Source organism: Monodelphis domestica, chromosome 2 (assembly GCF_027887165.1).
Source record: "Monodelphis domestica isolate mMonDom1 chromosome 2, mMonDom1.pri, whole genome shotgun sequence".
NCBI classification, from domain to species: Eukaryota; Metazoa; Chordata; class Mammalia; order Didelphimorphia; family Didelphidae; genus Monodelphis; species Monodelphis domestica.
Genome location: NC_077228.1, coordinates 156,549,825 through 156,694,003, shown reverse-complemented (window position 1 = coordinate 156,694,003; position 144,179 = coordinate 156,549,825). Strand labels below are relative to the sequence as shown.

The 144,179-nt window shown below is 35.7% G+C and overlaps 1 protein-coding gene and 1 pseudogene across 2 annotated transcripts; one reads left to right on the top strand and one right to left on the bottom strand.

Moving 5' to 3' along the window:
- The first annotated feature begins 50,590 nt into the window (after window positions 1–50,590).
- On the top strand, window positions 50,591–123,548 carry MAP3K21 (mitogen-activated protein kinase kinase kinase 21). 2 transcript variants are annotated; one of them, XM_007481604.2, is made up of 11 exons: window positions 50,591–52,739; window positions 80,221–80,401; window positions 94,631–94,779; window positions 95,377–95,552; window positions 101,870–102,110; window positions 109,726–109,848; window positions 115,860–115,976; window positions 116,526–116,676; window positions 117,001–117,098; window positions 117,614–118,375; window positions 119,749–123,548. In XM_007481604.2, the coding sequence occupies exons 1-11, from the start codon at window positions 51,773–51,775 to the stop codon at window positions 120,174–120,176; spliced, it is 3,393 nt and encodes a 1,130-aa protein (XP_007481666.2). In that variant the 5' UTR covers window positions 50,591–51,772; the 3' UTR covers window positions 120,177–123,548. The 2 variants fall into 2 exon arrangements, with proteins under 2 accessions (XP_007481666.2, XP_007481667.2); XM_007481605.2 differs by lacking the exon at window positions 115,860–115,976.
- Window positions 84,247–85,095, bottom strand: LOC100021703 (eukaryotic translation initiation factor 4E-like; annotated as a pseudogene).
- Window positions 123,549–144,179: the final 20,631 nt, after the last annotated feature.

Here is a 144,179-nt window from a genome sequence, read left to right as displayed (position 1 = left end):
GTCACAAAAAAGCTCATGGAGGGAGGGGGGAGAATATGAATACACTGGAAGGGTAAAGATGTTGGAGATAGGAAATTCTCAACTCTTACATGCTTTGAAATTGACCCAAAGAGGGAAGAACAATCCAATCCATTAGGGCAGAGAATAGATTTGCACCCTATAGGGGAGTAGAAGGGTAATCAATGGACTGGTGGGGAGGGAAGCAGTACAAGAGAGGGAGAGAGTGGGGGTAATTTTAGAAAGACTACAGGGAAAATATGGGATGGGTAATTAGAAGGAAGGGGGTAGAAAGGAAAGTAAAATTAGAGTGGGAACTAGGGGGACTTATTATAAATAAACATTGGTGTAGAAGAAAATAGTGAAAGATGAAAAGGCAGGACCAGGAGTAGAAAACAAAATGCTGGGAGATACAGAGCTAGTAATCATAACTCTGAATGTGAATGGAATGAACTCACCAATAAAACACAAGTGAATAGCAGAGTGGATTAGAATCCAAAACCCTACCATATGCTGTCTACAAGAAACACACATGAGGAAGGTAGATACACATTGGGTGAAAGGAAAAGGATGGAACCAAATCTATTGGGCATCAACTGATAAAAAGAAGGCAGGAATTCTAATCATGATATCTGACAAAGCCAAGGTAAAAATAAATCTTGTTAAAAGAGATAGGGAAAGTAATTACATCCTGATAAAAGGCAATATAGACAATGAGGAAATATCCGTACTCAACATTTTGCACCAAATGGCATAGCATCCAAATTTCTAAAGGAGAAACTAGAAGAGCTCAAGGATGAAATAGATAGAAAAACTATACTATTGGGAGACCTGAACCTTCCTTTATCAGAACTAGACAAATCAAACCAAAAAATAAATAAGAAAGAGGTAAGAGCAGTGAATTAAATCTTAGAAAAACTGGAGTTAATAGACATGTGGAGAAAAAAAATTGGGACAAAAAGGAATATACCTTCTTTTCAGTAGCACATAGTACAATTACAAAAATTGGCCATGTATTAGGACATAAAAACATTGCAAACAAGTGGAAAAGAGCAGAAATAATAAATGCAACCTTCTCAGACCACAATGCAATGAAAATAATAATTAGTAAGGGAACATGGAGAGGTAAATCAAAAATTAATTGGGAATTAAACAATACGATTCTCCAAAACTGGTTAGTTAAAGAACAAATCGTAGAAACAATTAATAGCTTCATTGAAGAAAATGACAATTATGAGAAATCTTTTCAAAATCTATGGGATGCAGCCAAAGCAGAATTCAGGGGGAAATTTATATCCTTGAGTTCATATATTAACAAATTAAGTAGGGCAGAAATCAATGAATTGGCCATGCAAATTAAAAAACTAGAAAGTGAACAAATTAAAAATCCTCAGATGAAGACTAAATTAGAGATCCAAAAAATCAAAGGAGAAATTAATAAAATTGAAAGTCAAAGAACTACTGATTTAATAAATAAGACTAGAAGCTGGTACTTTGAAAAAACAAATAAAATAGACAAAGTACTAATCAGTCAAATCAAAAAAAAAGGAAAGAAAAAAAAACCAAATTGACAGTATCTAAGATGAAATGGGAGACCATACCTCAAATGAAGAGGAAATTAAGGCAATCATTAAAAACTACTATGCTCAATTATATGGCAACAAATATGGCAATCTATGTGATATGGATAAATATTTACAAGAATATAAATTGCCTAGACTAACAGAGGAAGAAATAAATTACCTAAGCAACCCCATGTCAGAAAAAGAAATTGAATAAGCCATCAAAGAACACCCTAAGAAAAAATCCCCAGGACCAGATAGATTCACAAATGAATTCTATCAAACATTCAAAGAACAACTAATCGCAATATTATACAAACTATTTGACAGAATAAGCAAAAAAGGAGTTCTATCAAATTTATTTTATGATATAAGCATGGTACTGATCCCAAAGCTAGGCAGGTCAAAAACAGAGAAAGAAAACTGTAGACCAATCCCCTTAATGAATAGAGATGCAAAAATCTTAAATAGGATACTAGCAAAAAGACTCCAGCAAGTAATCACAAGGGTTATTCACTATGATCAGATAGGATTCATACCAGGAATGCAAGGATGGTTCAATATTAGCAAAACCATCCACATAATTGACCATATTAACAAGCAAACCAACAAAAATCACATGATTATCTCAATAGACGCAGAAAAAGCCTTTAATAAAATACAACAACACCCATTCCTATTGAAAACACTAGAAAGTATAGGAATAGAAGGGCCTTTCCTAAAAATAATAAACAGTATATATCTAAAACCATCAGCAAACATCATCTGCGATGGGGATAAACTAGAAGCCTTCCCAATAAGATCAGGAGTGAAACAAGGATGCCCGTTATCACCTCTATTATTTAACATTGTACTGCAAACACTAGCAGTAGCAATTAGAGAAGAAAAAGAAATTGAAGGTATCAAAATAGGCAATGAGGAGACCAAGCTATCACTCTTTGTGGATGATATGATGGTTTACTTAAAGAATCCTAGAGAATCAAACAAAAAGTTAGTCGAAAAAATCAACAATTTTAGCAGTTGCAGGATACAAAATAAACCCACATAAGTCATCAGCATTTCTATATATCTCCAACCCATTTCAGCAGCAAGAATTAGAAAGAGAAATACCATTTAAAATCACTCTAGACAAAATAAAATATTTAGGAATCTATCTGCCCAGACAAACACAGGAACTATATGAACACAACTACAAAACACTCTCCACACAATTAAAACTAGATCTAAACAATTGGAAAAACATTGATTGCTCAGGGGTAGGATGAGTTAACATAATAAAAATGACAATCCTACCCAAATTAATTTATTTATTTAGTGCCATTCCCATTGAACTACCAAAAAACTTGTTACTGAATTAGAAAAAAACATAACAAAGTTCATTTGGAAGAACAAAAGATCAAGGATATCGAGGGAAATCATAAAAAAAAATGCAAAGGAAGGAGGCCCTTCTTGCATTCCCAGATCTCAAACTATACTATAAAGCAGTGGTTATCAAAACAATTTGGTACTGGCTAAGAGAGAGAAACAAGGATCAGTGGAATAGACCTGTGGTAAATAACCTCAGAAAGACAGTCTATGATAAACCCAAACATCCCAGTTTTGGGTACCAAAACCCGCTATTTGATTAAAAAACTGCTGGGAAAATTGGAAGAAAATATGGGAGAGATTAGGTTTGGATCAACATCTCACACGCTACACCAAGATAAACTCAGAATGGGTGAATGATATAAATGAATATAAAGAAGGAAACTATAAGCAAATTAGGAGAACACAGAATAGTATACTTGTCAGATCTCTGGGAAAGGAAAGACTTTAAAACCAAGCAAGAGCTAGAAAAAAAAAACAACAAAATGTAAAATCTGTAATTTTGATTACATCAAATTAAAATGTTTTTGTACAAACAAAACTAAAGCAACCAAAATTAGAAGGGAAGCAACAAATTGGGAAACAATCTTCATCACAAAAAACTCTGACAAAGGTCTAATTACTCAAATTTATAAAGACCTAAAGCAGTTGTACAAAAGTTCAAGCCATTCTCCAATTGATAAATGGGCAAGGGACATGAATAGGTAATTTTCAGTTAAAGAAATCAAGACTATTAATAAGCACATGAAAAAGTGTTCTAGATCTCTTATAATCAGAGAGATGCAAAGCAAAACAACTTTGAGGTATCACCTCACACCTAGCAGATTGTTCAACGTGACAGCAAAGGAAATTAATGAATGCTGGAGGGGAAGTGGCAAAGTTGGGACATTATTTAATTGCTGGTGGAGTTGTGAATTGATTCAACCATTCTTTAGGGCAATTTGGAACTATGCCCAAAGGGCAATAAAAGACCGTTTGCCCTTTGATCCAGCCATAGCACTGTTGGGTTTGTACCCCAAAATGATAATAAGGAAAGGGACTTGTACAAGAATATTCATAGTTGCACTCTGTGTGGTAGAAAAAAATTGGAAAATGGGGGGATGCCCTTCAATTGAGGAATGGCTGAACAAATTGTGGTATATGTTGGTGATGGAATACTATTGTGCTCAAAGGAATAATAAAGTGGAGGAATTCCATGGGGACTAGAACAACCTCCAGGAATTGATGCAGAGTGAGAGGAGCAGAACTAGGAAAACATTGTACACAGAGACTGATCCACTGTGGTACAATCGAATATAATGGACTTCTCCATTAGTGGAAATGCAATGACCCTGAACAACTTGGAGGAACCTATGAGAAAAAACACTATCCACCTCCAGAGGAAAACTGTGGGAGTAGAAACACAGAAGAAAAATAACTGCTTGAATACATGGGTCAAAGGGATATGGCTGGGGAGGTAGACTCTAAATGAACATCCTAGTGCAAACACAAACAACATGGAAATAGGTTCTGATCAAGGACACAAGTAATACCCAATGAAATTGCCCATTGGCTGCTGGAAGAGTGGGTGGAGGGGAGGGAGGTTAATAATGTGATTATTGTAACCAAGAAATAATGTTCTAAATTGACTAAATAATCTTATTCAAATGGAAAAAAAATAAATAAAAGCTCTCTCACAACTCAAAAAATAAAATAAAATAGTGATCATCAAAATAAAATGACACTGGCTAAAAGATAGAAGGGTGGATCAATGAAATAATAGGGATAAATGACCTCAGCAATCTTGTGTTTAATATACCCAAAGATACCAGCTTTCGGGATAAGAACCCACAATTTGAGCAAAACTGCTGGGAAAATTGGAAAAAAGTATGTCAGAAATTAAGTTTGGATCAATGTCTCACACCCTATACCAAGATAAGTTCAAAATGGAGATGTGACTTAAACATAAAGAGGGATATTATAAGTAACTTAGATGAACATGGAATAGTATATCTGTCAATCTATGGAAAATGAAAAAATTTGAGACCAAGAGATAGAGAACATTACAAGATGTAAAATGAATAATTTTGATTATGTTAAATTAAAAAAGATTTTGTGCAAACAAAACCAAAGCAACCAAAATTAGAAGGGAAGCAACAAACTGGGAAAACATTTTTAACAAAATCCTCTGATAAAGGCCTAATTTATCATATATACAAATAACTAAGTCAAATTTATAAGACATTTAATCATTTCCCAATTAACAAATGGGCAAGGCATTTTTCAATGCCATTAGACAGTTTTCAGATGAAGAAAACAAAACTATCAATAATCATATAGAAAAAAATGTTCTAACCCTCCTGAATAGAGAAATGAAAATCAAAACAACTCTGAGGTACCACCTTACACTCAGCAGAGTGGCCAATATGACAGCAGAGGAAAATAATCAATGTTAGAGCAGATATGGCAAAATGAGGACACTAAGACATTGCTGGTGGAGTTGTGAACTGATCCAACCATTCTGGAAGACACTTTGGAATTGTGCCCAAAAGGCTTTAAAAGAATGAATGTCCTTTGATCTAGTAATATAACTCCTGGGTTTGTAGCCCAAAGAGATAAAAAAATACGAAGGGATCTGTTTATACAAAAATATTTGTAGCTGTACTTTTTGTGTTGTCAAAAAATTGCAAAATGACGGGATGTCCCTTGATTGGGGAATGGCTAGACTAATTGTGGTATATGATGTTGATAGAATACTATTGTGCTATAAGGAATGATGAACCACTTGCTTTCTATAAGAACTGGAAAGACCTACATGAACTGATGTGCAGTGAAATAAGCAGAATGAGGAGGGCATTATACACAGTAACTGAAACATTGTGGGGCAATCAAATGTAATTGACTTTGTTACTATTTTTAATACTGGAAAAATGGTTTTCTTCTTTCATTTTTTTTTACTCAAGTGAACCAATGGTTTATCTATTTTATTTATTCTTTCATAAAATAAACACCTTATCTTACTTATTAGTTCAATGGTTTCATTCATTTCCATTTATCTCTCCCTTGATTTTCATGGTTTCTAATTTTGTTTTCAATTGGGGATTTTTAATTTGTTTTTCCCCCCTAGTTTTTTAGTTGTGTGCCCAGGTCATTGATCTGCTCTTTCTCTAATATATTGAAGGAAGCATTAAGAGATATGAATTTCCCTCTAAATACCACTTTGGCTGTACCCCATAAATTTTGGTATGTTGTCTCATTGTCATTTTCTTTAATGAAATTGTTGGTTGTTTCTATGATTTGTTCTTTGATCTGTTTGTTCTTTAGGATAAGATTTTTTAATTTCTAATTAAATTTTAGTCTTTCTGTTGTCCTTCATTGAGTATCATTTTTATTGCATTATGCTTTGTCTAATCACAATTCTTATGTATTTCAGAGTTGTTTTTCTTATTATTTTTCTTTAATGTTTTTCCTATTTTTGTTTACTTTCCTTTACCACATTTCTTATGTCTTCCCAGATTTCTCTGAATCTGTCCCTTTCTTTTTATTTTTTATAAAGCAAAAATTCCCTCACATTAATATACCTTAATTTGTTTAATCATATTCTAACTTATTGGCATCTATTTTGTTTCTAGTTCTTTGTCAACACACACACACATACACACACACTTCTTTTTTTTAATTTGGAGTATTCTTTAGTGTGGTTGTTAATAATTGCTTTATAATAATAATTATAATTATTCTTTTGAAAACTATTCATATTCTTTAATCACTTATCTATTAGCAAAATTATCATTTCGATGTTATAGTAATCAAATTTATTAAGTACCTAGGTGGCCCAGGGGATACAGCTCTAGAGTTAGAATTAGGAAGACAGCATTATGAGTTCAAATCTGGCCTCAAAAACTAGATGTGTGACCCTTTGCAAGTCACTTAACCCTATTTGCCTCAGTTCCTCATTTAGAAAATGAACTAGAGAAGGAAATGGCAATCCATTCTAAGATCTTTGCTAAGAAAATACCAAAATGAGGTCACATAGAGTTGGACATGATTGATGACTGAACAAAAACAAAAATGATGATTATGATAGTAATCAAAATCATAAATAGCAGCTTATGCAGTGGGAACAAGAAGTAAAAAAAAAAAACATGCCTGGGGCAGGCAGAAAATAGGGGCTTGAATCAGTTTTTGGACTGCTAAATGACACACGCGGTAGAGTGCCTGGCCAGGAATCAGGAAGACTCATCTTCATGAATTCAAATTTGGCCTCACACACTCACTAGCAATGTGACCCTGGCAAATTTCTTAACTCTGTCTCAATTTCCTCATCTGCAAAATGAGCTGGGGAATGAAATAACAAAGTACTCCAGTATCTTTCTAATAAAACCACAAATAGAGTTATGACAAGGTAGATTGAAAAAGAACTAACAACTGAATGAACAAGGTACTTATTAAGCACTAGGAATTCAAACAGAAAGAATTTTAAAATCCCTACGCTTACATACAATTTAACAGAAGAAACAACAACCTCAGCAGGTTCTCATGCCAGTTTATAACATCCTTTTACTATGTACTCTACACTGAATGGTGGCTTCTGTTTTTAAGTTTTTTTAACTTCTATCTTCTCTGTTAAAATCAATACTAAGTATGTGTTCCAAGACCCAAGAATAGTAAAGGATAGGCAATTGGAGTTAAGTGACTTGCCCAGGTTCACATAGATATGAAGTGGGTGATTGCTTTTCCAACATAATTCCTCATTTCTATGGAAAGAGGTCAATTTAACAGGCCAGCAAAGCAGTAGTATCATGAGACTTGGTCAAAACAGAAAATGAGTAATGTGAAAATTTTCTATATTTTAAAATATTTTATACTGTATATTTTCTGTCATCTCTTTATGAATATATAAATCATTGTATCATTGTAATACTATGCAAAAACCAGAGTTTATTGCAAATCTAAGGAAATTAGCTGCCAAAAGACATGTGGTACAGCTCTCTAATTCAAGAAGCCTAGGGAGAAGTTGAGGACTATTAAAATATTCAGAATCAAAAGCCACAGAGCAGATGAAATTCCAGAAGAGCATCTGGTTTTGCATGGAACTGCTGCATTTCTCCTGAGCATGAATAGAGCAGATGGTGTCTCTTTAACTGCTATTTCTGGTATCTAAGGATGGAGTCTAGATAAGCAGATCTTTGCCATTTTAATGACTATGATTCTGCTGCTGTGATTTATATTGCCAAAGGAGACAGGAAGTATATTATATATATATATATATATATATATATATATATATACATACATATATGTGTGTGTGTGTGTGTGTGTGTGTGTGTGTGTTTAAAGAAATCATTGAATTGGCAGAACTTTCCTTTATTTCCCACCAAAACCTTTTTTTATAAATTGTTTGAAGAATTTCATAAAATTACTGTTAGTTTCAAGTAAACCATATATGAAACTGATGTGCTCTGAAGGAAGACTTTATTGCTTTGAGAGTAACTACATATTATCTCTGACTAGCAAAGGTATTTAATTTAAGTACGAGGAAAGGCTGATATACATTTCCAGGTGCCACAATTTCCGAGAACACGTGAGACCACACCCTCTCAAGTTATCCAGGGGAAAAGTCAGGTAGCCAGACAGTATTTTATCTTCTAGAACCTGGCACATAGATAAGTTAAAGCCTTATCTAATTCAATGGTCATATAGTACATATTTGTATTGATAATAGAGCTGTTACGAAATGTTCTTCAAGGTACCAAAGGCCACTTGCAAGACATGATTATTTGATTTTTTTTTGGCAATAATTGAATAGGGTTAATAAAATGTAGAAAAGTGCTAGTTTTGAGAAGCAGGAAGACAGATTAAAACCTCACTTCCAACACCATGGACAGTCACTTAAATTCTATGACATTAATATACAAAATAAGGAACATAATAACTGACATTTATATAGCTCTTATTACTTGCCAAACATTGTGCTAAGCACTTGACAATTATTAGATTCTCAAAATTTCCCTGCAATATAGGTGCCATTATTATCATTATTTTAGTGATCAAGAAATGGAGGCAAACAGAAGTTTAACAATTTGCCCAGGGTAACATAGCTATTGTTGATGGACCAACCAGCAAGGATCCTGATGGGAGGGAAAAGTAGGTGAAAGATATCATATTTAAACTCAGGTTCTGAGATTAGAAGTATACATATATGTGTTGTATACTTGATATCATAATACCTGCTTTCTTAATGGGTCAGAGAGAGAATGGATGGAAGAAGAGAATTTGGAACTTGAAATTAAAAAAAAAAAGTTAAATAAATAATGAATATGTAAAAAGGGGGGGGGGTTGGAGCATGTATAATCTGCTAAAACTATACTGTTTCCAGAGAACTTCCCAATAAGAATTTCCACCAGTTCCATTCACTTTAGCATTGTGGCATTACAAGTCCCTCAACTCTAAATCCATATCAGTAAAGCAAGAGAGAATTGCTTGTAGGAAGCATATTGTCAGGTGATACATCCATTTCCACTCCACACAAAGTCTTTCAAGTAACTAATTGCAAGAGAACAAAAAACTGTATTAAATCAAAGATAAAGGAGAATGCATTGACACAGGATAAGTATCAACAGTACTTTAATATGGAGTGGATATGGAAAAGAAAGCTGAAGAAGAATAAGATTAAGGGGAAGAAAGAATATTAATGGAAAGAGAAATAAATGTGGAAGTATTGGCTGAAAATAAATTGAGAGAAGTATTCTTATTGATGCACTGATCAACCACTGACAAAACAGATAACAATGAAACAGAAATGGCAAATTAGAAGAAAGCTGGAGGGTGGGGTCAGCTGGATACCCTTCAGTGGATCTTGCTTTAATATCCTCCAAAGATATGCAATCTCTATGCTATTTGTTGTCCCACTTATTCTACTTGACCTAAACATGCCAGAAGCCTGAAGGCTATGGAAAGGAAAGAAAGAGCACTGGATTTGGAGTCAGAGGTTTGGGGTTTGAATCCTGATTCTTCTACTTACTACCTCTGCTACTTTGGTTAAGTCACTCTTCTACTCTGGACCTCAGATTCCTCATCTGTTAAATGAAGAGTTTAGAATAAATGACTTCTAAGATCCCTTCCAACACTAAATTCTACTGTCCCTTAAATATATCATAGAGAATAAACACAATGCACTGAATGTCTTCCTGTAAGACAGAGGTTCTTACATTAGGGTCTGTGAACTTTCAAAATATACATTTTGATTATTCTATTTCAATATAGTTTGTTTCCCTTGTCATCCTATGTATCCAATTTTATATATTTAAAAGTATAATTTTGAGAAGGGCTCTATAGACTTTGATGGATGCCAAAGGAGTCTATGGCATTAAACAGGTTAGTAATTCCTATTCTACAAAGAACAATGTGATCACCCTGCAATTAAAAAAAAAAAAAGCAACCTTTGCCTTCTGCCTTAGAATCTTTACTGAAAGGGGCAGCTAGGTAGCTCAGTGAATTGAGAGCCAGGCCTAGAGACCTAAGATTCTGGGCTCAAATCTGACCTCTGATGCTTCCTAGCTGTGCCACACTAAGTCACTTGACTCCTACTACCTACCCTTTACTAGTCTTCTTCCGTGGAAACAATATATAGAAGGTAAGGGTTTTTTTAATTGATATTAAATATTAGTTTCAAGGTAGAAGAGCTTTAAAGGCCAGGAAATTGCAGTTAAATGACATGCCTATGGCCATACAGCTGGGAAGTGTCTGAAGTCAGATTTGAACCTAGGATCTTTAGTCTTGAGGTCTGGCTCTCTATCCACTGAGCCACCTAGTGGCCCCTAACTCCATGGAATTTTGAAAGTTATCTTCCCACAGTGAGTCCTTAGTACCTATGTGTTACCTAATTGTGTATCTTTTCCTTTTGAAAGGAGGAAGTGAAAGATGACAGGAGGTGGAAACTCTCTGAAAAGAGGAGCCTAAGGTTGCAGAATCATGCTAGTACCAGTAGCAAGTCAAAGCAAAGGGTTTGGCTATCTTCAACAGAATACAGTTAGGGTCCCCTTATCTGAGTTTTTGCTTTCTGAGGTTTCAATTATCCAAAGTCAGCCGAAAGCTCTGGAGTCTGCCCAACAAAGGACTAGAAGCTCTGGAAAACTCCTCCTGGTGGTGGTCTCTTTTGCTTCCATGATCACAAACTTTTGGGGGGCTTTTCTTTTGGGACAGTATTGAGGGGGAAGTGGGAGGCTGCAGAACTATAGAACTATGAGCAGAAGCAGGGAGAAATATATATATATATATATATATATATATATATATATATAATACCCTCCACTCCCCCCCATCCTCCCACCAGTCCTTGGTGATCTACTTTGACAGAATTTTGTTCTTTTACTAATTGATACCATTACTTGTATCTGTTGAATTTATGCCCTCTCATTTCCTCCCCTTTCCTGTCTCACTGAAGTCTTATTTGTTCTCTACATTATTATAATGGATTCTATCCCCCAAAACAATGATGCTGATTTTTATTGCATTCTGGAATGTTTGCTCTAAGAGTTGACATGTAACTGGGGATGGACAAAAAGGCCCATCACCATAGACTTAACCGAGAGCCACTATTGAAGTAATCTCTGGCTCTTCTCTCCCCTTCCCCCTCTTTCTGTCTTTCTTTGTCTCTTTCTCTATCTGCCTCTGTCTCCTCATCAGGAAGCTATTTATATCAATTAATTTACAGAATCAGTCATTTTCTGGTCTCTATGTATATAAAACAGTAGTTTATCATTCTTTTGATGTTGATATATTTAGACTCATAGATTCTTGATGAAGACAGATTTCTTTCATAAGGCAAAAGGGATTATTTTATCTTGATTTTCTTGATCAAAGTCAGCAATAATACTGATGTATTTCATGCCTGTGCATATTTTTTTTTGGTGAAAACTCTCAATAGAGTAAAGAATTTACACAATGTGAGAGAAAGAACTACTAACAGTTAAGACAAAATCTAAGGTTGGATGACATCACCTAGAGGAGTGTTACAGCAACCAGAGTAATCCAATAGGATCTTAAGAATCTGGAACACCTCCAACAAGCTAGAAATTATACTAGTCACAGACAAAGAAGGTGATGTTTTTCAGAAGATACAACTTTTCTACTTTTTATTATCCCGACCCATACAGTCATTGAGCAGGTGCTATCTCTAGAGTGAGAAAGTAAATTCCATCCACCTCCCCACTCCCCTGCATCATGTATAAGTGATATTGCAACTGAAGAATTTCAGTCCCTTAAACCTGACAAGGCTTACTCACAAAACTGTTTTGAAAGGAATAAGATGCATACCCACTAGCCCAGTCATCTACCATCCAAGCAGGAAAAAGCCAGATGGAGGAGCATGGTTCTATCAGCTACTACATCTGTCATTCAAGGCACATGCCCTCCCTGAGGAATTCACCTGGGCAGCACTGAAGTTATATTGGCCTAGGAAGGGAGAAACACATGAGGACATTTAAGAAATTCCACACACCATTGTTTGAGAATTATGGTGGTCCTTTCTTTGGCATGAAGTCACAGCTATTTTCAATTTAGTAAAGTCTAACCCAAGGTGAAAGACCTTATAAGGAAACCGTGACATTGTCCCTCCTCCTCTAGCCATGGACCCCTGAAATATCACAAAATTCCTAGGTGGCTCTAATGATGGATTTCACTGTAGTGCTGGTATCCCAAAGGAATGACCATTCTGGGGAGTATGGTATGTTCATAAATATGACATTACCCTCCCCTCATACTTTCTCCCCAATTCTAGAAGATACTATATAACTCATTCCTTAAGAAAGCCTGGCTTCATGTTCTTCTACCACACATCAATTCAGATTGGAACTATGAATCTGTGTCATAGTTCTTGATATCCATATTTACTACTCTTTAAGATCAAGAATATCTATCTTCTCAAATGAGATAAATGTAATCTCTCAACAGAGATTGACATAAGTATTCACACAGAATAGATATGTATAGATATAAATAAATATACATTGGTACATGTATACATATATAATGCATATGTACATATGCACATGTACATACATATTTGGATGAAAAATGCCTATTGTTCACACTATGATACGTAGTTGGATGAAGACCTTATAGAGTTGGTCCATTGGTACTTACATCTTGGACAGCTGCTATAGTTAAAAAAAAAAAAAACTCTAAGCCTAAACTAAATAAAAGGAAAGGATGGAATAAATTTCTTTTGGCAAACTGTGCAGAGTTTTCAATGACCCCAACCTTACTTTCCCATATTTTCAATACTTCTGGCAATGTTTCTTGACTATGAGTCATAGAACATTATAATCTATGATTAATTGAAGTGGAGGACCATTCAAAGGTCATTAGAGAGGCACTGTGTGGATAGGAAGACACTATAACATGATACAAATAAGCAATGACTCAGAAGTTACATGAAAGCTGATAAAAAGTATGATCTTGTCTTATTATTGTTGTATTTGCTATTATTGTACACATTTTATAGGTGAGTAAACAGGATGAAATAGGTTCTCAGACTTTACCAGGATCAAACAACTATAATAAGATTAAAACTCAGGCCTTCTTGACCCAAAGCCCAGGACTCTGATCACTGCTCCACCTTGCTTATATATGTTGGACTGAGTGACTTCTTTTCCAATGCTCTTTCCAACTCTAACAGCCTACACAGTTTTGACATCTAAGGAAAGGATATATTTTGGTGTCATACCTGGGTTCTTACCTTAGCTCTACCATTCATTAGTTTTGTGACTTTGGCCATGTTACAAAATCACCTCATTTCCTGGATGACTCCCTTGTCATGAGGAGCTTGTATAACTCAATGAAACTATGAGCTATGCTCTGCAGGATTACCCAAGAAAGACACATTAAAATAGAAATTTCTGACAAAAGGTGATATACAGGAGAAGGAAATGACAAGTCACTCCAGTATTAAAGCCTCCCAGCCAGCAGGAAGCCTTATGGTAGGAAAATAGAAAAGGGATAGAAGTTTGATCCCGCAAAGGGCGTGAAAGAGCCAACCTTTGAGATGTCAATAATGAGTCAGTAATCAGTTATTATTAATATTTTGGAGCCGCAGCCATGCTCTGATCAATGGACGTCATGGAAAGGCTATATTCCATCTAGAGATCCCAATTTAACACTGCACTGGTCAGAGGATGATATAGTTAAGCTGGGAGAATGAATAGAACCTAATAGAGAGAATTAGAGAATGCTAGGTATTAGCATTGGAAAAGAAAGAGAGACACCTGGCCAAAGGCCAGGCCTCAGGTAAAGATAGAGAGAAGAGAGAAATGTGGAAAGAGTGTTGAGCAAACCTGTGAGATCATCCAAGGAGGGAGGAGCTGGCCATGGCTTCCCAATTTATTCTCTTTGATATGCAAATGAACTCAATACATATTGATAAGTTACATAATGCCTCAATACATATAGATGAGTTACATAGTGTATTGCCATTGGATAATTGCAAATTATGACAAGGTGAAGGTGGAGTTTTTATCCTCAGGTGAGTGAGACAAAGGGAAGCAAGGTTTCACGCCCTAACTCCAGCCATGCTGGGAACAGAGTTCATTGCTATGTGCAGAATGGCCATGTGCCCATTCACAATCCTTGTTTCTCCATAATACCTATGGGCTGGACTGCTACAAGTATCTTTGCCAAAATAAATAAATAAATAAATACCATGACATTAGAAAATGAGCCCCTTAGGTTGGAAAGTGTCCAATAAACTACTGGAGAAGAGCAGAGGACAACTACAAGTAGCTTCAGTACTAATGAATTAATAGGCAAAAGCAAAAAGGAAACTCAGATGTGGATGCAACTGGTGATGAAAGTACAGTGCCGTAAAGAACAACATTGCATAGCAACCTGGTGTGTAAGATCTCGGAACCAAAGTAAACTGGATATCATCAAACAGGATAAAGAAAGATTAAACACTGATATCTTGGGTGTCAATGAACTTCAGCTTTAATTCAGGTGATCACTACATTCATCATGAGGATTGGCATGCTAAATAAGGAAATCAAAAGATAATTGGAATAACAGGCAAGTTTGGCCTTGGAACATAAAATGAAGCAGGGCAAACTAACAGAGTTTTGTCAAGATAACTTGCTGGTCAGAGCAGATACTCCTTTTCAATAACCCAAAAGGTGATGATGATACACATGAGCATCACCAGATTGTCAATATCAAAATCAAATTGCTTATATACCTTACAATGAAAGGGGGGGGGGAGGCTCTCTATAGCTGATTTAAACAAGCTGACTGTGGTTCAGATCATTAGTTTATTATTGCAAAATTCAGAATTAAATAGAGTAAGTAGGGAAAACCATCAAATTGTATAGGTATGGACTAAATAATATTCCTTATGAATATAAAATATGATGAGTAGATTTGAGGGAATCGATCTGGTAAATAGAGTTCTTGAAGAACTGTGAACAAAAATTTGTAATATTTTATAGGAGGAAGCAATAAAAATATTCCAAAGAAAAAGAGGATCAAGATGATCAGTTCTTAATTGTAAATTGTGGTGAGAGATTTGATTGGCTTTTTCAATAGTACAGCATAAGTATCATATGGGAAGTTCATTTTGAATTTTATCATGTACAATTTTTAACCCGTACTTTGACAGTTTTTAACAGTGCTGGCCATAATCTTGTGCAACTTAGCATGGCCGGGGTGAGCCAGCAGGATGTTGTCCATATAATGAATAATGTAAGTATCTGGGAATTGCATCCTCATGGGGTTTAGGGCTAGATCAACAAACTTTTGGCACAATGTTGGAGAATTTTTTGAACCTTGGGGTAGCATGAGCCATTCATATCATTGGCAGGGTCTTTTCAAATTCCATGTGTCAAATTGTCAGGGCTTTACAAATAGTTGAGGAAGAAGGTGAGAGGGAAAGTTATAGTTAATGCAGAAATCCAGAGGATAACAAAGAGAGATAAGGTTTTATTAAAAGAGTAATGCAAAGAAATAGAAAAAAAAACAATAGAATGGGAAAGAAGAAAATTCGAGATGTCAGGGTCAGCTTTCATATAAAAATAGGCATGATAAAAGACAAAAATTGTAGGGACTTACCAGAAATTAAAGTGTTTAAGAAGAGGTGATAGGAAAAGACTCACAGAAGAAATATACAAAAAAAAAAACTTAATATCACTGATAGCCATAATAATGTGGTTTCTGATCTAGAAAAAGATGTTCTGGAGAATAAAGTAAAGTGGTCCTTAGGAAGCATTGCTATCAATAGCATTAATGAACCTGATGGAATTCCAGCTGAGCTATTTAAAACCCTAAAAGACAATGTTATAAAAATGCTGCACTTGATATGCCAGCAAATTTGGACAACTCTACTGTGATCACTGGATTGGAAAAAAATCAGTTTACAATCTTATCTTAAAGGATAATACCAAGGGATCCTCAAATTACCAAATGAGTGTGTTCATTTCACACACCAGCAAAGTTATATTTAATATTCTTCAAGCTATGCTTTAGCAATAAGTAAACTGAGGATTACCAGAAGAGCAAATTGGTTTTCTATGAGACATAGGAACTAAAGACCAAACTGCCAACCTTCACTGGATTATGAAGAGAGTAAGAGTCCCAGAAAAAATCTAATACTTCTTCATTGACTACATTAATGATTTTGACTGTGCAATTCACAACAAAATCTGGCAAGTTCTTAAAGAGATGGGAATACCATATCATGTTATGTGTCTCCTTAGGCACTTATATGTGAGCCAAGAAACAACAGTTAACACTGAACATGGAAGAACTAATTAGTTTAAGATTGAAAAAGGACCATGGCAAGGTTGTATGCTGTCACCTTATTTAACTCATTTGCAGAACATGTCATGTGAAATGCAGGTTGAATTAATCAAGAGCCAGTATTAATGTTGCCAGGAGAAATGCCAACAATCTCAGATATGCAAATACTATAATTCTGATGGCAGAAAGTGAAGAATTAAGAAGTCTCTTGATGAGGGTGAAAGAGGTGAATATAAAAGCTAACTTGAAGTTTGGTATTTTTTTAAAGTGAGATCTTTGTTTTTGGTCCCATTAGTTCCTGGCAAATAGAGGGAGAAAAATGGAATCAATGTTCATTTTAGACTCAAAGGTCACTGTAGACAGTGATTTCCTTGTAAGGAAAGCTATGCCAAATCTGGACAGCACACTAAAAAGCAGAGACATCACCTCACTGGTGTGTGTTTTGGAATGGCTCTAAACCCTGGGAAACTACATCTCCCAGTACTCTCTACCTCAACTTCCTCAGACACCACCCACTTCCTTTGTGGGAGGCATCTGAAAAAGTATAAAAGAAGAAAGAAGCTTGTTTTTTCACACCCTTTCCCCAAAAGCCCCCTTTCCCAAGAGTGCCCTTTCCCCAGAACTAGAGGAGTGCCTTTTGCCCCCAAGAGCTTTGGTCCCTGTGTAGTTGCTGGAGGTCAAACTTTCACTAGCTAAGCCAAACCTTTCTTTTCCTAGCCCAAATAAACCTATCTAACTATCCCTAGAGACTGACTTGATTTAATTTAATTCCCTAGCCTATTTATAGTTAAGAAGAAAAGCCTGGTCAATTTTCCTACTGTGCTGTGGTGAACATGTGGGGATGGACCCCTGGCTACCTTCCTTCCTTTTTCCCTACCTTTTCTCTCCAATTTTCCCTTCCACACCGGCAAAGCTTTATATAGTCTTAAACTATGTTTTTTTTAGTACCTATGTATGACTACAAGAGTTGGACTATAAAGAAAGCTAAGTGCCATAGAATCAATGCTTTCAAATTGTGGTTTGTAGAATACGTTTGAAAGTCCCTTGTATAGCAAGGAGATCAAATCAGTCAATACTTAAAGGAATTAATTCAGACTCTTCACCAGAAGTAAAATACTAAACCTGAAGCTTAAGTGCCCCAAGAAGACAGGATTCATTTGAAAAGACCCTTATGTTGGGAAAGATTGAAGGCAAAAGGAAAAGGGGACTTCAGAGCATAAGGTGAAAATATAATGTTATGGAAACAACAAATAGGAACTGGGACAGAACTTCAAGAAATAATGGAGGACAGAAGGGTATGGTCTATGTGCTATGGTCCATGAGGTTATGAAGAGTTGGACATGATTTAACAAGACTCAACAACAACCAGTACTTTGTCTATTTTATTTGGTTTTTTTTTAAGTACCAGCTTCTAGTTTTATTTATTAATTCAATAGTTCTTTTACTTTTGATTTTTATCAAGTTCTCCTTTAATTTTCAGGATTTCTAATTTAGTTTTTATCCAGGAATTTTTAATGTGTTCCCTTCTTAGGCTTTTAATTTACATGACCAATTCATTAATCTTTGCCTTCCCTAATTTGTTAATATATGCAGTCAAGAATATAAATTTCCCCCTGAATACTGCTTTGACTGCATCCCATAGATTTTGATGGGATGTCTCATCATTGTCATTCTCTTCAATGAAATTATTGTTTCTATGATTTTTTTCTTTGACTAAACCAATTTTGGAGAATTATATTATTTAATTTCCAATTAATTTTTTATTTGCTTCTCCATGTACCCTTACTAATCATTATTTCTATTGCATTATGATCTGAAAAGGTTGCATTTATTATTTCTGCTCTTTTTCATTTGTTTGCCATGGTTTTATGCCCTAGTACATGATCAATCTTTGTGTATGTGCCATGTGATGCTGAAAAGAAGATGTATTCCTTTCTGTCCTTATTTATTTTTCTCCTCATGTCTATTAACTCTAATTTTTCTAATATTTCACTCATATGTCTTACCTGGTTTTTATTTATTTTTTTGGTTTGATTCATCTAGATCAGATAGAGGAAGGTTAAAGTCTCCCACTAGTGTAGTTTTCCTATCTATTTCCTCTTTAATCTCTGCTAGTTTCTCCTTTAGAAATATGGATGCAATACCATTTGGTGTACACATGTGAAGTACTGATGTTTCCTCATTGTCTATACTGCCTGTTATCAGGATGTAATTACCTTCCCTGTCTCTTTTAATCAGATCTATTTTTACTTTGGCTTTGTCAGATATCATGATTGGAACTCCTGCCTTCTTTTTCTCAGTTTATGCCCAGTAGATTTTGCTCTAGCCTTTTACCTTTACCCTGTGTGTCTACCTGCCTCATGTGTGTTTCTTGTAGACAGCATATGGTAGGGTTTTGGATTCTAATCCACTCTGCTATTCACTTGTGTTTTATTGGTGAGTTCATTCCATTCATATTCAGAGTTATGATTACCACCTGTGTTTTCCCCAACATTTTGATTTCCTCTCCTAGTCCTGCCCTTTCTTCTTCCACTATTTCTTTCTATAATAGTGGTTTGCTTTTAATCAGTCGCCCTAATCCCCACCCTTATTTTACTTCCCTTTCTTCCCCCTCCCCTTTTGATCCCTTCTTATTTTTTAGGGTCTATTAAATTCCCTTCCTCCTCTCTTTTCTCCCTTTTTTGTAGGGCCCCCAAAATCCCCTTAGTTTTCCACTCTCAACTTCCCTTTATGGTAAGATAGAATTCAACATTCCAATGGATCTAGATGCTCTTCCCTCTCAGAATTGATCCCACTGAGAATAAGCTTTGAGTATTTTCTATTAGCACTCTCCTCCTCTACTCTTATAATAATTCTTCCCCTCCCCATCCCATGTGCCTCTTTGTGCGGTATAGATTATTCTATTTTACTTATTCCTTCAAGGTTCTCTTGGTTCTATTCCCCACCTTTTCTTTTTTTGCATATCATCTTAAACCACTTAGTACCCCAACCTCTACCTATGAATTATTCTTCTAACTACTATAATAGTGAATACAATTTTTGAGAATTTCAAATAACATTTTTCCATATAGGAATATAAACAATTTTACCTTATTGAAGCTCTTAAAGCAAAAAAATTTAATTAAAAAAATACCCTTTCTTTATTATTTACATTTTCACATTTTTCTTGATTTTTATATGTGGATATCAAATTTCCATTTAGTTCTGGTTTTTTCTTTACAAATATTTGGAAATCTTCTATTTTGTTGAATGCCAAATACTTTCCCTTGGAAGTTGATAGTCATTTTTGATGCGTATGTGATCCTTGGTTTTGGACCCAATTCTCTTGCCTTTCTTAATATCATATTCCAAGCCTTGTGGTCTTTTAGCGTGGAGACTGCCAGATCCTGTGTAATCCTAATTGGTGCTCCTTGGTACCTGAATTGTCTCTTTATGGCTTCTTGTAATATTTTTCTCCTTAGCTTGGAAGCCTTGCATTTGGCAATTACATTCCTGGGGGTTGTCTTTTGAGGATTTAATGTAGAGGGGGATCTATGGATTTTTTCAATATCTATTTTGCCCTCTTGTTCAAGAACATCAGGGCAGTTTTCTTGGATAATTTCTTGTAGAATGATGTCAAGATTTCTGTTTATTTCTAGATTTTCAGGTAGACCAGTGATTCTCAAATTGTCTCTTCTAGATTGGTTTTCCAGGTCAGTCATTTTCTCAGTGAGATAGTTGATGTTTCCTTCTATTTTGTAATTCTTTTGACTTTACCTTTTTAATTGTTGCTGTCTTGTGAGATCATTAGCTCCTCCTTGCCCAATTCTTATCTTTAAAGACTGGTTTCCAGCTATGATTTTTTTATTTTACTTTTTTATTTCATCTAGTCTGCTTTTCATGACTTCCAGCAGGTCATTTCTGGTCTTCAATTTGCTTATCATTTCATTTGATTTCTGGGTTTCTTTTTCTAAGTGGGAGTTTCTGTCTTTTAAACTTTTAAACTGTTGTTTTCCTTTTTAACTATTTCCCACTGTTCTTGCCAAGTTTCCCCTATATTTTAAACTTAGTTCTCAAATTCCAGCTTGATTTTGGGGGGGAACTTATGACCAACTTCCATTTTTTGGAATGTTTGGATGTGTTTGCTTATTTATCATCCGCTACTGTCTCCTCTGTAGTCTATTGTTTCTCTAAGTAGAAATTATCCAGAGTAAAGGCTTTTTCTCATTTTTTTAGTAGTTATAGATTGTAATTCTTGGGTGTTGGTGGCCATTGCTTTGTTGGTTTTTCTTTCCCTTCCCAGCTATAAGTCTGAGTGCAGAGGGCAGGCTCTCTGTGTATCAAAGTACAGAGCAGTTTTTACCCTGAGGCTATTTTTTGAGTCTTCACAGTGGTGTCTGCTTTGTGTAGCCCTGCCCTGTCTCTGTGCCCAAACTCCATGTTCCTCAGCCTCCTGGGGTCCCAAGTTTCACTGCTTTTAGGGATAAGTTTGTGATGCCCTCAGCCAGCTCCTAGAGAACCCAGAGGTTGCCCTGTGCTTGCTCTGACTGTGACACCTTAGGTGGAGTTGGGGAGGGGTGATGAGCTCATGCTTTGGTGGGAGTAATTTTGCCCCCCTTTTAGCATGGAAATGCCCAAACTCTGCCTACCTTCAATGCTGTACCCTACAATGAAGCCCTCATATGATTTTGGTTTTGCCCTTTTGAGGCACTTTATATAGGTTGGTGGAGAGGAGAGGAAGAGCCTTGCTTCTACTCTGGGGCCATCTTAATTTTTTTTTTTTACTTTCTAAGCCACTATTTTCTCTTTGCATTACTTTCATTTCCTTTCCCCCTTTTCCTTCCACTTATCTTGTTTGACTTTTGAATTCCTTTTTGAGTTCTTCTAGCACCTGAGACTAATTCTGATTTTTCTTTAAATTTTTGCACATGGCTTAGTTCTCACTGTCTCCTGGTAAATCGGTACCTTGTTCTCTATCTCCTTACACATTTTCTCTGGTTAAGTGTTTCTTTTGCTATTTGTTCATTTTTCTAGTATTATTTTGTTTGTGGATTGGGAGTTCTAAAAGCTGCTGATTCTGTCTCTTCTTCTGGCTTACAGGACTCAGCAAAATGTGCTTTTTTGCCCTGAGGCTAGAGGCTTTAATGCAGGCTTGAAAAGACCAAACCCTATGAACTTCTGGGCCTCAATGTGGCCTGGTACTAGGGATTGAAACTTTACGGGGTGAGTTGTAGTGTGCCATGCTTTAGCATTAGCATAGTTGATTTAGCAGGATTCTGGGATCCTGAATTTGACCTATATCTATGCTCAGAATATGACAGATAGACTGGTCAGCCAGTATTTTTTTGTCTTCAGTTTTAATTACTATTCCCCCTTATCTCATGAAAATCAAATTTCTCTATCTACCTTTCAAGTTGTTTTTTTTCCCCCACAAGAGAGACCCCTCACTTCATCTTATGGTTATTTTTTGACCCCTATAATTTTTAGGTGCTATTTAAAGGTTAGTTTGGGAGGATTCTCAGAGTAGTTTCCACTTTTGCTTCTACTAAGCCACAATTTTCAAATACTATATTCTAAAAAGGCTTCAAATACAGTCATAATAATAGATCATATATACTTTTCAAAAACAAATCTAGGTAAGGATGGAGCAGCTGACTACAATTAGCTTCATCATTTGGTCATGAATTCTTTGCTATGGCAAACCATTGAATACAAATTGGTCCCCAGAACTCTGTGATGCCTTCCTTTCCCTTATGATTCATCTGTAATTGAGATCCATAAAAGTGTAATAAAATGCTAAGACTCACACAGTTTTTAGACTATTTATCATAGTGCCTGGCATATAATAAACACCTGTTGACAATAAACCCCAATGATAATCTTGATAATATAAATGTAAGCCCTTTGACCATTGACTAAACAAATTTGATACCAAAAGACCTGAGTTGTATCAATCAACATCCTCATAATATATTTTCCAGAAGACAGAAATAAGTTGTAGCTAAATGAAATAATGCTAGCAAGTGCTTCTTGGAAAAGAAAGTGAAACTGTCAAGAGTTTGTTTTATTGTGCAACAAAAGGCAACAAGAAACATTATTTTATGGGGACATTTGGTTATTTCATACTTGAGTGCTAATGGTAATCATTTTCTAAATAACCAAAATGAAAATAAGTGTAGTGTGTATATAGCAACATCTCTTGCAGGGGATAAAAAAGTTCTTGAAACTTGATAAGATCTTCAAATTACATTCAAACTATAAAGTTTTATTATCAAATACAAAGAACCGAATAGTGGAAAACAGTAAAAATATTTTCAAAAATACAGTTTTGTAATAGAAGAAAGGCCAAAGACTTTCCATAGAGAAGCTTTATTATCTTTATGTCAAAAATATTTTAAGAAAACAACAGTAGGCACCAGCCATGATAAGAATATAATAAGCTTACAATAAACAAAATTGATTGTATTTTATAGACAGGAAATTATCCATTACTCATATCAGAATCATTATTATATCAGTTATTTTTGTATAGTCTGATTACTATTTTGTTAGAATAAAATTAATATGAACATAGAATAAAAATGAAAAAATGTATGATATACAATTAAACCAATTCCATCTTGACCTAATGAAGTAAGCTATTATGGCTAAAAATATGGATAATGTGGCAGAAAAGATGTGTGTACTGACTAATAATTTCCTATAGAAATATAAAACAATACCCATAAGGTAAAAACTAAAAGCCTTAAAAACTGTTTGAATGAATAAACACACGATTTATCTGTCAAGCAGAGAAATAAGGCATCCAAATACAACACTGGTTTAGAATGTAATTTCGTTTATAAAACATCATTGATGAGAATAGTGAAATATTATGAGAAGCATTACTTCATAAAACAGTGAGAAATAAAGGATAAAACCAATGTGAAGAAAGGTTGGCAAGAGATCTAACTAAGCCAAGTCACCCCAAGGGTGGTTAATAACATAACTGGAAAGATAAGATTAAAAAGATGATAGAAAAGAACTTCAGAGATTTTATTTTTAAATAAAAACCTCTTTTTACCATAAAAGGCAATATAATTACTACATTTAGATTCTAGCATCTCACTTTTAGATTTTTCTAGAGGAGATATAAATGTCTTTGAAGAGATAAAAAGGAGAAAATGGCTAGAACTGAGCAAGTGTACAGAGGGAAATTTTGTGCCAGAAGCAACACAATTTTTGGCAGTGGTTAAAGCTAAGTTCTCAAAGTTTCTGAAAGAAAGAAAGAAAGATCTCAATGATATAAAAGAAATATCAGGCAAAACCACTAAAAATGTAATAAAAATAAAATTAATAACTACCAACCTATATGATTAACTTCTCATCTGTACAAAAATTGTTAGAATCATCCATACATGCACCAAGGCTATCCTTGATGAGAAGTGTTATCATTAAAATTCTTTGGAGACTGTATCTTAATTCATAATTATTTGTTAAATTTAAAAAAGCAGGCTAGAAAAAGAAAAGACACCAGCTACCTGTAGCCAGCTGTTCCCTTATCAGCATCCTCCTCTAGACAGTCTCAAGGCAGACTATTTGCACTGGCACTCTCCTAGCCAGCCTTTCCTCAAGCCAGCTGTGCAGTCAACATTGCCCCCCCCCCATTCCCATACACATCAGTAGTCTTTTAACCACTCCCACTTTCTGTGATTCTGAGGCAAGAAAACCCTACTTCCTTCCCCCACTCCAATTTATGGTCCTTCTGATGTTCCTTTCCTGAGCCTCTCTCTCTTTTAGAAGACTCTGACCTCATTCCAGATAACAGGTGGGTCTTTCAGCTGCCATGCATCATCATGTGGAATTTTGAATGATCACACAGCACTGGTACAGCATCTCATAGCATAGGGAGGACTTCAGGCATAGCCTCAGACAGATATGGTTTAGAGATTCAGAAGTAAGAATTTTGCTTTAAAAAGGACCAAATTAATAGACATATGGAGAAAAATAAATAGGGACAAAAAGGAATACACCTACTTTTCAGCACTACATGGCACATTCACAAAAATAGATCATACACTAGCTCATAGAAACATGGCACTCAAATGCAGAAAAGCAGAAATAATAAATGCAGCCTTTTGAGATCACAAGGCAATAAAAATATGGATCAGCAAGGGTACATGGAGAGCCAAATCAAAAATTAATTGGAAATTAAATAATATGATACTCCAAAATCAGATAGTTAGAGAAGAAATCATAGAAACAATTAATAATTTTGTTGAAGAAAATGACAACGGCGAAACATCCTTTCAAAACTTATGGGATGCAGCCAAGGCAGTACTTAGAGGAAAATTCATATCCCTGAGGGCATATATTAACAAATTAGGGGGGGACAGAGATCAAGGAATTGGAAATGCAAATCAAAAAACTTGAGAACGAACAAATTAAAAACCCACAGAAGAAAACCATACTAGAGATCCTAAAAATTAAGGGAGAAATTAATAAAATAGAAAGTGGCAGAACTATTGACCTAATAAACAAGACTAGAAGCTGGTACTTTGAAAAAACAGACAAAATAGACAAAGTACTGGTTAATCTAATTTAAAAAAGGAAGGAAGAAAAGCAAATTAACAGCATTAAAGATGAAAAGGGGGACAGCACCTCCAATGAAGAAGAAATTAAGGCAATCATTAGAAATTACTTTGCCCAATTATATGGCAATAAATACACCAATTTAGAGGATATGGATGAATATATACAAAAATACAAACTGCCTAGACTAACAGAAGAGGAAATAGAATTCTTAAATAATCCCATATCAGAAAATGAAATCCAACAAGCCATCAAAGAACTTCCTAAGAAAAAATCCCCAGGGCCTGATGGATTCACCAGTGAATTCTATCAAACATTCAGAGAACAGTTAATCCCAATACTATACAAACTATTTGACATAATAAGCAAAGAGGGAGTTCTACCAAATTCCTTTTATGACACAAACATGGTACTGATTCCAAAACCAGGCAGGTCAAAAACAGAGAAAGAAAACTATAGACCAATCTCCCTAATGAACATAGATGCAAAAATCTTAAATAGGATACTAGCAAAAAGACTCCAGCAAGTGATTAGAAGGATCATTCACCATGATCAAGTAGGATTTATACCAGGGATGCAGGGCTGGTTCAATATTAGGAAAACCATCCACATAATTGACCACATCAACAAGCAAACCAGCAAGAACCATAATCATGATTATCTCAATAGACGCAGAAAAAGCATTTGATAAAATACAACACCCATTCCTATTAAAAACAATAGAAAGCATAGGAATAGAAGGGTCATTCCTAAAAATAATAAACGGTATATATCTAAAACCATCAGCTAATATCATCTGCAATGGGGATAAACTAGACGCATTCCCAATAAGATCAGGAGTGAAACAAGGATGCCCATTATCACCTCTACTATTTGACATTGTACTAGAAACACTAGCAGTAGCAATTAGAGAAGAAAAAGAAATTGAAGGCATCAAAATAGGCAAGGAGGAGACCAAATTATCGCTCTTTGCAGATGACATGATGGTCTACTTAAAAAATCCTAGAGATTCAACCAAAAAGCTAATCGAAATAATCAACAACTTTAGCAAAGTTGCAGGATACAAAATAAACCCACATAAGTCATCAGCATTTCTATATAATTCCAACACAGCTCAGCAGCAAGAAATAGAAAGAGAAATCCCATTCAAAATTACCCAAGACAAAATAAAATACTTAGAAATCTATCTCCCGAGACAAACACAGGATCTATATGAACACAACTACAAAACACTCTCCACACAACTAAAACTAGACTTGAGCAATTGGAAAAACATTAACTGCTCATGGATAGGAAGAGCCAATATAATAAAAATGACCATCCTACCCAAACTCATCTATCTATTTAGTGCCATACCCATGGAACTTCCAAAAAATTTTTTTACTGATTTAGAAAAAAACATAACAAAGTTCATTTGGAAGAACAAAAGATCAAGGATATCCAGGGAATTAATGAAAAAAAATACAAAGGAAGGGGGTCTTGCAGTCCCAGATCTCAGACTATATTACAAAGCAGCGGTCATCAAAACAATTTGGTACTGGCTAAGAGACAGAAAGGAGGATCAGTGGAATAGACTGGGGGCAAGCAACCTCAGCAAGACAGTATATGACAAACCCAAAGATCCCAGCTTTTGGGACAAAAATCCACTATTTCATAAAAACTGTTGGGAAAATTGGAGGACAGTATGGGAAAGATTAGGCTTAGATCAACACCTCACACCCTACACCAAGATAAATTCAAAATGGATGAATGACTTGAACATAAAGAAGGAAACTATAAGAAAATTAGGTGAACACAGAATAGTATACATGTCAGACCTTTGGGAAGGGAAAGACTTCAAAACCAAGCAATAATTAGAAAGAGTTACAAAATGCAAAATAAATAATCTGGATTACATCAAATTAAAAAGTTTTTGTACAAACAAAACCAATGTAACCAAAATCAGAAGGGTAGCAACAAATTGGGAAACAATCTTCATAAAAACCTCTGACAAAGGTTTAATTACTAAAATATATAAAGAACTAAATCAATTGTACAAAAAATCAAGCCATTCTCCAATTGACAAATGGGCAAGGGACATGAACAGGCAATTCTCAGCCAAAGAAATCAAAACTATTAATAAGCACATGAAAAAGTGCTCTACATCTCTTATAATCAGAGAGATGCAAATCAAAACAACTCTGAGGTATCATCTCACACCTAGCAGATTGGCTAACATGACAGCTATGCAAAGTAATGAATGCTGGAGGGGATGTGGCAAAGTGGGGACATTAACTCATTGCTGGTGGAGTTGTGAATTGATCCAACCATTCTGGAGGGCAATTTGGAACTATGTCCAAAGGGCGATAAAAGACTGTCTGCCCTTTGATCCAGCCATAGCACTGCTGGGCTTGTACCCCAAAGAGATAATGGACAAAAAGACTTGTACAAAAATATTCATAGCTGCGCTCTTTGTGGTGGCCAAAAATTGGAAAATGAGGGGATGCCCTTCAATTGGGGAATGGCTGAACAAATTGTGGTATATGTTGGTGATGGAATACTATTGTGCTAAAAGGAATAATAAAGTGGAGGAATTCCATGGAGACTGGAACAACCTCCAGGAAGTGATGCAGAGCGAAAGGAGCAGAACCAGGAAAACATTATACACAGAGACTGATACATTGTGGTACAATTGAAGGTGATGGACTTCTCCATTAGTATCAATGCAATTTCCCTGAACAATCTGCAGGGATCTAAAAAAAAAATACTACCCACAAGCAGAGGATAAACTGTGGGAGTAAAAACACCGATGAAAAGCAACTGCTTGACTACAGGGTTGGAGGAGATAAAACTGAGGAGAGACTCTAAATGAACACTATAATGCAAACTCCAACAACAGGGAAATGGGTTTGAGTCAAGAACACATGTGATAACCAGTGGAATCATGCGTCGGCTATGGGAGAGGGAAAGGCGGGGGGGAGGGGTGGGGAAGGGGAGGGGAGGAAAAGAAAACGATCTTTGTTTCCAGTGAATAATGTATGAAAATGACCAAATAAAATAATATTTAAAAAAAAACTGCTGGGAAAATTGGAGGACAGTGTGGGAAAGATTAGGTTTAGATCAACACCTCACACCCTACACCAAAAATTCAAAATGGGTGAATGACTTGAACATAAAGAAGGAAACTATAAGAAAATTAGGCGAACACAGAATAGTATACATGTCAGACCTTTGGGAAGGGAAAGACTTCAAAACCAAGCAAGAATTAGAAAGAGTTACAAAATGCAAAATAATAATCTGGATTACATCAAATTAAAAAGTTTTTGTACAAACAAAACCAATGTAACCAAAATCAGAAGGGTAGCAACAAACTGGGAAACAATCTTCATAAAAACCTCTGACAAAGGTTTAATTACTCAAATTTATAAAGAACTAAATCAATTGTACAAAAAATCAAGCCATTCTCCGATTGACAAATGGGCAAGGGACATGAACAGGAAGTTCGCAGCCAAAGAAATCAAAACTATTAATAAGCACATGAAAAAGTGCTCTACATCTCTTATAATCAGAGAGATGCAAATCACAACAACTCTGAGGTATTACCTCACACCTAGCAGATTGGCTAACATGACAGCTATGGAAAGTAATGAATGCTGGAGGGGAATTCATTGCTGGTGGAGTTGTGAATTGATCCAACCATTCTGGAGGGCAATTTGGAACTATGCCCAAAGGGTGATAAAAGACTGTCTGCCCTTTGATCCAGCTATAGCACTGCTGGGTTTGTACCCCAAAGAGATAATAAGGAAAAAGACTTGTACAAGAATATTCATAGCTGCGCTCTTTGTGGTGGCCAAAAATTGGAAAATGAGGGGATGCCCATCAATTGGGGAATGGCTGAACAAATTGTGGTATATGTTGGTGATGGAATACTATTGTGCTAAAAGGAATAATAAAGTAGAGGAATTCCATGGAGACTGGAACAACCTCCAGGAAGTGATGCAGAGCAAAAGGAGCAGAACCAGGAAAACATTGTACACAGAGACTGATACATTGTGGTACAATTGAAGGTGATGGACTTCTCCATTAGTGTCAATGCAATGTCCCTGAACAATCTGCAGGGATCTAAAAAATACTATCCACAAGCAGAGGATAAACTGTGGGAGTAAAAACACCGATGAAAAGCAACTGCTTGACTACAGGGTTGAGGTGATATGACTGAGGAGAGCCTCTAAATGATCACTATAATGCAAATTCCAACAACAGGGAAATGGGTTCGAGTCAAGAAGACATGTGATAACCAGTGGAATCATGCGTCGGCTATGGGAGAGGGAAAGGTGGTGGGAGGGGGGGAGGGGAGGAAAAGAAAATGATCTTTGTTTCCAGTGAATAATGTATGGAAATGACCAAATAAAATAATGTTTAAAATTTTAAAAAAAAAGGACCAAAAAGGGGTACAGGTTAGTGTTAAATTTCCACGGGGAAATAACCTTAGCTTAGACTTTTAGGTTAGAAGTCATTATAATAGAGGATTTAAAAATATATCAATTTGTAAATATATATAGAAGGAAGAGTTTTACCTAATCAGTAAGTTCATTTAAAGTAAACATGGTGTTTCTACAATATACCCCATGCACTTACCTTCTGCAAAACTGCAGTAATGTGAGTTTATGAAAGTCCATATCCCTCATTTACTAATATAGAAGATTACATATTGACAGGGATATGAATAACTATCAGTATTATTAAATAAAAATTATTTCTAATTTGCAATGAAGTATCACATATACAATATAAATATGTAATGATAATATTATCCATAATTGTATGAATGTAAAACATAATAAGGCTAAACTTTCATGTATACACGCTACATTTCATTAAAAATATTATTTATGGAACTCAGATATATTTATCAGTGTCTTAAGTTTCTAAAAGGTTAAAGGTGTTATCATACTAATGGAAGTAATAAATTCACATCATCAGAGCTCTTATGCTACTAATGTTCTTAAGTGCTCCCAAAGCACAAATGAACTTGGAAAATGTGATACCTTATGAAATTCCAAGCCTCAACACCAATTGACATTGCATTTGATGCATTTTAACAGGATAATTTTATCTTTAAACAATGCAGATTAAATTACTCAAAAAAATTCACATTGGTCAGTAATAGTAATTTTTAAAAAGGAAATCATTGTATAGAAGCAAGATGTTGAATAAATACACTTGCCCTTATTATATATACAGTTTCTACTCAAGACACAAATATGTAATCTGTTTGGTATGTACAATGAGTCTATAAAAGTTGTCTGAAGGGTACAGAGTAGATTTTGTGCTGTGTTCTCACCTTTTTTTATTATGTTAAAGAAAGCATAAAGGAGTTGCATAGTTTAGATGACCGTAGATTAACAGTTTTGATTTGAAGCTATTGAAATGAGATTTAATCCATTAAAGGATCTAAGCATGGTTCATTCACCTAGAATCACACAGTGATAGGACTGATCAGTGTCAGATTGTGCTTATCACTTGCAACCCATCTTTTTCCTGCAACCCATCACGCTTCATATTATAACTATGTACACCTGTTTATGTCCCCCTGAAGAGTCCAAGTCAAACATATTTGGCGATTGGTTACTTTTCTAAACAAAAGGGTAAGAAATCTGGGATGGAAGCAATAATATTGGTTTAAAATTAAAATTGTATTGTTCAGGCAGCATCACACTCATTGTCCAGAATCTGGCTATATGCTCTTCCTTGATTCCAAACAAACCTATTGCACCTTTCTCTCTTGATTGTCTAGGCTTTCTAATGATACAAATATTTTCCTGGTCATCACCACCTGAAACCTTAAAGTCATCTTTATATTATTCCTCTCATTCATGTTCCAATATCCAATCAAATCACCAGGTTCTGATTACTCTTCCTTCTAAACTTTTCTTACATCCATCTGTTATTTTTTTCCTTTTTTCCCACTGCTACTGCCTTACTAAAGGGACTCAATGTGTCATGTCATAACTACTGCTTGACACTCCTAACTGGGTTCCATCATCTAGTATCTCCTTCTGCAACTTAACCTAAAAATCAGATTTCTCCAGTATCCTCAGGAGATTTTGGGGGTGTCTCTTCCATTAGCTCAAGCCCCCATTAATTTTGTACCCTCAATTTTTTGGGTCCCTGCTACTCAAGTTTCATTTAACCACTTAACAGTGGGATTGGATTTTACTAGGTAATATTTTCTTCAGAGATAGCAAGAACAAATGTAAAAACATTCTCCATTCCTTGAAGGGAAATAATCTCTTCTGATTTCAATCTCAGGGAAAAGCAAGAACATTAGGGTCACTGATTAATTTAGTTTCCTAAAAAATAACTCTTACCTTCTGTCTTAGAGTGGATACTACATATTGGTTCCAAGGAAGAAGAAGAACTGGAAGGGTTAGGAAACTGGGGTTAAAAGACTTGCCCAGAGTCACACAGCTAGAAAGGGTCTGAGATTTGGATTGAAACCAGGACCTCACATCTCCTGGCCTAGCTCTCTATCCCATCAACTACCTAACTGCCCCCTTTAACTTAGTTTCTATATAGCATGGTCCCAGCAAGTTCAAAGTCCAAAGTTTCCTTGAGCTTATGTACAGACACCTTTACTTCTCAGGGCTTCTCATAAGGGCTCGCAGCAATATTTTCTTAGAATATTGCCTCCAATGCCATTATGGCTTGCGCCCTTGGGACTCTACCACTTGTTCCTACAACTGAATATAAAAAAAGAACAAAATAGATCCCTTCATTATCAAATCTATCTTGTTTAATGATGTCCATGCTATGGAAGAACAGGACCTTCATATAAGACCCTCTTCTTCCTCCCTTCCTCACAGGAACTGCTGAAAAATTGTTTCCATGGCTATTTATAAAATGTAATTTGTATTGCATTATAATTATAAAAAATTAATTTAATATTTCTGCTTTCCCACATTTAACTATAAAGTTTTTATGGCCTGATAGATCATTAATTTTTATAAATTTATATTTCTTTCTATTCTTATTAAATTCTTTTCATATGTATATCATATCCAATTCATCTAAAAATCTATTTGTTTCTTTAACTTTTTTTCTTATTTATTTTTTTGCTTAGATTTGAGGGTCAAAGTTTGAAATCTTCCACTATTGTAGTTTTGCTATTTCCACCTATAATCCATTTACATTTACCTTTAAAATTTTGAATGCTATAGCATTTGGTGCATATCTGTTTAGTATTGATATTACTTCAATGTCCATAGGTATCTTTTAACAAGATGTAATTTCCTTCCTTACCTTTTAAAATTAGATCTATTTTGCCTTTAGGTTTGTCTGAGATCATGATTGCTATATCTTCTTTTTTTATGTCATCTGAGGCACAATAAACTCTGCTCCAGCCCCTTACTCTGTGTGTCCCCCTTCTTTAAATGCATTTCTTCACTATGAGAAGATCAAATGTAACTGACTGCTACTAAAAACAAAGATTGATCCAGGACAATTCTGAGGGACTTATAAGAAAGAATGCTATCCACAGCTAAAGTAAGAACTGTGGGAGTAGAAACACAGAAGAAAACATATGATTTATCACTTGTTTATATGGGTATATGATTTGGGGCTTTGGTTTTAACAGATTACTTTATTAAAAATGAATAATATGGACATAGATTTTGACTGATAATATATGTAAAACCCAGTGAAATTACTTTTCAGCACTGGGAGGGGGAAGAGAAGAGGGAAGGGAGAATACAAGAATCATTTAACCACGGGAAAAAAATTAAAAATAAAATAAAGCTTAAGTGTTTTTCTCATAAACAAGGGATATCACAGGATACTGATTTTTAATCCACTCTGCTATCTGCTTCCAATCACCCATTTTATGGGTGAGTTCATCCCATTCACATTCACAGTTATAATTACTGTGTATTCCCCACCATCTTATTTTCTACTTTTGCTTTTATTTTTTCTCTCTCCTTTCACTCTATCCCTCCTCACAAGTGTCTTGAAATCCAGAGCCTGAAACCAATTTATATTTTTCTTTGAAGTTTCAAGTGTTTGCTCTATTTTTCACTGCTTCCTGTTCTTTGTCTCCATCATTTTTTTTATGGTTAGGTGTGCCTTTTTGATGTTTGTTTATATTCCCAGCCTTTTTTCTTGACTTTCACTTTTAAAGGTAGGCTCTGTTTTTAGGGTAAAAACCCTCTCTTGATCTTCAGTTTTTCTTTGCTGCTACTCTTAGCTCTATTTCTGGGTTTCTTCAAGTTTCCAATCTTCCAAGGCATTATAATGGCCTGTGGACATGAAGCTCTGAAAGCTACCTCCCACTACTGATTCAATCACCCACTGAGATTGCTGATGGCTATGAGCTACCATGTGCTAGTGCTCAGAATCTAACTTTTGGGGCTCACTCTGGGCTGGATGAGGTCAGGCACTCTGTGGGCTACTTTGCCCTTGGACTTTTAACCTTTCTTTGAGCATGGACAGAGGATAGCTCTGGGCCTAGTTCTGGGTTTTGTACAGGCCAGGCTTGCCCTGGATTCTCTTGCACTGGGGTTTTTGTAGGCTTGGGCTGGGGTCCTGGCATCGCCCTGAGCTTATACAGGGAAACATGTACAACCTTGTGCTGAGATTCAGGATCTTGCTGCAGGCATGGGCTAGGGCTTAGAACTTTGGGGGGTCATTGCACCGCTGTTTGCTTAAGCAGGGTCTCAGGATCTCCACATTGACTTGGGCTCAAGTTCAGAACCTGATGTGAGCAAGGGCGAAGGAGTTGGGCACTTGTTGTTGGCTTGCCCCTGTATGAAGTAAAATATTTAGGAAACTGTGATCCTGGACACTACAGTGACTCAGTGTTGTAGGAATCAGAGTTATATGTCTGAGGCCAGTCTCCGGGCATCCCCAACATCTGGGGCATCAGCATCAGCAACTCTGTGCCAGGACACCAAAGAGGGAGGAGCTGAACATTTTGAAAAGTGAGCATTGGGAAGTTAAGGAGCTCTCTTTCTCCAGACCAGTCTCTGAACTAATTGTCTCTGGGGTGACTCTCTCTAATGGGACCTCTGATCTTTGACCAACTGCAGCTTGGAGTGTCTGCTGCATTGGAAGACTGGATTTTTTCTTAAAGGTAGAAAGACTGAAACTTATTTATCTCTCTACTAATAAATGCTTATAAATCTGGTAATATCTCCAGTTTAATTTTAATTTATAATACTCCAGTATTCCTTGGGGTTTATTCTGTCTCCTTATTGGTTCTTTCACTCCAGTATTAATTTTGAGGCATTATTTTAAGGTTGGCTAGAGAGAGTTCTCATAGTGGTTCAATCTTTCCTTGCTTCTACACTGCCGTCTTGGCTCTGCCTCTGGAAGTCTAAAAATGGATGATTTTTAAATGTGTTTAGGTAGTCCAATCCAACAAGGATATATTAAGCGCCTACTACATTTAGGGCACTGTGTATAGGCCATGGGAAAAATACAAAGTTAAAGATTAAAATTAGTGTCTTCCCTTAAAGAGTTTATATTTGATTGGGGGTATGGATGGGAAGAGATATAGCATATTCATAGATAAATATATAGATGATAATTTGAGGAGGATTATAATTGAGCATTAATGATTAAAAAGATCAAGAACAGTTTTTCAAAGGAAATTGTTCATGAGCTGAACCTTAGAGGAAATGAATGATTCTAAGATGACAAATTGAAGAAGGGTAAATTCTATTAGAGCAGAAGCTGTATGAGTGGAGAGGAGTAGACATATGGGATATATGTTAATGAAGTAGGTTCCACAAGATTTGGCAACTAATTAGATATCAAGCATATTATCAATCAATTATTAAACGAGCATTTATTCTGCACTTACTTTAAGTCAGGCATTGTGCTAGGCTGTGGGAGTTTAAAAATAAACAAACAAAAAATGAAGTAATATTGCTCTCAAGGAGTTTGTGAGTCAAATGTTGCAAAGTTTAATGACAGGAAAGATGGTAGCACTTTCAGTAGGAATGGCAAAGTTTGGAAAAAGAATAAGTTGAATGGGGAAAACATATATTTCAGACATGTTGGGTCTGGGTCCTAGGACCCAGGAAGCCAGGAAGAGTAGGCATTCAGGTGGAAAAGTCCAAGAGCAGTTGGTAATATGGGAGAGAAATTCAAGGGAAAACCTGCGGATTTGCACACAGATTTGTAGGTCATCTACATAGGAATGATCATTAAATCCACGGAAGCTGATAGATTCCAATAGAGAAGTAAATAAAATTTTAGAGATACTTATAATTAGGGCATCATCCAAAGAAAAAGACTGACAGATAGGAGCCAGAATGATAGGAGTAACAGAAGAAAATTGCCTCCAAAATCCAGGGAGGAAAAGATTACTCAAGAGGAGAGGTCAACAGTGTCAAACGTGACAAAGAGGTCAGGAAGGATAAGGATAGAAAAAGAACATAATTAGGAGATCCAATTGTACACTTGAAAGATGAGAACAGAAACCAGGTTTAAGTGCTTAAAAATCATGTGGAAGAAAGAAAAATAGAGGCTGTGAGTATTGATAACTTTTATATAGTTCAGCAATGAAAGGATATAGGAAAAGAACTTGGGAGGTTGATGGTGTCAAGAAAAAGCTTAATGCTGATTTTAAATAACAGTGAAGAACTCAGTAATTGGGCAGAGAGTGAAGACTAGAGAGTGGGAAGTTGAATGAAGAAGAGACAAGTTGGCAGAGATGAGTTAGGATCAAGGATGCAAGGGGAGGTGTTGGTTTTGGAAGGAGGATCTCTTCATAAAGAATGGAAAAAAGTGAGCTCATGACAGATAACTTCTATCTTCTGCTTTAAGCATATGGTGAGGTCCTCTGCTGAGATGGCAGTGGGAAGAAGTTTAGAAGGCAAAAAGAAATTAGAGAATGTTTAGAACATCCACTACGGGGGATGTGATTATGAGTTAAAGAAGAGAAAAAAATTGGTGTTCAGTTGAGGGCCTGGTTGAGATTAAATAATATAATTTTGTAGTGGACCCAAACAGCAAGGTTGTTTGACTTCCTCTAGGGGTAATTAAGAACAGTCAAAGATCAGAGAGAACCTATGGTAACTGTACTCTGAAGATTGAGATTCAGCAAAATGTGAATGAAGAAAGTATAGAAGATTATAAAGTTCTTGAGGGAATTATGAAGTTGAAGAAAGGGTATCTTTAACTAGTATACTTTAGGATTAGGATTGGGAAGGGAAAAAAGAAAGAAAGTCCTGGCCAAGGAGAACAGATTTCTGGAGTGAACAAAAGTCATGATGTGAACAAATAATTGGTCTGGTAGAGATGATTCATAGAGAAAGATTAAAAGATATAAAGTTATGGTCAGAGAAATTTCATATAATTATTTTGATGATGAAGAATTAAGACTAGAATCTGTGTATAGCTTAGGTGAAGGAATAGATCATGGAAGTTGAGGAAATTGATGAAGTCAAATATTTGATGGGACATCAGCATGTATATTGAAGTCCTCAAGAATAATCTATGTACTTCATATAGACATTTTCTATGCATTTTATATATATATGATCTGTCATCGTGTGTATATATAAAGATGTGTATGCATATCTACATTTATATGTACATATCAATGTCCCCTCAAAGATAGTCCTAGCCTTTATTTCTACCATGCCTTGAGTCATGCTCATTTTTATACATGATAGGCATAATAGCCCTTTAGAGTTCTACCTGTTGAGAAAATAATGTGTTTTTCTTGAGTTGTAGGGGAAAGAGTTATTTCCTCTAATCTATTACCATTCCCCTAAGAATATAATGAAGTTTACTGAATTACTGAATAAAAAGTAAGTTTGAGGAGTATATTATTAGGTGCTTGCCTTAGATAAGAGAATCCTCTCCTTAATATAAGGAAAATGAAGGATTTTCCAGTTCTTTCTAGATAAGTAATGGGTAAATATATGAAAACTAATTTAAAACTTGAAAACATCCAAGAATATAAAAAAATTCCTTGAAATGATTGTCTTAGGATAAATCTAGCCCCAGAATGTATCAAACTAGAATATAAAGTAATGGAAATGTGGCAAGTAAGAGGAGGAGGAGGAGAGAAAAAGAGAGAGGAGGAGGAAAATGAGGAGAAAAAATAGCATTTATACAGCACCTTAAAGTTTGTGAGTTTTAAGTTACAGACAGTTTAAATTCATCTCACTTGATCCTCACAACAAACCCTATAAGGCAGGTACTATCATAATCTCCATTTTACAGATGAGGAAAATTAGACTGAGAAACTTTAAGAGATTTGCATAGGTACACAAAGCTAACAAGTGACTGGGGCAGAATTCAAACTGAGGTATTTCTGATTCCAAATCCAGCACATTATCAACTATGCCACCTAGTTACCTAAAATGCAACTGCTCAGTAAAATAAAAATTTTCTAGATTTTTTTCTTCCTCAATGTTTAATTCTGTACATTAGAAGTAAGAGGAGGGAGTTGATTGATACTGTGGAAACACATTATGCATTGAATAATTCAAACTTAATCCAAAGAAATCTGATTTGCTCAAAAGAAAGACATAAATAGATAAGATATAGTAGAGACATATGTAGCAGGGTCAATAAGAGACAGAAACTAAAAGAGACCCAAACAAAAAATGGGTAGTGGCATCTGAAACACCATGAAGACTAAATAGTACTACAATTAAATAATAATAATAATAATAATAATAATAATAGTGCTATATATTTACATAGCACTTCATCTTTTTGTAAACCTTTCCACATCAATTATCTTTTTTAGGTCCACTAAACAACCCTAAATGGTACATAGGACAGACATTAAATGAAAGAGAACAAGGAGAAAATCTGGCAAGGAAGTACCCAGAAAATAATGCCAATCAGGAAGAAGTCATCATGACACATGCTTTTTGGCAATGGAAATTTTTGCAGAGAATAAAGCTAACATTGATGTTAGAAAAATGGAGGCAAGAACTGGAATGAGCTAAATCAGAGTAGTCAGAACTGGTATATTCCATAACTGAGAGAAAGAAACACAGGTCAGCAAGGTGAATTTGAGAATTCAAGCAAGACACAGAGCAAGAATGAAAAAAAAAAAAGAAGAAGAAGAAGAAATTGCTTTTAGAAAGAAACCTGGAACTAAAAAAAAATGGAAATAGCATATATATATATATATACACATATATGTGTGTGTGTGTTTATATTTCTATATATATATAAGCAATTAGAATAATAATATATAGTGACTTTCCCCCTATGGCCCTTAAAATGGTCATTATTTTATTATGCTAATCTCATTAATGCTTACTTTATTCATCAGTGTAACATAAATATCTGGTATTAATCCTGTTTTGTGAATGAGGAAACTGAAGCCAGGAAACTTGAAATTACTAGCTCAAGGTTACTCAGCAATAATAGCTTAGAACCAAAACCTTTTGATCTTTATCCTTAAAGTCCTCTTTCTAAACTATGATGCTGGAAAATATGACTTTAAAGAAGCCAAAAATAAAACTGACATGTAAGAAAATACTATGAGGAAAAAAAAGTGTGTGGGGGAAAGGGAGCCAATTAATTTGTCCAGGCAAGAAAAGTCACTTAAAAAAATAAAGAGATATCATGACCTCTGAATCCTTTAGTTAGGAATTCTAAGGATGAATATGACCGAAGCAGAAAGCAACTTATTGTATATTCTTTAATACAATTAACATGTTGTGGGAATTCAATAAACAGAAATAACTGAAAACCTGTTACTACAGTTGATTCACCCTGACCTTGGGCAGATGACATACCACATCTCTACCTTGATTTTCTAATCTGGAAAGGAAAAATAATTACGTAATCCAACCTTTCTAATAATTCATGAGTAATGCCATTATATTTTCAAATGGTCTGGTAAGTGCTATTTTTTTTCAAGAGAGTGATAAAAATGTACAATTCAGAGGGGCAAAGCAGTCTTCCTATCTTACACTCAGGGTCATTGGCTTTATATGGCTATTTCAGCCTAGATATGGTCAAGATTTTAAGACCTTGGCTTTCTAAAACCCCTTTAGTTTTCACATAGTTGCAGTATTTAGTAAAGTCTTTCATTGTTTGAATTGGCAGTTCTGTTAGTTACTGGCTGAAATCTGTAACTTTACCCACTAACAGGAAGACAATAGTCCAGACTTGTTTTAGTGATTAAAATGAGTGGAGGGTTTTGAAACCACATTCTTTGCCTAAAGCTTCAGAAAATTTTGGATATAACCACTTAGAAAAACAGAGAATTAAACATTACTAACAGTGTGCAGACCAATTTTCAGATTTATAGGCACATTTGATAAATTGAACCCTAATTATATTAACTCATCCAAAGAATGCCAGAGAAGCAGATGTAGCAAAGAATGTTATGATGGGATAGTAGAAGATAGGTAGATATAATTTGAAATAATGTTTTCATCCATATTTTCCTATATATACCCAACTGTGCTGGCAGTCTGACCTCAATCTAAATGTTTACTTCCTTTTTTAGTTTTAAAATTGAAGTAGATAAAAGGGAAATCGAATACGAACTTACCTCTTCTTTATAGCATTTCCATTGATAAAACATTGTCATTTTCTGATGCAGAACTATTTAATAGTGCCAAAGGCCTTAGTGGCAAGAACTTTCTTTTGAGAGTCTTCAGTAAATGTGACAAGCACCTGCAGCTGTAGCTGCCAGGTGGAATGTCTACCATGCTTTCTAGGATGATGGGCACTGGCTGGAAGCTTTGTTATTTTTAAAGCTGTTGGATTCAGAGTCCTGGGCTATCTCCGTCGGGATCATAAGGGAGATGGCAGACAAGGTGTTCGTGTTTGTGATGGTGATCTGACTTGCCTGGCATGTCCTGCCCCCTGTCTCTCTTTCAGAGCGCCTTGCTACTTTAGCTAGGCTAGTTTGCCTGCCCATTGTATGGCAGTTGGCTAGCATTTGGAAGGGATTGATGATCCTTTCTCCACAGGAAAAAAAAAGAGATAAAAAAAACAGCATTACTAATCAATGCATTAAAAAAACTCTGAAAATAAATGCCAAAACAAATGCCATACCAATGGACCTCCTAACTTTGTAAAATATAAAAAAATGCTTTCCAAAATGGACATATTGATTTATAGATACAAAATAAAACACTAATGTTTCTGCATTCTCAAAACTCTTACTATGTTACCTTCCTATCTTTGATGATCTTTGCCAATTTGTAGAGCTTGAGATGAAACCTCAAGGATATATTGATTTTAATTTCTCTTACGATTAGAGATTTGAAACATTCTTTCAGATATTTGTTTGTAGTTTTTTTGAGAACCATTCATATTCTCCAATCACATTTCTACTGAGGAATGACTTTTAGTTTTGTGTGTACGCATATGCACATGCACAAACACATTGATAACTTAAACATTAAAATAGTAGAAATTGAATTTTCCATTTGTGGTTATTGTATTTAGTAGAGCCTGCATTCCTTCTCAACCTGAACCAATAAAGATTTTATAGAGATAATTATAATAAAATAATTGTTATTTTGACAAATCATCCACTTTATTCAGTCAAAGATCTTACTGTATTGGTAAAAGATGGGAATGTATTAGCAGTCAAACATAGATCCAGCAACAAATCAAATCTACTGCCTTTCTGTGGAATGATTGTATCTGTATGTACATTTATGTTTATGTGTATGCATTCTATAAGTTGATTACTATTTTTACTGTATCAGAGTAAGGAAAGGATGTGTTTATTATTTCTACCTATTTATATTTCTTTGCAATCTCTGTGCCCTAATTCATGGTAAATTTTTATAAAAGTTCAATAAAGTACTGAAAAATGTGTATTTAGCATTCCTATTTTGAAAATGTCTTTTTGTTATAGTTCTCTAGCATTTTGTTCAGTTCTGTTTTTCCTTCTGTTTATCCTTTTTGTTAGATTTATACAAAACAGAGAGGAATACTGAAATCTCCTGCCAGCATTTATTTTGTCCCCGTTTTCTTGTAATTCTGTTAATTTTTCCTTTATGTATATAAATGTCAAAACATTTGAAGCACATGCATTGAATGCTAATATTGCTTTTTTTTTTGTCTATGGTTCCCTCACCATAATTTAATTTCTATATTTATCTCTTTTTATGTTGTGAATTTTTGGTTTTGCTTAGATGGCATGATTATAACTTCTGTGTTTTTCATTTACTCGATTCATAGAAAATTTTGTTCTCTCATTTTTATTAAGGGGATAGGTTTTTGTAATCAACAAGTGTTTTGTTTTGTCATCCAAATTGCCACTTTTGTGTTGTATTAGATTGTTTAATTCATTCTCATTTAAAGTTTTGAGGGTTAGGTATATATATAGTTTTAGTTTCTTTGAATTAGGATTCTCTCCCTTCTGTAAAGACAGTATTTTGTCTCCAGTTATTTTAACTTAATCTACTTAAGGGTGGTGGTGAAGATGATGGTGATGGTGTGTCTGTGTGGTTAATGTAGTTTATGGGCATGCACATTGGTCTGTCTAGAAGTGGCTTAAGTGATACAAGAATAGATATTCCTATAGTCTCTCCTCTTCCCATTTCTTCTATAAGGGAGTCTTTGATTCCTCCCAGGAGAAGAAGTAGAAGATTGATGCCAGAGGCTGGCCACTCTGGTCTTTTCAGAATAAAAATACTGGACTAAAATCATGTTTGTCTCCCCTCCCCCAAATAATGTTAGTGTGAAGGAAAAAATAAAATGTAAGGTTAAAGCTATGCTTCTGGTTGCTCTCTTAATAGGGAAAGATGCCCGAAACTATATATAGCTCCAAGATTTGACTTTTTCTTACCAAATCTTCTAGTTACACAAAGATCACAGCTGATAAATAGCAAATAAACTCATTTTTATAAGCTGTTAGCAAACAGAAATTTGAGTCATTAAGCAGAGGAGAATACACCAGATAATACACAGAATGACTGAGCTCTCTCAGTGGGAATGAGATATCTTAGTTCAATCATGAGAAAAGGTCCCAGATCTCATCCAAGGAGAAATTGGTTATTATTTTTAGAGTAGTTTCTGAGGATAGGGACATGACTGAGGTGCCATCTCCTCTATATTTTAGCTTCTTCCCAGCCTTTCTCTCCATCCAGGGAGCTGTCTTCTAAGAGAATCTGGAACAACACTGCTTCGTTTCTAAATTAGGAGTCAGAAGGCAAATATATTTTTTAAACTCTTATCTTCTGTCTTAGAATCAATAAGGCAGAATAAAAGCAGAAGAATGGCAAGGGCTATGCTGGGGGTTAAATGACTTGCCCAGGGTCATACAGCAAAGATTTCTATTACCCCAAACTCTGAACTCCACTTCTCCTGCCTGAATAATTTCCACCAATGAGGAAAGTATTCTGCAAATAGGCTTTGAGCCCTTGATTACAAAGGCAATACTTATGCCCACTAGATCTCTTCCTCTCACCCTTAAGTCCACCTCACATTTGTTACTCCTTTCCCTATTTGCAAATCTTTGCTTAACTTAATATTCATTTTTCATTCTTCCTTTAATCTAGTTATCTAATTCTTCACCTTTTTTTTTCTCCTCTCAGTTAAGTAGTCACATGTGCATTAACCTTACCTTTGACTTGTTTCATTGGTTAGTTTTTAAGTTTGATTTCTTTACTTTTTCTAAAAAGGATCTTTTCCTCATTTTCTTGATTATTTATATTCCCTTTCTGTCAATCTAGATTTTTATTCTTTGATTCATGACCTTTACATTTATTTAGTCCTTAATTCTTTGCATTCTTTATAGAATAAAGTTTCAAAGTTACTTTGAATAAATTCCTCTTCTAAACAGTTTCCATATAATTGTCTTGTGGATATTTTCCAAGTTCCATTTTTCTCTTGTGCCCAACTCTTAGAAATACAAATTCCTGACATATGGAGAAAAATAAATAGGGATAAAAAGGAATACACCTTCTTCTCAGCACCACAAGGCACATTCACAAAAATTGACCATACATTAGGTCACAGAAACATAGCACACAAATGCAGAAAAACAGAAATAATGAATGCAGCCTTCTCAGATCACAAGGCAATAAAAATAATGATTAGTAATGGTACATGGAAAACCAAATCTAAAACCAATTGGAAATTAAACAATATGATACTCCAAAATCGTTTAGTTAAAGAAGAAATCATAGAAACAATTAATAATTTCATCGAGGAAAATGACAATGGCGAGACATCCTTTCAAACCTTTTGGGATGCAGCCAAATCGGTAATCAGAGGTAAATTCATATCCCTGAATGCTTATATTAACAAACTAGGGAGAGCAGAGATTAATCAATTGGAAATGCAAATGAAAAAACTCAAAAGTGATCAAATTAAAACCCCCCAACAGAAAACCAAACTAGAAATCCTAAAAATTAAGGGAGAAATTAATAAAATTGAAAGTGATAGAACTATTGATTTAATAAATAAGACAAGAAGCTGGTACTTTGAAAAAACAAACAAAATAGACAAAGTACTGGTCAATCTAATTAAAAAAAGGAAGGAAGAAAAGCAAATTAACAGCATTAAAGATGAAAAGGGGGACAGCACCTCCGATGAAGAGGAAATTAAGGCAATCATTAGAAATTACTTTGCCCAATTATATGGCAATAAATACACCAATTTAGGGGATATGGATGAATATATACAAAAATACAAACTGCCTAGACTAACAGAAGAGGAAATAGAATTCTTAAATAGTCCCATATCAGAAAATGAAATCCAACAAGCCATCAAAGAACTTCCTAAGAAAAAGTCCCCAGGGCCTGATGGACTCACCAGTGAATTCTATCAAACATTCAGAGAACAGTTAATCCCAATACTATACAAACTATTTGACATAATAAGCAAAGAGGGAGTTCTACCAAACTCCTTTTACAACACAAACATGGTACTGATTCCAAAACCAGCCAGGTCAAAAACAGAGAAAGAAAACTATAGACCAATCTCCCTAATGAATATAGATGCAAAAATCTTAAATAGGATACTAGCAAAAAGACTCCAGCAAGTGACCAGAAGGATCATTCACCATGATCAAGTAGGATTTATACCAGGGATGCAGGGCTGGTTCAATATTAGGAAAACCATCCACATAATTGACCACATCAACAAGCCAACCAGCAAGAACCACATGATTATCTCAATAGACGTAGAAAAAGCATTTGATAAAATACAACACCCATTCCTATTAAAAACACTAGAAAGCATAGGAATAGAAGGGTCATTCCTAAAAATAATAAACAGTATATATCTAAAACCATCAGCTAATATCATCTGCAATGGGGATAAACTAGATGCATTCCCAATAAGATCAGGAGTGAAACAAGGATGCCCATTAGCAGTAGCAATTAGAGAAGAAAAAGAAATTGAAGGCATCAAAATAGGCAAGGAGGAGACCAAGTTATCACTCTTTGCAGATGACATGATGGTCTACTTAAAAAATCCTAGATATTCAACCAAAAAGCTAATCGAAATAATCAACAACTTTAGCAAAGTTGCAGGATACAAAATAAAACACATAAATCATCAGCTTTTCTATATATCTCCAACACAGCTCAGCAGCAAGAACTAGAAAGAGAAATCCCATTCAAAATCACCTTAGACAAAATAAAATACCTAGGAATCTACCTCCTGAGACAAACACAGGAACTATATGAACACAACTACAAAACACTCTCCACACAACTAAAACTAGACTTGAGCAATTGGAAAAACATTAACTGCTCATGGATAGGAAGAGCCAATATAATAAAAATGACCATCCTACCCAAACTTATTTATCTATTTAGTGCCATACCCATTGAACTCCCAAAATACTTCTTCACTGATTTAGAAAAAAACATAACAAAGTTCATTTGGAAGAACAAAAGATCAAGGATATCCAGGGAAATAATGAAAAAAAAAAAACACATATGATGGGGGCCTTGCAGTCCCTGACCTTAAACTATATTACAAAGCAGCAGTCATCAAAACAATTTGGTACTGGCTAAGAAACAGAAAGGAAGATCAGTGGAATAGACTGGGGGAAAGCGACCTCAGCAAGACAGTATACGATAAACCCAAAGATCCCAGCTTTTGGGACAAAAATCCACTATTTGATAAAAACTGCTGGGAAAATTGGAAGACAGTGTGGGAGAGACTAGAAATAGATCAACACCTCACACCCTACACCAAGATAAATTCAAAATGGGTGAGTGACTTAAACATAAAGAAGGAAACCATAAGTAAATTGGGTAAACACAGAATAGTATACATGTCAGACCTTTGGGAGGGGAAAGGCTTTAAAACCAAGCAAGACATAGAAAGAATCACAAAATGTAAAATAAATAATTTTGACTACATCAAACTAAAAAGCTTTTGTACAAACAAAACCAATGTAACTAAAATCAGAAGGGAAACAACAAATTGGGAAAAAATCTTCATAGAAACCTCTGACAAAGGTTTAATTACTCATATTTATAAAGAGCTAAATCAATTGTACAAAAAATCAAGCCATTCTCCAATTGATAAATGGGCAAGGGACATGGATAGGCAGTTCTCAGATAAAGAAATCAAAACTATTAACAAGCACCTGAAGAAGTGTTCTAAATCTCTTATAATCAGAGAGATGCAAATCAAAACAACTCTGAGGTATCACCTCACACCTAGCAGATTGGCTAACATAACAGCAAAGGAAAGTAATGAATGCTGGAGGGGATGTGGCAAAGCAGGGACATTAATTCATTGCTGGTGGAGTTGTGAACTGATCCAACCATTCTGGAGGGCAATTTGGAACTATGCCCAAAGGGCGACAAAAGAATATCTACCCTTTGATCCAGCCATAGCACTGCTGGGTCTGTACCCCAAAGAGATAATGGACAAAAAGACTTGTACAAAAATATTTATAGCTGTGCTCTTTGTGGTGGCCAAAAACTTGAAAACGAGGGGATGCCCATCAATTGGGGAATGGCTGAGCAAATTGTGGTATATGTTGGTGATGGAATACTATTGTGCTAAAAGGAATAATAAAGTGGAGGAGTTCCATGGAGACTGGAACAACCTCCAGGAAGTGATGCAGAGCGAGAGGAGCAGAACCAGGAGAACATTGTACACAGAGACTAATACACTGTGGTATAATCGAACATAATGGACTTCTCCATTAGTGGGGATGTAATGTCCCTGAACAATTTGCAGGGATCTAGGAGAAAAAAAACACTATTCATAAGCAAAGGATAAACTGTGGGAGTAGAAACACCGAGGAAAAGCAACTGCCTGAATACAGTGGTTGAGGGGACATGACAGAGGAGAGACTCTAAATGAACACTCTAATGCAAATATTATCAACATAGCAATGGGTTCAAATCAAGAAAACATGTAATGCCCAGTGGATTTACATGTCGGCTATGGGGGGTGGGAGGGAGGAAAAGAAAATGATCTATGTCTTTAATGAATAATGCTTGGAAATGATCAAATAAAATATTTAAAAAAAAATACAAATTCCTGGGGGCAACTAGGTAGCTCAGTGGATTGAGAACCAGGCCTAGAGAAGGAAAGTCCTAGGTTCAAATCTGGCCTCAGACACTTCCCAGCTGTGTGACCCTGGGTAAGTCACTTAACCCCCATTGCCTAAAAAAAATAATAATAATAATACAAATTCCTACATGTGAAAAGAAGGCTACAGGTAATGTTCCATCATTGGAATCTTCCTATATTTCTGATTGCACAGTGCATTTTGCCCTTTGTTCTCATCATATTTTTTTATTTACTATGAATTTTCTTATTTGTTACCATACCCTCCCATTCTCCCGAGTGTCAGTTATGCCCTAGGAATTCTGAGTGCCCTGCTCCTGGGGGAAAATATTTAAGAACCAACTGCAAGTTGTGCCCATTTTAATGTTTCTATCTTCTTCTGTGGAATATCTCTCTTCCTCATGGGAGTATTCTTCAATTTGACCAACAGATAACTGTTTCTCCTCTCTTTACTCTCCTTTTATACCATCCTTTTTGAGAGGTTCTAGGAATTATTTTCCCTTCATTGTCAGCTTTCAACTTGATTAGCATACATTACATGTCCTTTTGATTTTCTTCTTACCCTCCCACCTTTTACAAATCTCCCCATGCTGTAATTAAGTGTGATAAAAAAAAAAAACGCACTAATTCAGCTATTGGGGGTGTATTATGAAAATTAGTTCAAGATGTTTTAGGCTTCTTTTTTTTTCACCATGAATTCTATTTGCCTTATACTTTCACCCTTGTTTCCTTGTGTACATTTGGAAAGAAATCCCTTTCTCTGTTCTTTTTTATATTTTGTCCTTGGTTGATATATTTGTATTTCTTTTGCCTGCAGTGTTTGAAAAGCAAATCATTTTCTTTTTTAAATGCTCAATGACTTCCTTTTTAAAATTGCCTGTCTACCTTTTTTATTAGTAGTTACTTTCAGGTGGAATTTAGTTAGGACTTAAAGGAAATCAGTGAAGTCAGTAAGTAGAGACAAGGAGGGAATATTCCAGGCATGGAGGACAGCCAGAGAAATGCCCAGAGATAGGAGGTGGAGCATCTTCTTCATGCAAGTTAGGGGCCAGTGTCACTAAATCAGAGAATATATGGCAGAGAATAAAATATAAGAAAGCTGCAAAGGTGGCAAGGGACTAAGTTATAGAGACACAAAACACTGAACACAAAACAGAGGATTTTGTAATTGATTCTAGAAAAAATGGGGAACCACTGGAGTTTATCAAGCAAGGGAGTGAAAAGGTCAAAGTAATAGGGTCAGATTTGAGCTTTGAGAAAATCACTTTGGTGGCTGACTAGATTATAGATTGGATTGGGCATAGACTTCAGGCAAACACTCATCAACAGGCTACTGCAATATTCTAATCATGAGGTGACCATCAGAGTGGTAGCACTATCAGAGGAGAGAGGAGACATATTTGAGATATTTTGCAAAGGTAAAATAACCAAGTCTTGGATTGGATATAAGGGGAGGGATCAAAGAAGGGAGTCAAGGATGACACCTAGGTTTGGAGTCTGAGGGACCGAGAGGATGGTGTTCCCTATACAGTAATAAGGAAGGTAGGAAGTAGGAAAAGTTTAGGGGGAAAGACAAGTTTGTTTTTAGACATACTGAGTTATATACTGAAGATCTAGTTCAAGATATCTGAAAGGCATTTGGAGATGTGAAATTGGAGGTTAGCAAGACAGTTTAGAAAGGATAGGTAGATCTGAGTCATTAGCCTAGAAATGGTAATTAAATCCATTGCAGTTATTGAAATCACCAAGTTGAGCAGTATAAGGGGAGAAGAGAAGAGAGCCTAGAACAGAACCCTGTGGGACACTGATGGTTAGAAGATATGATCTGGGAAAAAAAAGGTGTGAATTGAATGTGAATAAAGCAAGGAAGAACTAAGAAAGGAGTAGTTAGAAAGGGAGGAAAATCAGGAGAGAGTGGTATCCTAATAATCTAGAGAAGAGAGGATATCAGGAAGATGGTGATCAACAGTGTCAAGGGCTACAAAAAGGTTGGAGAGAATAAAGGACTGAAAAAAGGTCATTGTATCTAACAGTTAAGACAACTTTTTAACTTTGGAAAGAGCAGTTTTTTGGAATGATGGGGTTGAGAACTGAATTGCAAGAGGTAAGAAAAGAATAAGAGGAAAGTGGAGACATTATTGTAGATGGCCTTTGCAAGGAGTGTAACCATTGAGAGAAAAAGAGATATATGATGATAGATAGCATGGATGGAAGGATCAAATAAGGGTTTTTTTTTTTTTTTTGATGGGCAAGACACAGGCATGTTTGTAGGCAGTAGAGAATAAGCTATTCGACAAGGACAACTTGAAAGTAAGTCAGAGTGGATCCAACAGAGGGAGCAATCTATTGGTGTAGATGGCATGCCCTGGGTTCACTTGAACAGATAAAGGAGTTAGCCTTGGTAAGCAAAAGAGAATGATATGAGATTCAAAATCATAGGACCTGGAGCTAAGTCTAAATTCTGGCACTAGCTGAGTAAACAAATCTCTCAGGGATTCACTTTGTTCATCAATAAAGCAGGGGTTAGTAATATTTTACAATGCCTATATCAATCAATTAACATTTATTAAGAACCTTTTATGTATCACGGGGTCATTATGAGTAAAGTGTTTTGTAAAATTTAAAGCACTATATGTGAACCACCATAATTATTATTGTAAGAGATGGAGATTATACCTGTGTTTTCATTGTCATATGTGAGAAAACAATTTGTTAATGCATGAGGGTTGGTATCTTCTCTGAAGTTTAATCTTAGAGAGCAGCCTAGAACATTGGAATTTTAAGTATCTTGGGAAAATGTTCCTGTGAATCAGATGCATATCCTAGTTAGGTCTCCTCCTCTCTCAGGCATAGGGAAAGGAATTGCATCTTGGTACAAGGCAGAGGTAGCCTGAGCTGTCTTGCTACTTAGGACTGTGACCTGTGCCAGTTGCCATTCCTGGGCTTCAGAATTCCATATGGGAACCTTCTTTGGAGTGAAGTATTATGATACCAATGACTTCATTCCTCTCCTGGTTCTGACCAGCAGACTATAAGCCATGGCACCAGTCAAGTGTGGCTGATGTCTCTGTTGCAGTAGGGCCAGACCTGAAAGTTAGTGTGCTAGTATTTGGAGCCAGATAAGGACTACCTTGCAGCCTTCCAATCTAGTGTGACTGCATGGAGGGGGGTGCCCTAGAGTTAGCTGCAAGCCCACCCTAGCTTGGCAGCAGGCCAATAGAAAAGGTCTTAAATTTTTATATGCTCTTGTTATCTTGAGCTAGAGCAAGTGAATATTGATTGAGATATTGCTGGACTGCACTTAAAAGTCAGTTATTTTATTTTTCATCATCTTGTCAAAGCATGATGAACCTCCACTAAATATCTGCAGATGGTAGGCCCCTTCTGAAGAGAAAGGAGAGGTCTTGCTGCCTGAGACTGTCTTGCAACTTGTGAAAAGCCCCACAAGGCTGGATATCCTATACCCAATTATTCTCCTTGTTCTGCCTTTGCATGTGGGGGATATGCCTACCCTATTTAAAACTTCAAATATAGGACTAAATGTGAGCTCTTGATACAGGTTTGTATTATCTGTAACAGGTGAATGTTTCTGAAAAAAACAATTCTTGAATACTAACCTTTGTTTTTATGTCCACCCAAGCTTACTGATTAGACACACACACACACACACATCTAAATTTAAATCACTTGAAGATTATATGTACAACACATACTGGTTAAATGAGAATTACATCCTGATTACTTGCATATGTTAATGTGTATATTGCATTTGATCAGTGTATGTATCATATATTGATCATATATCAATCATTGCTGATTGTCATTGATCTATGTAAATATACAGTATGTGAAGATAAGTATGCCAGATGGATGTAAAAGATGAAGAATATATATTTATTGGCTATCTGTCCCTTGTGGGTTACAGAACATTTCATGTTGTTCATATGTGCATCATAGCAGAATACAAGGACAATCTTAAGTCTAACCTCCTTTCTTGGGCGTGGGAGTGTCAAAGGTTGGGAGAGGACAATACTGTAAAAGGCCAGAAACTAGTAACACAATCACTGCCACTGTCACATAAATCTAAGTCAGTGGGTTCATAGGAGGACAGGAGGTCCTTTTCCATTCAAACACAACGGAGAGAGGGCAAACAGGAGATTTACTGTCTAGGAGAGGGGCGGTTCTTGGACAAAAATGATCTGCCATGCACTCTGTCCTGTGATTCGTAACCTCAGTTTCACAACGCACTTTGGAGCTGAAATGCTCTTGGCTTAGTGATCTGGTGAGGTGAACCTCCCTGGCTCGGAACCCCACTACGACCTGTAATGCGATCTGCTCCGCTCGGAGATAATGAACCTACAACATTCTTGCTCTGGAACGGTTTACTTCCCCATCCTCGTCCCCAAAATAGAAAGCAAGTCAAAAAAACATTAAGAACCCTGGGGAGATCTTCACCTGTACCGGAGTTGGTCTACTCCAGAACGCTAGTTTAAACTTTCCTGAAAACTTATCTGGGTTCCCCGCTTCCTCCTCCCACCCCTCTCCGTTCCTCCGGTCACGTGAGGAGGGTGCTCCAATGAGGGGAGGCGATTGGAGGGGACCGGGTGGCCCGAGCGGCTACCACTGCAGAGGCCGGGAAGTGAGCTCGGAGACAGGCCGAAGTCGATCATGGTGGTGACAGCGCCCGCCCCGGCGACCGCCGCTGCTGCGGTGGAGGCGGCGGTGGCAGCAGGGGCAACTGAGGAAGAGCTGGGGGCCCACGCCGCTTGGGCTCGCTGTCCCCCGAGCGCGCTGTGAGCCCCCCAACTCCGACTGCCTGCAACTCACGTCCGTCCTATCCCCGCCACGCTGCTGCCTCCCTCGTCTCCCTCAGTTCTCCGTCGAGCTCCCCAGCAGCGGCGGCTGCAGCTGTAGTGAACTCTGCGGCCGGAAGGCCAAGCAAGAGGCCTGGAGGAGAGGAGTTGGGGGAGGACGATGCGCCTGCCCGGCGGTTGAGCTCGTGTTCCCCTCTCTCCTCTAGCCCTCTTCTTCCTCGACCTCTCCTTCCCATCACCCCCACCATGGCCTTCCCGGGCGCCGAAGGAGCGACCGAGGGGCCTGCCGGCCCAGCCCGGGAAGCGCCTGCGGCGGGCGCGGGCTGCTCGTCCTCGTCTTCCTCCGCCTCCTCCTGCTGCTCATCCTCGTCTTTGATAGCAGGGGGCAGCCGACTCTGGGCCGCCCTCTACGACTATGAGGCGAGCGGCGAGGATGAGCTGAGCTTGCGGCGGGGCCAGTTGGTAGAGGTGCTGTCGCAGGACGCCGCCGTGTCGGGCGATGAGGGCTGGTGGACTGGCCAGGTGCAGCGGCGCCTCGGCATCTTCCCCGCCAACTACGTGGCCCCTTGCTACCCGCCGCGGCCGCCCGAACCCGCCCGCCAGCGGCCCCGCCAGCCGCCGCCTCCGCCTGTGCCCCCGCCTCCCCCTCCGCCTTCTCCGCCCGATGTCCCAAGGCCCGGCTCCCCTATGCAGATCGAGTTCGAGTGGCTGGAGCTCAAAGAGCTGATCGGCGCTGGCGGCTTCGGGCAGGTGTACCGGGCCACCTGGGCGGGCCAAGAAGTGGCCGTGAAGGCGGCGCGGCGGGATCCTGAGCAGGACCCTGCGGCGGCGGCCGACAGCGTGTTGAGGGAGGCGAAGCTCTTCTCCATGCTGCGGCACCCCAACATCATCCAGCTGCGCGGCGTCTGCCTGCAGCAGCCCAACCTCTGCCTCGTCCTGGAGTTCGCCCGTGGAGGCGCTCTCAACCGGGCCCTGGCAGCAGCTGCGGCCGCCGCCCCCACCACCAACGCTGTCGCTTCCTCCTCCTCTCCGAAGCTCCCATCGGTCACAGGGACCCCAGAGCCATCGGGCGCTGCGCCCAGTCCGCGCCCAGCCCGCCGCATCCCTCCCCACATCCTGGTCAATTGGGCGGTGCAGATCGCTCGAGGAATGCTCTACCTGCACGAGGAGGCCGTAGTGCCCATCCTACATCGGGACCTCAAATCTAGCAACAGTAAGTAGGAGGATGACCCGGCAAGGATGTTCAGGTCCCAGAGTTCACGGAAGATGTTTTAGGGTCAACCAACCTGGAGTTGCTACTCCTGGAATTGAGGGATCTGTTTACTTATGGCCAGCCAGTTTGAGAGTTCCTTCTCTTGGAATTTATAGGTCTTCTTATCTATGTTGCTTAGGGCTAATTAGTCTGGGAATTATTAAATCTGGAATTGAGGAATCTGTTTACTTATGTTGCTTAGGGTCAGCACAGCTTGGGGGTCGAGGGGTTTGTTTACCAAAGTTGCTAAAGTTCCACATAGCTTGAGAGTTGCATCTCCAGGAATTAGGGGTCTGCTTACCTAAAAACACTTTGAATCCTAATCAAGCCTCCTCAGTTTCTTGGGACCCGAGTAACCACCTTTGGAACTCGTAATACACTTCCTTTGAAGAAAACTCAATGATTCTATGGTTCTAGGGGCCCATAGCCACTGTATAAAATCCAAGTCAAGAGGTTCACTGTGGAGCAAGTGAACCTTTTCATTCAAGCACAGGTTGAAAACAAGAAGAGTGATTTTGTTGAGATGGTTCCTTAACATCCAAGACTTTCTTCAGTTATTATTGAGTTAGGAATTTGTGTGAAGATGGGGATTGACTTTCACATATTCCACCCTCCACCCCCACTTTTTATTCCCCTTAACTAGTTTTAGTTGCACTGCATGAGTTACTTTTTCTTCCCATTTTGAAGATGGTTTTACAAAAGTGTCCTTACTTTTTTTTTCTCTTCTATAAAATCACTCTTCATCGAAAAGATGATTGGAGGCATCATTAGTTCCCTAACTCAGGAGTGTTCTTGGTACTAGTAGATAAGAAACTTTTTTTAGATCTAGCTCTGGGGCACTGAAGCAAAATGATCACAAATGGAGACATTATTAGTTCCTTAGCTGAGTTCCTGGTAATAGATAAGAAACTTATGTTGCCAGCTGTGCATGCACACTTCTATGTTTTAAAGATTTACTCTGTATAATGAAGTTTAGTTATTTATAAATTATGGCAAATTTTCTAGATTTTCAGTAAATAATGGGGAAATAGTTTAAATACAAATCTTATCATCGGGTAGAATAGAGAAATGCTACTCAAGTTATTTTAATAATAAAAAATCTTTATTTTAAAAATCTTAAATTAAGCAATCTCACCAAAGCTATATGAAGACTTAACACCAAAACCACCTCTAGCCTTCTCCAGCATTAGACCTCAGAATTTAGGAAGAACTGCCAGAATAATCCATAACTTTGACCATTTCTAAGTTTGCTAGAAGAAGAGAGAGAGAAAGACAGGGTGTGTGTGTGTGTGCGCGCGCGCGCATGTGTGTGTCTGTCTGTCTGTTTGTCTGTCTGTCCTTTTCCCCTTTTTCCCCTTTTATAGTTTTATGTTGAAAACTTCATTCTTCTGATGTTTTTGAATTGTGTTTTCATCATTGGAGCTAGAGTTGACCTTTGAAAGCTAGTTTTACTACAAGAAGTGAATACTATGTTTATTAACTTTTTATTTCAAGAGAAAATTCCTTACTAAAAGGTGACTGTTAACTCCTTTACTCCTGTTTCTCATGCAGAAATCCTCAAATCATAGAATAATAGCATCAGAGCAGGAAGTGACCTTAGAGTATTCAGTTCCTGATTAAACAGCACATAAAGGACATTAGCATTATTTACTCATTAACCACATATAGTAAAGAAATCATTAGTACAAATTCCACCATCCTTTTTTGGAAAAAAAAACCATTTCATCATCTAACATCTGTTAAGTAGCTACTATGTGAGGGGTACTTTTAAAGCCTGGGAAAGATTTCTTGCAGAAGGTGGGACTTTTGACTGAGACTTGAATGAAACCAGATAAGCTAGAAGGCAGAAATAAGGAAAGATGGCTCTCCAGGCTTGGGGAAAGCAAAGCTAGTGAAAAATCTCATGATGGGAGATGGAAATATTATGTAGGAGGAAAAGCAAAAAGGTTCTAGTGATTGGATCACAGGATTTGTGGAGGTTTTTAAAGTGTAAGAAGAATGAAAAGGGACGAAGGGGTAAATTTTTTTTTTTGGAAAATTTTATTTGATTAGTCAATTTAGAACATTATTCCTTAGTTACAAGAAACATATTCTTCCCCTCCCTTTCCCCACCCCTTCCTGTAGCCAATGGGCAATTCCACTGGGTATTACATGTGTCCTTGATCAAAACCTATTTTCTTGTTGTTGATGTTTGTACTAGGATGATCATTTAGAGTTTACAATTCCAATCATATCCCCCTTGACCCATGTAATCAAGCAGTTGTTTTTCTTCTTTGTTTCTACTCCCACAGTTTTTCCTCTGAATGTGGATAGTGTTCTTTTTAACAAATCCCTCTGAGTTGTTCAGGATCACTGCATTGCCACTAATGGAGAAGTCCATTACATTCCATTGTACCACAGTGTATCAGTCTCTGTGTACACTGTTCTCCTGGTTCTGCTCCTTTCCCTATACATCACTTCCTGGAGGTTGTTCCAGTCTCCATGGAATTCCTCCACTTTACTATTCCTTTTAGCACAATAGTATTCCATCACCAACATATACCACAATTTGTTCAGCCATTCCCCAATTGAAGGGCAGCCCCTCATTTTCCAATTTTTGGCCACCACAAAGAGCGCAGCTATGAATATTCTTGTACAAGTCTTTTTCTTTATTATCTCTTTGGGGTCCAAACCCATCAGTGCTATGACTGGATCAGAGGCTTTTAGCACCCTTTGGGCATAGTTCCAAATTGCCCTCCAGAATAGTTGGATCAATTCACAACTCCACCAACAATGCATTAATATCCCAATTTTGCCACATCCCCTTCAACATTCATTACTTTCCTTTGCTGTCATGTTAGCCAATCTGCTAGGTGTGAGGTGATATCTCAGAGTTGTTTTGATTTGCATTTCTCTGATTATAAGAGATTTAGAATACTTTTTCATGTGCTTATTAATAGTTTTGATCTCTTTATCTGAAAATTTCCTATTCATGTCCTGAAGGGGTGGATTTTTAAAGGCTTTGAAAACCAGAGAATTTTATATTTGATCCCAGAGGTAATGGGAGCTACTAGGGTCTATTACCTAGTGGGAGGGAGTTATGGTCAGATCTACATTTTAGGAAGGTCAATTTGAAAGCTAAGAGGAGGATGTATTAGAGTGGGGAGAGACTTGATATAAAGTAATCAACCAGAAAGGCTATTTCAGTAGTTCAGGAATGATAACCTATACCAGAATTATAGCAGTGTCAGAAGAGATTAAAGAATGTATTGGAGAGAGGTTAGGATGATAAAAATGACAATAGATTAGATGTTGAGGGTGATCAAGGAAGGAGTTGAGGATGATACTTAAGTTGTGACCCTGCATATTGACTTAGAAAACCAAAAATGAACATTATCCAAATTTTGTTAAACATTTACCAGTTGTTTTAGTCTATTTGTCCATTGTGTAGGCTTAGAATTTGGTATCAGTGGTGTAAAAGATATGATCAAAAAAATTTGTGATCAGAATCAGTCTGTCAAAAGATGAGCTAGTCACATGTCAAGAGCAAGGAATAATTACTGACTAGCCCACATACTCTTTTGGTTCCCTTGGGATGTTAGTATTGTAATGGGGAACTGTCCTAGAGGGATGTTAGATGTTACAAAGCACCTATGAACTCCCCAGGGCCTGTTAAGCACAAAACCCTTGACTTATGGAAACCAACTTTGGGGCCTAAGAAATTGGGCAAAGGTCCAAACTTTGGAAATAATATTCCAGTCTATGGACAAAGATTGGAATGTGAATATCTCCCCTATCCCAGTAGACTAAATATCTTAAGAAGTGGCACAGATGGCCAGGAAAAACAATCTTGAGAAATAATATGTTTTTGTACCCATTTAACCATGGACTTGCTGAACCCCACATGTACTCACACTTCCCCTGCTCCTTCATTCCTGTGTTTTTTTTTTTCATTTATAAACCCTTCCCCTATTCAATAAACTTTGCTGGCAGTAGCTACCAGGTCTGCAGTTCTTCTGACCCCAAAAGATTCTAATCTCTCTGGTCTTTTATTCTTGCTCCTACCTAAGGGACCCTCGGCCCCTAGTCTGAGCCCTTGGGGCTCCCTCCCCCCCCAAGGCTCTAACAAAAGGGAATAAGGGAAACTGGTAGATAGGACCCTAGCACTCTTAAACTAACTCCACCCAACTTCTGAGTCTCCTGCTTAAGGGGAGCCTTCTGTTTCTTCTCTGGGCCCTGCTTACATCTCCCTGTGCTACCTAAAACCCTTCCCCATGATATCTGACTTTCTGATAATCTTCCCATTAGTGATTAACTAAGAAAGGGAAAAAAATCAGGGTTTGGCAGCTACACTAAGTAACCCAAAGTTACAGATGGAAATCTTTGGATTATTTTAGCCCAAGAGGAATTCTGGCAGATGAACCAATGGCAGATGATCTTTGGACTCAGGGAAATTGCTTCCCTCCAAATAATTTGTCTATCTAGAAGCAAAAAAATTTCTCCATGAAGTCTTGACTATCCAGGAAAAATCTCTCAGAACAAAATCCCTCCTTCAGCTTGATGGAAATTCAGATAGAATCAAAAACCCTTCCACCTCAGAGGAAATCGAAGAAGGAAGTTAGTTCAGTTATTTTCAGTTCAGACTCCCACAATTCCTTTCTCCTTCCCAGAATCCTCTCCCAGGACTTATCTCAAAATTCCCTTCTTTCAACTAACCCTAGAAACCAATCTATCCCTAACTTATCATTCCTACAGCATACCAAATGGACTTTTTTGGTCAAACTAACAGGAGGTCATGAATAGCAAGCATAAATAGATATTATATTTGTACCAGCACAGGGAATAACCACATCAATGAAATAACTGGTTAATTTTGTTATTTGAATATTTAAATATGAAGAAATCAATTAAGTAAATTATTGGAATTAACACTTCTAGATAAGTTTCTTAAACAGACTGAGAGATTTATCTTAGAAAATGACTAATTACTTATTTTTAATTAAAACCAATCTTCCTTCTCTGCTTTATTCTTTTCCTTTCCCATTTAAGGCATGTTGTCTCATGCAGAAGCTTTTTCCCATTCAAAGAGATATAACAGGAACATCTGGAATATTCTAATGGCAACTGAATCAGGTCTAAATCAATGGGTATGTTTTTTAAAATGTCTAATATAGAATCATAGGATTTTTAGCTCTAAGAGACCTTCAAGCTCATCTAGTCCCACTCTCATTTTACAGATGAGGAAACTGAGGTTTACAGAAGCTATGACTTTCACAAGGTCACAGAAGTCCTAAGCAGCAGAGAGAGGACTCAAATTCTGTTATCTGACTTGCATTTCCATCCTTTTTCCATTGTGCCATGATAGCCTTCTTATCAACTTTTGATATTAGCTAAACATTGTTATGCTTCTAAACATATTACAAAATAGTCATCACTAAGCAACAATAACACTAGCAAAGCAAACCTAGAAAGAATTAATTCAAATTGTTTTCTATAGATTTGGGTATTTTTAAAAATTTGTTTGTTTTAATCTGTTATTTTCTGTCTTAGTATCAGTTCTTAGAGAAAAGAGCAGCAAGGTCTAGGATAAGTAACTTGGCCAGGATCACACAACTAGAAAGTGTCTGAGGCCAAGTTTGAACCCAGGTCCTTTACACCCTAGGCTTGGCTCTCTGTCCTACCTACATCCCTCCTACAGATTTCATTTAATTTATGTATTTTCCTTCCCTTGATACAAACTGCAGCTTATCCACATCTCTTCTAGTGCAAGTCTTTTCTCTGTGATTTCACAGATTTTTCATAGACAGTCATCCTTAACATGTGGAAGGCTTTCTTCTATTACCTAGAGTTATGTTTGATTTTACGAAGATGAAACTGACAGGCTGTAGTAACAGACTGGATAAGGGAGAAGGTAATGAGACATAGTGAGGAGTTGAGGATGACACCTAGGTTTTCAGGCCTGAGGGAAGGATGTTATATAGTAATGGGGATGTTTGGAAGGTGGGAGAAAGTATTTAGGGTGAATGATAGAGTTCAGGTTTAGGGTAAAGACTGAAGAGAATCTGCAGTAAAGATTTAGGATTGCATAATCTTATTTTAGAAAGGCACTTTAGAGGACATCTAACTTGTAAATAAATGCCCATCAGCAATGCATTCAGCACTTAGAACAGTGTTTTGTACATAGTGAGTAATACTTAAATACTTTTTGATTCATTCCTTTATTCATCTAAAAATGATTGTTTAGTAATTACTCGGAAAATCTATAATGAAAGGGCAATCACTATGTACTAATGAAGACCATTTTATTTTATTTTATTTTATTTTATTTATTCTTTAGTTTTCATTGTTAGGAAGTTTTCATTCCTTTCACAGCTTAACCTATGGTACCAAACAGAGCAGATTTAACCATTCTTCTCCCTCATAGTCCCCCAACGACTTGAATATGACTTGTAATATCTCCTTTTCTACGTGTTTTCTTTTCTCTAGTTCTTTCTACCAATCTATATAAGTTTTGATCTTAAGGAATTTCACCAATTTGTTGTTCTTTGCTGTACCCTCTAGATTATCAGACCTCTTCTAAAAATGTGATATTCAGATTTTTGAGCATTTATTGTGTGATGTAAAATAGTTGTGATTTTACTTTCAATTTTAGGTTTGTAGTTTACAACATAGTGTTTTAAAATTAATATAAAACAATCAGCAAGCATTAATGAAGTACCTATTATGTTCTTGGCAGCATGTGAGACTCCAAAGACAAATGAAATGGTAGTTTTCCTTAAGGAATTGACATTCAATATGGCAAGACACCATGTAAATAAATATCTATGTATATATACAAAATAAATGTTAACTTGTAGGAGAGGGCACTAGTTTGTGGGGGAGCAATCAGGAAAGGCTTCCTGTAGAATATGGTGTTTGAGCTGGGTTTTGAAAGAATTGGGATTCTAAGAGGTCATGAGGGAGTGTACTGTAGGCATGGGGTCAGTTAGTGCAAAGGAATGGATTAAAAGTGCTGTGAGAGGAACAAAAAGGTCAGTTTGGCTGGACCATAGAGAGTGGGAGGAAGAGTAATGTTTAACAAGGTTGGGAAGACAGGTTGGACCTAAGTTGTAAAGGACTATAAATAACAAATAAATGAATTTATATTTGAGCCTAAAGACAATACGTGCTTTTCTAGAGTTTATTAAGATACAGGAATTACTTGATTAGACCTGAGCTTTAGGAATATCTTTTCAGCAGCCTTGTGGAGAATAAATTGGAGTGGAGGAGAGAGACTTAAGGCAAGAGATCATTTTGAAGGCAATACTCCAAGGAAGAGGTGATAAGGGAACTATGTGAGAGTGAATAGAACAAATGTCAGAAGCTATAAAGATAGAAATGAAAAAGTTTGGCAGCAAATTAGCTATGTGAAGTTAGGGAGAAGGAGTCAAGAATAACATCCAAGTTATGAAACTGTGTGATTGGTATATGATGCTGGTGTCCTTCATAGAGAAATAAGGATGTTAAGTTAGAGAATTGAGTTTTGAGCGAAAGATGAGTTTCCCTTTTTAGATCTGTTGGGTTTGAGATGCCTATGGGATATCCATTTTGAAATATGCACTTTTCAGTACCCTGTGACTGAAATTCAGGAGAGAGACTAGGGCTAAAACTTATATATATATATTCTTAGGTTTTATCTCCAAAGTCAAGTGATTCTTTTATTCTTGAATTTGCCAGTGGTGTTCTACTTGTTTTCTTCCCTGGAGCACACCTTTCTGGGCCAGTATCACATTGTTCTGAAACATTTAATCAATAAATATTTATTAAGTGTCCATTCTTCTAATTAATGGAGATACAAAGAAAGGCTGGAGACAATTCCTGCTGTCAAGGAACTTGCAATCTAATAAGGGAAATAATATGTAAACTACTCTACAAAGTAGATGAATTATGAATTGGAAATAATAAACAGAATGAAGGCAGGAGACTAAAGGGAGTTAGGGAAGACTTCCTATAGAACAGGGTCCTTTAAGTAGGATAAAACTTAAATTGCAAATATAAAAACCATGTTTAACTCTAGGCAGGTTAGAAGGTATTTGGTTCAGAAGCCTTAGTTTGTAGATGCCCGCCTAGAAGGTAGGATTTTAGCTAGGACTTGAAGAAAACCAGAGAAGTCAGGAGGTAGAGATGAGGAGGCAGAGCATTTCACACATTGGAACTACCCATGAAAATGCCAGGAATTAGAAGATGACATGGTCAGGCCTGAATATTAGGAAGCTAAGTGAAGGATGTTGTGGAATCAGGAGAGAATTACGTCGGGGCGATCAACAGGCTGTTGCAGAAGCTCCGGTATGAAGTGATGAGAGCGTATTCCATGGTGGTTGTAGTGTTGGTGGAGCATATAGTCTTTTAAGTGAACAAAAATTTTTTATTTTTGAAGTTTCTCTTTACCATTTCCCTCTTCCAACACTGTTTTGCACAGTTAACCCAACTTTAAACAGCTAGTAAAAACTGGGTCATTTGGGCTTTGAAGGATTTTCTAGGTGAATATTTGGGAGGGGAAGTGGGAAGAGAACATTTTAAGGTGGAAGAAAGAACACAGAGTTTTGAATGAAAAAGTTAAGTTCTATTTGGGAAGCATCATAAACTAACGTAGTAGTTCCTTAGAGGTAATGAAAAACTGTAGCTTAGAAGATGGGGGCGGGGCATAACTAGTAGACCAGTAGAATCCAAAGAGGGTCTACTAATTGTATTTTATTGGGAGTTCTCTATTGAGAGCTCTCTTCCTTTGATCCTTTTCTGTTTAACATTTTTGTCAATGATGTGCTAAATATATGGTTATTTATATAGTAGTACTTTTATTATAATGTTCAGAACCTAGTTCCAATGCATCTCCCATAGTCAGACCATATCTGGAGTCCTTTTCTGGGTGCCACATTTTAGGAAGCACTAATTAGCTATGTAACAACCTAGAATGTTTCTAGGGAAGAATGATCAAGCTATCAAGAAGGCTTAAAGTGATGCCATATGAGCATTGTGAAGTAAAGTGGGGAAATTTTTTTTGATGAGGGAGGAGAGGAAAGTCATGATTTCTTATGTTAAAAATTGTGAAGAGTTGGCATGTAGAAACAAGAACTAGACTTATTCTGTTTGGCCCTGGAGGGCGAAGATAGAATTGATAAATAAAAGTTTAGAGAGGGTGATTTGACATAGGGAAAAAACGAACTCTAAATCTAAGATCCCAAGAAATCTGAGCTACCTCAGGAGAGAATGAAGCAATTGTCATTGAGGTGTCAAGGAATATTTTAAGAAGAACTTGTTTAAGTTGATATTTGAGCTAGATCACCTCTGAGATTTCTTCAAAACTTAAAGATTTGTGATTCATTCTTAGATTCTTTGCCTTTCCTTTCTTCTCTTTACTCCCTCTTTGGCCATTGTAGTACCTAGGAAGAAGAAGGAATAAGTATGAGAACAAAAGGAAATGTAAAATTCAAATACTTTCTGAGACAGTGAGTTTTGCAAATATAAAAACTCTTCTCTGGATGTTTTCTTACCTCCCTGATTTTTTTAACTTTCTTAGGAATTTTTCTTATATTGTTGCATTATGCAGACATTAGAAAAAACTTTAATAGTTTTTTTTTTCATTTATTTTTGTTGAACATATCAAAACTCAGTTCCTGTAAGTCAATTTAGTGAAAAACTAATATTAATAGCCCTTTCAGTTATACTTTTCCTCTTATCATACATACATTTAACCTGCTGCCACTTCTACTTTGCCATGTCCTTATAAAAAGACTTCTTTTGATTAAGGAACATACCTTGGATTGATTCTGTCCAGCCAGGATTGTTAGCAGTACAACATTGTGCTTTGTTCTCTGCATGGCTGTTAGGTTCTGTATACTTTGGCAAGTTTACTTTTAACTTTTGACTGATAAGTTAAGGGGAAGGGGCATATATTCTAAATTGCTTTGGTAACTGTTTCACTACTGCAATTCATTTTTAGAAGTGCTTTAAAAATATTACTGGGTAAAAACACTATATTTACTGATTTTTAAAGTTAGTTTTATATTTAATAATTTACTAACTTAAGTTGTATAGCTTATTATTTCTGAGTATTTTCCTTGAACATCAGGTTAAATGTCACTGTGCTAAAGTTTTCTGTGATTAAAAACTGTAGGACATATTTACCCTTTAACTTACTATTGATGTATTGGGCAGAGGATTATAGAAGAGTTTTTCTGTACTTGTACTTGAATGTATGAATCTTAAAGTACTGAGTTGTCTTAGGAAGGTAGCTCTGGAATTACTATAGAGTGAATTTATCATGAAAGCTAAGCAATACAAATATTTAACTTATTTCTGGAATGCTTTATATTCTGTTTAGGCCCACCTATGTCAATACATTTGTTTTTCATTTCCAAATGCTTTTCTACTTACATGAAATTTAAGTATTTTAAATGAATATACATTGCCTCTGTTCTCCATAAGATTTTCAAACTCCTAGTTGTTGATTCACTAATTCCATAAATATTTACTAAGTACTGAATATACATATACATATACATATACATGGCATCTGCATGACAATTACATTATATATGGCATATGTAATATATGACATGCATATGTGTATACACATCTATGTAATACATGTAGAATACATTGTATATATGATATGTATATGAAAATATATTATTATTGTGTGCTATATGGAATACAAAGTTATAGAAAGATCTGATCCTTGACTTCAAGTTTATATATCATAGTAGAGAAGAAACTTGTCCCCATGTATCTGGGATACTAGCCAAAATGTGATAAATATCATATAAGAGCTAAAAACTAAGTTTTCAAGACATCTAGGTAGTATACAAGATAAGAGCACAAAACCTGAAGGCAGAAAATCTGAGTCCAAATCTAACCTCAGGTGATTAGCTTTGCAATCCTAGGTTAGTCATTTACCTTTTATCTGCTTCAGTTTCCTCAACTGTAAAATTATGGTTGAAGTGGGAGTAGTCAGGATACATTCTATAATATTGGATAAAATTAGAAACAAAACCATCTGTGGCAGACAGAAGTCACTAGCCTTGCTATATTAGCTACTACTCCATATAAAAGCTTTTGAGGATTATATAGGAAAAATTTGTGTGTGTGTGTGTATAAATATATATATACACACACATATACTTTTAAAACCTTAATGTTCTACTTAAATGCTAGCTATTTATTATTATTATGTGCTATTGAAGCAGCATGCAGAAGGATCACTTCCAGACAAATAGGGGGAAGGTTTCTTAAAGAAAATAGCATTTCACCCAGACCTTGAAGGATGGATAAAATTTAATGAAATAGATGAAAGAAGGTGTGGGAAGAGGAGCCATTTTAAATGGAGGAAAGAGCATGAGCATGTTTTTAATGAGAAAGTGAAATTGTGTATGAGCAGCAATAAAGTAGGTTATAAATAGGTGTTTTGCTTTGTTTTGCTTTGTTTTTGAGGAGCAATGGAAGTTTAAGCTTGAAAAGGTATATTATATTATAAGCCAAATCTAGAGGAACTTTAATACTAAACTAAGAAGTTTGGACTTTATATAGTAGGTGGGAAGAATTAATTTCAAGTTTTGAGTGGGGAGGTAGCATCTTCAAAGTGGTAATTTAAGATGGTTGAAGTGGAAGTGTTCAGAAAAAATAGATAGGATACATTCTGTATCAATGAATAAAATTAGAAAATTAAAGCCCCCTGTTTATGGAGAAGCAGCATAATCACTGGATCTTATGGTTTATTTTCAAAGTTCAGATAGCCCTGGGACAAGAGGCTTTCTGTAAATATATTTATCCTTGTTGCTTTTCTTCAAATTTTTGTTCTGTATTTTTCTTACAATATTTAAATAAGACCAATATAGTTACTTATTAATTTATACTAATTTTATCTTTCTAATTAAAAAAATTATGTGTTAATAAAGTGGTCTGATAAGTTGAAAAAGTTTTTAATGTGCCTGCTGCAAATTATTTGGCTTCTAAAAGACTAAAGGTATTTTAGTGGCCCATGGTTGAAAAAAGTAGACTAAGTACAAGGTTATAAAGGCCAATTGTTAAAGAATGAACCTAATGAGGGTTAAAAATCTTAGCAGAACTCAGCACAAAAGGATGTTCAAGCAGAAGTTGCTAGGTTACTAACTCAGAAGAATTTCCAATCTCTGGGAGGAACAAACTCATTTGACTAGTTAGTGCATTACAGTTTCTGCTGGATAACTAATATTCTGTAGTTTTTCCTGCTTTAATGACAGGAAGTGGAAGTTTGCTGTAACCTTATATTTGTTCACAGATTGAAACCTGGAAGGATGCCCAAATTGTATTACCTGTTGTAAGGTTGGCTATTTTTTGGTTTCAGTCACATGACCCAAAAGATAAGGAATGTCAGGAATTTTCAACACATTTACTGTGGAATTCAAAACAATAGGTCTTTCATGCTATTCTAAAAGCATAATTGTAATTTGTTATTTTAACTTTTCAGAGAAACAGGAATAGTATAAAATATTCCACCCTGTAGGCAAACTTTGTATCAGTAGAAAAAGGTATATTTTAAAACAATAGGTCTTTCAGAGAGGTTTAAAAACATTGTTTCTGCTTTGTTTCTAAAATCTTCTAACAATTTTTGATCAGAAATAAAACTTGCCTTTAATGTTCATGTCAGTTTTTCTCAGTTTTTTTGTTTCCTTTTTTCCAAATCCCTAATTCTTCAATGCTTTTTATTCTATCTGATCATTGCTATTCCATGTAGGTAAGGGGTAGGAAGTAATACTGAAGTATATTGCAGAATATGCAGTACTACAAAATCCTCATTGGATTTTGAGGTGAGAGGATAATGCAATAAATAATAGGTCATTGGATTTTGAGCTGGAAGGGACATTAAAGAACATCATGGTTTAAGCCCCTTGTTTTACAAATGAGGAAATATACTCAAAGAGGTTAAATGAACTGACCAACATGACACAGGTAGTATTCACACTCTCTGATCCCAAATCCAATGTAATTTCAATTATATTATACTAGTGTACAGCTTTATTTGATATTATCCTCTGTCTTAATATGCTTCTGCACTGGCTTTCTCCTGACCACGGAATGAATGTTTTTTCTCTTCACTTTTGCCTCCTACCTTCATTGACTTCCTTCAACATTCAGCTCAATTTGACCTTCTATACCCTTTCTTTTATACTGTACCTTCAATGTACATAGTTATGTGCACATTTGTTGTTTAGTTGTTTCAAGTGTGTGTGATACTTTGTGATTCCATTTGGGGTTTTCTTGGCAAAGGTACTGGAATAGTTTGCCATTTCCTTCTCCAGCTCATTTTACATATGAGGAACTAAGACAAAGAGGGTTAAATGACTTGCCCAGGATCATATAGCTAGTTGTCTGAGAACTTAGGTCTCCCTGATTCCATTCTTGCCACTGTCTACTGAGTTACTTAGCTGTCTCTCTTTGCACAATGTTTCTCCCACTGGAATGTGAGCTCTTTGTGGACAGGAACTATTTTTTAACCTTTTAAAAAATTTTCCTTCGTGCTTAGCTCTTTGTCTGGCACATAGTCAGTACTTAATAAATGCTTGTTGACTTAGAATGAAATGAGATAATGGTTTGAAAAATGTTAAGTCCCATGCAAAAAAACCCAAGCTATCAGTTTGGATTTGATTTTGTTTGGCAGGAAGGAGTTTATCAGAGTAAGATTGAACATTGGATGTTGGGTAGTTCACCTATTATGAACTTTTGAAAGAATGAGTTTCACAGAATGGGCAGGCTTGATAGATTATGTTCTGTATCATTAGTGGGAGCTCCTGAATCAATAATATTGCACATTCATTTCAATATTTGGGAGACATTAAAATTGAGAAAAAAGGAAAATGTATAATTAATGAAAAGTCCAGTGTATTCTAACTACCAAGAATGTCTTACTGCATTCCATTTAATTGCTTTTTTTGAATTAGGTCACATTTAGGATCTAATTACATGGAGTATCAGGGCTAACTTTTTTTTTTAATAGATAATTTTGTTTATAAGGGATAGGGACTAGGAAAGAAGTTCATTATGTACAAATTTTAAATCCTGTGTTTTTGGAAGTTGTATTTCTGTATAAAACTATATTAGTAGGTTTAAAGTTATCATCATCATTTCTTAATGGATCTGTGATCTCATCTTTCTGGGTATTCATCCCTGCCTTTTCATCCTATATAACTTGTCCATGTCCTCCCATAAATGTTACAGGATATCCGTTCTACTCTGTTGACTTTGTATGAGTAGCAGTGGGAAGACATAGACTGTCCTTTTTTTTATCTCTTACTTCTCACTGATTATGAAATATTATTGAGTATCTTTTTTTCTTTCCCTACTTTCTGTCTTAGTAACAACTCTAATATAGAAGGGTAAAAACTAGGCAAATGAGGCTAAGTGTCTTGCCTAGGGTCACACAGCTATGTATTTGAGGCCAGGTCCTCCTGACTTCAGGCTGGTGCTCTACCTATTGTGCCACCTACCTTCTTATACTGAGTGTTTTTTTTTATGTACAAGGTGTTATACCAGGCTCTGTGGGTGATACAAAGAAGTAAATATTTTCCATATGTTTTCTGAGGTCAAGGAGCTAGCAGTCTAGGCAAAGAAGCAAAACAAATTCAAAAGAAAAAACAATTAACAATTAGAAGCAGGGAATTAATAAACTATGTGTGTGATAGATATTCAAAGCTGGGAAAGGTAAAGAAGAACTGATGTAGTCAGAGAGCCTTTAATGGAGAAGCAGAACTTGAGCTTGACTTTGAAAAATAGATAGGATTTATAGAAATGAGAGGGAAGAGTTTCCTAAGGATGGCATGGGTAGGTCTGGACAAGGGAGAGTAGGTTGTCAAGATTCTGTAATACTAGCCCTGCCTAGTTTGAATAGAGTGTTTGTTGTGGGAATAGTAGGAAATAAAGTGGGAAAAGTCATTTGGGGTGAAATTGTGAAAACCCTTAATTTCTAGGCTAAGGGGTTAATGCATTTTTTTTTCTAGAAAGTGGGAATCTACTGAAGATTTCCACATAGAGAGGTAACATAATGAAGACTATGTTTTAAGACTAATTGGACAACAATCTGCAGGAAGGATTAGGAGAGTTGAAAGACCTGAAATTAGGAAATAAAAGATAGTTTTAATTCAGATATAAGATAAGGGCTTCAACTAGGATGGTGGCAATAAAAATGATATAGAAGAAATAAATGTAAGAGATATTTTTGAGCAGTCTATAGATCTAGATGACTGGTTAGGAGGAAGCAAGGGAATAGTTAAGACAATTTTCATATCTGAATAATTAGGAAGAATTGTGTCATTAGTAAGAATAGGAAAGTTAGGGAGGACTGGTTTCAGGGGTAAAATGATTTGTTTTATTTTTATTTTGAAAATTTTTACTTAATTTAGAATATTTTTCCATGGTTACATGATTCATGTTCTTTCCTTCCCCTCCCCCTAACTCCTTTCCATAGCCCATGTGCAATTTTCATTTTCCAATTTTTTGCCACCACAAAGAGGGTGGCTATGAATATTCTTGTACAGGTATTTTTCCTTATTATCTCTGTGGGGTACAAACTCAACAGTGCTATGGCTAGATCAAAGGGCTGGCAGTCTTTTAGTGCCCTTTGGGCATAGTTCCAAATGGCCTTCCAGAATGGTTGCATCCATTCACAACTTCACCAGCAATGTATTAATGTCCCAATTTTGCCACATCCCCTCCAACATTTATTACTTTCCTTTGCTGTCATGTTAGCCAATATGTGGAGTGAGGTGGTCCCTCAGAATTGTTTCGATTTGCATTTCTCTGATTATAAGAGATTTAGAACACTTTTTCATGTGTTTATTAATAGTTTTGATTTCTTTATCTGAAAATTGCCTATTCATGTTTCTTGCCCATTTATTGATTGGGGAATGGCTTGGTTTTTGGAACAATTGATTTAGCTCTTTATAAATTTGAGTAATTAGACCTTTGTCAGAATTTTTAAATAAAAATATAAATTTAATAAAATTAATATGAATATAAATAATATAAATAAAATAAAACAAAAAATAATTAAATAATTTAATAAATTTAATAAAAATAAATAAAAAATAAATTTATAAAAATAAAAAAAAACAAAGATTTTTCCTCAATTTGTTGCTTCTCTTCTAATTTTGGTTGTATTGGTTTTGTTTGTACAAAATCTTTTTAATTTAATGTAATCAAAATTATTTATTTTGTATTTTGTAATTTTTTCTAACTCTTGTTTGGTCTTAAAATCTTTCCTTTCCCAAAGATCTGACAAGTATACTATTCTATGTTCACCTAATTTTCTTATAATTTCCTTCTTTATATTCAAGTCATTCACCCATCCTGAGTTTATCTTGGGTAGGGTGTGAGATGTTGATCTAAACCTAATCTCTCCCATACTGTTTTCCAGTTTTCCCAGCAGTTTTTGTCAAATAGTAGATTTTTGTTTCCAAAGCAGGGATCTTTGGGTTTATCATAGACTGTCTTGCTGAGGTCACTTACCCCAAGTCTATTCCACTGATCCTCCCTTCTGTTTATTTTTGTTTTTGAAAATTTTATTTAATTAGTTAATTTAGAATATTTTTTCCATAGTTACAAGAATCATGTTCTTTCCCTCCCCTTTCCCAGCCCCTCCTGTAGCTGATGTGCAATTCCACTGGGTTTTACATGTGTCATTGATCAAGAACTATTTCCATATTATTGATATTTGCACTAGTGTGATCAGTTAGAGTCTATATCCCCAATCATAACCCCATCCGATTCATGTGATCAAACAGTTGTTTTCCTTTTGTGTTTCTACTCCCACAGTTCTTCCTCTGGATGTGGTTAGCATTCTTTCTCATAAGTCCCTTTGAATAGTTCTGGATCATTGCATTACTACTAGTAGAGAAGTCATTACATTCTATTGTACCACAGTGTATCAGTCTCTGTGTACAATGTTCTCCTAATTCTGCTCCTTTCACTCTGCATCAATTCCTGGAGGTCGCTCCAGTTCACTTGGAATTCCTCCAGTTCATTATTCCTTTGGGCACAATAGTATTCCATCACCAACATATACCAAAATTTTTTCAGCCATTCCCCAATCAAGGGCATCCCTTCATTTTCCAATTTTTTGCCACCACAAAGAGCGAGGTTATGAATATTCTTGTACGAGTCTTTTTTTCCCCTTATTATCTCTTTGCCTCCCAGCTAGTACCATATTGTTTTGATGACCACTGCTTTATAGTACAGTTTAAGATCTGGTAATGCTAGGCCACCTTCCTTCACATTTTTTTCATTATTTTCCTTGATATTCTTGATCTTTTGTGCTTCCAAATAAACTTTGTTATTCTTTTTTCTAATTCAGTAAAAAAGTTTCTTGGTAGTTTGTTGGGTATAACATGAAATAAGTAAATAAACAGTTTAAGGATTGTCATTTTTATTATGTTAGCTTGTCCTACCCATGAGCAATCAATGTTTTTCCAGTTATTTAGATCTAGTTTTAATTGCGTGGAAAGTGTTTTGTAGTTGTATTCATATAGTTCCTGTGTTTGTCTGGGCAGATAGATTCCTATTTTATATTGTCTAGAATGATTTTAAATAGAATTTCTCTTTCTAACTCTTGCTGCCAGGATGAGTTGGAAGTATATAGAAATGCTGATGATTTATGTGGGTTTATTTTGTATCCTGCAACTTTACTAAAGTTGTTAATTGTTTCCACTAGCTTGTTAGTGAATTCTCTAGGATTCTTTAAGTAGACAATCATATCATCTGCAAAGAGTGAATAGCTTGGTCTCCTCCTTAAGCTATTTTAATCTCTTCAATTTCTTTTTTCTTTTCTAATTGCTACTGGGAGTGTTTCTAGTACAATGTTAAATAAGAGAGGTAATAATGGGCATCCTTGTTTCACTCCTGATCTTACTGGGAATGCTTCTAATTTATCCCCATTGTAGATGACACTTGTTATTGGTTTTAGGTATGTACTGTTTATTATTTTTAGGAAAGGCCCTTCTATTCCTATACTTTCTAGTGATTTCAATAGGAATGAGTGTTGTATTTTGTCAAAGGCTTTTTCTGCATCTATTGAGATAATCATGTGATTTTTGTTGGTTTGCTTGTTGATATGGTCAATTATGTGAATTGTTTTCCTAATATTGAACCATCCTTGCATTCCTGGTATAAATCCCACCTGTTCATAATGAATAACTGTTGTGATCACTTGCTGGAGTCTTTTGCTAGTATTCTATTTAAGATGCTTGCATCTATATTGATTAAGGAGATTGGTCTATAGTTTTCTTTCTTTGTTTTTGGTCTACTTGGCCATATTTATTTCATAATTTTGTGTCATGAAAGAAATTTGGTAGAACTCCTTCTTTGCTTATTATGTCAAATAGTTTGTATAGGATTGGGATTAGTTGTTCTTTGAATGTTTGATAGAATTCACTTGTGAATTCGTTTGGTCCTGGGGATTTTTTTCTTAGGGAGTTCTTTGATGGCTTGTTTAATTTCTTTTTCTGATATGCAGTTATTGAAATATTATGTTTCTTCTTCTGTTAATCTAGGCAATTTGCATTTTTATAAATATTCATCCATATCACCTAGATTACCATATTTATTGCCATATAATTGGGCAAAATAGTTTTTAATGATTGCTTTGATTTCTCTTTATTATTCTCTTTTCATCTTTGATACTATTAATTTGGTTTTCTTCTTTCCTTTTTTTATTAGATTGACCAGTATTTGGTCTATTTTATTTGTTTTTTTCAAAGTACCAGCTTCTAGTCTTATTTATTAATTCAATAGTTCTTTTATTTTTGATTTTATTAATTTCTCCTTTAATTTTTAGGATCCCTAATTTAGTTTTCATCTGTTGATTTTTAATTTGTTCACTTCTAGTTTTTTAATTTGCATGCCCAATTCATTGACCTCTGCCCTCCCTTATTTGTTAATATATGCACTCAAGGATATGAATTTACCCCCTACATCCCAGAGATTTTGAAGGGATATCTCATCATTGTTATTTTCTTCATGAAATTATTGTTTCTATAGTTTGTTCTTTAACTGATTTTGGAGAATCATATTATTTAATTTCCAATTAATTTTTGATTTGCCTCTCCATGTACCCTTACTAATTATTATTTCTATTGCATTATGATCTGAAAAGGGTTGCACTTATTATTTCTGCTCTTTTGCACTTGTTTGCCATGTTTTTATGCCCTAGTACATGGTCATTCTTTGTGTATGTACCATGTGCTGCTGAGAAGAAAGTGTATTCTTTTTTGACCCTATTTATTTTTTTCTCCACGTGTCTATTAACTCTAGTTTTCCTAAGATTTCATTCACATCTCTTACCTCTTTCATATTTATTTTTTGGTTTGATTTATCTAGATCTGATAGAGGAAGGTTCAGGTCTCCCATTACTATAGCTTTACTATCTATTTCGTCCTTGACCTCCACCAATTTTTCCTTTAGAAAATTGGATGCTATACCATTTGGTGCATACTTATTGAGTACTGATATTTCCCCATTGTCTATACTGCCTTTTATCAGGATGTAATTACCTTCCCTATTTCTTTTAACTAGATCTATTTTTACTTTGGCTTTGTCAGATACCATGATTACGACTCCTGTCTTCTTTTTCTCAGTTGATGCCCAATAGATTTTTCTCCAGCCTTTTACATTTACTCTGTGTGTGTCTACCTGCCTTTTGTGTGTTTCTTTTAAACAGCATATGGTAGGATTTTGGTTTCTACTCCACTCTGCTATATGCTTCCTTTTTATGGTTGAGTTCATCCTATTCACATTCAGAGTTATGGTTACCACTTGTGTATTCCCCAACATTTTTATTTCCTCTCATTGTCCTGCCCTTTCTTCTTTCACTATTTCCTTCTATATCAATGTTTTATTTTTAATCAGTCCCACTAATCCCCACCCTTATTATGCTTTCCTTTCTCTCCCCTCCCTTCTTATTCCCCCCTTATTTTTCTTTAGGATATTTTTAAGCTACCCCACACACTCTCCCTCCCTAGTATTGCTTCCATCCCCACCCTCCCTTTCTTCCCCCTCCTTTTTATTCCCCTTGTATTTTTAGGGCCTAGTGAATTCCTATCTCCCTCCTGTTTCTTCCTTTTTTTTTAACTCTCAGCCTCACTCCCCCCACCCCTTAGTTTTCCCCTCTCAACTTCCCTAGAGGGTAAGAAAATTTGATACTTCAATGGATCTAGATGCCCTTCCCTCTCAGAATTGATTCCACTGAGAGTAAGGTTTGAATATTACCTATTAGCATTCTCTCCGTCTCCTTCTTATAATAATATTCTTCCCCTCTTCCTTCTATGTGCCTCTTTGCGTGGTATAGATTATCCTATTTTTCTTATTCCTTCAAGTTTCTCTTGGTGCCATCTTCTATCCCCCCATTTTTGCATATCATTTTAAACCACTTAGTACTCCAATCTCTACCTATGAATAATTCTTCTAACTACTATAATAGTGAATATAATTTTTAAGAGTTACAAATGACATTTTTCCATATAGGAATATAAACAAATTGGCCTTACTGAAGCCCTTAAAGAAAAAAAAAAGGTTCATCTTTTTCTTATTTACCTTTTTATGTTTCTCTTGGTTTTTGTATTTCAATATCAAATTTTCTGTTTAGTTCTGGACTTTTCTTTACAAATATTTGGAAGTCTTCTATTTTGTTGAGGGCCCATACTTTCCCCTGGAAGTATATAGTCAATTTTGATAGACATATGATCCTTGTTTTTAGACCCAATTCTCTTGTCTTTTTGAATATCATATTCCCAAAATGTGTGGTCCTTTAGTGTGTAGGCTGCCAGATCCTGTGTCATACTGATTTGTGCTCCTTGATATCTGAATTGTCTCTTTCTAGCTTCTTGTAATATTTTCTCCTTAGCTTGGAAATTTGAATTTGGCAGTTACATTCCTGGGGGTTTTCTTTTGAGGAGTTAGTGCACAAGTGATCTATGTACTCTTTCTATTTTGTCCTCTATTTTTGCAGAACATCAGGGTAATTTTCTTGGATAATTTCTTGTAGTATGATGTTATGGTTTCTGTTTGTTTCCAGGTTTTCAGGTAGGCCTTTGATTCTCAAATTGCCTCTCCAAGATCTGTTTTCGAAGTCAACCATCCCTTCAATGAGATATTTTGTGTTTCCTTCTAACCTGTCATTCTTTTGACTATGCTTTATTAATTCTTGCTGTCTTGTGAGATCATTGGCTTCTATTTGTCCAATTCTAGTTTTTAATGACTGGTTTTCAGCTAAGATCTTTTAATTTTCCTTTTCTGTTTGATCTATCCTGCTTTTCATGACTTTTAGCAGGTCATTTCTGGACCTCAGTTTGCTTATTATTTCATTTGATTTCTGGGCTTCAGTTTCCAAGTGGGAGATCCTATCTTTTAAACTTGTTATTTTCTTTTTGAATAGTTTCCCACTTTTCTTGCCAAATCTCTTCCATCTTTCTCATAATCTCAGATTTTAACTCTTCAAAAACTTGTGACCAAATTCCCCCCCCCCTTTTTTTTTTGGAAAGTTTGGGTGTGTTTACTTGTTTGTCATCTTCTGCTGCTCCTCTTTAGTCTGGATATTTTTCTGCATAAAAATTATCAAGGGTTAAGGTTTTCTTCTTGTTTTCTTTTTGGTGGTTGTGGAATGTAGTTCTTGGGAGTTGGTGGCCCTTGCCTTGTTCATTTCTGGTCAGAAGTCTTAAGAGAGGAGTGTGGGCGGTCTTTATATTGGGCTCCTGAGAGATTTTTGCCCTGAGGATGTTTTTTCAAGTCCCAGCAGTGTCTGCTGTGGGCAGTCCTTCTCAGTCTCTTCACCCAAGCTCCATATTCCTCAGTCTCCTGGGGACCCAAGTCTCTCTGCTCTCAGGGGCAAGTCCAGCCACTGAGAACTTAAAGATTGCCTGGCAGAGGTCTGGGTGTGGCGTGTATGCAAGTATCTGTATTGAGCACAGGAGAGGTTTTGGCCAGAGGCTATTTTTGGGGTCTCTGGTATCTTCTGTGAGCCTCTCCTCTCTGCCCAGTCTTTGAGCCCTAACTCCACATTTCCTCCACCTCCTCGAGTCCCAAATCTTGCTGCTCTCAGGGGCAAGTCCAGCACCTGAGAACTTGAATATTGCCCCTCACAGGTCTGGGTATGGAGGGTAGGCAAGTCTCCATATTGAGCTCAGGGGAGGTTTTTGCCTGGAGGCTATTTTTCTGGTCTTTGTGGCATTTGCTGTGAGCCTCCCCTCTCTGCCCAATTTCCACACCCTATCTCCATGTTTCCTTATGCTCTTGGGGTCCCAAGTCTCATTTCTCCTAGGGGTTTGTCCATGTTGACCTCCCTCAAGAACTTAGAGGTTGTCCTGTGCTTGCTCGGACTCTGGTACCATAGGTGGAGTTGGGGAGTGGTGATGAGCTTGCCCCTTGGTGGGTGTGATTTTGCCCCCTTTTTGCATGGAAATGCCCAAACTTTGCCTACCTTCCATGCGGTAACCTACCGTGGAACTCCTTAGCTCGTCTGATTTGGGGTTTGTCCTTTTGAAGCACTGTGTCTCGTTGGTGGAGAGTAGAGAAAGAGCCCTGCTTCTACTCAGGGGCCATCTAAAAATGATTTCAGTTTTAGTCCTATTTAGTTTAAGATGATGGTGGAATATACAAATGGAAATAGTTGATAAGAGATATGTTAGAGTCAAGGACTTGAAGCTTGGAAAGAGTTTACGGTTGGCTACTTATAGTTCAGAGTTATTCACACAAGAAGTGAGGTCTGAGCAAACAAACATGAGAGAGAAAAGCAATTGATAGAGAAGCATTTACTTTTATAGGTAAAAAAGAAATGCAGTCAAGGAGACAGGGCAGTCAATGGGAACTATCCCTCTTTATTAATAATTTTCTTAATAGAAGAAGCAAGATAGCCTAATGTCATGGAAGGTAGGGATAAGGAATTTCATAAAGGAAAAAGAAGGTATCAAGGAAAGAGAGAGCAATTAGAATAAGAACTGATATATAGACTCAGACTTAGTGAGTGACATTTTAATAAGAATGATGGTAAGAGAATATTGATTGTGAGATCACAAATAAGTAGATGGTGAAGAAAGGGGAGACCCTCACCTCCCCCCTTTTACCTGCTTCTAAAGTGGCAAGATGTACAATTACCACGTCAACCATTTGATTTGGCCTTTAAACTAAAAGATGACAAGAATTTCAGTGGGTTAAAAAAAAAAGTAAAGGATGGCATTCCAGGCTCAGGGAACAATACAAAGGGATGAAAATAGGAAAAAATGAGATTTATTCAGGAGTCAAGGAATGTCATGTTTAGGCAAAGAAAAGAATCCACAAATAAAAGCAGTATATAATAAGACTAGAAAGATATAGTGAACCAAATCATGTAGGCAAAGAGGCATTAACTTTAATCGATTTGCAATAGGAAAGTAATGAAGACATTTGAGCAATGAACCAACATTGAACTATACTTGACCATTAAGAAAAAATTTTATTAAGTACCAGAGATACAAAGATAAAAATTATTTTAAAAGTTCCTGTACCATATACCTTACATTCTATTAGAATAGATAACTAAATTACAAGGTTATTTGTGGGAGGAGTGAGCACTAACTCTAATTTGGAAATCAGTAAAGCAACTGAGTTGGAGAGAGCACCAGGTATTCTTAAAGTCAGAGATGAGGAAATACTTACATGGGGAATAGACCATGTAGAGGTATAGATGAGAAAGTGGAATGCCAATTCAAAGAACAAGTAGGCCAATGTGGCTGCAATTTTGGGTGCATAAAGGGTAGCAAATATAGGGAGTCATGACTACATCCTTGGAAATAGATTGCCTTTTCAGACTCTATTTTCTAAATCATGAACACACCCAGTGAACTTGTTCTTATACATCTTGCTACCTTGGTGGAAGGGTAAAGGCAGGGAAGACTTGTTGCTAATTAATGGTTCTTTTTTCTTCTTGTAACAAACAGGACTAGAATAGAAGAGCAAAGACCTGATAAATTATTGAAAAATTCTGAGGAACAGCTTATGCAAAAGGGGAAGTAATTGGAATATAGTGGAAGGAGTGGATGCTTTTATTGTCAGCATCTCAAATGAGGGATAAGTAACTTTATTTTAGATTTGTTGAAATGGAGATATCCAACAGGCAGTTGGAAATGGAGAACTAGAGCCCAAGAGAGGGAATAGATCTGAATAAACAGATTTGGGAATCATCTGCAAGAAAAAAAGATAGTTGAGCTCATGAGAACTCATGAAGTCATAAAGAGAGAAAGTAAAGAGAGGATAGGGCCCAAAAGTACATCCACATAAAGAAACTGGCACATGAATGATATTCCATTTCAAACCCTGATAGGGAGCAGCAAGTTACATAGAAAGAAAAGCAGGAGAAAGTGATGTCAGAAACATCTAGTATTCAGGAAGAGTGTACATGCCTAACATTGTCAAAAGTTATAGACAGGTGAAGAAAGTTGAGGGCTAAGAAATGACCATTGTATTTGATCCTTTCTAACCTTGGACAGAGCAGTTTTAGTAGAGTAAAATAATCAAAAATTGGACTGCAAAGGATTGACGAATAAGTGGGCATTGAGAAAATTTTAAAAAGAGCTTTTTAAAAATTTTATAAGAATTTAGAACATTTTATCTTATTTTTTTCCTGACCATTAAAAAAATATTCCCCCATGGTTACATGATTCTTGTTGTGTCCCTCCCCTTTTCCCTTCCCTCCTCCCAGAGTTGACAAGCAATTCCACTGGGTTATACATCTATTCAAAATCTATTTCCATATTATTTATTTTTGTAATAGAGTAATCTTTTAAAACCAAAACCCCAAATCATATACCCATATAATAGTAGCAAAGTCAATCACATTTGATCATCCCAAGATGTTTCAGTTACTGTGTATATTGTTCTCCTGGATCTGCTTATTTCACTCCGCATCAGTTCATGTAGGTCATTCCAATTCTTATAGAAATCCATCAATTCATCATACCTTATAGCACAATAGTCTCCATCACCATCATATACCACAATTTGTTCAGCAAGTCCCCATTTGAAGGACATCCTCTCATTTTCCAATTTTTGCCACCACAAACAGATCTTTTCCCTTTTTTTTATCTCTTTGGGATATACAACTAGTAGTGGTATTTCTGGATCAAAGGGCAGGCAGTCATTTGAAGTCCTTTGTGCATAATTCCAAATTGCCTTCCAGAAGGGTTGGATCAATTCACAACTCCACCAGCAATCCATTAGAGTCCCAATTTTGCTACATCCCCTCCAACATTTATTATTTTCCTTTACTGTCATATTGGCCATTCTGCTAGGTGTAAGGTGGTACCTCAGAGTTGTTTTGATTTGCATTTCTTTAATCAGGAAGGGATTTAGGACATTTTTTTCATATGATTATAGATAGTTTTGATTTTTTCATTCAAAAATTACCTATTCATATCCCTTGACCATTTGTTAATTAGGGAATGATTTGATTTCTTATAAATTTGACTAAGTTCTTTGTATATTTAAAAAATTAGTCCTTAGAAAATTTTGTTATAAAAGTTTTTTTTTTCCAGTTTGTTGTGAAAGGAAGTATTTGGAGTATGCATCTTTGTAGTCAGTAAGGAAGAAGCCAATAGGGAAAGAGAGACTGAAAATTAGAAAGAAGCAGTGATTAAAGAGGCAAGCTACCATAAGAGATATACAGGAAAGGCAAGGACAAAAATAGAATGATCAAAGAATAAATGAAAGGACATTTATTAAGCTTTACAATGTATGAAGTACTGCACTAGTGCTAGAAATACAAATATAAAAGAGGCCTAATTCCTTTCCTAGGGAATTTGCATTTTAATAATGGCATAACACTGGAGCAATGAAAATACTGAATTTATTACTGTTCCCAAAGCAAAAAGTTAAAAAGAAAGACAGAAAGCCAAGGTGGGCTCAAGTGGCAACTGGGCTAATGGCAAGATATTTTGAATGAATTTCTGGATGGGATGTGAAGCATGGTTTACTCTGAGACTAGCTTGATAGAGTAGATTAATTGTTAGCAAATTTTAATCAAGACAGCTCAGTCTCAGGGTGAGAGTTCCAAAGGTGAGTTGATTAATTGTTTCAGGGAATAGAAGCATGATTTCTGGAAGTCTAAGTCTAGAGGAGGCTACTCCAAGTAGTGAAAAGTTAAATAGTGATAGAGAAAATGACAGGAAGGCTGAATGAAGTGTGAAGCATTCTCTCTTCTAAAGCCACTTGGATATTGTGGGCTAGGTAAGCTTACCTTCACTCTTCAATACAGCTCAATCCCAAGACTGAAGAGTGGGAGATATTGAGAGGATTTGGAAATGGAAAATGGAAATAGAATGTAGTATAGTTGGTATTGAGTAGCTGAGTAAAAGAGGTAACTTGTGAGAGAAACTATGATTTTCCAGTAAAGCAGCAGGTAGCCTCTTCTGAATGAATAAAAGGATTGCTTACAGCTTTGATATTATAAATTTGTAGTGGACCCAGACAGAGTGGTTATGTGACTTCTTCCTCCTTGGATTGAGCAGTAACACAAATAAGAAATGAGAAGGTATAGAAAGTGGTAATAATTTAAAGTTTAGGTTAGAAAGAGATGAATGGAGATAAGACAAGGGGAAAGAGATCAAAGTATGGGGAGATGTAGAATAATAGGAGGACATGGTGTGATAGAGAAATTTCAGAATTTGGGATCATGGAAGAAATCAAAGGTATTGTTGTCCCTCTGGTGACTGAGCTGTAGTGAAGTATAAGTCATAGGAAATGAGGAGGTTAATGAACTATGAGCCTAGTGTGCTTCAGGGAACATGAACATGAATAGTGAAATCCCTAAGTATAAGGGTAGGGGTTGGGATGTTTCAAAAGAAAAAAAGAGACCCAGCTTTTTGAGAAAGGAATAATAATAACTTGAGTGTGTAGATAACTGCCTCCAGCATTTTTGTTGCTTTGGTTCTGAGCAGGAGGGTATATGAAGTCTAGAAAGTCATATGACAGAATAGTGGCACAGTAGTGATAGATTCCATGGCAGTAGTTTTTGATGGAGAAGCAAAGAGGATCCAGGGATGGAGTGTTGGTGTGCTAAGACCTGTAGTTAACAACTAAAGAAAACAATTTAATGACCCCCCTCAAAACCCCCCTTTCCCCCAGGTGGTGACTTATAGTAGTATTTATCCTTTTGGTTTGGTAGATAGGTTGCTTAGGGATAAATCTTATTAGTATGCTATAGACATTATAGGGGAAGGAACACCTAATGGATGTGTTTGTCTTTGAAAGGAAGAGTGAAATGAGAGGGGTAGTACCTTCATGAACTAGAGAAGCTAAGGAAGATTTTTTTTTAATTAGGATTTGAAAAACCTAAGCAAATGGGAAGTAACTAATAGAGAGATTTAAAATGTCAAAGCATATTTGACAATTTTGTTGGAATTTTGAAATCTCCCCATTTGTATGTTCTTTATAGTTTTACTACTTGAGAAGATAGAGCATGATGACATCTGCAATAAAACACTGAAGATTACAGATTTTGGTCTGGCTAGAGAATGGCATAGAACAACCAAAATGAGTGCAGCTGGTACATATGCATGGATGGCACCTGAAGTTATCAAGTCTTCTTTGTTTTCTAAAGGGAGTGATATCTGGAGGTAAGTACCCATGTACATTTTGGCTTTTTCAAACATCTCTGTAGAAGGTTTTTTCCTGTGCTTTTAAGCATGAAAATAAGTTCTTTTCTAGAAATACTTTTTGTTTATGATGTTTCCATGTAAACTTTTAAGCTAATTTAAAAATAGGCCAGAATAAATAACTTGGAGGTTATTTTCCCCCCAAATCTCCACTTGTTGGTTCAATCTTATTGTTTAGTATACATACTATTTTTCCAAATTGCTCATGATGACTGAGAGGCAATTTCATCATAAAGTGCAAGTTTTTAGATAGAATTCAGTTTAGTTCAGTAAAGGCTAAGCATCTACTCTGTACAAAAGTCTGTGTTGGGGAAGGTGCAAAGTTCAGATAAGACCATACCTCATGGAAATTTGTTTAGTAAGGGGACTATGATATCTACAAATAACTGTATTACAAAAAGATGCCTATATATCTTAGGGAAAATTCTCTGAAAAATCCAAGGAAGAAGACCATTACTTAGGGGAATCAGATAAGGTTTTCTCAAAGGAGTAGTCTTTGAACTGATCCTGAACTCTTTATTTTTATAAACACCATTTAGAAATATTTGTGTGACCAAAAACACAAAGGTAACCAAGTATGTGATATATGTGATTGGAGCAAAAAGTCCAGTTAGAAAATGGGGTATATGGAAAGAAGTACAGGAGTAGCATACTGTAAAGGTCATATGATAGGATGATGTATTTGGTGGGCCTTACGTGTTAGGCAAGGCAAGTTGACTACAACTTTCTAGACAACAGAAGGGAACCACTGGAGACTTTTAAGCAGAGAAGAATAAATGCATGAACTAAACAATTATTAGGTACTCACTACATACAAAATATTGTGGTAAACACTGATAATTCAAATGGAAAAGTAAGGCAATCCTTGCTCTCAAGAAGTTCATCTTCTAACATGGTAGAGCTACAAGTCAGATGAAAAAATCTTGTGGTCTTTAGGGTACAATAGCAAAGCAAGTAATAATACACCCTGGCTAGTTACAAGAAATATTAATCTGAAAATTGTATAAAAAATAAAAGCAGCATGGCATAGGAATTAGAGCCTTTGACGTGGAGTAAAAAATTCCAAATTTTGTCTTTGAGATTTACTAGCTATGTTATGATTGGGCAAGTCACTTAATTTCTTTATATACTCAGTTTCCTCATCTTTAAAATAGATACACTAATACTACCCAAATCAGAGTTAATAAAGTGTTTTTTAGCCCTTAAATTGCAATATAAATATCAGATATTTATTATTGTGAAGGGGAGAGTAAAGGTTGGAAACCTATTAATAGGTTATTGCTATAGTCTAGAGAACTTATATTAGGATAAAATCAATAAGAATAGAGAAGGGGAAATAGGAGAGAGCATATTGTGAATTGATCGGTAAATCTATAGACACAGCCCTTTGTCAGCAGACACTTATAATGGATTAGAAAAGAGATTTGGTAGGAAAGAATCAGAGGCTTTGAATTTGGGGAAAAGGGAAAATATTTCCCCAGAGATAAATAGTGATGTCAGATATAAAAGTAGATTTAGGAAGTAAGATCACGAGTTCAGTTTTGTGCATTGGGAATTTGAGGTTCTGATGGTACATTTAGGTAGAGAATAGCAGTTCACTTTAAGGAAATTAGAATTTACAAGGGGATGATTATTCACTTCACAAAAGGTTTTTTCCATAATTCTTTTAAATTGCATATGCATGAAATGTATAGGACTTTATTTTTTAATATTTTATTTTTCCCCAATTATCTAAAAACATCTAAACATCTAAAAACATCTAAAAACAATTTTCACATTCTTTTAAAAATTTTGAGTTCCAAATTCTCTCTCCTACCCACTACACCCTACTCTCTGAAATGATAAACAACTTTATATAGATTTTACATGTACAATCATATAAAACATTTTTCCATATTAGTCAGCTTATGGAAAAGATATAAAAAAAAGATTAATAAGAAGAAAGGTGAAATATAGTATGGTTTTGGTCTCCATTCAGACTCCATCAATTCTTTCTCTGGTGGCAGATGGCATTTTTCAACATGAGTCTTTGGATTATCTTGCATCAGTCTATTGCTGAGAATAACTGGGTCATTCAGTTCATCAAAAAAATATTGCCCTCACTGTGTACAATGTTCTTCTGGTTCTTCTCATTTCACTTTTTATCACTTAATGTAAATCTTTCCAGGTTTTTCTGAAACATCCTATTGTTATATAGCACAATAGTATTTCATTATAGTCACATACCAAACTTGTTCAGTCATTCCCCAATTGATGGTTAACCCCTTACTTCCCCATGCTTTGCTACCACAAAAAGAGCTGCAGTAATTGTTTTTGTACAAATAGGTTCTTTCCCCTCTTTTGATCCTATTTGGATACTGACCTAGTATCAGCTTTGGATATCTATGCCCTTTAGGGCATAGTTCCAAATTGCCCTCCAGAATGATTGGAATTAGATCACAACTCTACTAACAGTGCATTAGTGTTCCAATTTTCCTATGTCTCCTCCAACATTTATCATTTTACTTTTCTATTATATTCACCAATCTGAGAGGTGTGAAGTGGTACCTCAGAGTTTGCATACATTTAAGAAATGTTGCATTTGTAAAGCAAGGTATTTCTACAGAGTATCCCTTCACATTACAGAATTAGATATTCTTAGGTATGGATCCATTATAATTGATACCAGTTCAGTTTTGAAGAGATAATTTTAAAGAATAAGGAAATAATCTTAACTAATCATAAGTTAATTGTGTTGTTATAAGAGACATAATATTTGTATGTGAGAATTTTTAAATTTAGGAGTTTTATTTAAGGTAGAATACTAGTAAGGTTGCTCTGAACCATAATGAACAATTTAGAGCAGGAATCCCAAAAGAGATTTTATATTGGGCTGTTTTTCAGGCTCAAAGAATTAATAATTCTTTTGTTTAAAAAAGAAAGATTTAGATAGCACTTGTTTGTTTGAATTACCATAAATTTTTTAAGACAATTCACTGTACACATTTTATTTACAGTTTTGTATACTGTCTTAATATGAATGGGACCGCTTTTCTATTTGAGCCATTATTTAACCAAAGCAAAATATAACCTAAGTAATACAAAGGGTTAAAATACAGCATAAGATACAAAAACAGACATACTATATCTAGTTAGGAATGTAATTATGATGTTACGTTTTTAAAAATCCACGATTATGTTTAGGAAATCACACAAACGTAGATCACTGATTTGACTGAAATGCATAAATTTGTAGCAAAGCTCTAATGTTACAAAAAACCCAAAAAAATTACCAAAGAATGCACGAAATTAATGTTTATTCCACCTTTATGTAATATTTCCCAGATCCTTCACCAATGTTACATGAGCAAAAAATAAAACAAACAAACAAAAAACTAAACTAAACAAAAAAAAAAAACAAATGAAATCAGAATCACTAATATTATCAAGTAGGGAAACAAATAAATTAAATCTAGCAGCCATCAGCATAGATTACAGCAAAAATTAATGCTGTAAAAAAGAAACAAAGAAAATTGCTAGAAAATGGTATGCATCATACTCTTCCAAACCAGTAAAATATGTTACTGCATACAATGCAATGTACAACAGAAGTAATTCTCTGTGAAGAAATGCGAGTTCTTTTCTGAATGTTGTGGATAGATAAATGTTTTTGTAATAGTAATGCTTCTACTAAGCTATTACAGAGTGGGCCTGGAACACATTTATGGATTCTGGGGATGATGTGTACTGTAATTCTTTGATTGGGATAATGGTTACGCTAGTCAAAATAGAAAAAAATTTGAACACAGAAGTACAAGACAAAGGCAAATGAGACTTCTCATATATCTTAGCAACATTTAGATGGAAATCAAATTTAAATGCAGTCCACTCTGCTTTTGAAGAGGCTTTGGTTCAGCTCCCAAATCTCGATTGCTTGACGCAGTCTCCTATGAAAGAATACTCCGAAGGTGTCTTCTTAAACAACAAACCTATTTTTAGTGGTGGAGCCACTCTTAGTAGCTGTGTCTGCATGGGACTGATAACCAATCACTATCTTTGGAGGAAGTCCTAACCTTTCCTTGTATACCTTCCCTATATGTGTAACAGCATCTCTGTTTTCACACTCCATATTGCATATGTAGTAGTAGTCCATATTGCTATCCTATCGCCTTTAGCTCTAACATTAACAACAGCTCCACACACATCATCACTGTAGTCATCAAATGACTCTCCAATAAGGCACAGCAGTGTCTCTAGCCAAAAGCAATCAAGGTCACTTCGTCTCTGCTATTTATTTAATGTAATTAGCCATCGTCCTCCTCGTTTGTTTTTTTCGTCTTCCCACATAGGCTCAATTTCATCCTTAAAAAGTGAGTAGTCACAGCCAGGCATTAAATTACTAGACAGCTGGATATGGTTGTATAAAGCCCAGAAGTCCTCAACAGTATCAAACTTAGAGATCAGACGAAGGTTTGCTTGCCAAGTTTTGCTCTTATCATTTTTAAAAAACCAGAGTGCCCATCTGTTCTGTAGTGGATGTTTAACGTAGTGTTCAGGGTTGGCAACCTCCTGATTGGTTTCAGTTTTTTCTTCTTCTACAGGTGGGGGGTTAGGAGTGGTGGTGGTTTCCAGTTCCACAGTCGCCATCTTAGATCGATCTGATCAGACAACCGCTCCTGAAGCTACCATAAATTTTTAAAAGTCGTTTGTTTAAAACTATTGGGATAGAAGAGTAGACTGAGATAAGTAAACTTAACCCTAATAAAAATTTGAGACTGATGCAGTTAGTAATGGATTTAGTGTATAAAATGTAGTTATTAGTGGATATAGTGATCCTTGTAACCGAATCTTCTACCTAGGAGGTACAATGAGAATTAATAGGTAACTAGTTAACAATTTTACAGTGCATTGCTATTTCTAAATCATAAGTGTTATGGGAATATAAAGTTGTTTTTTTTTAACCCATACCTTTCATCTTGGAATCAATATTAGGTATTAGTTCCAAGGCAGAAGAGTGCTAAGGGTTAGGCATTTGGGGTCAAGTGACTTTCCCAAGGTTACACAGCTATGACATGTCTGAGGACACATTTGAACCTAGGACCTCCTATATCTAAGCCTGACTTTTAATCCACTGAGCCACCTAGCTATCCCTACAAAGTTTTAATTAAACTGTTTGCTAGATTTGTTGTAATTTCTTATATTTGGCAAAATCTGTTAGTCTTTTAAGCAATTCAATAAAATGATTCTCTAAAAACTAGAAAAAAACATTTAAATAACTTTGCTGCCAGGGATCTGGTAAAAAATCTCAGCACGTGTTGATGTGGAGATGTTAGAAGCATTTATATTATGTAAGAAATTTACAGTAACAGGTTATCTTTCTGGAACTTGGTTATCTTAAAGCTTGATCAAAGAACCAAGAATCAGGAAATAAGCAAAAATGCATCTTAACAAAAAATAAGTTCCTCAAAGTACGTGTCTTGTAACCATTTTCTTCCTAAGCTCTTTCTGAGTATATCTTTCTAGAAATCATTCTATCAGACATCAACTTTTTTTTTCACACATAGATGTTGAAAAACAACAAATTAGAACAGGGAAGAGAGACTACAATATGAGTGAGCAAATATGGCAGAGAGCAGTGTTACTTGGCAGCCTTCATTGCATGGGAGGAGAGGAAAAACTATTGTAGAAAATAGATGAAACAATCCAAAAAAGTAGAGCAACCTGAGACCTTTTCTCATAGCAGTATCCAGTCTATATATCCCAACAAACTCTGAGGGCATCACTGTATTAGAAAATGATAATAGTTGTTTTGGGAGGGAGCATTGTGGCCTTGTCTACTGGATGAGGAATTGGGAAAAACTGGGGTTCAAATATGACCTGACTTTATAACTAATACCACGTCACCTCTCTAAACATCAGGAAACTCCCTTACCTACTAATAGCAATCTGCCTTGATGGAAACAATTCTTATACCTACAGAATTGTAGGACTATGATGTATTGACAATCATTTGAGCTCCTAATGATGCCCTGTAGGTCTGTATTGATGTTTGTTCAGTAGAGGTGGTCTAAAAATTCAGGAATGTGTATAATATATTTTACAAAGATTTTCATCAATGTTTGATTTTTAAAAATTATTTAAAAGAGAACTTTTCTCTCTCATTGAAAACTCCATCCTGAGTGATTCCTTTCTCAAGAATTCTACATAATGTTTAACTGTACTCAACAACTGGAATAGTGGTTTAGTGTCTAACTTTAGATGTTCTCCAGATATTCACAGAACCATTTTAGAGCTGGAAAGTGACCTTTGAAATAATTTAATACAAGTCCTCCATTTTACAGATTAAATAAACTAAAACCAAGAGAAATTAATGACTTGGCCAAGATCATACAGCTATTTTAACACATAGATTCATAGTCAGTTACAGAATTTTAGAGTTAAAAGGGATCTGGTACCATCTAGTACAATCAGTAAGTGAAGAATAATTTCTGATAACACATATCTAACGAGTGGTCATCTGTCATTTGAGATTTCCAGTGAACAGGAAACTCACTACCCCATGAAACTTTTTAATTTTGAGGACCTCTAATCAATATGAATTTTTTTCCTTCCATCAATCCTAAATTTGCTTCTATGCAACTTCTACCCATTGTTCCAACTTCTGCCTTTTGAGGTCAAGCAGAGTAAATCTTAATTCTTCCTCCCATGTGAAAACCCCACAAGATTCCTGAAGACAGCTATCATGTACCCAGTGAATCTTCTCTTCTCCAAGCTACATAGTCCCCATTTCCTTTAACCAGTTTTCAAATGACTATGAACTAGAGGCTTCTTCTAGGTATTCTGTTGCTTTTCAAAGTCCTTCTTAACATGTGATGCCCAGAAATATAACACATTGTTCCAGATATGAGCTGACCAGTACATCATATAGCATATATAGATTTGGAAGCTATGTCTCACTTTTAATGCAGCCTAAAATTGCTTTTGCTTTCTTGGTTTTTGTATTACACTATTGACTAATGTTGAACTTGCAGAGCACTAAAACCTCCACATCTTTTTTCAGACAAATTTCTATCTAGCCTTGCCTCTCTTGTCTTATACTTGTGAAGTAGATTTTTTCAATAAAAGTGTAAAATTTGACACTTAACCTTGCTAAACTTTGTATTCTTAGATTCAGTCCAGTGTTCTGGCTTGTCAGGATCTTTTAGGATCCTGATTTGTCATCTAACCTGACAGCTCTTCTTCCCAAATTCTCATCACCTGCAGATTTAGAAGCATACCATCTGTGACTTTATCCAAGTCTTTGTTTAAAAAAGTTGAACAGAAGACTAAGTATGGATATGTTGGGTACTTCACTGGAGATCATTCTTTGAGGTTCATTTGTGCCACATTTTATTCTGTTTCTGGTGAGCCAGTTGCTATTACAATTCAATCACAAATGGTTTCAGGGAATCTCTACAGATTTACCTGTTTTGGAAATTCACAGCCCTGAAGACCTTTATCCTTGCCAGAGCTGGACTTAGGAATTTCCCCCTACAGGCACATAGCACAACTTAGGAGTGTTGTAAAGTCTATGTTGGGGATACTGTTACAGAGGAAACAAGCTGGGCAGAAGTTATTATACTGCCATCTTGTAGCAACTTTTTTAAACTGATTCTTCTTAACTAACAGTGGTTCTTTTCGGTTATAGTTCCGGTAATGAAATTTCTATTTCCTTGCTTCTTCCTTTGGCCATGGCTAAGAACTTCTGGCTATAAGTTATTGTGTTTGTATCTGTCAATGATGCTTTGTATTGATTGGATTGATGAGTAGTTCTAACTGATCCTAAAATTCACTTCATTTGAAGGAGCTAAATGATTGCGTATTATGTACAAGACAATTCTAGATTTTCAGAATACAGATAAATAGTAATTTAGGGGAGCTTACATTTCACTGGTGGCATAAAACCACCTGTGGCTTCTCCTGATCTCTCTCTACTGAGGTCACCACTCTGTTTATAATCACCCAGGTTCATAATCTTGAAGTAAAACCTGACTTTTCTCACCTTTAGCCCTAATCTATTTTCATTCATTTACTAAGTTGGATTGATTCTACCTCCATCATCTTTTGCTTAGACTATTGCATTATCTTCCTAATTGATCTATTGGCATTAAATCTTTCCCATTTCCCATCTGTCTTCCACACAGCTTCCAAACTGGGGGTTAAGAATGGGAACTGGACCTGTGACTTCACTGGTTTAGGGAGCTCCCAGCTGACTAAACTTCCTCTACTGATGAAGTAAGTTCAGCACTCTCTCTTCAGAGAATTGCCTTAAAGCAGAGGTATCAAACTTCAGCTCAGAGAACTCCTGAGGGCAGCCCAAAGCAGATTAAAATGTAATTGGGAAATATTTAACAAAATAAATAAAGATACAGTACAAGATAGAAAACCCCACATTAGCATTAATATGCTGCCCACAGAGATACCTTTCTATTTCAGTTTGATACCACTGGTCTAGAGAATTAAGAGGTTACATGACTTGCCTGAGGTCAGACAACCAGTATGCATCAAACATTGGACTTGAACCCTATAGAAAATAGGAGATTATCATTAAAATTTTTTAAAAACTATTTATACTCTTCATGTTCAAACATACCATATTCTTTAATATAGGCTTTACTTTGCCTCCAAATCTGTCTTGAATAGAAAATGTTAAAAATGATTAAGTGTTAAGTATTAAATAAAGATGTTTTATTCATTTTTAGTTGAAAAATGTTTTAAGACTATACCATCACCCTTTTGATTATGAATATATATCCTTTAGTATATTTTTCAGTATTAAACTGTACTTTTTTCCTTTCAAAGAAATTTCATTTTATCAGTGTGGCTTATATTTCAGGTCATTATGCATATTTTAGTCTTTCTGAGGGCAAACATAAATTATCCTGTTCGTCAACATTTATTTTAAAATTTATTTTAAAACTTAAAACATATGTTTAGCAGAAGTTTTATAGAGAAATTGTAGGGAAAGTTAAAGAATTATTCAGCATAATGGAAAATAATAGGAAAAGCTATGTAGGCATTTTGAGTCGCATTATCCCCATATAATAGCAAATTAGAAACTTCCCATGAGAATGTCATTGTATCTAAAATGCTTCATAAAGAGCAGTATTCTTTTAATACATTCAACTTCATCACACTTCTCTATAATGGTTATTCCAAATCTCATCTTCTTTCCTCATATCCCCTTCCTTTCAGTAGAGAAGTTCGTTCCCTACTTTACCAAGAGAATTAAAAGCATCTATCATGAGCTCTGGCTTTGTCCTATTCTACAACTCTCTATTATCATCTCCTATATGCCCTTCCTTTGCTTTAATTGCTGATACTTTTTCTTGTTAAGGACAAATTTTCTTTGTGCACCTGCCCCCTCCAATATACATATCTTATATATTATCTTCTTTCCTGCTTCCCACAAATAGCTAGGTCTTTCTCATCCTTAAAAATATCATCCTTTCTCCACCTTTTCACAGTCAAACTTCTAGGGGTAAAAATGATCTATAGCAGTTGTTACCACTTCCCAGTCTCTTTTCTACTCCTTGTAATCTTAGTTTTTGCCCCACTACAAAATTTTAGAGTTTGTAAGGGAACTCTTTAAAAATTTAATATAACTTGTACATAAAAGAGAATCTTGTGTATCCAGCATATGTTTTTTTGTTTGAGAGAGATTTTCACATGTAGTCAAAGTATTGGAGTGTTTTCTTTCCATATCCTTATTTGTTATAAAAGAAGGGTTCTGGAAGAGAGGAGAAAAGGAAAGTCAATAGAAAATGCAAAAAAAAAGGGAGAAAGAAATATCAAGAATTATAACATATACAGAAGAAAACAATTCAGGAGACACAAATAGCCATTTTATTGCTACCTTGTTCAATTTTATACTACATTTACAGCATTAACAGCAATAATTGGTAGCCCCTTTGATTGCTACTCTTTGTTTATTGAAATTATTGAGTTCACCTCAGAAGAAAGTCCATTCTTCTTTTACATAGATCCATTTATTAAGTAGATTTCCCTATATATCAAGTCTAAATATGTTTCTTTGCAACTTCTACTCATTACTTCTGGTCCCTAATATTTTATTTTGTTCCTAGTAGCCAGGCAGAACAAGTGAAATCTCCCTTCCTTATAGTAGCCTTTTAAATACTTGAAAACAGCTAACATTATTTGAGTTTTATTTTCTCCAGGATAAGGATCAGTAGTGCTTGTATGGTATGAGCTCAAGGCCCTTTACTGTCTTGCTTGTGCCCCTTACATATTCTTCAACTTATCAATAACCTTCCTAAAATATTACACAGAGAGTCAAACATATTATTCCAGATGTAATCTGACTAGAACAGAGTCCAGTGGATAGGATTACTTTCTCTAGTCTTTGGAAACTGTGTTCCTCATAACGAAATTTAATTGCTTTCGTTTTCTTGACTGACATATCACACTGTTGACTCATTGATCTTGTGGCACAATATAACTCCCAACTAATGCTTATGAAGGTGATTTGAAAAAATACAATCATTAATCTTTATATACATTTATCTGTGTTAAATCCCAAATTTTTTTCAAGGCTTCACTTAGATGCAGTTTTTTACATGAAACCTTGCAGATTCCTCTCAGTTGCTAGATCCTTTCCTACAAAATTATCTGGTATCAATTATATATATTTGTGTTTATGCTTTCTCTCCTCACTAGATTATGATCTCCATTTCTGACTTTGTATCTATAACATCTAGTAAGTATTATACACTTAATAAATGCTTTTCAGTGGGTAAATTGTACTAATCTTTTGAGGCCTTTTTGAATTGATTGTCATCTAACCTGTTGGCAATTCCTTCAAGATTTGTGTCATTTGCAGATTTGATAAGTATGCTGTCAATATCTTATTTAATTCACCGTTAAAAACTTTTGAAAATAGTAAAAGGCCAAGCCCTTGGTCTTGCCACCAGAGACTTCCTTCCAAGTTTATATTGAGCCATTAATGATACCTCCTTGGATTTGACGATTCAGTTAGTTCTGAACTCAGCTTACATCTCTTACCTTTCTTAAAAGAATAGTATGACAGACTTTGTTAAATATTTTTCTAAAATCTAGGTAAACTATATTTGCACTGTTTCCATAATTTACCAGTTTAGTAACTTTGTTTAAAAAAAAAAAGGAAATAAGTTAGTCTGACTTGGCCTGTTCTTGATGAAGTCATTCTGGCTCTCTGTGATCACATCTTTCTTTTCTGATATAATCCTTTGCCACCTCTTAAATAATATGTTGTAGAATTTTGATAAGAATCAAGGCAAAATCCATACTTACTTCTTATAGATTCTTTTCCTTAAAAAAATAACTTACTCAAGGCTGTTCTTTACTGTCTCTTTTTTAAAAAAAGTTTTATTGATGTGTTTTGTTTTTACATTACAAACATTTCTAGGTTATCCTTCTTCAATCAGAACTCTCTTGCACCAAAGTAAAACTACTAAACAAAGCTAGTAATAATGCTCTCATCTAAAAGTACATGCAGCGGTGTTCCATAACTGTAGCATCTTTCTTGATTTCTTTTTTATTTAAATTTATTTGTTTGTTACATTAAAATACTTATTAACTTACTCTTTCCCCTCCACCATTAGATAAGGTATCATTTGACAAAAAGATATGTGTGTATATATAAAATTATGCTTACTTATTTCTATTGTGAAAGAGACTTTATTTTTAAAAGTTTTTTTTAAATATAATAGTTTATTTTCTTTCACTTCCACCTGCACTCCACCCTTTTAAAGATCTTTGAGTGCTCGACAGTCAAAGAGAGAAGGGGATGTAAATCTGAGAGCTGTTTTATTACCCTCAAATGGGCCACTTAGACCTAACTCTTCAAAAGTAGCTAAGATGTTCTCTTACTCCTTCCTTACTTATCTTCAGCATCACTTTCCTCTTAGACATCTTCAATCTATTTTTCTAATCCCCAAACCTGATCTTAGAAGAGAAAAAATAAGCATACTTGTATAGCTTTGTCTTTCCCTTCAGTTTTATTTGTCATCCCATCTATCCCCAGGTGATGGTCCCAGCACTTCTTTTATCTTCTTTTCCCCAATGTAACTGTAGAAAGTAAAATTAATCTCTTTTGTTCTTCACCAACCTTATTTTTAAATTTAGCATTCCTGCCACTATTCTTATGGAACCTTGTCATGCTCATATTTAGACTCATCCATGTGAATATATTTTTATGTGTGTCCTTTTGAAATGTAAGTTGGTTAATACATTCCCTGTTCATTCACAACCACAGCAGTCTCTTTGGACAACATCCCCTTCTCCTTTTTATTGGAATTGCTTTTCTTTGTGTCTTTAGCATTTAATTCTTGTAAAGTTTTTGATCCCTTCTAGGATCATTTCCTTGTACAGTTTTAGTTCATGAAATACTACCTATCCTTTCTATGAATTCTTTTGTTTCTTTGATTGCCAAATCAAATATGATTATCTCAGCTCACTTCTTATCCTTCTTGATCTCTCTGTAGTTCTTTAAAAAATTGTATGATTCTTTTCACCTGGTTTTCTTCCTCTGTGTCTATTCCTTCTCATTCTCTTATTGGATCAACATCTGTCATGCTGCCCTTAACTTTGTATGTCCAAAGACTGTGTCCTGAGCATTCTTTTCTCAATTCAGCTTCTCTCATGGTGATCTTATCATCAATGGAAATAGTTACTGTCTTTACACAGATGGTCCCCAAATCTTTATATCCAGCTCTAGTTTCTCTCCTTACTTCTTGTTCTACGCTGTCAATTGCCTAGATGTTCTGTCATGTCTCAAGATACAATTTGTTCCAAATGGAGCTCATTTCCCTCCCCTAAACTTATCCCTTATCTAAACTTACCTATTTCTCACTTAACTTTGCAGTCTGCCCCCATAGTCATTTGTTTGCTAAAGGCATTCTCCATTCTGTCTAATCAATGAATTAGTAAATATGTATTAAGTCTACTATAGGCTAGGTACTATGTTAGGTAATGGAGATACAAAAATAAAAATGAAATAACCTCTTCCTTCATGGAGCTTTTATTCTATCAGAGGAAGCACAATATAAGTAAATACAAAATATAGGGACAAGGATAAGGACTGAATTTGTGATTCCCTTGGTGTAGAGAACTCCCAGGTAAGGGACTACTTTGTCAGGTCAGCAATATTATATAATCTTGGAGAGTTGCCTAGAACAGAAAGAGGTGTTAAACACATGATGTATGAGTGACATGTGGCCCACAACATTCCCAAGTGTGTCTTGAATCAGACTAGAATGTAGTTCTTAACTGATTTTAATATGTTGGTGTAATAATAAAAAAAGAAATGTGTAAACATGGGGTTTTCGAAGTCTTTTTGAGGCCTGTGTGGATCCAATTTTACAGTTTAGTGGCCCATATTTCAATGTGAGTTTTGAGACCGCTAGCATAGATTACTGAGGTGTAAATGATTTGACTGTGATCACACAGCCAGTGTTTGTTGGAGTTGGGATGCAAGCTTAGATCTTCGGACTCTTAAGGCCAGCTCATGATGCCACATTACTTTTCACTTTGTATACAAAATACATACAACATTAATAAGGCTGAAGAGATCAGGAGAGGCTTCATCTTGGAAGAGACACTTATACTCATGTGCTGAAGAGAGTTAGTTATTCAGAGAGGTAGAAGTGAGGAAGGAAGGCATTCCAGTCATGAGAAACAGCCTGTGCAAAGGCAGAAAGACAGAGATGTGATACTTTGCCTGAGGAGCATTAAGTGGAGCCATTTGGCTGAAGCATAGTTTGTGAAGGGGAGTAATTTATAACTGCTTTGGAAAAGTAGGCCAGACACAGTGCATGGAGGGTTATAGCTGCTAGGCAAAGCCATGAGGCAATAGGGAGCCACAGAGGCATTTTGAAGAGACTTATTCCAGACTATATTTCATATTATAAGATAGAAATTTGACTATAAAAAGATAGAGACATCTTGGAATAAGGAAATGAAAATGGAAGGATCAAGGAAAGATTTGGGAGTTTTTTTGTTGGTTTGTTTTAAGATTCAGGAAACTTGAATGTGTTTATAAGCAACAACAAAGCGAATGGGCAAAAACAGATGGAAATTAGCCAAAGAATGAAGATGATTGCCAATTTGTTTAGATACCATTTAATTGTTTCATTTTTAACTTTTTTAATCTAAGTGTTAAAATTTGCTTTGTAGTTATGGAGTGTTGCTGTGGGAACTACTTACAGGAGAAGTTCCCTATCGCGGCATTGATGGCCTTGCAGTGGCTTATGGAGTAGCTGTCAATAAGCTCACTTTACCCATTCCATCTACCTGTCCTGAGCCTTTTGCTAAGCTAATGAAAGGTATCTTTGCAGCTTCTGTGTCTTATTTATTTGTGGGGAAAATTGAAATAGTTCATTAGATCTTTGTGTTGTTAGGGAAATTAAGCTTATGATTTAGATTTATTTTAATGGTAGTAAGTAAGATGCAATTACCTAAACTAGTTTAATGCAGTTCCTACTCTTTGATACAAGATATTATATCTTTAGGGAACTACACCTTTTAAAATATAGCCATATCATTGATTCAGTTATATTAAAATATTTTATTGACAAGTTTAGGTAAATTATCCATCAGTTATAGTCATGGTGACTTTGGTGGTCAGATTCCTGAAATCAATTTTATGGCATGAAATTCTTATATCCTTAAATTAAATGAACTATTTATAATAACATCACTACATTATCAAATAATGATCATGTATGGCACTGCTTGGGCACTGTGCAAAAATAAATTATTTTAGACAGGAAATTTATCAACATGGGTTAGTAGTAAATATAAAACATTTTAACTAAATAAGTGGTTTTTACCTTCTGTTTTGAAATAAGGGAATAAACAATCTTATAAATAAACTTAATTTTTCTAAGCTATGGAATTGATGTGATTTTGATTTATTATAGAATGCTGGGAACAAGATCCTCACATTCGGCCATCATTTGCTTTAATACTTGAACAGCTAACTGCCATTGAAGGAGCAGTTATGACTGAAATGCCTCAAGAATCCTTCCATTCTATGCAAGATGACTGGAAACTAGAAATTCAGCAAATGTTTGATGAGTTGAGAACTAAAGAAAAGGTAAGTAAAATCAGTTTTCTTATTATAGAATATATGTTTTAAATCTCTAAGAAAATTCTGAGCTATTAACTTTTATTAATTTTAACCCATAATAATCCCAGACAGCTTTATTGATCATTTCTTTGATATAAAACTCATTTATTCAGAAAATTTAAGTTTTTAAAAGTGGAGGGGGATGGTAAATTTATCAATATGTGGCATATTAGAAATAGAAAATTAAAAATGGAAAAATATTGGGGAAGCTGACTTTGTTTACATAGCCTTATTTCTGAGTCAAAACAGATGTCTTTTGCATCACTTTCATGTCCATAAGTATCCTCTTCCCCTTCTTCCCCCTCTCTTCTGAAAAGAAAGGGGTAAGTGAGATGCCTATTCTTTTTATACTATATTAAACATTCTAGGTATAGATTTTTATAAAAGCAAGAAAACAAACTTGGTATTTTCACAATATTTGTGCATTTTATGCATCAATATTTATTTGTTATGATTCTAGTTAAGTGAGTTCAAAGGTCTATTTAAGACAAGCATAGTGTCCCACACAATATGATCCCTGCTACTAGGAAATCTAGGGTTCTTGAGCTTGGGACTTTTAAACTTCAGTGGGATAAGATGATTAGATGTCTACACTAAGTTTGGCATTAATATGCAGAAGAGGTTCTGGTGCTGGTGCTGGTGTTGGAGGAGGAAAGATTTCCACAGAGTTTCCTAGCAAGGGGCAAATTAGCCTAGTTTGGAAACATAGTAGGTCAAAGCTTCCATGATAATCAAAATGGGACTAGGCCCATAAGTGGCCCCTGCATTTCTATGTTGGGTGAAATTGAAAGACCCTGTCTTTAAAAACAAAAAGAAAAGTCCACTGCATAAATATCTAGGCTAAGGAGCAGTAACAAATTAACATTGTCTTGTGATATTAAAAACCTTTTATTTGTCCAACCTTGTGATTTCTTCAGTGTAGGGAATTCTGGTGAGGAAGTGTTTCCACCAAAGTATATTTTCAACTCTTCTGCAATGTAATAGTCTTAAAGAATTTTGATGCAAACAACATACTTATATCTTCTTGAGCCCTTTCTCCTAATAGGTCCTACTCCTTCTCAGACCTCCTCTAAGCTAAGTAGAAGAAACAGTTGAATAGGCTATGCCACTGGACTTCTTGAAACCCCTTCTCTAATCTCAAATATCTTCCCCATTTCCTTGAATTTTTAAGTAATATTCCTTTTACTTATTCTCTGTAACTAAAACCAGGTTTTATTTTAAGGACCTCATCCCCTTATCTACATTCCAATGAGTCCCTAAATCTTTCTACCCCTAGGAGATAAGGAGGGAGAAAGTAGTAAACTACTCCATGTGTTCCATTGCTCTTTCCAGAACATGCCTCCATCTCTTAAGGATCTTTCTTCTTTTGAGCTCCTTGAAATTTTGTTTATACCTCCTCTTTCTATCCTTGTTGACATCCCATTTACTGAACTCCAGCTATTTCTTCTAATTACTTCAGAATATTAGTGGCTTGTTCACCTACTCCTCTATACCACACCCCCTGTCATCCTCCTTGGAGGAAACAGTAATCATGTTGCTGATCCTTCTTAGGCTGAACCTGCAGTTCTTTATCTTCTTGTGAATTTAGTTTCAGTCACATGGTGACCCAATGAAACCAAGAGTCACCTGTAAGTTCCAATAAGTAGAGGTAAGAAAGACAGAAAAATCAGATGTCGGAGCCTGACTGATAGCATCCTCATGAAAAACTGAAGAATTGGAAAAAGGAGAAGGTTTGGGGGAAAGATGATGAATTTGGCTTTAGACATGTTGAGTTTAAGATGCTAATGAAAAACCTAAGTCTGTGTTGGTGAATCTGGCACATGTGCTGGAGGCAGCAACTCTCCTCCTCCTCTCCACCATGCCTGAAGACATTTCTCACATGAATCATTCCTTTGCCCAGCAGCCCATTGGGGTAAGGGGCAGGGAGGGATCTCATGTGATATGTTTGGGCACTCATTCTCTAAAAGGTTCTCCATCACTGGTCTAGGTTAAGTCCATCAGTCAGCTGGAGATGTGGGACAGAAGCTCAGGAGAGAGATGAGGACTGAATGTGTAGATCTGAGAATTCTCTAGAATCAAAGGTACTGAATCCAATTATTTAGTGATGAAATCACTGAGAGAAGGGAGAAAGTGCAAAGAAAGGATTGGGACCTGGGGACCAAGGGGCCTGGGACCAAGCTCTGCATTAACATATAAGTATTAAGGGTAGGATTTGGAAGATAATCCTTGAAGGGAACTCAGAAAGAGTAGCCTAACAAGTGGGGAACTGGGAGAAGGAAGAGTTGCAAAAACTCAGGGTAGATCCAGAAGAGTGATTAGTGGTATCAGAAGCTATAAATTGTACAAGAAATAATGAGAACCTATTTTTAAAAACCCATTGGATTTAGCAATAAAGACAGCATAGTAACATTGGAGAGAATGATTGGTTTCAATTATGATGGTTGTCAGAAGCCACACTATAAGTGGTGTAGAAGTTAAGTAGTAGATGAGGAAACAGAGAAAATGTATTTAGACATTTTTTCCAAAGAATTTGGTGGTGAAAATAGTATGAAAAAGTGAATGGACATAGTTTTTGAGAACAAATTAAAGAATCCAAATTTAGATATCTGTCTCCTTTTTACTTTTTTGAGATTTTTGATCATTTATTTTTTGCTGGGTTTTGAGCCATATTATGTGAGATAAAAATCCAGTTTTTTTCAAGTTTCTAAATTTATTTGTAGTTAAAAATTTATAGTACTTTTCCAGTTTGTAAATTGTATCTTTTTTGGCGGGTAGTATAAAAATCAGCATGTGTGCCCTATCTCCCTTTCTTGTTCATGTATTTTTTAAGGTAGGAAATATATGAGACTGAATTAATAGTCGAGTAACTTGGCTCTTGTCTGGGTGTTATTCAGTAAACTCTTGGCTTCCATAGTACTGGTTTCTCCTAGGATTCTTGGCTTCTCATCTGTGTGTGTCTGTCTTTGTGCATGCAAGCATGCACCTGTCTTTGAACCACTGTGAGAAATAATGTTACTGTTAATGATTAACATCTGTTGCCAGGAACTTGGATTTTCCATTACTAGAATGACCAGTGCCAAGCAGTTAAATAAATATTACTACTGGTAATCTCACTAACTAAAAGAATTAATTTTCTGTCTGCTTCATAACTTGAAAGTATTCAAAAAGACACTAATACCTTCAGAGGTTTTTAAAATTTCTTTTTGAATGTTTAAAATCTTCTTGGAAGATCAACCCCCTCTCCCCCCACCCTGGTTGCTTTGCCTTTTGTTCTTCTATTTTCTTTAATACAGTTTTTTTTTTTACCCTTACCTTCCATCTTGGAAGAAATAGTATGTATTGGTTCCAAGGCAGAAGAGTGGTAAGGGCTAGGCAACGGGAGTTAAGTGACTTGCCCAGGGTCACACAACTGGGAAGTGTCTGAGGCCAGATTTGAACCCAGTGACCTCTCATCTCTAGGCCTGGCTCTCAATCCACTGAGCAACCCAGCTGCTTCCTTTAAAACAGTTTTTTTAAAAAGCAACTTTTTCTCACAAATCCTTTCATTTTAGAGAGAGGGTAAATATTTTCCATTTCCTCTTACCTATCTAGTCTTTCTCATAACAGACTCGCATTTTAGAAAGGACATATTCTCTGCTCAGGAATTTAAAAAATTATTACTCTTTCAGTCACCAACTATGATCCAAAAAGTGCAAAATTTAATCCTTTATGTATTTAGCTCTACCGTACTGCATCTATCTAACTTAACATCATCCTGTTGTATTGATAAAAACATTGCTATATACTATGGAAAATACTATAGGGATGGAGATAGGGATTGGACCTGTTATTTCATTGGCATAGAGAACATACAGATGAAGAAACTTCCTCCATCAATATAGGGTGGAACCTTCTCTGCAATTTGTATTTTTAGAGAGTTATTTAGAATCCTGAAGAGCTTTAGTTATTTGCTCTGGAATACATATCCATTAAGTGTCAAAAGCAGGACTGAGCTTGGATCTTCCTGGCTCTAGGGCCAGTTTTCTGTCTACCAATACACCACCTCTTAAGGAGAAATAATCCTGAATTGAATTAGGAAACTGAATAAAAACCATCAAAATATAACTAATTAAAATTAACTTGCAATAACTGGGGAAAGTCCATGTTGAAAAAAAAATGAAGAGGCTGAATTATAGAATATTCAAAAAAGAAATATATTTAATTCAGAAACAGGAAATAACATTTACCAAAATGTTAAGTAGAGATCTTGACTTAATTTAATGAATTGTTAAAAGGTGAATGGTATTTTTTACCAGAAATCATTTGAATAAAGCTAGAATCCTTCAAAGTATTTTAAGTAAATTTGCCCTTCTGACTTGCAATCTTATTTATATTTTTGTATGTTTAGAAATCTCCTTCCTTACACCTTCCCCTATGGCAGTGATAGTGAATCCTTTAGTGATGGAGTGCCAGTCCTTTCCCCCCCAGAGTGAATACTATGCCCACCCACTCTCCAAGAGACTGTGTGCTGTGCCCCTTCACCACATGCTGGGTACACCCCACTCCCTCTTTACTCCACTCAGGGGAGGGAGAAAGTACTCCTATTGGGCTGCTGAGCAAAGGGGCCAGTGATGTGAATAAATGTCCTCAGGCATGGTGGAGAAAGGGAAGGGATCAGCTCTGCCCAGGTCCCTCTGCCTTTCTAGTAATGAACTCTTGGAGGTGGTAGAGGGGGGAAAGAGGGTCTGAGTGCCAACAGAAAGCACTCTGTGTCATCTTTGGCACCTGTGTCATAGGTTCACCATTATTGCCCTATGGTATTGAAAAGGTAAACTTCTAAAGGTAAGGTAAAGTTATCTGGATCTAAATTAAGGACATTTTCTTTTGGTAATGATTTGCTACCCCTATTATAATAGTGTTTACTTTTTTAATGAGATTGTTTTCTGTGAATATTTGGAATTAGATTTCCATTTGAATCCACTAACAAATACTCCCTGGACAAAGGATTTAGGGGAAATTAATGTCATTTGAGTTCTTCCAGCCTCATTTCTTTTATGAATCTATTTTTAAATGATAGTGGTTCTCCACAAATTACATTTTTCCTTAAACAAGGGAACATATTTGAAGTATGATGTATTTATATAGTATGAAAAGTTATGATACAAAGCATGTAAGCTACATTTATGACTAGCATTTCATCTGAAAAGATATCTGTGGTTTCTTACAAAAACACTCTTATTAGACTGTTCTAAGATGAGATGTGGCTGCATCTATGTAAATGGAAGCTTATAACTTCTTTCTTTCTCTGCCAGTGCTTTATTTATTAGTGGGGTAATCTAGAAAATAAAGTAAAATAGTGTAGTTCTAAAGTGAGTATTAATGTCCTAACTAAACACCTAAACAAAGTACAAAAGTGAAGAGAAGGAATGTTGCTTAAAATTAGAATTACTAATTTCTAATTTTGAATTAATGAGATGAAAAGCTCTTTGGATTTTCTTTAGTTCACACATTTTCTCTTGTTAAAATCAGTAATTTTAATAAATTAAATTAACAATGAAGATTAAAGTTTTTAAATGGAATTTTGTTGATTATTAACCCCTAAAGATTTTAAAGTAAATGTGAACTTCACACATAAGTGTTGTCTCTTGTCTTATATATATATATTATTTTGAGGTTTGTACTATATTGTTTTATTGATCTGACTTATCGTACCTTAGTTTTAAATTTCCCTTTTCTTTGAGCAGATCTATAAATATAAACTTAAATTGTTAACAGTTAAGGAAATATTGTGGGGTACAGTTTATCTGTAAAGAATCCTTTTGTAATGTGAATAATTTCCCAAATTTATCTATTTTATAAATTTGGATTTTTGCTTCTTGGGTCTATTTAAAATAGAACTCAGTAAACTGTGTTGGTATTTATCACTTGCATGAGAAGGGCCAGGTCAAGAGAGTTTCTACATATTAGAGAAATGCAGAGAGCAAGACTGAGCCTGTGAAGAGGCATTTGGGTTTAGGCTAAGTTAATAATTATGTACTGAAAAAGTCTTAGCACTGATTTTCTTACCTACAAAGAGATCTGCCCTTTGAAGACTTGAATTACTTTGTAGTTGAGGGGGGTAGGGAAGGGCTATTTCAACATCACAGTTTTGCAGGGGATAAGACTTCTTGGGAGAAATAGTACCTCATTTGGATAACTAAAAGACCAGAAATGTGATTTTTTTATGCCTTCTTTAATCCAAGTTACTATGTATGTTTACATATATATGTATATACATTCATACATATGTTTTTCTCTTGCTTTAGGAACTTCGATCCCGTGAGGAGGAGTTAACTAGAGCGGCTCTTCAGCAAAAGTCTCAGGAAGAATTGTTGAAGAGGCGTGAGCAACAACTAGCAGAACGAGAGATTGATGTTTTGGAGCGAGAACTTAATATTTTGATTTTCCAATTAAATCAAGAGAAGCCTAATGTTAAAAAGAGGAAAGGAAAATTTAAGAGAAGCCGTTTAAAACTGAAAGATGGGCATCGGATTAGTTTACCCTCAGGTGTGATTTTGATTTTATTTTTTGTAGATTTCTAAGTATATTTAAAGGGTAAAAAACAAATTTGTACGAAATTTTTCCTGTGTTGACCCAAATACCCTTTGGCCCAGTTTTAACAAATTTAAGTTATTTCAAACAACCTTTGTGAATCAGTTTCTTAAAAAAATTATTACATAGAGGGGAAAGGGGAAAAGATAACTTTGAATCTTATTTAAGTTGGATATATTTTCTTTCTTCTGATTTTAATGAACTAATTATAGGCACAGCATAAATATGGAATTACATTTTCTTTCTTTTTGTGTAGTTCACTGGTTACCCAGAGCTGAAAAAACCCTACAGACCATCTTGTCCAATTTAGACCTATTCAGCATCCTAGCTAATAATTACTCAGCAGTTGCTTGTTGATTGATGCCTTTTGAATTATTAAAATACTACAGCAGGGCTGTGGTATATTAAGGTGAATTCTTGTGGCAGTTTGCACTATATGGTACAGCAGATTGATGACTTTGAAGAGAGGACTTAGGTTTGAATATTGGATCCCTCACTCGTGCCAGTCCTCAACCTTAGCACACAAGATTCTTTCAAGATTCTTGGGTCTCACAGAGCATATTTCCATTTGCTAGGAAGCTAAACCCCAAGGGAAGATTTTGATGTTCATTTCTATTCTTCTGTCTCACTCAATAAACGTCTGTTTGTCTACTGATATTCTCTCTGGTTTCACACTCACTGCTCTTTGTTGTGAATAGTCTCCCCATTATAGTTATTATGAATCCCTGGTGACTGATATGCAAACTCTATTCTCATGATTGTTTTGCTGCTGTTTCAAGTCTATCAACCCTACCCTTCTATTGTTCCACTCTAGATCTGCCTGCCCTTTCCACTATACCCTTTGGAGCTCCTAGCTAAAACTTCCTTTCTTCTTAAACATCTTTCTTTCTCCAAACTTTCAGCTTCTGACCCTCACTGGGACATGACTCCTTTCCAAAGACCCATCTTCCCTCACCACTCTTTTCTAGTAGTGGCTAGATTTTCTCTCATACTCCTGACTCTCTGGTCATGATGGGAGTTTGCTCTCTATTTCTGCTTCAAGATTCTCCATCTCTTACAATCAGTAAGGAACTTCTCTTCCTTTAAGGTGCATGCTATTCAAATGTATTAATGAATTTATATCCGTATGGCTGGAGAGCAATTATCTATCAACACCTTCCTTCCTCAGCAAGTTCAGTGCTTGGCTCATAGTTCTTTTCTCCTCATCTCTAAGGGACACCAACATATATTCATGCTCCCTCATATACCCTAACTTCCCAGTTTCTTCAATTCTCTTGACTCTTCCACTGTGCCTCAACTATACACAAAGAAGACCATACTCCCTAATCTTATCATCGCCATAAATATTCCACTTTTTTTGTTCATGAACTTTGAAAGTCCCCTTTCTTTTATTACTCCATCTTTCCATATGTCTTATACCCCAACGTCTTTATCCTCACTGTGGTTTCCATTTGTTCCACTTCTAATCTTTTCTTGGTTATCACTGTTGCATTTTTATACTCTTGTCCTTTGTATCCCTTGTCGAACTAATTAATCTCTGCTATTCTGTGCTCTCAGATTTCTTTTCCCTTTGTCCAATCAATCATGCCTTGCCAAATCCCAATCCTGGATCTCTCTAACCACCTCTCTCCTTTACTCCTTTTTTAAAAATAGCCCTTACCTTAGAATTAATACTGTGTATTTGTTTCAAGGCAGAAGAGTAGCAAGGAGTAGGCAGTGGAAATCAAATGACTTGCCTAGGGTAACACAGCTAGGAACTGTCTAAGGCTAGATTTGAATCCTGGGCCTTCTATCTCTAGACCTGACTCAATCCACTGAGCCACTTGACTGCCCCCTTCTATTTCACTCTTAATTACTTGCTCTTGAATGGAGCTAGAGAGAATCTATAAAGTGTACTGCTTGGATCCTCTATAATTTTATAATATCTAATGAGGCCTTCATTACTTGAAGCTGACCTTCTATTCCTCCCTAATTATGATCCCATTCTCCACAACACCTATTTCAGACCTTCTTGTCTCCTTAAGTTTTCCATGGTATTTTCTTTCACTCTCTTATAAAACTTCTAATCTGGCTTCTGACCTCATTACCTAATGTATGTCCCCTTGTAAGTCATTAATGATTTTATAATTGCCAAATCTAGTAGTCTTTTCTCAGTTATCATTCTTGATTTCTCCATAGCATATGAAACTATTGATCCCCTTTTCCTCTGGATATTTCTTTCCTTTCTTGGTTATTTGTAACTTTTTCTTAGTTCTCTTTCTATCTGTCTGATTGCTCCTCAATTTTTTTTTCTTGCTTATTCTTCATCACTGTCACACTCTCCAGCTATTGGTGCTTCTTGGGGCTGTGCTCTAGATCTTCTCTTTTCCCTCTATTCTGAGTTACTTGGTGATCTCATCAACTCCTATGGGTTCATTTATCATCTGTGTGCAGATGATTTCCAGATCTATATATCTAGCTTTAGTCTCTTTCCTGAGCTCAGTCCCACATTGCTAACTTGTCTTTTTAATATCTTGAACTAAATATCCACTCAATTTAATTGTCTATCATAGACATAGCAATCACAACATATCTAAACCAAAAGACATTTCCCCCAAACCCTCCCCTCTTCCCAAGTTTTCTATTACTGTCAAAGCAATCATCTAGTCACTCAGACTTATAACTTTGGCATCATCCTTGACTGTTAACTCACCTCTGCTGCTTCTGTCTAGTCCATTGCCAAATCTTGTTATTTTTACCTTCACAACTACTTTTGTATATGTCCAATTCTTTTCATTTACAGTGTGACCACCCCAATGCTGGCACTCATCATCTTTCACCTGGAATATAGAAAAAACCCCTTCTGGTTAGTTTCCTTGCTTCAAATCTCTCCTTACTCTTAATTCATCTTTTACTTAACTGTCTAGATGATTTTTCTAATGCATAGGTCTGATCATGTCATCCCTTTGCTTAATAAGTTTCCAGTTACTCTCTTTTACCTCTAGTATAAAATATAAAGCCCTTTGCTTAGTAATTAAAGTTCTTCCTAGTCTGACCCTTTTCTGCCTCCCCAGTCTTCTCAGACTTTACTCTCTTCCATGTACTTAGTGGTCCAACGTACCTGGCCTACTTTGATGTTTTTCAGATCTGACAGTTCATCTATAGCTCTGTACTTGACTGTTCCCCAAAGCATAGAATGTTCTGCTTCCTTACTTTTGCTTCTTAGTTTTTCTGGCTTCCTGTAAGACATAGCTCAAATCCCACCTTCTGCAGGAGGCCTTTGTTGACCTCCTCTTAGTTTTTAGTGACTTCGCTATTCAAATTATCTGCCATTTACTCATGTGTTTTGTATGTACATAGTAATTCATATGTTGTCTCCCCCATTAGAATGTAAACTATTTTTACCTTTCTCCGTATCCTCAGTGTTTTGCATAGTGCTTGGCAAATAATAAGTACATACTAAATATTTGTTGGCTTATTGATCCTGGAAGCTATCTGTAATGTGTCTAAAAGCATTCAGTAGGAATACCTTAACTAAACAAACATGTTTACTTTATCAAAAATGCAGATTAGTATAGTGGATTTGAAGTCCAAAGGCTCGGTTCAAATCCACTATCTTTCACTTACTACCCCAGTAACCTTGAAAAAGTCACCTAAACTCTCTTGAAAAAGGAGGGAATTGAATTAGGTGGCCTCTGAGGTCCCTTTCATTGTTAAATCTATAATTCTGTTTTCCTAGTGTTTCCCTTTGTGGAATGTTTGAGAAATATGAAAAAAAGGCATTTTATTTTTTTTAAAAAGGTGAAAGTGTATCAACAGAAATCTGTAGTCATTTCATAGAGTAATGAAATATAGCTCAGTATTCTTGTTTTCTCCTTAAGGTGCTCCTCAGCTTATATCCATAGAAGATAAAAATAGACTTAAGTTCCTACCAGATTTATTTTATTCTGGAATGATACTTCTTAGGTCTTTTTTCTTTTTTAGTTTTGTTTGATAATTTTGATCATGGCTTTCAGGTAGTCTAATAATTCTTAAAATTTTTCTCTCCTGGATCTATTTTCCAGGTCATTTGTATTTTCAGTGAGATATTTCATGTTTTCTTTTGTTTTTCTTTTTTTCATCATTTTGATTTTGTTTAATTGTTTCTTGATGTCTCAGGAAGACATTAGCCCAATTCCAATTTTTAAGGAATGATTTTCTTTGAGCTTTTGAATCTCTCTTTTTATGACCCATTTATTCTTACATTGCTTTCATTTCTCCTCCCCATTTTTCCTCTGCCTCTCCTAATTGATTTTTGAAATGCTTTTTTAGTTCTTCCCAAATCTGAGACAGATTCATATTTTTCGTTGAAGCTTTGCATGTGTTTACTTTGTTTTCATCTTCCTCTTCTGAGTTTGTGCCTTGTTCTTTGTCTCCATAAAATTTTTCTGCTGTTAGGATTTTTTCCCCATGTTTGCTCATTTTCCCAGCCTTTTTCTTGATTTTCACTTTCATTTAAAGAGAGGCTCTGTTCTCAGGGAGGATAGGGCATTCTCTTAAACTTAAGTTCTTCCTTGATGCTACCCTTAGCCTTATTTCTGGGTTTCATAAGTTTCAGTTCTTTTAAGGTGGTATGATGGCTTGTGGGTTCAGAGCTCTGTAAGCTACCTCCCACTACTGATTTCAATCAGCCTCTGAGCCTTTTCATGACTAAAAGTCTAGCCTCAGGCTTGAACAGGGACTTTTGGTTTCACTCTGGACTTGATCAGGTTAGCACACTTTGGACTACCTTGCCCTTGACTAACTATGTCTGGACTCCCTTAGTTGGGGACTTGGGGGGGGGGTCTAGCTCTGGGTTTACCACTGAACTGGAGTGCCACACAGACTGCCTCAAAATGGGATTCAGGTCCTCACTATAAGCTTGGGCTGGGGCTCCTGGCCTCACTCTAGGTTTACACAGATCAGGTACACAACATAACCTGCCTCATGCTGGAATTCTGGACCTACAGGTTTGCTTGGAACTTAATGGGGTCTGCATTGGGTTGGAGTGCTTTTGGCTTAGGCAGGGTCTCAGGGTATGGATTTTGGATTGGGACCAGGTTCAGAAACTAGACCATTAGACGTGGGGTGGGGGTGTCTTGTTGGCGTGTTCCTTACTCCTTGCTAGCTGTGTTTTCCTCTTACCCCAGTGACCCATATGCTCTCTTTATGAAAGTTGCTTCACTCTGTCTCCTTGTTTGTTCTTTCACTCCTGTATTTGTTTTCTGATGTTATTTTGAGGTTGGTTGGAGAAATTCTCATGATGGTTTTGAGCTTCCCTGCTTCTATTCCACCATCTTGGCTCCACCTCCTTTTTTTCTTTTTTAAATGAGGAAAGAAGAGGACATTTTTGGTCAAAAAATAAATCAGTATTCAGTGGAGAATGAATTTGGAGGGAGGGGACCTGGATTCAAATCCTACCTCTGTCACTGACTCCTTTTGTGTTCATGGTCAAGTGACTTTCCCTCTTGAGCTTCTGTTCTGTATTTGTAAATGGAAGGGATGGACTGGATGATTTCCATGGTTCTCTCTGGTTCTCATTGCATCCTTTTCCCTCTGAAATAAAACGTAAGTTCAGTGTTTTATATAAAGTATAACATTGCTGTTTACTTGTTGGTCCACAAGATGGTGCTGGGTTATTATATAAACCATCGTCCTCATTTGTCTTTGGCTACTCTCTTCCCTCCTATTTCCCTACAAATATAATAGATGATGGCAATTTATGTAGAATGGCTAAAAGAGTTATAATTGGCAGCTACTAAGATGATTTTTCTCTTTTGAAGGTTTAAATGCTAAAGGGGGGAGGCAGATCTCAAGCATGCGCATTTTTAAAGTAGATTATTTATAGATGTGATCCTTATTTCAGTCATCTTGATGACAAATAGCAAGATAATACACTTCAGAGCATCCATGATTTTGTTATTTAGGGTACCGTTTCCCTCTGATGTAGAGGTCGTAACACCTCTACACTTTAGTAAACATTCTTCAAAAGTTTGCTATCAAAGATTATCATCACTTGATGGCAAGGTGATGGTAATGAGCCTTCCTGAACTTAGGCTGATTCTTGGTCAGAAAATTTGAGTCAGTAAACACATGTTAAGTTCATATTCTGTGCCAGTGTTAGGCGCTGAACACGCAAAGACAAAAGTGAAACAATTCTTACCTTTAAGGTGCTTCCAGTCTCTCCAAGGAAACACTAACATGGCACATTGGTAAGTGTCCTGGATTTATAGTCAGATGACCCGAGTTTGAATCCTGGCTCTGTACTTAGTATTTGTGTGAACTATGGAAAGTTATTTAACCTCACTAGGCATCAGTTCCTTATCATCAATTGGAAGGATTTCAATTAAACTATACCTCTGAAATCCTTTTAAGTTCTAAATTTATGAGCCAATATTATCCTTTATATAAAATAGGGGTTAATTCCAGGGGGATAGTGCTAGCAACTGGGGGGTTGAGGATGGGGGCTCAGGAAAGGCCTCTTATATAGGAGGTAGCATTTGAATTGGAACCTGAATAAATCTAGAGATTCTAAGAGGCAGAGATCATCTCTTGAGTTTCACTGGAAGCTTTTACATCTTTGTAGAATTTGCCTATATAGGATTATTGTAAAGCATAGTTTTTTTATAAGGCACCAATGAAGCAAGGTTTTTTTAGAAAGAAAATACATTTACTTTGCTTCTGAAATGTTAAGCATATATATTATTTTAGTTTAAGTCATAGATCTGAGACTGGAAGGGATGTTGGAGGCCATTGAGTCCAATCTTCTCATAATACAGCTGGAGAATTTGAGGCACAGAGATTAAGTAACTAGCCCAGGATCACACAAGTATTTAGTAACAGCTATTATTTGAATCAGATATTAAAACTCTAGAGCACCAATGCTCTTTATTAGAAAAGGTCAGTGTGTATGCCATCCAAAAGGAAGAATTTCAATCCATAGATTTAAGTTTTGATTCTAGAGAATAAACCACTTGAGAGAAGTTATAATAGTAATATATGTATATATATGTATACACACACATATAATAATAATAATAATAATAATAATACTTATTTAGTTTTTCAGCAAAAGTACTTGGAACTCTTTTGGAAGAAAGGTATTCTACTTCTACTGGAAATTAGACATCCTCTCATTAACTTGTCCTTATATTTTAACTGACTTTCATTTAATACTCCTAAAGAAACAGATTCTTCTATTCATGAAGTAGCATATAACAATATGCTTTCCCTCTTCTGTTGAAGAAAGAACTTAAGATTTTTTTCCTTCTCATTTTATCCTGCATACATTATATATTTACACCAACATATTACTGAGCCGATCATCTTGTATACTAATTTTATGAATTCCTTCATTTTACTTACAACTAATTTATAGGCAAGATTCCGGTGGTTATAAATTAAGTTTAAAAGATATATTCTTTTAAGGAAAAAGCCATGGGATGTTAGACACACTATCCTATACTGTCTTGGTTATTTTTTCTTTATTTATGTGCCAAAGAAATAGGTGTACAAGACTTAGTTTATATATCTGCAGTAGATATTAAATATTACTTACTTTTTTATCCAACAGATTTCCAGCACAAAATAACAGTGCAAGCTTCTCCAAATTTGGATAAACGAAGAAGTTTAAACAGTAACAGTTCTAGCCCTCCAAGTAGCCCAACAATAATTCCTCGGCTCCGAGCTATACAACGTAAGTTGTAGATTTCTTCTCCCCTCAGTCCCGGTCTTCTCACCATTACATAAATCTAATCTATTGTAATAATTATTTTGAATCAATAACAATGAAAAATGTTTAAATAGCAAATTGGAAGCAAAATATTCTTTAGTGTTCTTAAGCTATTTTGGAAAATAAAATTTGGTTTTAGATTCTTAACCACAGAATCTAGGAGCTGGCAGGGAACATAGAGGTCATCTGGTCTCCAACTTGTATCTGAAAAAGAATCATCTTTATAGCACCCTTAACAAGTGTCCATCTGACCTTTATTTGAAGACCTCTAGCATAGGGGGATTTACTACTACTTCAGGCAAGCTTTCCTTTTTTTGGGATAGCTGTCACACTTCTTAGATTCAAAGTTAATATATTCAGATTCAGTCTAGTTTCTTAAATACCAAGAGGAGAAAAAAAATAATAAAACAATGATGGCTTCAGATATTTAGAATGCTACAAAATTAAGATCGTCTTACTGTTAAGATAAAGATTTTAAAGTAGAATGGAGAGTTTGAGAAACTATTTTATAATTTTGTCATTATCTCATAAGATCTTTAACTCTCTCTTACCTCAAGATTAACAAATGGGTTTAGGTAGTATTTAGAATCTTTCTTTTGCTCTTTTCCCCTAGTTCCCTCTTTCCTCTCCCCTTCTCCCTCTTTATCTTTTCTCACCTTCTTTCTTTTCTTTCTCCTCAGAAATCTTTATGATTCTTATAGAAAGAACTATTTTACTGACAAGAATTTAATATTCATCCAATTTTCCTATTCCCTGTGCTAATATGAGTTTCAAATTAGGTGCTAGGTGAAAACTCACTGGAATTTTTTTTTAAGCTAATGTTCCTTCCAAAGGTGATTGACTTCAAAGCAGAAAAATAATTTAAATCTTGGTAAGAGATGTTTCATGTGTGTGCCTATAGATGCATCTAATAGTTATCATTTAATAAGACATTTTGGGCAATGATTTATGTTTCTGCATCCTTATTGACAGGAAAAGTGTTTCTTCTAAATAATTACCAAATATTTGCTTTTTGTGGACTTTGAGAGGATATCAGTTTAGACTGGAACAGGAAGCAAGGTCTGATATCAGAAACCATTGGAAAATTTAAACAATTGAGTAATTTTCACATGAGGCAGCTCTATATAATAGAGAGCAGTAAACTCTGATTTCAGGTCTTGAGTTCCATCCCATTTCTGATGCCTAATAGTTTTGTAACTATAGAGAAATTACTTAATATATATATATATATGTATGCATATACGATTTAAATCCTTTTTACTTCTCCATAACCACACTTTTATTAGTGTGTGTGTGTGTTTACATTCAACAAAATACTTTTACTTTGTTCTTGCTTGAGTAAACTATAAAATACCAATGAATGTCATTTTGCTAGCAGTTATTAAAGTAGGGAAAAGAAGAATGAATCAACCTTAATGGTCTTAACTCTTTTTAAACCTGCTCTAGATTGTCAGTCCTTTAATTAATACACATTGGATGTACTATGTGCTTATTAAGGAAGTTTAGCTAGGGGACATTCATAGCTGTATTAACAACATGATTTCAACCATTCAAGGGGGATATATGATAAAAAAAACCTTTTTTGAGGTACCCCTAGTCAGAAAGCTCTCCATACTTCACCTCAATAATGTCCACTGTAAGCTTGGCAAGTGGCAGCTTTGCCTGCAAAGTGCACAATTAGATCTTGGTCATTAATACAACTCTTCTACTTTTTTTTTACTTCTTTCATTTTTTATCTTCTATATTACTACTCACTCCAGTTTAAGATAGAGCCTTTCTGCTGACTTCTTGGACATTAAGAAAATAAACCCTGATGAGCTTGTTTTCCTTTTGGATGAATAAGTATGTGTTTTCTCTCCTTTCATTCCAAATTTGGGGGAAGAATAAAGAAGAGCAAAACCTTTGTAATAATTATTTATTGTTGAGCAAAACAATCATGCCCAAAACATGTTTCTCATGTTACATATGTCATTCATCACCTCTCAGGCAGGAGATGAGTCTTAATTCTTTGTAATCAGTCCTCTGAAATTTGAGGTGTTACAGAAACAGTCTTTCTTGTTTGTAAATCCAAACTTTATTCCTTCACACTTGGTCACTCCTAACTCCTTGAATGCCTAATACCAGTAACTTCTCTTTTTGGCACATATTCCCAGGCAGTATCCAAGAGAAACATCTCGTCCATTTCTGCTTCACTCTTATGTTGACAAGCAATATCCTTAGGTCCCAGAAGCTCCTCTTCATAGGCCCTCTTGCCCGCTAACAGAGATCCTGTTTTTCAGTTGCTCTCTACTTTTAAGCCTCTGGCAGGTTAATGCATACTACCCATTTGATTCTTTTAAATGCTCCTTTTCAAACATCAATTGTTTGATCTTTATCCATCTAATGCCTATTACGTGTGACCCTCAAGTCTTCTGTTATCTCTCTCTACTCTCTCACTTGGTGATGTCATTAATTCCCATAGCTTCAGTTATCACCTGTATGAAAAATATTCCCAGATCTACGTATCCAGCTCCAGCCTCTGTCCTGAGCTCAGTCCTACATCACCAGTTTGGACATCTCAAATTGTATGTCCCGTAGGCATCTCAATTTTAGCTTGTCCAAAACTGAATTAATTATCTTTAATCCCCTAACTTTCACTTCTTCCATATTTCCTTGTTGCTGTCAAGGCCACTGCCATAATTCCAGTCACCCAACCACATCCTCAGTGTCATCTTTGACTCTTCCCTCTCACAATACTCCAAATCCTATTTTGAACTTTGGACTTGATAAATTCCTTAAGTTTTGCCAGTAAAACTTGCCACACCAATCTGATTTGTCTCATACTAGTGCCTCAATCTTAGTCATGCAGAGTTACCAATTTAGTTTTAAGCTATTTAAAGATGATCCTTAGACCCATTTCATATTGGTCTGCCAGTTTCCCAATCTTTCCACAATGCCTTTTGGAACTCTCACCCCTTTCTTAACAAATGTTTCTTCTCCTTCAACTTTACAACTAACATTTCTTCCACCTTTCTGCTGTAACTGAAATTGAATTCTTCCTTAAGGTTATAATAAATTAGACCATGTGGCATAGAAAAGAGCACTGAAATTGGATTTTAAATACCTGACTTCAGATTCTGGCCCTGCCATTCTTAGTACTTAAAATGTAACAAATCTCTTACATCTGTTGCCACCCCCTGTTTCCGTTGCCACCCCTCTGTTTCCATTGCCACCATCCTAGCATATTATAGAGGCCCTCATTTATACCTGCCTGGACTAATGCAATATCCACTTAAACTTTCTTCCTACTTCTACTCCAGTGTCTTTGCTTTGCTATTAATCCTTCCTGCTGCTGCCAGAATATGTCTTATGGTTGGATATCTCATGTCAGTATATATTGACCTTTATATCACAATAGTACTTTCTGTATTTTGCTTCTTATGCTTGGAAGACTTCATCAAGTCTAGAGGACAGTTATCAAGGGCAGAGTTCTCCTTGTTGTAATTTGACTCTTGTGATCTTGCTCTAATTTGCTTCTGACACTGAAGCGTTGTGCTGCTGTCTAGCCTTTTTGGATATTGGTAATTTAGCGACGACTACTACAATTTTGCATTACCCATTGAACTTGTATGTTAACTGTAAGTCTATGTAGGTTTACCTTTAAAACTGGCAGTACTGAATCAACCTTATTAATTCCTCATAGTTATGTATCAAACAACTATTACTAATTCAAATAGCCATCATCAAAAACAAACATTTATTAAGCATCTCCTGAATGAGTATATAAAGAGAAGAGATAGTTTATGCCCTGACAGACCTTGTGTTCTACTGGGGCTGTAGGGAGGGAGGGTAGGAGAGGATCCAGTAGGTATACAGATATATATATTCAAGATGCGTGTATTTATGTGGCGTTCATAAATTTAAACTGAACTAGACTTTTAGGGCAACCTTTATAGATGCATAATTGTATAAATACAAAATGATCTGGGGAAGTACTAAGAGTTGAGAGCATCAGAGGCATCCTTACTGAGTTTAGCATCACATATTGTCATATGAATTTGAGTTTGTGAGATCACTTTAGTCACCTAAGGTTCATTAAGAGGTTTTTTTTAAAATAATAGGTTGCTAATTATTTGTTAAAGAAGGAAAAAATAAGGATAAGATATTGCTGGTTTCATTCATCTAGCCTTTGGATTGAAACACCTATGGTTGCATGCTCAGTAATCTCCAGTGCTTCTAAATAAAGTTCGTCTTCCTTTGGCATTCAAGACCCTCCACAATATGACATCACTCTACATTTCCAGCCTCATCTTTTACATATTATTCTTAAGTCAGACTGTAGTGCATACCCCCAAGCATGCCCTGAGCCTTCCTATAGTGCTTTTACTTATACTGATACTTATACCTAACACAGTCTTTTTTCCATTTTTCCCCTACTAAATTTACTATGTGCCCATCATACCTAACCCAATTGTCATGTTCCTAACATGATGATTTCTTGGTTTCTCTTTCTAGGTTCCAAACTCCAATTACATCTTTTCCAGTGGACTTCATGAAATATACACATACACACATAGCACATGCATGCACTGCACACATACACATGCACACAGACACACACATATCTTTAATATGGTTTTATATGTATCCTCTCATTGGATTCTCATCACAACCCTATGATGCTCCTAGGATTATTATCCCCATTTATGAGAAAACTGAAGCTCTTAAAAGTTAAATGGCTTGCCTTCATTTACACATTAACTATCAAATGTGGACTTCACAGTTCCAGTATTCTTTCTTCTAATTCTAACACTCAATGTTCTATGATAATATAGTATGGTGATTTTTTTTTTATGAGTCTCTATGTTTCATGGGGCCAGTAGTCACTTCCCTAGTGGTCTGAACATAATAAGAACTCAGGCTATTTTTATCTATTGTTCATTCTTTACTCATGGAGGATAGATTGTTGGAAGCCAGAAGTGCTATATCTATTTATGAAAAAAAAAGTAGTAGAATGAAAGTTAAATGAGGTAGTTAGACAAGTTTGAATTTTGTCTCTGTAATTTTTTTTTACTTACCTCATGGTGTTCTGGAAGTCCAAAGGTTTCCCCATGTATGTGGTATATATATATATATATATATATATATATACATATGTACTATTTCTTGTCTACATGGTAATATATACCATTATTACTATATATACATATGTATACATATATATGCTTACCATGTATACATATGTATATATCTGAAAGAATCAAGCAGTTAATCATGTGCAAGGTACTACACCAAATACTTGAGATACAAAAGAGGGAGGAAAGACATAATCCTTTCCCTCAAGGGCTTTTCAGTCTAATAGGGAGACAACAGACACACACAAGGTGAACATGGAGATCTATTTAGTAAGAATTCCAAAATGAATCTTATGCATTTATTGTTTGAGCTAAAATCAGAAGATTGAGATTAAAGTTTGTCAAAGATAAAACATGAAAGTTAGGTTTTATATATACCTATATGATTAAGAAAGATGTTAAAGGAAGGATAAAGGTGATTAAACATTCCAGGACAAATTTGTGTTATACAAGTTCATGGTCACTTGCCAAGAATGTAGTTGACCTTGAACAAAATTCATAAAAAGTTTAAAATCTCCTTATCTTTCTTAAATGAAATTTTTTAAAAAGTTAAGGAAACGTCCTTTATTTCATCGTATATAATATGGTATGCTAAACCAGTGTGATGTTGCATCAAAATGGATCCTTCATGTTAATTTAGAAAACCACAAATTAACATTATTTCTGTTTTATTGTATTTTATGTGTTTATTTTTGAATTACATTTTAATCTGGTTCTAGTCTTAGTGCTGGCCTGATTTTGACACATCTGTTTTAAACAATGATCATGACTAAATCTGTAACTTTTTTTGTTTTTTTAATATCATTTATCTTATTGATAGTGTTCACTAACTGTATAATAATAGAAACAATTTTTCTCTAGTGATTTCAAAATCAGATATAAGTACTTCTTATGACCGGAGAAACAGTATATATGTATACCAGCAAGATGTAGATATCACAAGTGAATATGTACCTCCCTGTCAGGGAATGAAAAAAGGCAAGACATAATTAAGTTGTAAAGGGTATTGGGACTTTTGTGACTTAATTTTTTTTAATCATAATTAAACTATTGGTTGAAGACTGAGCATTTAAGTATAAAAATATTAATGTGAAATTCTCTTATTCAACTCTTAAACTTTAATGCCACAAGTTTTTTCATTGAAATTATTTTACTCAATTATTTCTTTGAAATTATTCTGCTAAATAAAATAAAAATTAAATGCTCAGTTGGGTTTTCTTTTTTCAAATAAAAATGGAAAATCGTGAATGTCACAGCATGTGAAGATAAGACCAAATCATTTCTGCTATCTTCTTAATTTGTGTCTTTCCTAATTATTTTGTCTACTCTTCACTGCTTTTCTTGATTGAAAAGTGGAATTTGTGGTAACTTTGGGTGAAATAGATCATTTCTTCCTCAGGTATTTAAGCCCTTTGGATAGGTATCTAAGTAAAAGGAATGCTACTGGTGATTTAATTACTCAGACTAATTTGATTATTTATAACAAAGCTGTGAAAGGATCCCTGACTGATTTATCTCTGTATATAGTCACCTCAGAAGAAAGCAATAGAACCTGGGGCAAAAGCACAGCCTATCGCCAAGAAGAATTTGAGGATGTGAAGAGAAACTTCAAAAAGAAAGGTTGTACCTGGGGACCAAGTTCGGTTCAAACAAAAGATCGTACTGACTGCAAAGAAAGGTATAGCAGTTTACTACTGATTTTTACTTATTGCAAAATGACCACTGTCATTGCTTTTAGCATGTATCATATCCATTATCTCAGTTAACCAGTCTTGTTTTTCCCCAAGATAAGTGTTGTATATGCATTATTACACTGATCATTCTTTATTAGCCATTTAAAAAAAATGATAGCCTGATAAGATCTTATTCTTTTATTCTTCAAAATTAAAACTTATCATTGTTGTTTAGTCACTTTCCCCATGACCTAATTGGATTTTACTCTGCCACTAAGCTGTAATTTTTATGATTCTGTCATGTTAGGAAAAACTCATTTCTTTTTCAGAGTAAGACCCCTTTCAGATGGTAGTAATCCTTGGTCAACTATCTTAATGAAAAACCAGAAAACTGTGCCATTAGCTTCTTTATTTGTAGACCAACAAGGTAAGTGTGCTTTTGATCATTATATGCTCAGAACTTAGGATTTGTTACATTAGATTTGAAATCTGAACTTTTAAAGTTTTTAATTTTTATGTTGAAGAGAATGTACTTAATAGGTAGTACTATGTAATCTCTTCCATCTCTAGAGAGTAAAAAAAAAGCAGTCTGCTTCCCATTGTCCCCCCCCCCCCCCCCCCACTGTTAGTCTTCCTGGGAGGAAACTGACTTCATGCTATATATTTCTTATGATTTATTGTTTGGCTAGGTTAGGATTCAGGACTACAACTAGAGTATCTATATCCTTACATTATTTTGCTGGGGATCCATTTATTTTATTGAGTATGTAACTTCGAATTTTCCAGGGTAACTCAGAACCAACTAATTTTTAAAAGGTAATAGAGGAGGCTATTTTGGGAAATGTAGGTGATGTAAAAACAAAAAACACCATAACATTTTATTTTTTATTAAAATATACTACTACATTTGTATCTATGCCTCTGATTTAATTGTCTCTCCAGAGCTGAAACTTTTCCCTGATGGACTGGACAACAAAAGACCAAAGCAAATAAAATTGCCGAATCAGGCCTATGTTGATCTACCTCTTTGGAAAGATGATCAGGGAGATAATACTATAGAACCTGAAAGCTTTGAAGAGGGAACTTCTGCTAGTTCTGCTGCTAGCACTCCCCAAATGACTCCCACAAATAGTCTTAGTAGAACACCCCCCAAAAAGAAAACGGAATCTGCATTATATGGGTGTGCTGCATTATTGGCTTCTGTGGCTTTGGGATTGGATATTAGAGAACTAAATAAGGTACAGTCTCCTGACGAATTGTTGCCCAAAGAGGATAAGAAGAAACGTGAGGGGATATTTCATCGTGCTTCTAAATTACGAAGAAGTTCCAGTCCTCCAACCAGATTACAGTCTAAAAGAGAAGATGTTAACATTCCATCAATAAGTCCATCATCAAACACTGTGAACCTACTGTCCATGCCTTCCATCTCCACAAAATGTTTGCTACACTCAGACAATGAAGACACATTTGTGGGTACCTGTGAAACAGACATTCCTGTTTTAAGAGTTTCCCCTGTAAGTCAGGGAAATAACTGTGAGCCTCCTGCAATTTCAGGACTTGTGACTGATCACAGCTTGTTGAAGAATGTGCCTTCCTCTCCTTTCACAAAGCAGGTATCTGGAAATGTGCCAAATAATGCACCATCAAAAACGAGGGTATCATGTCACAGACGAACTGTATCTGATGGAAATGCTTTTCAGACAGGTGGGTAGTTATAAGTATGCAAGGATACAAAATTGAACCTACATTAGATGGTAAAAATGTGTTATTCAGAGACATTCTACTGCCTTATCTAGCTAAGACTTAGAGCTCAAGTTTCTTAAAGCTGATCCAGGTCTTTTTCTCCCTAAAATATATTGTCATTGTTATGTTTCGAGTGAGAGCTAATTTACCCAGGGATAACATATGATGGTGAAAAGCTGTGGAAACAATGATTGGAGAATTGTCTGTAATGCTAGGAATTCCTGGGTTCAGTTCTCACCTCTCCTGTGTCTTGGTTCTATGACCTGGTAACAACATTACCTCGAGCACAAACAATTTCCACAAGCCTGAAAAGTGCAGAGCAATTGCCAGTCTTAATTGGGAGAGGGAATCCCTCATCAAGCATTCCCTATACCATTTGTGACAATATATTTGACAGCTAGCAGTTCAATAGTTTATGTGGCCCAAATAGAAATTTTATCAAATTAATTTCATTAATGACTAATAATTGGACTATAATAGCAAGGTGATGGTATCCTTTTATGTTATTGATTGGTAAAGTGATACTCTGAAAATTAGAGAAGTGTGGTGGCTCAGTACTATTCAGAACCAAGACTCTCCTCTTGCCACCAGGGAGTGCTCCAATCTCCAAATTGACTTTTTTTCAGAGCACTAAATGGGTTCATATCAGGTTCTTTTGAAAGTTAGTAAAATTCTCCTAGAATTAATAGAATAATTTAAAATACTTTATAGATTTGAGCAGAAGAATGACTTTTTGAAAAAATTCATTTCAACAGAGTAAGCATTTATTATGTGCAAGTTATATAGAGCCCTCGGTCATAGGGAACCTGACTACTTTTCTTTTGTTGGTAAACTAATCAACATTTGCCAGCTACGTGTGAAGCAATGAAAAATAGTAATAAGCTCAAGTGATTCCGGTGTTTGAAATCTATGGCTGTTTCAGAATCATTCATAGAGGGGAAAAAAAAGTTTATTTTCAGAATAATTTTAAAGAAATATACTTTTAAAAATAATTATTTCTAAAAGACTATCCAGACTGCATTTTTTAAATTTACTTTAAAAAATTCTAATTTAAAGTAAGGCCAATATCTTGAAATAACTTTTGATAAAAGTAACCCTCCATGTTCTAATCCTGTGCATGGAGCAGCTATCACCAATATGGTCTTAATGTGCAAAAAGCAAACATTCATTGTGTGCCAGTGTTCATGATATGATACGGTAGCTCTTTAGTCTTTGTCATTTTTCATTAGACTCTCACTTCCAGATAATTACTTAATTGATGTAGTCATTATAGTGACTTTTTTATAGAAACTAAAATTCCTCTAATTACATCTTGTCTTTGCATTCTCTTTCAGCTAATGGAGTTACTTGCTCAAACAATGGAGTCTCTGAACTGCCAATTTTTCAAGTTTCTGGGATGCTGCACTTCCCATCTATTCATCGGAGAAATCTGCCGAATGAGGCCCTTTTAGAAAAACAAAGTGCTGTCAGTATCATACCCAGGCCTCGCCCTTCTTCTCTGAGAAGTCGATTCAATCCACAGCATGTTCTTCCAGAAAGTGCAAAGCATAGTCCTGCTCAGACAGACTGTTTAGAGGGTAACCCAGAACCAAATACTAACTGTCTACTTAGTACCAAGGACAGAACTAAATTCCACATACCCTCACTCCTGGACATCGATGTAGAAGGTCAGAACAGGGACTACACTGTCCCTTTATGCAGAATGAAGAGCAAAACTAGCCGGCCTTCTATATATGAACTGGAGAAAGAATTTCTGTCTTAATCTTAAGTGCCTTATGCTTTTAAAAAAGCATTACCATTTTTAATGAGAACAACTGTAAATCATGTGTCTACCTTCTAATGTTTCATGCTGCTGTATTTTCAAAAGCTGTGGCCATGTTACCAAAACAGTAGTAGATGTGTTAACTTTTGGAAAAATATAACCATCGTTGTTAGCTTGCCTGTATTGTCTTTTCACTGGAACCACACCTAGTAACTTGAAATGCACAAAGGTGTAAATCTAGAAATGCACAATAATGTAAAGCTATATGTTGGATAGAGTCTTTCTTGAGCAGTCTTGACTTTAAGGTTTGTTTTCTTTTTCTCCCTCTCTCCCTTTTCCTCTTCACCCGTAATCATAAAAAAGAAAGGCAAAAACTTCCTAAAAATCAATGATACTTTGAACTATTTTTCCCATTTCTTCAAAAAAAGAAGTCAAGAAAATGCTATAAATTTGTTCATTGTGAATGATATTATACCAAAAACACTAGGATAAGGAAAGGGATTTGGGGCTCTCAGATGAGAAAGTTCCCTCTAAGCTAGCCCCAGCAGTTTCTAGTCTTAGAGAGTTGCTTAGAGCACTGAGAGGGGGTCACATAGGAGCAGGATTTGAAACAAATCTTCTAGGCTCTAAAGTGGACTTTCTATCCATATCTCCACACTGCCTTGCTAATGTTGCATAATTTTAAAAATTGATGACTGAAATTAATGTGATATTCTATTAAACTACCTAACCTCAGCATTAGGATTGTCAGACAGGTTATGCAGTGACTTAAGCCTGTTTGAGTAAATCTCATTTGCATATGCTTTATAAATGCTGATTCCATTAGAATTTATGAGAAACCTAATTTTTCTCAATAATGTTTGAATGATTATCTCATGCCCATTGAAGAAGCCTTTTTCAGTTGGCTTTTCTCTTGGTGAGAGAATACTAAAATTTTCTCCTAATCTAAAAGTAACCATCTATTTGTTACCTGAAAATGCACAACTTGTTCTCTAGAAATATTTTTGGTAATAATATAAGCTGAATTTAAATGAAGGTTTGTTATTTCAAAGATAATACAATTTTAATGATGGCAAAATTTCCTAGTACCATAAACCAAATAGAATTTATTATTTAAATTTAATTTATTAATTTATTTAATCAACTAATTAAAATTTAAATCAACATTTTACCAAGTAATTTGACATTTCAGGTAACCGTGAACAATTGTTAAAAGACAAAGGCAAAAAGAAATTATTCAGGAATAGCAATATAAAATATATCCCTGAGTAAAGCTAAGAATTTTAAAGACTACAGAGTTGTTTAAAATTGTAATTGTATTTGGATAATGGTGCTCTTATTAAATTGTGGGTTTATTTCTAGAAAATCTGTTTTGTGGATGTCACCTCTATTTACTGTTAGCATTTCAGAAGCACACTTATTTTTTAATTACCATAAAATTTTAAAAGTAATATTGCTTAATTTTTCCTTTAAATTTCTACTAAAGCTAAATAGTCACATTTTACTAACTAAGCTGAAATTTTAGTGGTTGAAAAATAAAATTTCAGATTTGAAGTACCTAGTAAAAAAGAATTTTAAAAAATGATGATGGCTTAAATTACAAAGCAATACCTTTGGAGTACATTTTCCAATTGCTTTTTGTACTATGAACACAATATGAAAGGGTTCTGATATTGATACATACATTTTATTCAGAGGGAAACAATCTCTAGGTTGCAGTAAAATCTCAGGTATTCATTATTATTTATGAAATCATTGTCCAATCTCTACTTTAGTTTCACTTTTTGGTAATTCATTAAATTTTGAGAGCTAGATTTTAGTCTTTATGAATACATCATACATACCAACACTATGTTGGCCACTTAGTTTTCAGCCATTGACACATGTAACCTACAGACTAAATTGCAGGAGATATATTAAGCCTAACATAAAGAATTTGTGCAAAAAAACCCAAAACTGTTACCTAACTATAATTTTACTTCTAAAAAAACAACATATGTTTGCATTTTATACCCTTACAATACTTCTTTTCTAACCATACATCTGTTAGACCCCTTAGTAGCTTAATTCTAGGCCAGTTTGCATTCTGATGAACTGAAATATGAAAATATAAATAAAGACAATTACCTATCAAAATATGGATTCAATCTTACATTCCACTACAGATATTGGAGTGGGGAGGTGAGGGAGATGATTAGAATCTGTTGTAAATTTGTGATTTCTTTTCATGTGTTTCTATCTGTAGCATAATATGATTGTATTTATTTTCATGTAGATTGAATAGTCTTACTAGAGTAAAAGAGAAATTAAGGCAATCACGGTTAGTAAACAATTTAAGGTGCTTATACTGCAGAAATTTAAGATATCTATTTGATATGCTGTTTTACAAAGCCTTGTGACTGAAAGATGTTTACATATATTGTATTTTTTTAAAAAATAAAGTTTTTAAAATAGCCAGTCTTCTGCTCAGTGACTTTGCCCTTCTGCCTTAATGCTTAGATCAAGAGTTCTGTGATGTTTTATTTTGTAGCCAGTGATAAAAAGAATTTTGAAAGGATTAAGTTCACTAAGTGCCTCAAAATACATATAGAAATAGGAGAAATATTTTCATTCTCTGCCTGGCATGTAGTTGGTGCTACTGACTGACCAAACAGCTTTAATGTCAGACCTCAGAGGGCTTTGCAACCAGAACACAAGCTCTGGCAAGTCCTTTCAAACTAAAATTCTTAGCCAGGCACTTCCTGGACCTGAGGACCAGCGGAACCAAGTGCAGAGAGGAGAGGGTTGGGTGGTATTTTTGTTTATATTTTTTGCTTTTGGCTACAACTCATTTAAGCTGTTCTTAGACTCTGGACTCTTGAAATCTTGTTAGATTTTGCTTAAATGTGTTTTAAATGGCCTCATGTTTCCATATGGATCAAAATTGTTGCATCTTTTGAGTTCTTCTGGAAGTTGGTTTACATCAAAAACAAACAAACAAACCAACAAACAAAAACTCTAGCAATTTTTCTCTCTGGGCCAAATTGAAGCTGATAAAGTGCCTACTTAATGAGTGCACCTAATCATTTAAGTAATACTCAGCAGCTGTTTAATCTTTGTTAAAAGGGTAAAGCATGAAGCAACTAAAAAAGTGCTTGAGACAGTTCATTTATTTGAGGAGAGGAAAGAGCATTCCCCAATTAAGATGCTAAGGCTACCTGTATCAAAGGACTGAATAATTTGTCTGTAAATTAAGAGGTCCAGAAAGTTTTCATTTTACTGCTGTTTTGGGCATAGCTGTTTGGATTACTGGCACCAAATTGTACTTCAACTTAGTTCACTTTGTTCTTTAGACCACATGATTTATTATTAAACATTTATGCTTATTTGAAAGGTTGGGTTGTTTTTTTTTTGTAATTTTAGTTACAGAATAGAAAATTATACTAAATACCTTTAACATAAGGAAAATCGTTGGATAGATGGAAAATCCAAACCCTTACTATCTGCCTGGTAGCTTGATTAATAATTAAAGTCATAGAAATTAGAAGGAAATAAATATTTTAAGAAATGACTTTAATATATTCTGTATAATTAGTATATTGCCTCATATCCTACTTTTTGTTCACATTTGATGAATTCCCTCGCCCCTCTCAAAAAAATAAAAGTCAAATTTTTTAAAATATAAATTTAGAGGAAAGGCTACAAAATGGTTATTAGTTACACTGTGGCATCTTTGCTCATAAGAAACAAAATAGCCAATCCTTTCAGGTGCCAAGTTTGAGCCAAATTATCACTAATTCAAAGCTGAATTTCAAGATGTTTTTGCTAGAGTTGTTTCACAGTGTTAGCTGTCTTCCGTTCACAGTCTTTTGGAAGGGAGAAAATATCCTCCTTAGTGACTTCTGAGTTGGATGGAAAACTCCTCAGCCTCTGTCTAAACAGAAATCTTGGCGTAGACAAGCTCATACAGGCTTTTCCAGCTGTATTCATCTTCCCTCTGCCTTAAGTTTCAGTGTATGGGGAGGGGGAGTGAGCTGTTAAGTCACCAAGTCTATATACATCCTGCCTAAAGAAGAATAGCAGCCTTACAACATAATCCAGAGAGGTCACTACATGTGCCAGCTGGCAGCAATGAGCATGGCAGATGGTTCCTTTTCTGTATCATTCTCTCCCATTAAGGTATAAGGTAGAGCTCCTAGGAGTTTAAACACAACTACCCCAGATATAGAGATAGTACTACTTTACTATTCCTAGATTATGTTGGAAAAGGAACGGTGAAGAATGATTCAAAGGATAATGCCATAATATCAATTGATAATTTTGAAAGACTTAGAACTCTAATGAAACCATGATTCCAGAGAACTGCTAAAGAATATGTTCAGCCTCTGGAAACTGGAAAAGACCTAAACTAGTCTTTTAAATGTTTGTTCCCTATCTCACCTTCCTTTCACCACTGATCTTTCCAGTAAAGCTATCTATACTCAGTCCTCAATCTTTTGCAATCTGGCTTTCTATCGAATCGCTCAACTGAAATTGCTTTCTAAAAAGAAAATAAATATCTCTTTAATTGCCCAATAGGATGGTCTTTTCTCAGTCTCATTCGACTGAGAATGGATTAGAAAGGCAAACTGGTAAACTCTGGGCAAGTATGATTCTCCACTACTAAAGTCTGATGTCTTCATTGCAGCACTCTTCAGGTAAAACTCAAGAGGCAAAGATTAAACCTTCATTCACTCAAGAAGCATTAACTAAATGTCCAATAAGCACAAGATGTTGTTCTAGGCTTGTTCCAGATCACATACTATGCTCCAGCCAAAATTGACCCCTCTTACTATTATAGGCATTCTCTCTTCCACTTCAGTCTGCACAGGTTCTCTCCCTGCCTGGAATTCACTCCCTCTTCACCTCCCCCTCTCTGAATCATCAGTTTCTTTCAAGGCTCAGATCATATCATAACCCTCCAGTAGCAACTTGTGCATTAAGTGTATTTCTTTTTTCTTTGTATCCAGAGCATTTACTAAACCATTCAGGATAGTGCCTTGTAAACCATACATCTTTTACTGAACTGGATTGAAGGTGATCCAGAAGGAGTGGGTTCTCTCCTCCAGCTCCTTTCCCATGTGCTTCTGTTCTCTCCCAAATGAATGTAGTCTAGAGAGATCATAGCCAGAGGAGAGATGGCAGCAGCCAAAAGCTAGAAGGAAATGGAACATTTGACAAGGAGGGAATCAGAACTCACCAAGCCAAGTCTTTGGGCTTATTGGAGAAAAACAATTGGGCTATTGAATGAGTACACTCCTGGATCCATAATAACTTGCAAAGAAAAAGTGTAAGTTTGCCTAGTAGCTCTATGAAAAGAAAGCTTAGGGAAGGAGAGGAGAGAGGAAGGAAAGAAGCCAAAAAAGAAAAGAAAAAGGTAAAGCTAAAGTATTTGGAGTCACTTTTAAGTACATCATAAGGAAAAATGATTCTGAAATTATCTTGAAAATTCATGAGCAAATGAAATATTGTTTACCAAATTTGATTTGTACTCTTTTCCAGGAGCATATTTATTGCCTAAAGTCAGGTATATCTATATTCCAAATGAAAAGAAATTTTTTTCTTCATGTTTCAAGGTCTGGAAAAGCAAGTTTCCACTTTAAGAGCTTTTTCCACCACAAAGTATCTCATATTTTTGCCAATTTGTTTTTTTCATAGAAATGTCATTGTTATTTTTTCTAGTCCTAGAAAAAAGAAGCCAGTATATAGGTGGAATTTGAAGATTAGGAAATAGTGGGGATGATTAAGAGGGCAGGTTAGATAGACTATAAATCAAAGGATGAATCTCCATGTTACAGATAAGGAAGCAGACCAAAAGGGATTAAGTGATTTACCTAAGGTCATATCGCTAATAACTGGCAGAGATAGGGCAACATTCTTCATACTCCTCAATCTGCTGTATTTTATACTACATTTCAGCTATCTTGGAAATAGCATGTCAGACTTTAGATTTTTAAAAGGTTTTATTTGTTAACTGTCCAAGGAAAATAGCAAACAAAGGTGAAATTTATGGGAGTATTATTGAGTAATCTTGTTCCTGTATCCAAAATCACCAGGATCACTTCATTCTTGAGTCCCTCCCTCTAAATCTAGTCCTCAGAAGAGTATGGCTAAGGGACACATTGCTAAGAGCAATTCATATCTTTAAGAATGCAAGGCTACCTATAGTCATTTTTTACAGAAAAGTAATGAAGAGCTATTCAGATCTCCTTCTTATTCTTCCTATACACTTTAGTCTCAGAGGAACCCAACCAGAGGCAAACAAACTAAAGCTAATTGGACCTTTTCCAAGCAAAAGGTCATTTATACTCAAAGAGACTTCCATATTGTTAAGCTCTTTATTACATCACTCTACTTCCCTAACTTCATTTTGGGTGCTTTTTTCCAGGCATTATTTAAGGAAGCTGCATGAATCTTGCAGTATCAGAATTCCTTGTTAAAGGGTTCTTAAATCAGGGCATACCTGTAGCTATAGTTTTCTAGATATGTTTACAATGTATATAACACACCTTCCATTAAAGTCTTATTACAGTGTCTTCTTGTGGGTTCTCAAAGATTGTTCCAACAAAACAGAGATCTGGCAAGTCCTATCAAGCTGGAAAGTCTTTGCATATGGCCCAGCAAGGTGTGATAAAGCTCTTTGCTGAGTATCAGCTGAGATTGTATGCAGAAGGATTAGTTCATCAAAGATACTCAGTAAAGAGCTTCAATATTCACCACTAGTGAACACTGATGATTCTGCACAGTGAAAGGTATAATTTGACCCTCTTCATGACTGTACTTATAGTCCAGGATCTCATACGAAGCCAGTTCACTATATGTGTCTCTGGTAGGGTTTCCTGTGTGTTCAAGTGTAGTAGCAGCAGTTTCCCCTTGGCAGGTGCTATGCTGCTGGCTTTGAACTCAAACAGAAATGGGGACCACTAATCTGTACATGAGCATCCCTGTGGACTGCATCTTGATTTTAAGAACGTATTATCTATGTATTACAATAAAATCCTCTGGATACTGTAGATCGATTTATAATTACTTAATAGTAAAGGTCAGACAGACAGACAGAGACAGACAGAGAGGAGAGAGAGAAGAGAGAGAGAGAGAGAGAGAGAGAGAGAGAGAGAGAGAGAGAGAGAGAGAGAGAGAGAGAGAGAGAGAGAGAGAGAGAGAGACATAGAGAGAGAGAACAATTTCCTCTGTCCCTTCTCTTATAAAGACAGTTTTTACCACTCCTCCTAGGACCCTCTGATTGGACAAGCTGAACCTTAATCCAGATGTCTTGATTTCTTGACTTCCAGACATACCACCCATCTCATGGAGACTTCAGTCAGTCCCTTTTGTAGGCCAGGACACCACAGAGCCACATGTGAATGGCCAGTCAAAGGGTGGTTCTGGTATCAACCAAGAATCAGTTCTCAAACTCAGTAAGCAGATAGGATTTATATTAAATTCACAATATGTTCCAATATATTTTTATTTCTTTTGTTAAACATTTATTTATTTTGTTAAAATAGATCAATCTAAGTGTTGATTTATTTTGGACCAGAGTCTTTGTGTCTGACACCTCGAGTCTACAGTATAGACAGAGTGACCCCTGTCCCCAACTGCCAATTTTCATGCTGCCAGCTCACTACCATATCTTTTTTGCCTATGTGTCTCTGGTCCACTGCCTATGTTATAAGTATATCTTTCTTTCTTTCTTTCTTTCTTTCTTTCTTTCTTTCTTTCTTTCTTTCTTTCTTTCTTTCTTTCTTTCTTTCTTTCTTTCTTTCTTTCTTTCTTTCTTTCTTTCTTTCTTTCTTTCTTTCTTTCTTTCTTTCTTTCTTTCTTTCTTTCTTTCTTTCTTTCTTTCTTTCTTTCTTTCTTTCTTTCTTTCTTTCTTTCTTCCTTCCTTTCTTTCTTCTTTCTTTCTTTCTTCCTTCCTTCCTTCCTTCCTTCCTTTCTTCCTTCCTTTCTTTCTTTCTTTCTTTCCTACTTTATAATTGTTTAAACTGGTTTTCACTATTTTTAACCTTTTTTTAATTGCTAGAACTAATTTCTCCTGGTGTGAACTTTTTTTTATTACTAGAATAAATTGGTTTTTGCTGGTTTATATTGCTTTGAACTAGCTTTTAATGGTTTGAAATGGTTTTCACTCTTTTGAAATAGTTTTAACTGGTTTGAAATCTTTTCATTGATTTATAATTCTTTGAATTGGTCTTTATTGATTTGAGCTGGTTTTTATTTGTTTATCCTAGCTTAAATTTGTTTTTCTCTGGTTTTATTCATTCTTAAAATTTTAATATGTATTTCTTTTTAAGACCTAAATTTATTTTTAGTATTTATTTTCTTCTTTCTTTGATTTTATTTTTTTTCATATTTATTTTTTTCTATGGTGTTATTTTTTTCCTTCTTTCTCTTTCCTTGTTTTAATTTTCCCCCTCTTTCTTCAGTTTAATTTTTCTTCCCCATTTCTTTTTGTCTTTCTTTGGTTTTATTTTTCCTTTCTCTTTTCCTTTAGTTTTATTTATTCTTCTTCTAATCTTTCTTTAAAGTTTATTTCTCTCTCAGTTTTTCTTTCTTTCATCTGGTCTTTACTAGTTTATACTGGTTTGAACCAAGTTACTGGTTCAAACTGATTATTTACTCATCTGAATAGTTTTGGGATTGGTTTACACTTGTTTGAATCTATTTTTACTTGTTTTATCTGGTTTTTTTTTCTGATTTTTACTAGTTTTCACTAGTTTGAAAAGATCTTTTTGTTATTTGAACTGCTTTGATCTAGTTTATACTGATTTTTATCCTTGAAACGGATTCTCACTGTTTCTGATTTTCTTTTTTTCTTTTTCTCCTTTCTTCCTATCTTTCATTGGTTTTATTTTTTTTTTTGTCTTTTTTTGTTGGTTTCATTTTTATCTTCCTTCTTTACTGTGGTTTTATTTTTCTGCCTTCTTTCTATCTTTTTCTTTTCTTTTTTCTTTTTTTTCTTTTTTCTTTTTTTTCTTTTTAATTTCTTATTTACATTTCTTTCTTTGATTTTATTTTCTTCTTTTTCTTTGAGTTTTATCTTCCTACATTTGGTCTTATTTTTCTTCTTTTTAAATCTTTGTTTTTATTTTTTCTTCTTTCTATCTTTGCTTTTTCCTCCTTTCTGTCTTTTTTGTTTTTGTTTTTTCTTTGTTTTCTTTGTTTCTTTCATTTTATTTTTCTACTGTTTTCTTTCTCTCTTTGTTTTAATTTTCTTCTTTCTTTTTTTCATCCAATTCTTCATCTTAGAAACTGAAACTCAGGAATACTAAGTGTTTTGTAAGTTATGAATAGCTCTCAGAACTATTGTGAACTCAAGGCACAGATTCATAGGCTAAGAACCAGAACAGATTTTAAAGTCTATCTGTTGTCTCCCCCTCTCATTTACCCTTATTCTGTAGATAGCCTGAAATTCAGAAAGATAAAACTTCCCTAAGTCAAGGTAACAAGAAGCAACAAAAGTAAGAGTAGCAATTTAAATGTAGGTGCTTTGGGGAAGCTAGTTTGCTAGCAGAATGGACAGAGTACCAGGCCAGGAGTCAGGAGGACCTGGGTTCAAACCTGTCCTCAGACACTTTCTTGCTGTGTAACCCTAGGTCAAGTCGCTTAACCCCTGTTGCTAGCCCTTGCTTCTCCTTTATCTTAGAATTGATACTAAGACAGAAGGTAAGAGACTAAAAATAAATAAAAAATAAATCCAAGTGCTTGGAATCCAAACTCAGTATTCTTTCAACTACACTATGAATTTATATAACAATAAAGGAGTATATATACAACAACTACACATAGTGAGGGTCATGTGGCAAGAATGTGGGATAAGAAATGTCTGTCTACTACTTTGATACCCATACAGTGTCAATAATGTAGGAAGATAGTTAGTAACTAATGACTCACATTGTAAGCACTGAGAGTCCAAGGGACAAAGAAATGATTGTGGGCTAAAGTTTTCTGTGAAGACCAGGGAAGAACTGACGCTTGTTCTGGGCATAGTAGAATGGATATACTTTGAATGGATTTCAAAGGTATGTGTGTTTGCAAGAGTGTACAAAGGGGTATTTCAGGTGTAGAGAATAATATACCTCACCTAAATATTCTTTCTTTATCTTAAGTCTGTATCATTGTCTTCAGTCTTCAAGAGAAGCTGAGAATAGCAAGTTATCATTCTCTACTTGCTAATCCTTCATATTTTGCATTAGCTATTAAATTATACCTTAGTCTTCTCTTTCCAGTACCAAATAATCCTATATATCCTGTAAACTTTCACATCCCCTAATTAATACCATAGTGCTTTCCTGGACTCTTTCTCATAGTCTCCCCATCACTCTTTAAAATGGAACTCCAATAACTCACAGGGACAGCCTGGACCCTGCCAATTTTTTGGTAGGGCACTCAATGCAATTATAACTTTTTTTTTAAACCCTTACCTTCCATCTTAGAACCAATAGTGGTTCTAAGGCAGAAGAGTGGTAAGGACTAGACAATGGGAGTTAAGTGACTTGCCCAGAATCCCACAGCTAGAAAGTGTTAAGATTAAAATTTGGGGGGGAGACTGAAGGCAAAATAGAAATTAGTTTCTCTCTGCAAGGAATATTATATTTTAGAGGTTTATTGAAGATTAAAATGTAAAGAAAATACAAGTAAGAGAGGCATGTGTCTAGGCCCAAAGAGCCTATTCACGACCACTCACAACTTGCCTGCTAGGTGGAGAGCCACGTCTGCTCCCAAGTGGAAGTAGGAAAAGGGGGAAGATCCTTTTTACAACCAGGTTATATACCCCATCTCACTCTTGGCCCAGGCGAGGTTACAAGGCATTCTGGGAAGTGAGCAAGGATTCCCGGGGATGGAAGTCCTGGATTCAAGTCTCCATTTTTTACATTTCTCTGTGTGATCATTTTTGGAAAAAAATTAATTTTTTCCCCAAAAGGATCATGAAAACATAATCAACTTAAAGATTATAATAATGTGAGGATAAGAGAAAAAAAGAACAAAACCAATGATTTCTGGACGCATTGACAAAATTTAGGGGGCAGTCCCCTTTGGCATGAAAGTATACATACAAATAAATGTTCAATCAATCACACCCAAAGTTCATTCTTGTGCAGCTTGTGGTCTGGAGGTTTCTTCATGGTGTCTTCTCCAACAGTTCAGTTTCTGGATTCAGAGAGGTATCATCTTTCTTTACCTAAAATTCTTCTCAAAAGGAATTTAAACTTTGTAATTCAAATAATAATATTTTTTACATTTCCTTGTGTTGTGGGTGATTGAAAAATGCAGGATCACCTAGGGATGCATGGCTGAGGTATGAGGTATATGAACCAATTGGTAAGAGAAATTAAAAAGATATCAGAAAATCCAAATAGAAAAGAAAAATTTCTGAATGAAAATATAGACTATCAAAGTCTTATGTGTAAAAATTCCAAGTAAAAAGAAAAATAAATCTATAGGTCCTTGAATCAGGGCCCAATTAAAATGATCTAAGCAATGATGAATTTACCCAGTCAGTAGCCAGGACTACAGAAAGGTACCACACTATGAAAGACAGAAAAGGGACCAGATTATAGGAGCCAAGGTTGAAATACTTGGTAGAATGTGGAACAAGGAAGACCTGCCTTTAACACATGTTAAACAGCTGCAACCTCGAACACCAAACACGTTCAAGTACTCTTTGTCTAGGCTCAAAATTACATCAATCCCACCAGGATTGGTTGGTCTCTTTGACCTTGTGCTCGATTGGCACTATGCAGTTTAGCTTTGTGCTTCTTTGGCACTGTGCTATGGCTCTTTTGTGTATATCTTGTCCTAGAATCAGACAGAATTATTAAGCAAAGTCCCATCATTTTTTAAATAATTAGTGGCATCATTTTTATAGTCTTCTAGCCTTGGGGGTATGCCTTAGCAAATGTATCTTAAACTTATAGTACTGAAAAATCAAAAGGTTAAAAAAAATCTTAATGCTGGTGACACATGCTTCAAATATAAAAAAGGAGAGAAAAATTTAAAAAAACTGAAATAGTATATTGCACATGCAAGAAAAATATAATAATAAAAGATCTTTAAAAATAAAAATGTACCTTTTAATCATTGACACGCTGTGTCAGCTAAGAAAATATAGAATGCAAGGCTTTCTCTCCAAAAATGAGATCCATTTCCTCTTCATATTTGGCCATGATCCACTGTGAGTATGAGCAAATGAATTGAACAAGGAAACATTTTTCATTTTTTTAAACAATATTTTATTTGGTCATTTCAAAACATTATTCATTGGAGACAAAGATCATTTTCTTTTCCTCCCCCCCCCCTCCCATAGCTGATGCGCAATTCCACTGGGTTTCACATGTGTTCTTGATTCGAACCCATTTCCATGTTGTTGGTACTTGCCTTAGTGTTCATTTAGAGTCTCTCCTCAGACATGTCCCCTTAACCCCTGTAGTCAAGCAGTTGTTTTTCCTTGGTGTTTTTACTCCCACAGTTTATCCTCTGCTTGTGGATAGTCTTTTTCTCCTAGATCCCTGCGGATTGTTCAGGGGCATTGCATTGACACTAATGGAGAAGTACCACAGTGTATCAGTCTCTGTGAACAATGTTTTCCTGGTTCTGCTCTTTCCCTATACATCACTTCCTGGAGGTTGTTCTAGTCTCCATGGAATTCCTCCACTTTATTATTCTTTTGCAGCCATTCCTCAATTGAAGGGCATCCCCTCATTTTACAATTTTTGGCCACCACAAAGAGTGTAGCTATGAATATTCTTGTACAAGTCTTTTTCCTTATTATCTCTTTGGGGTATAAACCCAGCAGTGCTATGGCTGGATCAAAGGGCAGACAGTCTTTTATCGCCCTTTGGGCATAGTTCCAAATTGCCCTCCAGAATGGTTGGATCAATTCACAACCCCACCAGCAATGAATTAATTTCCCTACTTTGCTACATCCCCTCAAGCATTCACTACTTTCCTTTGCTATCATGTTAGCCAATCTGCTAGGTGTGAGGTGATACCTCAGAGTTGTTTTGATTTGCATCTCTCTGATTATAAGAGATTTAGAACACTTCTTCATGTGCTTATTAATAGTTTTGATTTCTTTATCTAAAAACTGCCTATTCATGTCCCTTGCCCATTTATCAATTGGAGAATGACTTGATTTTTTGTACAATTGATTTAGCTCTTTGTAAATTTGAGTAATTAAACCTTTGTAAGAGGTTTTTATGAAGATTGTTTCCCAATTTGTTGCTTCCCTTCTGGTTTTAGTTACATTGGTTTTGTTTATACAGAAGTTTTTTAATTTTATGTAGTCAAAATTATTTATTTTACATTTTGTGACTCTTTCTAAGTCTTGCTTGGTTTTAAAGTCTTTCCCTTCCCAAAGGTCTGACAAGTATACTATTCTGTGTTTGCCTAATTTACTTATAGTTTCCTTCTTTATGTTCAAGTCATTCACCCATTTGGAATTTATCTTGGTGTAGGGTGTGAGGTGTTGATCCAAACCTAATCTCTCCCACATTGTCCTCTAATTTTCCCAGCAGTTTTTTATCAAATAGTGGGTTTTTGTCCCAAAAGCTGGGATCTTTGGGTATATCATATACTGTCTTGCTGAGGTCACTTGCCCCAAGTCTATTCCACTGATCCTCCTTTCTGTCTCTTAGCCAGTACCAAATTGTTTTGATGACTGCTGCTTTGTAATGTAGTTTGAGATCTGGGACTGCAAGGCCCCCTTCCTTTGTATTTTTTTTCATTATTTCCCTGGATATCCTTGATCCTTTGTTCTTCCAAATGAACTTTGTTATGTTTTTTTCTAAATCAGTAAAAAATTTTTTTGGAAGTTCAATGGGTATGGCACTAAATGGATGAATAAGTTTGGATAGGATGGTCATTTTTATTATATTGGCTCGTCCTACCCATGAGCAGTTAATGTTTTTCCAATTGCCCAAGTCTAGTTTTAGTTGTGTGGAGAGTGTTTTGTAGTTGTGTTCATATAGTTCCTGTGTTTGTCTCGGGAGATAGATTCCTAGGTATTTTATTTTGTCTAAGGTGATTTTGAATGGGATTTCTCTTTCTAGTTCTTGCTGCTGAGCTGTGTTGGAGATATATAGAAAAGCTGATGACTTATGTGGGTTTATTTTGTATCCTGCAACTTTGCTAAAGTTGTTCATTATTTCAATTATCTTTTTGGTTGAATCTCTAGGATTCTTTAAGTAGACCATCATGTCATCTGCAAAGAGTGATAACTTGGTCTCCTCCTTGCCTATTTTGATGCCTTCAATTTCTTTTTCTTCTCTAATTGCTACTGCTAGTGTTTCTAGTACAATGTCAAATAGTAGAGGTGATAATGGGCATCCTTGTTTCACTCCTGATCTTATTGGGAATGCATCTAGTTTATCCCCATTGCAGATGATATTAGCTGATGGTTTTAGATATATATTGTTTATTATTTTTAGGAACGACCCTTCTATTCCTATGCTTTCTAGTGTTTTTAATAGGAATGGAGGAGATTTTTATAACCATTGTAGTCTGAAATGCCTTAAAATTTATAACCTCCAGACTTTAAAATTCTTTGGGGTTTTGTTTTTGTTTTTGTTTTTAATTATCCATTTAGATGCCTTTTGTTGGAAGGCAGAGTGGTAAGGGCTAGGCAATGGGGGTTAAGGGATCTTCTCAGGGCCACACGGCCATGAAGTATCTCAGGCCAGATTCTAACCAGAGACCTCCCGTCTCTGGGCCTGTCTCTCAGTCCACTGAGACACCCAGGCGCCTCCCCAAAGTTAGCTAAAAGGTTGTACAGAGCTGAATATTTTCCCTGACACGCAGGTGAAGTCAATAAAAGTATCAATGCAATTAAAAGATATTCTCGTAAAATAGCCATGCTTTTAAGTTTCTGCTTGAAAAAACCTTTCTTCTTTCCCTCTCGTCTCTCTCCCTCCTACACTCCGATCTGCCTATGTGGAGCCAATACCCCCATTCATTACCAGCTGGTAGAAATGAGTCTTGAGTGATGAGTGGATCTGCTCCAAGGCTAGAGTTTGTTGGGCAGGCAGGTCACCAGGTGATTGCAATCTAGGTTGAATCAGGTGGGCCAGGTGAGCAAGAGAGAACACCGGGGTGGGCAGGGCCAGGACAGAAAGGCAGACAAGCAGCAGGGCCGAGCAGGGGGTGGGCAGGTGAACTGCAATCAGGTCAAACAGCAAACCGGTCTGGAGCGGATGGCTGCAGGCAGGCAGGGAGAAGCAGTCCAGCCGGGTGGGGTGAGCTATCTAATGGCTGGAACAAGCAGCAGCTTTGCGAGGGTTAAAAAAAAAAAACCTTGACCAGAGAAACATGCTTAAAAAAAAATTGTAGTCTAAAAAATTTGAGAAGTTCTCATCCAATCCAGTGGTTGCCATAACTGTTATGATTAAAATTTAGGGGGGAAACTGATAGAGGTAGAAATTAGTTTCTCTCTGCAAGGAGTATTATTTTTATGAGGTTTATTAAAGGTCAAGGGTTAAAAAAATACAAGCAAGAGAAGCACGTGCTAGGTGGGCTATGAGGCCCACCCAAATTTCACTCACATCATGAGATGCGTCTGTTTGCCAGTGGAGACAGGAAGAGAAGAGAGCTAATAGCCTTTACAGCCAGGTTAAATACCCCATCTCACTCTTGGCCCAGGAGAGGTTACAAGGCATTCTGGGAAGTGAGCAAGGACTCCTGGGGATTGAAGTCCTGGATTCAAGTCTCCATTTTTTTACAGAAATGTCTGAGATCTGATTGGCACCCAGAACTTTCCATCTCTAGGCCTGGCTCTCAATCCACTGAGCTACCCAACTGACTTCTTATAGTTTTCTACTTAATGATTCTTACAATGAAATTAACTATTCTTTAAATCTGCTTTTTAGAATCTCTAACATCCTTTGAATCTCAGCTTGAACATCCCTTACTACATGAGACCTTTCTTGATTCTTCTTCCATAGCTTCTACTTTCTTCTTCCCCAAAACAAATTGCCCTATATTTATCTTGTATAAACATATTTATATTAGCTCTTCAGCTGTGATAGCTGCAAAAAAAACTTATGAGACACAAAAATCTATTGCTAATCAATACATCCCCCCTTTCAGTGCAAGGGATATGCACACACCTGTAGATATCTTTGAATTTCAACTCAGGTTTTACTATGAAACTTTTATATAGAAAAGCAACAAAATCAAAGGTAATTCTTACTCTATTCTGGTTGTCCACAATAACAAGGAACAGGAATATATGGATATATGGGTGTAAACATATTCCTATGGGGAAACATCTGCCCTAAGAAAATAGAATTTATGATCCAGTAATTAAAGTAGAATGTAGGTGATATAGGGAAGGCAGTTAGCTATAATTTAAAAAATGTCTGTCAAACTGGACACAGTCTACGAGAAGCTGTCACGAAGATAAATATTGTTAATAGTTTTTGTTTACCTGGCATACTACAGCAGTCCTGTGATCACTTAAAACCAAAGTGGAATTACTTTGGGTCAAAGTTACTTCAACCTTATTTGGCTTGAAATGAGAATGGAAGCTCCTTGATGGTGTGCCAATTCATTTTTGTTTTTGTATCCATAGTCTTAGCATTAGGACTGACACAAAGGAGCTTAATAAATGCTTATTGATTGATCAGATAAAATCATGGAGGAAATCATAGGACTAAAGGTTTAGGAGCAGGTTCTAATCATAGCTTTGTTATTGCCTTGCTTGATGACATTGGGAAAGTTGCTCATTTAGAAATGTTTGCAAGGGTATGAGTTGTTTTGCCTATATAAGTTATGTGTTTTGCCTATGTATATATATATATATATATATATATATACGTATGTATGTATGTATATATTTCTAGAAGTGATTTATGTGGAGCAAGAATAGAGATTTCTAATCTCTTCCACAGTTTCCAAAGGGAGACTTTTATTTGTGTCAGGAAGAGAAACAGAAGGTTGGAAGGAATATAGGGCTAGAATCATACCTATCTACCTCCTTAAATAGGGTTAGTCTAGCAGAAATAAATTTTTTAGGCTCAAGTTGTGACCCAGATCATTGTCCCATGAGAAGGAAGTGCTCCAACAGAAATAAATTTTTTAGGCTCAAGTTGTGACCCAGATCATTGTCCCATGAGAAGGAAGTGCTCCAAGGTGTATATTCAAAACTTTACTTCCTTCCCACCAGATGCCACTTCCACAATAAATACATATAGCAAAGAGAGAATAAAATAATGTAGCCAAGTCAACAGAGAAAGTATATATAGGGAAAATTATTAAACAATACAAAGTAAATGTGGCCCTCCAATGGGAGCAAGATAACTGTACTCAACCAAGAGACAATATTAGATCTTACCCAAGGGGAAATTCCTTGAAGTCTTTATTATGGTAACCTGAAGATAGGAGATATGATTGAGATTTTTGGTTCCTCTACAGGTCTCCTTCTTTCTAGGGTCTTTTGCTCCCTTCAGGAAACTAAAGAGTCTACAATCGAATATTTTATCTCTTGAAGAGGGAAGGCAAGAAGACTATACCAAGGGCACAGAGAACAAAGGAATCTCCATCAGTGAGGAAAGTCTTGTGCAAACAGCCTGGAACCAAGGTTTGACCTTGATCTCTATTTCAATTTTTTTCTCTCACCTGTGGATGTTAACACTTCCAGATCTACTAGACCCATGTTGGTAAACCTGTGGCATTTCTCACTTTGCCAGCCCCTCTGCCCAGCAGCCCAATGGGAGTGTGTCTTTCCTCCCCTGTCTGGGTAAGGTGGAGGATTTACATGTGGCATGAAGGGTACAGTTTGGTCACTCAGTTTCTAAAAGGTTTGTCATCACTGTGACTATAGATGTGTTGTTTTTCACCTGCTACTTACTAGCTGTGTGAGCCTGGGAAGGTCACAACTTCTATCTGAAACCATCATAATGTGAATTTTAAGACATGAAAAAAGGAAGGGGACATGCACAGGACTTGCATATGGATTTCCCCTAATCAGGATCTTCCCTTTAATGCAAAAATGCCAAATGCACATTTATGATGTTCCCTCCTGTATCCTTTTTGTCAGCCGTTCAAGGTTGTTTGGATGCTTGCCTGTCCTTTCTCAGCCTTACAAGCTCTTTATCAAAGGTGGGAAAGTCATCTCAGGTGCTCACCACTCCCTTCCAGCTTGGAATGTAAGACAAATTCTGATTAACTGGGAGGAAGGACACTGAGAAAGCACTAATTTTGAGTCTATATTCTAATTGGAAATATCTGCTAACTAGTAAAAAAGGATACAATCTAAAAAGCACCATTTAAGAAAGGATTTCAAAGCATTTCTAAGATTTCAAAGCACCATTTCTCATTTTGTCCACTACACAACCCCATTAAAGGCTAAGAAATAAGGAGTTTCAACTAGAGTGGAGAATGGTAGTAGAAGGAAACAGGAGAATTGGGAAAAGATAACAAAAAAAAGAGAAAGGCATATGATATTCATGTGGTTTAGTGGAAGGAGCTCTGGACTTGGAATCAGAGAGCCTGACTATCTTGAATCCCTGCTCTGACAGAGACAAGGACGGGCAAGTAATTTAACCCTTAATTCTTGTCTTACCAACTTGATAAGAGTTCTGTAGGAAATGAGCCTTATATTGTCACTATCTTGTCCATTTCCTCTATTGATCAGTTCCATTGCAATGATCACGAGGGCCAAATTTCCTGTGCAAGTGGGTCCAAATATTTTGATATGAGAGACTGTAAAGGAATTGGACTTATTTCTCTATCATGAGAGGCAGGTTTGCATAGTGGATAGAGAGGTGGTCTCAAAGTCAGGAAAAGGTAGGTTCAAACCTAGTCTTTGATTCGTATTGTCTATGTAGGAGCCCTACGCTATTTCTGTAGTCTATAAATTACAGAGAAAATACCAAGCTTCACTGTAAAGAAAATTCTTCACCAGAGCTCCTTAACCCAATGAAATCACAGTTTTGGTTTAAAAGAAAAAGTGAGGAAAAAGAACCAGCAGTACTGAGGACTCTATAGTGATTCCAAGGGACAGATCAAGGTAAAAGATTTTGTTCTTTCTTTTCTTTAGGGGTATTTGGGAATTTAGGGTCAGACATTGCCTTTCACTGCTCTTTATAGTTGATACCTTAACTTTTCTTCATCCTTTATTGTTGAGTCCAGATTGTTTGAGAAAATAGTTTGTGTGGGAGAAGAGCCAGACCTCAGAGAGATATCAGGAACTGCTTAAATCCCTAGAGAATGAATTATGGCTCAAGCCTTACTCCCACCAAGGGAAGAAAACATCCAAAGCAGCTTTACTCCCCAGCCCTCCACAGATAAGGGACTAATTCCAGAATCCTCCTAGCCTACTTAGATAAGGGAAACCTTTAGGTCTTAAACAAAGGTTCCTTTGAACTAGTTAAGAAACCAATCAGTTGGGGATTTTTTACTTGTAATGTTAATGATGTAATGTAACCATAAAAAAACATTGCAAATGCTGGTGCTGAGTCATCTTCCTGAGTTTCAAATCTGATCTCAGACACTAAAAACAGTGTGAACCTGGGCAAGTCACTTAACCCGGTTGACTCAGTGTACTCATCTGTAAAAGGAGCTGGAGAAGGAAAAGGGAAGACATCTTTTTCAAGAAAACCCCAAATAGTTTGACATGACTAAAAATAACCGAAGAACAACTCATCCCCAGGTGAGTAGGGATGTTCAATTAGTAGAAGCTGTATACCACTTTGTAGTTTCCTGGAGAGAGTCCAGAGTTTGCCAGACTGAAGGTTAGGATGGGCAGACGTGAGCTCAAATTCTCAGAAGTTGTGACCTGTGACATTCTTGGACAATCAATTAATCTCTGCTTCATTTTCTTCATCTGTAAAATGGGGGATTGTTATAGCATCTACTTTCCATGGTTATTGTGAGGATAAAATAAGATTATAAATATTAAAGCTTTTTCAAACCTTAAAGTGGTATAGAAATATTACAGTTTTTATTATTGTTATAGCCCTGCTGCCTCCGTGCTTTTTCTTTTCTTACTTTTCAGGACTAAAACAACAACAACACAGGAGATATTGTGACTTGGTTAAAAGGACAAATGAAGAGACTCACTAACAATAGCTATCTGGTCTGAAATTTGCTCTGGTGAATATGAAATAGAACTTGGAGAAGGGAAGAATCTTTTCTTAAACACTTATAAGCAAGATAGAATGATTTCTGTGCATAATAATGCCATAAATGACAGTCCATGTTCAGAGGACTATAGTGTAGAATATGGAAGATAGACAACTATATAATGGAAACTCCTAGAGGACAGCCTATTGCATTGTTGTCTTTGTACCCCAGCTAGCATGGTATAGTAGGTATTTAATGAATGCTTGTGAATAATTTGATTGTGATACAAAGTAAGGCAAAGTGCTATGAGAAATTTGAGAAAGAAATGATCTGTTTGAGATATTGTATCAAGAAAAGTTTTATTGAAAAGGCTGCATCTGAAGAGGGCCACAAAGGAAGGGAGAAGGGATTTTCGAAGACAGTTAGTCAAGAGACTATTCCAAATATAAGACCTAGAAGCAAGGGAGAGCAGAAAACGATGGACAGAATATCTGTTTGTGTAGAATAATATTGGATGAAGATAGGGGTAGGTAATTTGACAGAGGTTATCTTTTTTTTTTTTTGCTGCAGCTATGATATTTTGTGCAGAATTTGCAGTATTATGTGAGATAGCTAATAAGCCCTGTGGATAGAGTATCAGGCCTAGAGTCAGGAAAAACTCATCTTTCTGAGGCCAAATCATCAAGGCTTTAGAATATTTTAAGACCAATACAGTATAAATCACAAACAAAAACATCTTGAAAGATCTTCCTATCTATACTGAAACTGATTTTGACTGAATTCTTTCTTTCTTTCTTTCTTTCTTTCTTTCTTTCTTTCTTTCTTTCTTTCTTTCTTTCTTTCTTTCTTTCTTTCTTTCTTTCTTTCTTTCTTTCTTTCTTTCTTTCTTTCTTTCTTTCTTTCTTTCTTTCTTTCTTTCTTTCTTTCTTTCTTTCTTTCTTTCTTCCTTTCTTTCTTCCTTTCTTTCTTTCTTTCTTTCTTTCTTTTCTCCTCCTTCTCCTTCTCCTCCTTCTCCTTCTCCTTCTTCTTCTCCTTCTCCCTTACCTTGTGTCTGTAAAGATTAAAATTTAGGAATATGGGGAGACTGAGGCAGGTAGAAATTAGTTTCTCTCTGCAAGGAGTATTATATTTTTTTAGAGGTTTATTAAAGGTTAAAGATTAAAGAAAATACAGAATAAGAAAAAACATGTGCCTAGGCCAGAGGGCTAGGCCAGATAACCTCAGATCACAGAAGAGATGCATCTGCTCCAAAATGGAAGTCCAAAAGACCCCCAAAAACCTTTGCCACCAGCTTAAATCCTTCCTCAATCTTGGCCCACCTCAGAATTCCCGTGAGATTACAAAGCATTTTGGGGAAGTGGAGCAAAGGCTTGTGGGGATTATAGTCCTGTATTCAAGTCTATTTTTTACATTTCTCCATTTGATCGTTTGCAAAAAAAATTCATTTTTTCCCCAAAGGATCATGAAGACATAATCAATTTAAAGATTATAATAATTTGATGATAAGAGAAAAAAACAAACAAACCCAATAATTGCTGAATGCATTGACAAAAAGCCAGTTAGGGGGCAGTCCCCTTTGGCATGAAAGTACAGATACAAATAAATGTTCAATCAACCACACCCAAAGTTCAATTTTGTGCAACTTGTGGTCTGGAGGCTTCTTCATGGTGGCTTCTCCAACAGTTCAGTTCTGGATTCAGAGAGGTAGCATCTTCTTTACCTAAAATTCTTCTCAAAAGGAATTTAAACTTTGCAATTTAAATAATGATATTTTTACATTCCCCCTGTTAAGAGGGTGATTAAAAAAAAAAGGATCACTTAGGGATGCATGGCTGAGGTATGAGGTATATGAATCAATTGGCAAGAGATATTAAAAAGACATCAGAAAAATCAAAAAGAAAAGAAACATTTCTGGATGAAAATATAGACTATCAAAGTCTTATGTGTAAAAATTCCAAGTAAAAGAAAAATAAATCTATAACAGGTCCTTGAATCAGGGCCCAATTAAAATGATCTAAGCAATGATGCATTTACCCAGTCAGTAGCCAGGACTACAGAAAGTTACCACACTATGAGAGGCAGAAAAGGGGACCAGAGTATATAAGCCAAGGTTCCGGGAGCCAAGTTTGAGGTACTTGGTAGAATGTGGAACAAGAAAGACCTGCTTTTAACACATGTTAAACAGCCGCAACCTCGAACCCCAAACATGTTCAAGTCCTCTTTGTCTAGGCTCAAAGTGACATCAATTTCACCAGGATTGGTTGGTCTCTTTGACCTTATGCTCTCTTGGCACTATGCAGTGGCTCTTTTGTGTATATCTTGTCCTGGAATCAGACAGAATCATTAAGCAAAGTCCCATAATTTATTAAAGAATTAGTGGCATAATTTTTATAGTCACAAGCTTTTTAGGGCATGCATTAGCAAATGTATTTCAAACTTGTAGAACTGAAAAGTCAAAAAGTTAAAGAAAATCTTAATGCTGGTGACATGTGCTTCAAATATAAAAAGGAGAGAAAAAATAATTTAAAAAACTGAAAAAGTATATTGCACATGCAAGAAAAATATAATAATAAAAGAGCTCTAAAAAATTCAAAAATATAGCTTATAATCATTGACTCTGTGTCAGCTAAGAAAATATAAAATGCAAGGCTTTCTCACCAAAAATGAGATCCATTTCCTCTTAATATCTGGCCATGATCACTGTGAGTAGAAGGCAAATGAATTGAACAAGGTTAACAATTTTTCATTTTTTAAAAATACAGTAGTACAAATATGTAGTTACCAAAATTCCCAAAATTCTCAATAGCCCAATTAATTATAATAGCAAACAAATACACTTTCATATTTCACATAAGTTGCTGTATGACATTTTTAAAACCTATGAATTGATGGACATTTGTCACAATTTTTACAAACATAGCAATCTTTCAATTGGTATTTAAACATTTTTTTAAAACAAAGTAAAACTCATCTTGGGCTAAGAACATGATCAAGAAATCTATATATCATTCTGGTAGAAGTAAAGTAGTGAGCTGAAGAGTATAAATAAAGGGGTGCTCCTTTTTCTCGGAGGTTTATAGGGATACAAATGCCCTGAGATTAACTGCCCAACTTCTATTCACATATTTAGAAATGCGGGAAGGTTGGGGGTTATAAAATGTATTTCATTTCAGCTACTGTAATGGGCCTTACCTCGTGGTAGGGGCAGGCAAAAATAACCAGATTGTTAAAAAAAAATTCCAAAAATCATATTTAAAAAACCCTTAAAATCAAACCATTTGAGGTATTTAGCACATTAAAATTTCCAAGGTTGTTAATACAATTATAACCAGTTCTGAAGTCCATCTATCCTCGGCAAAATAGAAAAAAGCTGTTTTTTCATATATGGGCTTATTTACAATAACATTTGTTCAATAGTTATACGGGAAAAACAACAGAATTTCAAAACTCAGTACATTCAAAATAAATTCAATCAACCTTCAGTTCAAGCAGAATAATATTGAATCCAGTAATATATGAACTTAAAATCACAAAGTTAAACCATAACAAAAAATGCAATAGAATACAGAGATTTTTTTTAAACCATTGGAGTCTGAAATGCCTTAAAATCATAACCTCCAGTCTTTAGGTTCCTTGGGTTCTTATCCATTTAAATGCCTATTGTCCAAAGGCAGAGTGGTAAGGGCTAGGCAATGGGTTTCAAGGGACCCGTCCAGGGCCCAATAGCTAGGAAGTATCTGAGGCCAGATTTTAACCCAGAACCATGCTCTCAGTGCCCTGAGCCACCCATTTGCAAATTCAAAGTTGACTCTTTGGGCTGAATGTTTCTTCTGGCACGCAGGTGAAATCAATGAAATTACCAGAACAGTCAAAAGATATCCTTTTAAACAGCCCATTGCTTAAAAGTCTGTTTGAAAAATCTGT

Coding starts and splice junctions, on each gene's coding strand:
- MAP3K21 (XM_007481604.2), top strand. CDS start 51,773: ATGGCCTTCCCGGGCGCCGAAGGAGCGACCGAGGGGCCTGCCGGCCCA. Junction 94,780..95,376: donor TTTTGCTAAGCTAATGAAAG/GTATCTTTGCAG, acceptor GATTTATTATAG/AATGCTGGGAACAAGATCCT. Junction 95,553..101,869: donor AGTTGAGAACTAAAGAAAAG/GTAAGTAAAATC, acceptor CTCTTGCTTTAG/GAACTTCGATCCCGTGAGGA.